Source organism: Equus asinus, chromosome 1, assembly GCF_041296235.1.
Source record: "Equus asinus isolate D_3611 breed Donkey chromosome 1, EquAss-T2T_v2, whole genome shotgun sequence".
NCBI classification, from domain to species: domain Eukaryota; kingdom Metazoa; phylum Chordata; class Mammalia; order Perissodactyla; family Equidae; genus Equus; species Equus asinus.
This window is the reverse complement of record NC_091790.1, coordinates 53596907-53741085: the sequence shown is the minus strand read 5'-3', so window position 1 is coordinate 53741085 and position 144179 is coordinate 53596907.

Genomic DNA, 144179 nt, shown 5'->3' with positions numbered 1-144179 from the left:
CTCTTTGGGAAGCTAAGAAACAAGTCGCTCTGCACAGTGCTCTAACAGCCTACCGGGAACATCTCTTACAAGGGCCTGTGAAACGAAGTTTCTTTGCAGGCCTGACCTGGCAGAAGTAGAACATCTGCTCTGGGTGTGCTACATTGCCCTAGAGATGCAAGGCACAAAGTGCTGCCTTCTTTCCTTAAGGGCAGATGGTCCCTAAAGCATCTTGCTTCCAGCTCTTTGGGAAGCTAAGAAACAACTCGCTCTGCACAGTGCTCTAACAGCCTACCGGGAACATCTCTTACAAAGGCCTGTGAAATGCAGTTTCTTTGCGCGCCTGAACTGGCTGAAGTAGAACTTCTGCTGTGGGCGTGCTACATTGCCCTAGAGCTGCAAGGCAGAAAGTGCTGCGTTCTTCCATAGGGGCAGATGGGCCCCAAAGCATTTTTTTTTGTTTGTTTGTTTATTAATGTTATGATGGATTACAAGCTTGTGAAATTTCAGTTGTACATTTTTGTTAGTCATGTTGTGGGAACACCACTTCCCCCTCCGTGCCCTCCCCCCACCCCCACTTTTCCCTGGTAAGCACCGATCAGATCTCCTTCTCAATATACTAATTTCCACCTATGAGTGGAGTCATATAGAGTTCGTCTTTCTCTGACTGACTTATTTCGCTTAACATAATGCCCTCGAGGTCCATCCACATTGTTGTGAAGGGGCCAATGTCGTCTTTTTTTATGGCTGAGTAGTATTCCATTGTGTATATATACCACATCTTCTTTATCCAATCATCAGTTTCTGGGCATGTAGGCTGGTTCCACGTCTTTTCTATTGTAAATAATGCTGCGATGAACATAGGGGTGCAACGGACTCTTGAGATATCTGATATCAGGTTCTTAGGATAGATACCCACTAATGGGATGGCTGGGTCATAGGGTATTTCTATTTTTAACTTTTTGAGAAATCTCCATACTGTTTTCCATAGTGGCTGTACCAGTTTGCATTCCCACCAACAGTGTATGAGGGTTCCTCTTTCTCCACAACCTCTGCAACATTTGTCGTTCTTGGTTTTGGATGTTTTTGCCAATCTAACGGGGGTAAGGTGATATCTTAGTGTAGTTTTGATTTGCATTTCCCTGATGATTAGCGATGATGAACATCTTTTCATGTGTCTATTGGCCATGTTCATATCTTCTTTTGAGAAATGTCTGTTCATGTCCTCTGCCCATTTTTTGATCGGGTTGTTTGTTTTTTTGTTGTTAAGCAGTGTGAGTTCTTTGTACCTATTCTCCTCAAACTGTTCCAGAAAATTGAGAAAGATGGAGAACTCCCTAACACATTCTATGAAGCCAACATCACTCTGATCCCCAAACCTGACAAAGACAACACAAAGAAGGAGAACTACAGGCCGATATCACTGATGAACATAGATGCAAAAATCCTCAACCAAATTTTGGCAAACCGATTACAGCAATACATCAAAAAGATTATACACCATTATCAAGTGGGATTTATACCAGGGACACAGGGATGGTTCAACACCCGCAAGTCAATCAACGTGATACACTACATCAACAAAATGAAAAACAAAAACCACATGATCATCTCAATAGACGCAGAGAAAGCATTCGACAAGATCCAACACCCATTTATGATAAAAACCCTCAGTAAAATGGGTATAGAAGGAAAGTACCTCAACATAATAAAGGCCATATAGGATAGACCCACAGCCAACATCATACTCAATGGACAAAAGCTGAAAGCCATCCCTCTGAGGACAGGAACAAGACAAGGGTGCCCACTTTCACCACTCCTATTCAACATAGTACTGGAGGTGCTGGCCAGAGCAATTCGGCAGGAAAAAAAAATGAAAGGAATCCAAATAGGTAACGAAGAAGTAAAACTCGCGTTGTTTGCAGACGACATGATCTTATACATAGAAAACCCCAAAGAATCCACAGAAAAACTATTAGAAATAATCAACAACTACAGCAAAGTAGCAGGGTATAAAATCAACGGGCCCCAAAGCATCTTGCTTCCAGCTCTCTGGGAAGCTAAGAAACAACTCGCTCTGCACAGTGCTCTAACAGCCTACCGGGAACATCTCTTACAAAGGCCTGTGAAACGCAGTTTCTTTGCGGGCCTGATCTGGCTGAAGTAGAACTTCTGCTCGGGGTGTGCTACATTGCCCTAGAGCTGCAAGGCACAAAGTGCTGCCTTCTTTCCCAAGGGTGAGAAGGGCCCCAAAGCATCTTGCTTCCAGCTCTTTGGGAAGCTAAGAAACAACTCGCTCTGCACAGTGCTCTAACAGCCTACCGGGAACATCTCTTACAAAGGCCTGTGAAACGCAGTTTCTTTGCGGGCCTGATCTGGCTGAAGTAGAACTTCTGCTGTGGGGGTGCTACATTGCCCTAGAGCTGCAAGGCACAAAGTGCTGCCTTCTTTCCAAAGGGTGAGAAGGGCCCCAAAGCATCTTGCTTCCAGCTCTTTGGGAAGCTAAGAAACAAGTCGCTCTGCACAGTGCTCTAACAGCCTACCGGGAACATCTCTTACAAAGGCCTGTGAAACGCAGTTTCTTTGCGGGCCTGATCTGGCTGAAGTAGAACTTCTTCTCGGGGTGTGCTACATTGCCCTAGAGCTGCAGGGCACAAAGTGCTGCCTTCTTTCCAAAGGGTGAGAAGGGCCCCAAAGCATCTTGCTTCCAGCTCTTTGGGAAGCTAAGAAACAACTCGCTCTGCACAGTGCTCTAACAGCCTACCGGGAACATGTCTTACAAAGGCCTGTGAAACGCAGTTTCTTTGCGGGCCTGATCTGGCTGAAGTAGAACTTCTGCTGTGGGGGTGCTACATTGCCCTAGAGCTGCAAGGCACAAAGTGCTGCCTTCTTGCCAAAGGGTGAGAAGGGCCCCAAAGCATCTTGCTTCCAGCTCTTTGGGAAGCTAAGAAACAAGTCGCTCTGCACAGTGCTCTAACAGCCTACCGGGAACATCTCTTACAAAGGCCTGTGAAACGCAGTTTCTTTGCGGGCCTGATCTGGCTGAAGTAGAACTTCTGCTCTGGGTGTGCTACATTGCCCTAGAGCTGCAAGGCAGAAAGTGCTGCGTTCTTTCCATAGGGGCAGGTGGGCCCCAAAGCATCTTTTTTTGTTGTTGTTGTTTATTAATGTTATGATGGATTACAAGCTTGTGAAATTTCAGTTGTACATTTTTGTTAGTCATGTTGTGGGAACACCACATCCCCCTCCGTGCCCTCCCCCCACCCTCCCTTTTCCCTGGTAACCACCGATCAGATCTCCTTCTCAATATACTAATTTCCACCTATGAGTGGAGTCATATAGAGTTCGTCTTTCTCTGCCTGACTTATTTCGCTTAACATAATGCCCTCGAGGTCCATCCACACTGTTGTGAAAGGGCCAATGTCGTCTTTTTTTATGGCTGAGTAGTATTCCATTGTGTATATATACCACATCTTCTTTATCCAATCATCAGTTTCTGGGCATGTAGGCTGGTTCCACGTCTTGGCTATTGTAAATAATGCTGCGATGAACATAGGGGTGCAACGGACTCTTGAGATATCTGATATCAGGTTCTTAGGATAGATACCCAGTAATGGGATGGCTGGGTCATAGGGTATTTCTATTTTTAACTTTTTGAGAAATCTCCATACTGTTTTCCATAGTGGCTGTACCAGTTTGCATTCCCACCAACAGTGTATGAGGGTTCCTCTTTCTCCACAACCTCTCCAACATTTGTCGTGCTTGGTTTTGGATGTTTTTGCCAATCTAACGGGGGTAAGGTGATATCTTAGTGTAGTTTTGATTTGCATTTCCCTGATGATTAGCGATGATGAACATCTTTTCATGTGTCTATTGGCCATATTCATATCTTCTTTTGAGAAATGTCTGTTCATGTCCTCTGCCCATTTTTTGATCGGGTTGTATGTTTTTTTGTTGTTAAGCAGTGTGAGTTCTTTGTACCTATTCTCCTCAAACTGTTCCAGAAAATTGAGAAAGATGGAAAACTCCCTAACACATTCTATGAAGCCAACATCACTCTGATCCCCAAACCTGACAAGGGCAACACAAAGAAGGAGAACTACAGGCCGATATCACTGATGAACATAGATGCAAAAATCCTCAACCAAATTTTGGCAAACCGATTACAGCAATACATCAAAAAGATTATACACCATGATCAAGTGGGATTTATACCAGGGACACAGGGCTGGTTCCACACCCGCAAGTCAATCAACGTGATACACTACATCAACAAAATGAAAAACAAAAACCACATGATCATCTCAATAGACGCAGAGAAAGCATTCGACAAGATCCAACACCCATTTATGATAAAAACCCTCAGTAAAATGGGTATAGAAGGAAAGTACCTCAACATAATAAAGGCCATATATGATAGACCCACAGCCAACATCATACTCAATGGACAAAAGCTGAAAGCCATCCCTCTGAGGACAGGAACAAGACAAGGGTGCCCACTTTCACCACTCCTATTCAACATAGTACTGGAGGTGCTGGCCAGAGCAATTAGGCAGGAAAAAAAAATAAAAGGAATCCAAATAGGTAACGAAGAAGTAAAACTCGCGTTGTTTGCAGACGACATGATCTTATACATAGAAAACCCCAAAGAATCCACAGGAAAACTATTAGAAATAATCAACAACTACAGCAAAGTAGCAGGGTATAAAATTAACGGTCCCCAAAGCATCTTGCTTCCAGCTCTTTGGGAAGCTAAGAAACAAGTCGCTCTGCACAGTGCTCTAACAGCCTACCGGGAACATCTCTTACTAAGTCCTGTGAAACGCAGTTTCTTTGCGGGCCTGATCTGGCTGAAGTAGGACTTCTGCTCGGGGTGTGCTACATTGCCCTAGAGCTGCAAGGCACAAAGTGCTGCCTTCTTTTCAAAAGGTGAGAAGGGCCCCAAAGCATCTTGCTTCCAGCTCTTTGGGAAGCTAAGAAACAACTCGCTCTGCACAGTGCTCTAACAGCCTACCGGGAACATCTCTTACAAAGGCCTGTGAAACGCAGTTTCTTTGCGGGCCTGATCTGGCTGAAGTAGAACTTCTGCTCGGGGTGTGCTACATTGCCCTAGAGCTGCAAGGCACAAAGTGCTGCCTTCTTTCCAAAGGGTGAGAAGGGCCCCAAAGCATCTTGCTTCCAGCTCTTTGGGAAGCTAAGAAACAACTCGCTCTGCACAGTGCTCTAACAGCCTACCGGGAACATGTCTTACAAAGGCCTGTGAAACGCAGTTTCTTTGCGGGCCTGATCTGGCTGAAGTAGAACTTCTGCTGTGGGGGTGCTACATTGCCCTAGAGCTGCAAGCCACAAAGTGCTGCCTTCTTGCCAAAGGGTGAGAAGGGCCCCAAAGCATCTTGCTTCCATCTCTCTGGGAAGCTAAGAAACAAGTCGCTCTGCGCAGTGCTCTTACAGCCTACCGGGAACATCTCTTACAAAGGCCTGTGAAACGAAGTTTCTTTGCAGGCCTGACGTGGGAGAAGTAGAACATCTGCTCTGGGTGTGCTACATTGCCCTAGAGATGCAAGGCACAAAGTGCTGCCTTCTTTCCTTAAGGGCAGATGGCCCCTAAAGCATCTTGCTTCCACCTCGTTGGGAAGCTAAGAAACAACTCGCTCTGCACAGTACTCTAACAGCCTACCGGGAACATCTCTTACAAAGGCCTGTGAAACGCAGTTTCTTTGCGGGCCTGATCTGGCTGAAGTAGAACTTCTGCTGTGGGTGTGCTACATTGCCCTAGAGTTGCAAGGCACAAAGTGCTGCCTTCTTTCCAAAGGGTGAGAAGGGCCCCAAGGCATCTTGCTTCCAACTCTTTGGGAAGCTAAGAAACAACTCGCTCTGCACAGTGCTCTAACAGCCTACCGGGAACATCTCTTACAAAGGCCTGTGAAACGCAGTTTCTTTGCGGGCCTGATCTGGCTGAAGTAGAACTTCTGCTCTGGGTGTGCTACATTGCCCTAGAGCTGCAAGGCAGAAAGTGCTGCGTTCTTTCCATAGGGGCAGATGGGCCCCAAAGCATCTTTTTTTTTTGTTTGTTTATTAATGTTATGATGGATTACAAGCTTGTGAAATTTCAGTTGTACATTTTTGTTAGTCATGTTGTGGGAACACCACTTCCCCCTCCGTGCCCTCCCCCCACCCCCCCTTTTCCCTGGTAACCACCCATCAGATCTCCTTCTCAATATACTAATTTCCACCTATGAGTGGAGTCATATAGAGTTCGTCTTTCTCTGACTGACTTATTTCGCTTAACATAATGCCCTCGAGGTCCATCCACATTGTTGTGAAGGGGCCAATGTCGTCTTTTTTTATGGCTGAGTAGTATTCCATTGTGTATATATACCACATCTTCTTTATCCAATCATCAGTTTCTGGGCATGTAGGCTGGTTCCACGTCTTGGCTATTGTAAATAATGCTGCGATGAACATAGGGGTGCAACGGACTCTTGAGATATCTGATATCAGGTTCTTAGGATAGATACCCAGTAATGGGATGGCTGGGTCATAGGGTATTTCTATTTTTAACTTTTTGAGAAATCTCCATACTGTTTTCCATAGTGGCTGTACCAGTTTGCATTCCCACCAACAGTGTATGAGGGTTCCTCTTTCTCCACAACCTCTGCAACATTTGTCGTTCTTGGTTTTGGATGTTTTTGCCAATCTAACGGGGGTAAGGTGATATCTTAGTGTAGTTTTGATTTGCATTTCCCTGATGATTAGCGATGATGAACATCTTTTCATGTGTCTATTGGCCATGTTCATATCTTCTTTGGAGAAATGTCTGTTCATGTCCTCTGCCCATTTTTTGATCGGGTTGTTTGTTTTTTTGTTGTTAAGCAGTGTGAGTTCTTTGTACCTATTCTCCTCAAACTGTTCCAGAAAATTGAGAAAGATGGAGAACTCCCTAACACATTCTATGAAGCCAACATCACTCTGATCCCCAAACCTGACAAGGACAACACAAAGAAGGAGAACTACAGGCCGATATCACTGATGAACATAGATGCAAAAATCCTCAACCAAATTTTGGCAAACCGATTACAGCAATACATCAAAAAGATTATACACCATGATCAAGTGGGATTTATACCAGGGACACAGGGATGGTTCAACACCCGCAAGTCAATCAACGTGATACACTACATCAACAAAATGAAAAACAAAAACCACATGATCATCTCAATAGACGCAGAGAAAGCATTCGACAAGATCCAACACCCATTTATGATAAAAACCCTCAGTAAAATGGGTATAGAAGGAAAGTACCTCAACATAATAAAGGCCATATAGGATAGACCCACAGCCAACATCATACTCAATGGACAAAAGCTGAAAGCCATCCCTCTGAGGACAGGAACAAGACAAGGGTGCCCACTTTCACCACTCCTATTCAACATAGTACTGGAGGTGCTGGCCAGAGCAATTCGGCAGGAAAAAAAAATGAAAGGAATCCAAATAGGTAACGAAGAAGTAAAACTCGCGTTGTTTGCAGACGACATGATCTTATACATAGAAAACCCCAAAGAATCCACAGAAAAACTATTAGAAATAATCAACAACTACAGCAAAGTAGCAGGGTATAAAATTAACGGGCCCCAAAGCATCTTGCTTCCAGCTCTCTGGGAAGCTAAGAAACAACTCGCTCTGCACAGTGCTCTAACAGCCTACCGGGAACATCTCTTACAAAGGCCTGTGAAACGCAGTTACTTTGCGGGCCTGATCTGGCTGAAGTAGAACTTCTGCTCGGGGTGTGCTACATTGCCCTAGAGCTGCAAGGCACAAAGTGCTGCCTTCTTTCCAAAGGGTGAGAAGGGCCCCAAAGCATCTTGCTTCCAGCTCTTTGGGAAGCTAAGAAACAAGTCGCTCTGCACAGTGCTCTAACAGCCTACCGGGAACGTCTCTTACAAGGGCCTGTGAAACGAAGTTTCTTTGCAGGCCTGACCTGGCAGAAGTAGAACATATGCTCTGGGTGTGCTACATTGCCCTAGAGATGCAAGGCACAAAGTGCTGCCTTCTTTCCAAAGGGTGAGAAGGGCCCCAAAGCATCTTGCTTCCATCTCTCTGGGAAGCTAAGAAACAAGTCGCTCTGCGCAGTGCTCTTACAGCCTACCGGGAACATCTCTTACAAAGGCCTGTGAAACGAAGTTTCTTTGCAGGCCTGACGTGGGAGAAGTAGAACATCTGCTCTGGGTGTGCTACATTGCCCTAGAGCTGCAAGGCACAAAGTGCTGCCTTCTTTCCTTAAGGGCAGATGGCCCCTAAAGCATCTTGCTTCCACCTCGTTGGGAAGCTAAGAAACAACTCGCTCTGCACAGTACCCTAACAGCCTACCGGGAACATCTCTTACAAAGGCCTGTGAAACGCAGTTTCTTTGCGGGCCTGATCTGGCTGAAGTAGAACTTCTGCTGTGGGTGTGCTACATTGCCCTAGAGTTGCAAGGCACAAAGTGCTGCCTTCTTTCCAAAGGGTGAGAAGGGCCCCAAGGCATCTTGCTTCCAACTCTTTGGGAAGCTAAGAAACAACTCGCTCTGCACAGTGCTCTAACAGCCTACCGGGAACATCTCTTACAAAGGCCTGTGAAACGCAGTTTCTTTGCGGGCCTGATCTGGCTGAAGTAGAACTTCTGCTCCGGGTGTGCTACATTGCCCTAGAGCTGCAAGGCAGAAAGTGCTGCGTTCTTTCCATAGGGGCAGATGGGCCCCAAAGCATCTTTTTTTTTTGTTTGTTTATTAATGTTATGATGGATTACAAGCTTGTGAAATTTCAGTTGTACATTTTTGTTAGTCATGTTGTGGGAACACCACTTCCCCCTCCGTGCCCTCGCCCACCCCCCCTTTTCCCTGGTAACCACCCATCAGATCTCCTTCTCAATATACTAATTTCCACCTATGAGTGGAGTCATATAGAGTTCGTCTTTCTCTGACTGACTTATTTCGCTTAACATAATGCCCTCGAGGTCCATCCACATTGTTGTGAATGGGCCAATGTCGTCTTTTTTTATGGCTGAGTAGTATTCCATTGTGTATATATACCACATCTTCTTTATCCAATCATCAGTTTCTGGGCATGTAGGCTGGTTCCACGTCTTGGCTATTGTAAATAATGCTGCGATGAACATAGGGGTGCAACGGACTCTTGAGATATCTGATATCAGGTTCTTAGGATAGATACCCAGTAATGGGATGGCTGGGTCATAGGGTATTTCTATTTTTAACTTTTTGAGAAATCTCCATACTGTTTTCCATAGTGGCTGTACCAGTTTGCATTCCCACCAACAGTGTATGAGGGTTCCTCTTTCTCCACAACCTCTGCAACATTTGTCGTTCTTGGTTTTGGATGTTTTTGCCAATCTAACGGGGGTAAGGTGATATCTTAGTGTAGTTTTGATTTGCATTTCCCTGATGATTAGCGATGATGAACATCTTTTCATGTGTCTATTGGCCATGTTCATATCTTCTTTGGAGAAATGTCTGTTCATGTCCTCTGCCCATTTTTTGATCGGGTTGTTTGTTTTTTTGTTGTTAAGCAGTGTGAGTTCTTTGTACCTATTCTCCTCAAACTGTTCCAGAAAATTGAGAAAGATGGAGAACTCCCTAACACATTCTATGAAGCCAACATCACTCTGATCCCCAAACCTGACAAGGACAACACAAAGAAGGAGAACTACAGGCCGATATCACTGATGAACATAGATGCAAAAATCCTCAACCAAATTTTGGCAAACCGATTACAGCAATACATCAAAAAGATTATACACCATGATCAAGTGGGATTTATACCAGGGACACAGGGATGGTTCAACACCCGCAAGTCAATCAACGTGATACACTACATCAACAAAATGAAAAACAAAAACCACATGATCATCTCAATAGACGCAGAGAAAGCATTCGACAAGATCCAACACCCATTTATGATAAAAACCCTCAGTAAAATGGGTATAGAAGGAAAGTACCTCAACATAATAAAGGCCATATAGGATAGACCCACAGCCAACATCATACTCAATGGACAAAAGCTGAAAGCCATCCCTCTGAGGACAGGAACAAGACAAGGGTGCCCACTTTCACCACTCCTATTCAACATAGTACTGGAGGTGCTGGCCAGAGCAATTCGGCAGGAAAAAAAAATGAAAGGAATCCAAATAGGTAACGAAGAAGTAAAACTCGCGTTGTTTGCAGACGACATGATCTTATACATAGAAAACCCCAAAGAATCCACAGAAAAACTATTAGAAATAATCAACAACTACAGCAAAGTAGCATGGTATAAAATCAACGGGCCCCAAAGCATCTTGCTTCCAGCTCTCTGGGAAGCTAAGAAACAACTCGCTCTGCACAGTGCTCTAACAGCCTACCGGGAACATCTCTTACAAAGGCCTGTGAAACGCAGTTTCTTTGCGGGCCTGATCTGGCTGAAGTAGAACTTCTGCTCGGGGTGTGCTACATTGCCCTAGAGCTGCAAGGCACAAAGTGCGGCCTTCTTTCCAAAGGGTGAGAAGGGCCCCAAAGCATCTTGCTTCCAGCTCTTTGGGAAGCTAAGAAACAACTCGCTCTGCACAGTGCCTTAACAGCCTACCGGGAACATCTCTTACAAAGGCCTGTGAAACGCAGTTTATTTGCGCGCCTGATCTGGCTGAAGTAGAACTTCTGCTCTGGGTGTGCTACATTGCCCTAGAGCTGCAAGGCAGAAAGTGCTGCGTTCTTTCCATAGGGGCAGATGGGCCCCAAAGCATTTTTTTTATGTTTGTTTATTAATGTTATGATGGATTACAAGCTTGTGAAATTTCAGTTGTACATTTTTGTTAGTCATGTTGTGGGAACACCACTTCCCACTCCGTGCCCTCCCCCCACCCCCCCTTTTCCCTGGTAACCACCGATCAGATCTCCTTCTCAATATACTAATTTCCACCTATGAGTGGAGTCATATAGAGTTCGTCTTTCTCTGACTGACTTATTTCGCTTAACATAATGCCCTCGAGGTCCATCCACATTGTTGTGAATGGGCCAATGTCGTCTTTTTTTATGGCTGAGTAGTATTCCATTGTGTATATATACCACATCTTCTTTATCCAATCATCAGTTTCTGGGCATGTAGGCTGGTTCCACGTCTTGGCTATTGTAAATAATGCTGCGATGAACATAGGGGTGCAACGGACTCTTGAGATATCTGATATCAGGTTCTTAGGATAGATACCCAGTAATGGGATGGCTGGGTCATAGGGTATTTCTATTTTTAACTTTTTGAGAAATCTCCATACTGTTTTCCATAGTGGCTGTACCAGTTTGCATTCCCACCAACAGTGTATGAGGGTTCCTCTTTCTCCACAACCTCTGCAACATTTGTCGTTCTTGGTTTTGGATGTTTTTGCCAATCTAACGGGGGTAAGGTGATATCTTAGTGTAGTTTTGATTTGCATTTCCCTGATGATTAGCGATGATGAACATCTTTTCATGTGTCTATTGGCCATGTTCATATCTTCTTTGGAGAAATGTCTGTTCATGTCCTCTGCCCATTTTTTGATCGGGTTGTTTGTTTTTTTGTTGTTAAGCAGTGTGAGTTCTTTGTACCTATTCTCCTCAAACTGTTCCAGAAAATTGAGAAAGATGGAGAACTCCCTAACACATTCTATGAAGCCAACATCACTCTGATCCCCAAACCTGACAAGGACAACACAAAGAAGGAGAACTACAGGCCGATATCACTGATGAACATAGATGCAAAAATCCTCAACCAAATTTTGGCAAACCGATTACAGCAATACATCAAAAAGATTATACACCATGATCAAGTGGGATTTATACCAGGGACACAGGGATGGTTCAACACCCGCAAGTCAATCAACGTGATACACTACATCAACAAAATGAAAAACAAAAACCACATGATCATCTCAATAGACGCAGAGAAAGCATTCGACAAGATCCAACACCCATTTATGATAAAAACCCTCAGTAAAATGGGTATAGAAGGAAAGTACCTCAACATAATAAAGGCCATATAGGATAGACCCACAGCCAACATCATACTCAATGGACAAAAGCTGAAAGCCATCCCTCTGAGGACAGGAACAAGACAAGGGTGCCCACTTTCACCACTCCTATTCAACATAGTACTGGAGGTGCTGGCCAGAGCAATTCGGCAGGAAAAAAAAATGAAAGGAATCCAAATAGGTAACGAAGAAGTAAAACTCGCGTTGTTTGCAGACGACATGATCTTATACATAGAAAACCCCAAAGAATCCACAGAAAAACTATTAGAAATAATCAACAACTACAGCAAAGTAGCAGGGTATAAAATTAACGGGCCCCAAAGCATCTTGCTTCCAGCTCTCTGGGAAGCTAAGAAACAACTCGCTCTGCACAGTGCTCTAACAGCCTACCGGGAACATCTCTTACAAAGGCCTGTGAAACGCAGTTACTTTGCGGGCCTGATCTGGCTGAAGTAGAACTTCTGCTCGGGGTGTGCTACATTGCCCTAGAGCTGCAAGGCACAAAGTGCTGCCTTCTTTCCAAAGGGTGAGAAGGGCCCCAAAGCATCTTGCTTCCAGCTCTTTGGGAAGCTAAGAAACAAGTCGCTCTGCACAGTGCTCTAACAGCCTACCGGGAACGTCTCTTACAAGGGCCTGTGAAACGAAGTTTCTTTGCAGGCCTGACCTGGCAGAAGTAGAACATATGCTCTGGGTGTGCTACATTGCCCTAGAGATGCAAGGCACAAAGTGCTGCCTTCTTTCCAAAGGGTGAGAAGGGCCCCAAAGCATCTTGCTTCCATCTCTCTGGGAAGCTAAGAAACAAGTCGCTCTGCGCAGTGCTCTTACAGCCTACCGGGAACATCTCTTACAAAGGCCTGTGAAACGAAGTTTCTTTGCAGGCCTGACGTGGGAGAAGTAGAACATCTGCTCTGGGTGTGCTACATTGCCCTAGAGCTGCAAGGCACAAAGTGCTGCCTTCTTTCCTTAAGGGCAGATGGCCCCTAAAGCATCTTGCTTCCACCTCGTTGGGAAGCTAAGAAACAACTCGCTCTGCACAGTACCCTAACAGCCTACCGGGAACATCTCTTACAAAGGCCTGTGAAACGCAGTTTCTTTGTGGGCCTGATCTGGCTGAAGTAGAACTTCTGCTGTGGGTGTGCTACATTGCCCTAGAGTTGCAAGGCACAAAGTGCTGCCTTCTTTCCAAAGGGTGAGAAGGGCCCCAAGGCATCTTGCTTCCAACTCTTTGGGAAGCTAAGAAACAACTCGCTCTGCACAGTGCTCTAACAGCCTACCGGGAACATCTCTTACAAAGGCCTGTGAAACGCAGTTTCTTTGCGGGCCTGATCTGGCTGAAGTAGAACTTCTGCTGTGGGTGTGCTACATTGCCCTAGAGCTGCAAGGCAGAAAGTGCTGCGTTCTTTCCATAGGGGCAGATGGGCCCCAAAGCATCTTTTTTTTTTGTTTGTTTATTAATGTTATGATGGATTACAAGCTTGTGAAATTTCAGTTGTACATTTTTGTTAGTCATGTTGTGGGAACACCACTTCCCCCTCCGTGCCCTCCCCCCACCCCCCCTTTTCCCTGGTAACCACCCATCAGATCTCCTTCTCAATATACTAATTTCCACCTATGAGTGGAGTCATATAGAGTTCGTCTTTCTCTGACTGACTTATTTCGCTTAACATAATGCCCTCGAGGTCCATCCACATTGTTGTGAATGGGCCAATGTCGTCTTTTTTTATGGCTGAGTAGTATTCCATTGTGTATATATACCACATCTTCTTTATCCAATCATCAGTTTCTGGGCATGTAGGCTGGTTCCACGTCTTGGCTATTGTAAATAATGCTGCGATGAACATAGGGGTGCAACGGACTCTTGAGATATCTGATATCAGGTTCTTAGGATAGATACCCAGTAATGGGATGGCTGGGTCATAGGGTATTTCTATTTTTAACTTTTTGAGAAATCTCCATACTGTTTTCCATAGTGGCTGTACCAGTTTGCATTCCCACCAACAGTGTATGAGGGTTCCTCTTTCTCCACAACCTCTGCAACATTTGTCGTTCTTGGTTTTGGATGTTTTTGCCAATCTAACGGGGGTAAGGTGATATCTTAGTGTAGTTTTGATTTGCATTTCCCTGATGATTAGCGATGATGAACATCTTTTCATGTGTCTATTGGCCATGTTCATATCTTCTTTGGAGAAATGTCTGTTCATGTCCTCTGCCCATTTTTTGATCGGGTTGTTTGTTTTTTTGTTGTTAAGCAGTGTGAGTTCTTTGTACCTATTCTCCTCAAACTGTTCCAGAAAATTGAGAAAGATGGAGAACTCCCTAACACATTCTATGAAGCCAACATCACTCTGATCCCCAAACCTGACAAGGACAACACAAAGAAGGAGAACTACAGGCCGATATCACTGATGAACATAGATGCAAAAATCCTCAACCAAATTTTGGCAAACCGATTACAGCAATACATCAAAAAGATTATACACCATGATCAAGTGGGATTTATACCAGGGACACAGGGATGGTTCAACACCCGCAAGTCAATCAACGTGATACACTACATCAACAAAATGAAAAACAAAAACCACATGATCATCTCAATAGACGCAGAGAAAGCATTCGACAAGATCCAACACCCATTTATGATAAAAACCCTCAGTAAAATGGGTATAGAAGGAAAGTACCTCAACATAATAAAGGCCATATATGATAGACCCACAGCCAACATCATACTCAATGGACAAAAGCTGAAAGCCATCCCTCTGAGGACAGGAACAAGACAAGGGTGCCCACTTTCACCACTCCTATTCAACATAGTACTGGAGGTGCTGGCCAGAGCAATTCGGCAGGAAAAAAAAATGAAAGGAATCCAAATAGGTAACGAAGAAGTAAAACTCGCGTTGTTTGCAGACGACATGATCTTATACATAGAAAACCCCAAAGAATCCACAGAAAAACTATTAGAAATAATCAACAACTACAGCAAAGTAGCATGGTATAAAATCAACGGGCCCCAAAGCATCTTGCTTCCAGCTCTCTGGGAAGCTAAGAAACAACTCGCTCTGCACAGTGCTCTAACAGCCTACCGGGAACATCTCTTACAAAGGCCTGTGAAACGCAGTTTCTTTGCGGGCCTGATCTGGCTGAAGTAGAACTTCTGCTCGGGGTGTGCTACATTGCCCTAGAGCTGCAAGGCACAAAGTGCGGCCTTCTTTCCAAAGGGTGAGAAGGGCCCCAAAGCATCTTGCTTCCAGCTCTTTGGGAAGCTAAGAAACAACTCGCTCTGCACAGTGCCTTAACAGCCTACCGGGAACATCTCTTACAAAGGCCTGTGAAACGCAGTTTATTTGCGCGCCTGATCTGGCTGAAGTAGAACTTCTGCTCTGGGTGTGCTACATTGCCCTAGAGCTGCAAGGCAGAAAGTGCTGCGTTCTTTCCATAGGGGCAGATGGGCCCCAAAGCATTTTTTTTATGTTTGTTTATTAATGTTATGATGGATTACAAGCTTGTGAAATTTCAGTTGTACATTTTTGTTAGTCATGTTGTGGGAACACCACTTCCCACTCCGTGCCCTCCCCCCACCCCCACTTTTCCCTGGTAACCACCGATCAGATCTCCTTCTCAATATACTAATTTCCACCTATGAGTGGAGTCATATAGAGTTCGTCTTTCTCTGACTGACTTATTTCGCTTAACATAATGCCCTCGAGGTCCATCCACATTGTTGTGAATGGGCCAATGTCGTCTTTTTTTATGGCTGAGTAGTATTCCATTGTGTATATATACCACATCTTCTTTATCCAATCATCAGTTTCTGGGCATGTAGGCTGGTTCCACGTCTTGGCTATTGTAAATAATGCTGCGATGAACATAGGGGTGCAACGGACTCTTGAGATATCTGATATCAGGTTCTTAGGATAGATACCCAGTAATGGGATGGCTGGGTCATAGGGTATTTCTATTTTTAACTTTTTGAGAAATCTCCATACTGTTTTCCATAGTGGCTGTACCAGTTTGCATTCCCACCAACAGTGTATGAGGGTTCCTCTTTCTCCACAACCTCTGCAACATTTGTCGTTCTTGGTTTTGGATGTTTTTGCCAATCTAACGGGGGTAAGGTGATATCTTAGTGTAGTTTTGATTTGCATTTCCCTGATGATTAGCGATGATGAACATCTTTTCATGTGTCTATTGGCCATGTTCATATCTTCTTTGGAGAAATGTCTGTTCATGTCCTCTGCCCATTTTTTGATCGGGTTGTTTGTTTTTTTGTTGTTAAGCAGTGTGAGTTCTTTGTACCTATTCTCCTCAAACTGTTCCAGAAAATTGAGAAAGATGGAGAACTCCCTAACACATTCTATGAAGCCAACATCACTCTGATCCCCAAACCTGACAAGGACAACACAAAGAAGGAGAACTACAGGCCGATATCACTGATGAACATAGATGCAAAAATCCTCAACCAAATTTTGGCAAACCGATTACAGCAATACATCAAAAAGATTATACACCATGATCAAGTGGGATTTATACCAGGGACACAGGGATGGTTCAACACCCGCAAGTCAATCAACGTGATACACTACATCAACAAAATGAAAAACAAAAACCACATGATCATCTCAATAGACGCAGAGAAAGCATTCGACAAGATCCAACACCCATTTATGATAAAAACCCTCAGTAAAATGGGTATAGAAGGAAAGTACCTCAACATAATAAAGGCCATATATGATAGACCCACAGCCAACATCATACTCAATGGACAAAAGCTGAAAGCCATCCCTCTGAGGACAGGAACAAGACAAGGGTGCCCACTTTCACCACTCCTATTCAACATAGTACTGGAGGTGCTGGCCAGAGCAATTCGGCAGGAAAAAAAAATGAAAGGAATCCAAATAGGTAACGAAGAAGTAAAACTCGCGTTGTTTGCAGACGACATGATCTTATACATAGAAAACCCCAAAGAATCCACAGAAAAACTATTAGAAATAATCAACAACTACAGCAAAGTAGCATGGTATAAAATCACCGGGCCCCAAAGCATCTTGCTTCCAGCTCTCTGGGAAGCTAAGAAACAACTCGCTCTGCACAGTGCTCTAACAGCCTACCGGGAACATCTCTTACAAAGGCCTGTGAAACGCAGTTTCTTTGCGGGCCTGATCTGGCTGAAGTAGAACTTCTGCTCGGGGTGTGCTACATTGCCCTAGAGCTGCAAGGCACAAAGTGCGGCCTTCTTTCCAAAGGGTGAGAAGGGCCCCAAAGCATCTTGCTTCCAGCTCTTTGGGAAGCTAAGAAACAACTCGCTCTGCACAGTGCTCTAACAGCCTACCGGGAACATCTCTTACAAAGGCCTGTGAAACGCAGTTTCTTTGCGCGCCTGATCTGGCTGAAGTAGAACTTCTGCTCTGGGTGTGCTACATTGCCCTAGAGCTGCAAGGCAGAAAGTGCTGCGTTCTTTCCATAGGGGCAGATGGGCCCCAAAGCATCTTTTTTTTATGTTTGTTTATTAATGTTATGATGGATTACAAGCTTGTGAAATTTCAGTTGTACATTTTTGTTAGTCATGTTGTGGGAACACCACTTCCCCCTCCGTGCCCTCCCCCCACCCCCCCTTTTCCCTGGTAACCACCGATCAGATCTCCTTCTCAATATACTAATTTCCACCTATGAGTGGAGTCATATAGAGTTCGTCTTTCTCTGACTGACTTATTTCGCTTAACATAATGCCCTCGAGGTCCATCCACATTGTTGTGAATGGGCCAATGTCGTCTTTTTTTATGGCTGAGTAGTATTCCATTGTGTATATATACCACATCTTCTTTATCCAATCATCAGTTTCTGGGCATGTAGGCTGGTTCCACGTCTTGGCTATTGTAAATAATGCTGCGATGAACATAGGGGTGCAACGGACTCTTGAGATATCTGATATCAGGTTCTTAGGATAGATACCCAGTAATGGGATGGCTGGGTCATAGGGTATTTCTATTTTTAACTTTTTGAGAAATCTCCATACTGTTTTCCATAGTGGCTGTACCAGTTTGCATTCCCACCAACAGTGTATGAGGGTTCCTCTTTCTCCACAACCTCTGCAACATTTGTCGTTCTTGGTTTTGGATGTTTTTGCCAATCTAACGGGGGTAAGGTGATATCTTAGTGTAGTTTTGATTTGCATTTCCCTGATGATTAGCGATGATGAACATCTTTTCATGTGTCTATTGGCCATGTTCATATCTTCTTTGGAGAAATGTCTGTTCATGTCCTCTGCCCATTTTTTGATCGGGTTGTTTGTTTTTTTGTTGTTAAGCAGTGTGAGTTCTTTGTACCTATTCTCCTCAAACTGTTCCAGAAAATTGAGAAAGATGGAGAACTCCCTAACACATTCTATGAAGCCAACATCACTCTGATCCCCAAACCTGACAAGGACAACACAAAGAAGGAGAACTACAGGCCGATATCACTGATGAACATAGATGCAAAAATCCTCAACCAAATTTTGGCAAACCGATTACAGCAATACATCAAAAAGATTATACACCATGATCAAGTGGGATTTATACCAGGGACACAGGGATGGTTCAACACCCGCAAGTCAATCAACGTGATACACTACATCAACAAAATGAGAAACAAAAACCACATGATCATCTCAATAGACGCAGAGAAAGCATTCGACAAGATCCAACACCCATTTATGATAAAAACCCTCAGTAAAATGGGTATAGAAGGAAAGTACCTCAACATAATAAAGGCCATATAGGATAGACCCACAGCCAACATCATACTCAATGGACAAAAGCTGAAAGCCATCCCTCTGAGGACAGGAACAAGACAAGGGTGCCCACTTTCACCACTCCTATTCAACATAGTACTGGAGGTGCTGGCCAGAGCAATTCGGCAGGAAAAAAAAATGAAAGGAATCCAAATAGGTAACGAAGAAGTAAAACTCGCGTTGTTTGCAGACGACATGATCTTATACATAGAAAACCCCAAAGAATCCACAGAAAAACTATTAGAAATAATCAACAACTACAGCAAAGTAGCAGGGTATAAAATCAACGGGCCCCAAAGCATCTTGCTTCCAGCTCTCTGGGAAGCTAAGAAACAACTCGCTCTGCACAGTGCTCTAACAGCCTACCGGGAACATCTCTTACAAAGGCCTGTGAAACGCAGTGTCTTTGCGGGCCTGATCTGGCTGAAGTAGAACTTCTGCTCGGGGTGTGCTACATTGCCCTAGAGCTGCAAGGCACAAAGTGCTGCCTTCTTTCCAAAGGGTGAGAAGGGCCCCAAAGCATCTTGCTTCCACCTCTTTGGGAATCTAAGAAACAAGTCGCTCTGCACAGTGCTCTAACAGCCTACCGGGAACATCTCTTACAAGGGCCTGTGAAACGAAGTTTCTTTGCAGGCCTGACCTGGCAGAAGTAGAACATCTGCTCTGGGTGTGCTACATTGCCCTAGAGATGCAAGGCACAAAGTGCTGCCTTCTTTCCTTAAGGGCAGATGACCTCTAAAGCATCTTGCTTCCAGCTCTTTGGGAAGCTAAGAAACAACTCGCTCTGCACAGTGCTCTAACAGCCTACCGGGAACATCTCTTACAAAGGCCTGTGAAACGCAGTTTCTTTGCGGGCCTGATCTGGCTGAAGTAGAACTTCTGCTCGGGGTGTGCTACATTGCCCTAGAGCTGCAAGGCACAAAGTGCTGCCTTCTTTCCAAAGGGTGAGAAGGGCCCCAAAGTATCTTGCTTCCAGCTCTTTGGGAAGCTAAGAAACAAGTCTCTCTGCACAGTGCCCTAACAGCCTACCGGGAACATCTCTTACAAGGGCCTGTGAAACGAAGTTACTTTGCAGGCCTGATCTGGCTGAAGTAGAACTCCTGCTCTGGGTGTGCTACATTGCCCTAGAGCTGCAAGGCACAAAGTGCTGCCTTCTTTCCAAAGGGTGAGAAGGGCCCCAAAGCATCTTGATTCCAGCTCTTTGGGAAGCTAAGAAACAACTCGCTCTGCACAGTGCTCTAACAGCCTACCGGGAACATCTCTTACAAAGGCCTGTGAAACGCAGTTTCTTTGCGGGCCTGATCTGGCTGAAGTAGAACTTCTGCTGTGGGTGTGCTACATTGCCCTAGAGCTGCAAGGCAGAAAGTGCTGCGTTCTTTCCATAGGGGCAGATGGGCCCCAAAGCATCTTTTTTTTTGTTGTTGTTGTTTATTAATGTTATGATGGATTACAAGCTTGTGAAATTTCAGTTGTACATTTTTGTTAGTCATGTTGTGGGAACACCACTTCCCCCTCCGTGCCCTCCCCCCACCCCCCCTTTTCCCTGGTAACCACCCATCAGATCTCCTTCTCAATATACTAATTTCCACCTATGAGTGGAGTCATATAGAGTTCGTCTTTCTCTGACTGACTTATTTCGCTTAACATAATGCCCTCGAGGTCCATCCACATTGTTGTGAATGGGCCAATGTCGTCTTTTTTTATGGCTGAGTAGTATTCCATTGTGTATATATACCACATCTTCTTTATCCAATCATCAGTTTCTGGGCATGTAGGCTGCTTCCACGTCTTGGCTATTGTAAATAATGCTGCGATGAACATAGGGGTGCAACGGACTCTTGAGATATCTGATATCAGGTTCTTAGGATAGATACCCAGTAATGGGATGGCTGGGTCATAGGGTATTTCTATTTTTAACTTTTTGAGAAATCTCCATACTGTTTTCCATAGTGGCTGTACCAGTTTGCATTCCCACCAACAGTGTATGAGGGTTCCTCTTTCTCCACAACCTCTGCAACATTTGTCGTTCTTGGTTTTGGATGTTTTTGCCAATCTAACGCGGGTAAGGTGATATCTTAGTGTAGTTTTGATTTGCATTTCCCTGATGATTAGCGATGATGAACATCTTTTCATGTGTCTATTGGCCATGTTCATATCTTCTTTTGAGAAATGTCTGTTCATGTCCTCTGCCCATTTTTTGATCGGGTTGTTTGTTTTTTTGTTGTTAAGCAGTGTGAGTTCTTTGTACCTATTCTCCTCAAACTGTTCCAGAAAATTGAGAAAGATGGAGAACTCCCTAACACATTCTATGAAGCCAACATCACTCTGATCCCCAAACCTGACAAGGACAACACAAAGAAGGAGAACTACAGGCCGATATCACTGATGAACATAGATGCAAAAATCCTCAACAAAATTTTGGCAAACAGATTACAGCAATACATCAAAAAGATTATACACCATGATCAAGTGGGATTTATACCAGGGACACAGGGATGGTTCAACACCCGCAAGTCAATCAACGTGATACTCTACATCAACAAAATGAAAAACAAAAACCACATGATCATCTCAATAGACGCAGAGAAAGCATTCGACAAGATCCAACACCCATTTATGATAAAAACCCTCAGTAAAATGGGTATAGAAGGAAAGTACCTCAACATAATAAAGGCCATATATGATAGACCCACAGCCAACATCATACTCAATGGACAAAAGCTGAAAGCCATCCCTCTGAGGACAGGAACAAGACAAGGGTGCCCACTTTCACCACTCCTATTCAACATAGTACTGGAGGTGCTGGCCAGAGCAATTCGGCAGGAAAAAAAAATGAAAGGAATCCAAATAGGTAACGAAGAAGTAAAACTCGCGTTGTTTGCAGACGACATGATCTTATACATAGAAAACCCCAAAGAATCCACAGAAAAACTATTAGAAATAATCAACAACTACAGCAAAGTAGCAGGGTATAAAATCAACGTGCCCCAAAGCATCTTGCTTCCATCTCTCTGGGAAGCTAAGAAACAACTCGCTCTGCACAGTGCTCTAACAGCCTACCGGGAACATCTCTTACAAAGGCCTGTGAAACGCAGTTTCTTTGCGGGCCTGATCTGGCTGAAGTAGAACTTCTGCTCTGGGTGTGCTACATTGCCCTAGAGCTGCAAGGCACAAAGTGCTGCCTTCTTTCCAAAGGGTGAGAAGGGCCCCAAAGCATCTTGCTTCCAGCTCTTTGGGAAGCTAAGAAACAAGTCGCTCTGCACAGTGCTCTAACAGCCTACCGGGAACATCTCTTACAAGGGCCTGTGAAACGAAGTTTCTTTGCAGGCCTGACCTGGCAGAAGTAGAACATCTGCTCTGGGTGTGCTACTTTGCCCTAGAGCTGCAAGGCACAAAGTGCTGCCTTCTTTCCTTAAGGGCAGATGGCCCCTAAAGCATCTTGCTTCCACCTCGTTGGGAAGCTAAGAAACAACTCGCTCTGCACAGTGCTCTAACAGCCTACCGGGAACATCTCTTACAAAGGCCTGTGAAACGCAGTTTCTTTGCGGGCCTGATCTGGCTGAAGTAGAACTTCTGCTGTGGGTGTGCTACATTGCCCTAGAGCTGCAAGGCACAAAGTGCTGCCTTCTTTCCAAAGGGTGAGAAGGGCCCAAGGCATCTTTCTTCCAGCTCTTTGGGAAGCTAAGAAACAACTCGCTCTGCACAGTGCTCTAACAGCCTACCGGGTACATCTCTTACAAAGGCCTGTGAAACGCAGTTTCTTTGCGGGCCTGATCTGGCTGAAGTAGAACTTCTGCTCTGGGTGTGCTACATTGCCCTAGAGCTGCAAGGCAGAAAGTGCTGCGTTCTTTCCATAGGGGCAGATGGGCCCCAAAGCATCTTTTTTTTTTTTTGTTTATTAATGTTATGATGGATTACAAGTTTGTGAAATTTCAGTTGTACATTTTTGTTAGTCATGTTGTGGGAACACCACTTCCCCCTCCGTGCCCTCCCCCCAACCCCCCTTTTCCCTGGTAACCACCCATCAGATCTCCTTCTCAATATACTAATTTCCACCTATGAGTGGAGTCATATAGAGTTCGTCTTTCTCTGACTGACTTATTTCGCTTAACATAATGCCCTCGAGGTCCATCCACATTGTTGTGAATGGGCCAATGTCGTATTTTTTATGGCTGAGTAGTATTCCATTGTGTATATATACCACATCTTCTTTATCCAATCATCAGTTTCTGGGCATGTAGGCTGGTTCCACGTCATGGCTATTGTAAATAATGCTGCGATGAACATAGGGGTGCAACGGACTCTTGAGATATCTGATATCAGGTTCTTAGGATAGATACCCAGTGATGGGATGGCTGGGTCATAGGGTATTTCCATTTTTAACTTTTTGAGAAATCTCCATACTGTTTTCCATAGTGGCTGTACCAATTTGCATTCCCACCAACAGTGTATGAGGGTTCCTCTTTCTCCACAACCTCTGCAACATTTGTCGTTCTTGGTTTTGTATGTTTTTGCCAATCTAACGGGGGTAAGGTGATATCTTAGTGTAGTTTTGATTTGCATTTCCCTGATGATTAGCGATGATGAACATCTTTTCATGTGTCTATTGGCCATATTCATATCTTCTTTTGAGAAATGTCTGTTCATGTCCTCTGCCCATTTTTGGATCGGGTTGTTTGTTTTTTTGTTGTTAAGCAGTGTGAGTTCTTTGTACCTATTCTCCTCAAACTGTTCCAGAAAATTGAGAAAGATGGAGAACTCCCTAACACATTCTATGAGGCCAACATCACTCTGATCCCCAAACCTGACAAGGACAACACAAAGAAGGAGAACTACAGGCCGATATCACTGCTGAACATAGATGCAAAAATCCTCAACAAAATTTTGGCAAACCGATTACAGCAATACATCAAAAAGATTATACACCATGATCAAGTGGGATTTATACCAGGGACACAGGGATGGTTCAACACCCGCAAGTCAATCAACGTGATACACTACATCAACAAAATGAAAAACAAAAACCACATGATCATCTCAATAGACGCAGAGAAAGCATTCGACAAGATCCAACACCCATTTATGATAAAAACCCTCAGTAAAATGGGTATAGAAGGAAAGTACCTCAACATAATAAAGGCCATATATGATAGACCCACAGCCAACATCATACTCAATGGACAAAAGCTGAAAGCCATCCCTCTGAGGACAGGAACAAGACAAGGGTGCCCACTTTCACCACTCCTATTCAACATAGTACTGGAGGTGCTGGCCAGAGCAATTCGGCAGGAAAAAAAAATAAAAGGAATCCAAATAGGTAACGAAGAAGAAAAACTCGCGTTGTTTGCAGACGACATGATCTTATACATAGAAAACCCCAAAGAATCCACAGAAAAACTATTAGAAATAACCAACAACTACAGCAAAGTAGCAGGGTATAAACTTAACGGGCCCCAAAGCATCTTGCTTCCAGCTCTCTGGGAAGCTAAGAAACAACTCGCTCTGCACAGTGCTCTAACAGCCTACCGGGAACATCTCTTACAAAGGACTGTGAAACGCAGTTTCTTTGCAGGCCTGATCTGGCTGAAGTAGAACTTCTGCTCGGGGTGTGCTGCATTGCCCTAGAGCTGCAAGGCACAAAGTGCTGCCTTCTTTCCTTAAGGGCAGATGGGCCCTAAAGCATCTTGCTTCCACATCTTTGGGAAGCTAAGAAACAACTCGCTCTGCACAATGCTCTAACAGCCTACCGGGAACATCTCTTACAAAGGCCTGTGAAACGCAGTTTCTTTGCAGGTCTGATCTGGCTGAAGTAGAACTTCTGATCTGGGTGTGCTACATTGCCCTAGAGCTGCAAGGCACAAAGTGCTGCCTTCTTTCCAAAGGGTCAGAGGGCCCCAAAGCATCTTGCTTCCAGCTCTTTGGGAAGCTAAGAAACAACTCGCTCTGCACAGTGCTCTATCAGCCTACCGGGAACATCTCTTACAAAGGCCTGTGAAACGCAGTTTCTTTGCAGGCCTGATCTGGCTGAAGTAGAACTTCTGCTCTGGGTGTGCTACATTGCCCTAGAGCTGCAAGGCACAAAGTGCTGCCTTCATTTCAAAGGGGCAGATGAGCCCCAAAGCATCTTGCTTCCAACTCTTTTGGAAGCTGAGAAACAACTCGCTCTGCACAGTGCTCTAACAGCCTACCGCGATCATCTCTTACAAAGGCCTGTGAAACGCAGTTTCTTTGCAGGCCTGATCTGGCTGAAGTAGAACTTCTGCTCTGGGTGTGCTACATTGCCCTAGAGCTGCAAGGCACAAAGTGCTGCGTTCTTTCCATAGGGGCAGATGGGCCCCAAATGATCTTTTTTTTTTTTTTTTTTTGTTTATTAATGTTATGATGGATTACATGCTTGTGAAATTTCAGTTGTACATTTTTGTTAGTCATGTTGTGGGAACACCACTTCCCCCTCCGTGCCCTCCCCCCACCCCCCCTTTTCCATGGTAACCACCGATCAGATCTCCTTCTCAATATACTAATTTCCACCTATGAGTGGAGTCATATAGAGTTCGTCTTTCTCTGACTGACTTATTTCGCTTAACATAATGCCCTCGAGGTCCATCCACATTGTTGTGAATGGGCCAATGTCGTATTTTTTATGGCTGAGTAGTATTCCATTGTGTATATATACCACATCTTCTTTATCCAATCATCAGTTTCTGGGCATGTAGGCTGGTTCCACGTCATGGCTATTGTAAATAATGCTGCGATGAACATAGGGGTGCAACGGACTCTTGAGATATCTGATATCAGGTTCTTAGGATAGATACCCAGTGATGGGATGGCTGGGTCATAGGGTATTTCTATTTTTAACTTTTTGAGAAATCTCCATACTGTTTTCCATAGTGGCTGTACCAATTTGCATTCCCACCAACAGTGTATGAGGGTTCCTCTTTCTCCACAACCTCTGCAACATTTGTCGTTCTTGGTTTTGTATGTTTTTGCCTATCTAACGGGGGTAAGGTGATATCTTAGTGTAGTTTTGATTTGCATTTCCCTGATGATTAGCGATGATGAACATCTTTTCATGTGTCTATTGGCCATATTCATATCTTCTTTTGAGAAATGTCTGTTCATGTCCTCTGCCCATTTTTGGATCGGGTTGTTTGTTTTTTTGTTGTTAAGCAGTGTGAGTTCTTTGTACCTATTCTCCTCAAACTGTTCCAGAAAATTGAGAAAGATGGAGAACTCCCTAACACATTCTATGAGGCCAACATCACTCTGATCCCCAAACCTGACAAGGACAACACAAAGAAGGAGAACTACAGGCCGATATCACTGCTGAACATAGATGCAAAAATCCTCAACAAAATTTTGGCAAACCGATTACAGCAATACATCAAAAAGATTATACACCATGATCAAGTGGGATTTATACCAGGGACACAGGGATGGTTCAACACCCGCAAGTCAATCAACGTGATACACTACATCAACAAAATGAAAAACAAAAACCACATGATCATCTCAATAGACGCAGAGAAAGCATTCGACAAGATCCAACACCCATTTATGATAAAAACCCTCAGTAAAATGGGTATAGAAGGAAAGTACCTCAACATAATAAAGGCCATATATGATAGACCCACAGCCAACATCATACTCAATGGACAAAAGCTGAAAGCCATCCCTCTGAGGACAGGAACAAGACAAGGGTGCCCACTTTCACCACTCCTATTCAACATAGTACTGGAGGTGCTGGCCAGAGCAATTCGGCAGGAAAAAAAAATAAAAGGAATCCAAATAGGTAACGAAGAAGAAAAACTCGCGTTGTTTGCAGACGACATGATCTTATACATAGAAAACCCCAAAGAATCCACAGAAAAACTATTAGAAATAACCAACAACTACAGCAAAGTAGCAGGGTATAAACTTAACGGGCCCCAAAGCATCTTGCTTCCAGCTCTCTGGGAAGCTAAGAAACAACTCGCTCTGCACAGTGCTCTAACAGCCTACCGGGAACATCTCTTACAAAGGCCTGTGAAACGCAGTTTCTTTGCAGGCCTGATCTGGCTGAAGTAGAACTTCTGCTCGGGGTGTGCTGCATTGCCCTAGAGCTGCAAGGCACAAAGTGCTGCCTTCTTTCCTTAAGGGCAGATGGGCCCTAAAGCATCTTGCTTCCACATCTTTGGGAAGCTAAGAAACAACTCGCTCTGCACAATGCTCTAACAGCCTACCGGGAACATCTCTTACAAAGGCCTGTGAAACGCAGTTTCTTTGCAGGTCTGATCTGGCTGAAGTAGAACTTCTGATCTGGGTGTGCTACATTGCCCTAGAGCTGCAAGGCACAAAGTGCTGCCTTCTTTCCAAAGGGTGAGAGGGCCCCAAAGCATCTTGCTTCCAGCTCTTTGGGAAGCTAAGAAACAACTCGCTCTGCACAGTGCTCTATCAGCCTACCGGGAACATCTCTTACAAAGGCCTGTGAAACGCAGTTTCTTTGCAGGCCTGATCTGGCTGAAGTAGAACTTCTGCTCTGGGTGTGCTACATTGCCCTAGAGCTGCAAGGCACAAAGTGCTGCCTTCATTTCAAAGGGGCAGATGAGCCCCAAAGCATCTTGCTTCCAACTCTTTTGGAAGCTGAGAAACAACTCGCTCTGCACAGTGCTCTAACAGCCTACCGCGATCATCTCTTACAAAGGCCTGTGAAACGCAGTTTCTTTGCAGGCCTGATCTGGCTGAAGTAGAACTTCTGCTCTGGGTGTGCTACATTGCCCTAGAGCTGCAAGGCACAAAGTGCTGCGTTCTTTCCATAGGGGCAGATGGGCCCCAAATGATCTTTTTTTTTTTTTTTTTTGTTTATTAATGTTATGATGGATTACATGCTTGTGAAATTTCAGTTGTACATTTTTGTTAGTCATGTTGTGGGAACACCACTTCCCCCTCCGTGCCCTCCCCCCACCCCCCCTTTTCCATGGTAACCACCGATCAGATCTCCTTCTCAATATACTAATTTCCACCTATGAGTGGAGTCATATAGAGTTCGTCTTTCTCTGACTGACTTATTTCGCTTAACATAATGCCCTCGAGGTCCATCCACATTGTTGTGAATGGGCCAATGTCGTATTTTTTATGGCTGAGTAGTATTCCATTGTGTATATATACCACATCTTCTTTATCCAATCATCAGTTTCTGGGCATGTAGGCTGGTTCCACGTCATGGCTATTGTAAATAATGCTGCGATGAACATAGGGGTGCAACGGACTCTTGAGATATCTGATATCAGGTTCTTAGGATAGATACCCAGTGATGGGATGGCTGGGTCATAGGGTATTTCTATTTTTAACTTTTTGAGAAATCTCCATACTGTTTTCCATAGTGGCTGTACCAATTTGCATTCCCACCAACAGTGTATGAGGGTTCCTCTTTCTCCACAACCTCTGCAACATTTGTCGTTCTTGGTTTTGTATGTTTTTGCCAATCTAACGGGGGTAAGGTGATATCTTAGTGTAGTTTTGATTTGCATTTCCCTGATGATTAGCGATGATGAACATCTTTTCATGTGTCTATTGGCCATATTCATATCTTCCTTTGAGAAATGTCTGTTCATGTCCTCTGCCCATTTTTGGATCGGGTTGTTTGTTTTTTTGTTGTTAAGCAGTGTGAGTTCTTTGTACCTATTCTCCTCAAACTGTTCCAGAAAATTGAGAAAGATGGAGAACTCCCTAACACATTCTATGAGGCCAACATCACTCTGATCCCCAAACCTGACAAGGACAACACAAAGAAGGAGAACTACAGGCCGATATCACTGCTGAACATAGATGCAAAAATCCTCAACAAAATTTTGGCAAACCGATTACAGCAATACATCAAAAAGATTATACACCATGATCAAGTGGGATTTATACCAGGGACACAGGGATGGTTCAACACCCGCAAGTCAATCAACGTGATACACTACATCAACAAAATGAAAAACAAAAACCACATGATCATCTCAATAGACGCAGAGAAAGCATTCGACAAGATCCAACACCCATTTATGATAAAAACCCTCAGTAAAATGGGTATAGAAGGAAAGTACCTCAACATAATAAAGGCCATATATGATAGACCCACAGCCAACATCATACTCAATGGACAAAAGCTGAAAGCCATCCCTCTGAGGACAGGAACAAGACAAGGGTGCCCACTTTCACCACTCCTATTCAACATAGTACTGGAGGTGCTGGCCAGAGCAATTCGGCAGGAAAAAAAAATAAAAGGAATCCAAATAGGTAACGAAGAAGAAAAACTCGCGTTGTTTGCAGACGACATGATCTTATACATAGAAAACCCCAAAGAATCCACAGAAAAACTATTAGAAATAACCAACAACTACAGCAAAGTAGCAGGGTATAAACTTAACGGGCCCCAAAGCATCTTGCTTCCAGCTCTCTGGGAAGCTAAGAAACAACTCGCTCTGCACAGTGCTCTAACAGCCTACCGGGAACATCTCTTACAAAGGCCTGTGAAACGCAGTTTCTTTGCAGGCCTGATCTGGCTGAAGTAGAACTTCTGCTCGGGGTGTGCTGCATTGCCCTAGAGCTGCAAGGCACAAAGTGCTGCCTTCTTTCCTTAAGGGCAGATGGGCCCTAAAGCATCTTGCTTCCACATCTTTGGGAAGCTAAGAAACAACTCGCTCTGCACAATGCTCTAACAGCCTACCGGGAACATCTCTTACAAAGGCCTGTGAAACGCAGTTTCTTTGCAGGTCTGATCTGGCTGAAGTAGAACTTCTGATCTGGGTGTGCTACATTGCCCTAGAGCTGCAAGGCACAAAGTGCTGCCTTCTTTCCAAAGGGTGAGAGGGCCCCAAAGCATCTTGCTTCCAGCTCTTTGGGAAGCTAAGAAACAACTCGCTCTGCACAGTGCTCTATCAGCCTACCGGGAACATCTCTTACAAAGGCCTGTGAAACGCAGTTTCTTTGCAGGCCTGATCTGGCTGAAGTAGAACTTCTGCTCTGGGTGTGCTACATTGCCCTAGAGCTGCAAGGCACAAAGTGCTGCCTTCATTTCAAAGGGGCAGATGAGCCCCAAAGCATCTTGCTTCCAACTCTTTTGGAAGCTGAGAAACAACTCGCTCTGCACAGTGCTCTAACAGCCTACCGCGATCATCTCTTACAAAGGCCTGTGAAACGCAGTTTCTTTGCAGGCCTGATCTGGCTGAAGTAGAACTTCTGCTCTGGGTGTGCTACATTGCCCTAGAGCTGCAAGGCACAAAGTGCTGCGTTCTTTCCATAGGGGCAGATGGGCCCCAAATGATCTTTTTTTTTTTTTTTTTTTGTTTATTAATGTTATGATGGATTACATGCTTGTGAAATTTCAGTTGTACATTTTTGTTAGTCATGTTGTGGGAACACCACTTCCCCCTCCGTGCCCTCCCCCCACCCCCCCTTTTCCATGGTAACCACCGATCAGATCTCCTTCTCAATATACTAATTTCCACCTATGAGTGGAGTCATATAGAGTTCGTCTTTCTCTGACTGACTTATTTCGCTTAACATAATGCCCTCGAGGTCCATCCACATTGTTGTGAAGGGGCCAATGTCGTCTTTTTTTATGGCTGAGTAGTATTCCATTGTGTATATATACCACATGTTCTTTATCCAATCATCAGTTTCTGGGCATGTAGGCTGGCTCCACGTCTTGGCTATTGTAAATAATGCTGCGATAAACATAGGGGTGCAACGGACTCTTGAGATATCTGATATCAGGTTCTTAGGATAGATACCCAGTAATGGGATGGCTGGGTCATAGGGTATTTCTATTTTTAACTTTTTGAGAAATCTCCATACTGTTTTCCATAGTGGCTGTACCAGTTTGCATTCCCACCAAGAGTGTATGAGGGTTCCTCATTCTCCACAACCTCTCCAACATTCGTCGTTCATGGTTTTGGATGTTTTTGCCAATCTAACGGGGGTAAGGTGATATCTTAGTGTAGTTTTGATTTGCATTTCCCTGATGATTAGCGATGATGAACATCTTTTCATGTGTCTATTGGCCATATTCATATCTTCTTTTGAGAAATGTCTGTTCATGTCCTCTGCCCATTTTTGGATCGGGTTGTTTGTTTTTTTGTTGTTAAGCAGTGTGAGTTCTTTGTACCTATTCTCCTCAAACTGTTCCAGAAAATTGAGAAAGATGGAGAACTCCCTAACACATTCTATGAAGCCAACATCACTCTGATCCCCCAACCTGACAAGGACAACACAAAGAAGGAGAACTACAGGCCGATATCACTGATGAACATAGATGCAAAAATCCTCAACCAAATTTTGGCAAACCGATTACAGCAATACATCAAAAAGATTATACACCATGATCAAGTGGGATTTATACCAGGGACACAGGGATGGTTCAACACCCGCAAGTCAATCAACGTGATACACTACATCAACAAAATGAAAAACAAAAACCACATGATCATCTCAATAGACGCAGAGAAAGCATTCGACAAGATCCAACACCCATTTATGATAAAAACCCTCAGTAAAATGGGTATAGAAGGAAAGTACCTCAACATAATAAAGGCCATATATGATAGACCCACAGCCAACAGCATACTCAATGGACAAAAGCTGAAAGCCATCCCTCTGAGGACAGGAACAAGACAAGGGTGCCCACTTTCACCACTCCTATTCAACATAGTACTGGAGGTGCTGGCCAGAGCAATTCGGCAGGAAAAAAAAATAAAAGGAATCCAAATAGGTAACGAAGAAGTAAAACTCGCGTTGTTTGCAGACGACATGATCTTATACATAGAAAACCCCAAAGAATCCACAGAAAAACTATTAGAAATAATCAACAACTACAGCAAAGTAGCAGGGTATAAAATTAACGGGCCCCAAAGCATCTTGCTTCCAGCTCTCTGGGAAGCTAAGAAACAACTCGCTCTGCACAGTGCTCTAACAGCCTACCGGGAACATCTCTTACAAAGGTTGTGAAACGCAGTTTCTTTGCAGGCCTGATCTGGCTGAAGTAGAACTTCTGCTCGGGGTGTGCTGCATTGCCCTAGAGTTGAAAGGCACAAAGTGCTGCGTTCTTTCCATAGGGGCAGATGGGCCCCAAAGCATCATGCTTCCAGCTCTCTGGGAAGCTAAGAAACTAGTCGCTCTGAACAGTGCTCTTACAGCCTACCGGGAACATCTCTTAAAAAGGCCTGTGAAACGAAGTTTCTTTGCAGGCCTGACCTGGCAGAAGTAGAACATCTGCTCTGGGTGTGCTACATTGCCCTAGAGATGCAAGGCACAAAGTGCTGCCTTCTTTCCTTAAGAGCAGACGGCCCCTAAAGCATCTTGCTTGCAGCTCCTTGGGAAGCTAAGAAACAACTCGCTCTGCACAGTGCTCTAACAGCCTACAGGGAACATCTCTTACAAAGGCCTGTGAAACGCAGTTTCTTTGCAGGCCTGATCTGGCTGAAGTAGAACTTCTGCTCTGGGTGTGCTACATTGCCCTAGAGCTGCAAGGCACAAAGTGCTGCGTTCTTTCCATAGGGGCAGATGGGCCCCAAAGCATCTTTTGTTTTTTTTTTTTTTGTTTATTAATGTTATGATGGATTACAAGTTTGTGAAATTTCAGTTGTACATTTTTGTTAGTCATGTTGTGGGAACACCACTTCCCACTCCGTGCCCTCCCCCCAACCCCCCTTTTCCCTGGTAACCACCCATCAGATCTCCTTCTCAATATACTAATTTCCACCTATGAGTGGAGTCATATAGAGTTCGTCTTTCTCTGACTGACTTATTTCGCTTAACATAATGCCCTCGAGGTCCATCCACATTGTTGTGAATGGGCCAATGTCGTATTTTTTATGGCTGAGTAGTATTCCATTGTGTATATATACCACATCTTCTTTATCCAATCATCAGTTTCTGGGCATGTAGGCTGGTTCCACGTCATGGCTATTGTAAATAATGCTGCGATGAACATAGGGGTGCAACGGACTCTTGAGATATCTGATATCAGGTTCTTAGGATAGATACCCAGTAATGGGATGGCTGGGTCATAGGGTATTTCTATTTTTAACTTTTTGAGATATCTCCATACTGTTTTCCATAGTGGCTGTACCAATTTGCATTCCCACCAACAGTGTATGAGGGTTCCTCTTTCTCCACAACCTCTGCAAAATTTGTCGTTCTTGGTTTTGTATGTTTTTGCCAATCTAACGGGGGTAAGGTGATATCTTAGTGTAGTTTTGATTTGCATTTCCCTGATGATTAGCGATGATGAACATCTTTTCATGTGTCTATTGGCCATATTCATATCTTCTTTTGAGAAATGTCTGTTCATGTCCTCTGCCCATTTTTGGATCGGGTTGTTTGTTTTTTTGTTGTTAAGCAGTGTGAGTTCTTTGTACCTATTCTCCTCAAACTGTTCCAGAAAATTGAGAAAGATGGAGAACTCCCTAACACATTCTATGAGGCCAACATCACTCTGATCCCCAAACCTGACAAGGACAACACAAAGAAGGAGAACTACAGGCCGATATCACTGATGAACATAGATGCAAAAATCCTCAACAAAATTTTGGCAAACCGATTACAGCAATACATCAAAAAGATTATACACCATGATCAAGTGGGATTTATACCAGGGACACAGGGATGGTTCAACACCCGCAAGTCAATCAACGTGATACACTACATCAACAAAATGAAAAACAAAAACCACATGATCATCTCAATAGACGCAGAGAAAGCATTCGACAAGATCCAACACCCATTTATGATAAAAACCCTCAGTAAAATGGGTATAGAAGGAAAGTACCTCAACATAATAAAGGCCATATATGATAGACCCACAGCCAACATCATACTCAATGGACAAAAGCTGAAAGCCATCCCTCTGAGGACAGGAACAAGACAAGGGTGCCCACTTTCACCACTCCTATTCAACATAGTACTGGAGGTGCTGGCCAGAGCAATTCGGCAGGAAAAAAAAATAAAAGGAATCCAAATAGGTAACGAAGAAGAAAAACTCGCGTTGTTTGCAGACGACATGATCTTATACATAGAAAACCCCAAGGAATCCACAGAAAAACTATTAGAAATAACCAACAACTACAGCAAAGTAGCAGGGTATAAACTTAACGGGCCCCAAAGCATCTTGCTTCCAGCTCTCTGGGAAGCTAAGAAACAACTCGCTCTGCACAGTGCTCTAACAGCCTACCGGGAACATCTCTTACAAAGGCCTGTGAAACGCAGTTTCTTTGCAGGCCTGATCTGGCTGAAGTAGAACTTCTGCTCGGGGTGTGCTGCATTGCCCTAGAGCTGCAAGGCACAAAGTGCTGCCTTCTTTCCTTAAGGGAAGATGGGCCCTAAAGCATCTTGCTTCCACCTCTTTGGGAAGCTAAGAAACAACTCGCTCTGCACAATGCTCTAACAGCCTACAGGGAACATCTCTTACAAAGGCCTGTGAAACGCAGTTTCTTTGCAGGTCTGATCTGGCTGAAGTAGAACTTCTGATCTGGGTGTGCTACATTGCCCTAGAGCTGCAAGGCACAAAGTGCTGCCTTCTTTCCAAAGGGTGAGAAGTGCCCCAAAGCATCTTGCTTCCAGCTCTTTGGGAAGCTAAGAAACAAGTCGCTCTGCACAGTGCTCTAACAGCCTACCGGGAACATCTCTTACAAAGGCCTGTGAAACGAAATTTCTTTGCAGGACTGACCTGGCAGAAGTAGAACAACTGCTCTGGGTGTGCTACATTGCCCTAGAGATGCAAGGCACATAGTGCTGCCTTCTTTCCTTAAGGGCAGATGGCCCCTAAAGCATCTTGCTTCCAGCTCTTTGGGAAGCTAAGAAACAACTCGCTCTGCACAGTGCTCTAACAGCCTACCGGGAACATCTCTTACAAAGGCCTGTGAAATGCAGTTTCTTTGCAGGCCTGATCTGGCTGAAGTAGAACTTCTGCTCTGGGTGTGCTACATTGCCCTAGAGCTGCAAGGCACAAAGTGCTGCCTTCATTTCAAAGGGGCAGATGAGCCCCAAAGCATCTTGCTTCCAACTCTTTTGGAAGCTGAGAAACAACTCGCTCTGCACAGTGCTCTAACAGCCTACCGCGATCATCTCTTACAAAGGCCTGTGAAACGCAGTTTCTTTGCAGGCCTGATCTGGCTGAAGTAGAACTTCTGCTCTGGGTGTGCTACATTGCCCTAGAGCTGCAAGGCACAAAGTGCTGCCTTCTTTCCAAAGGGTGAGAGGGCCCCAAAGCATCTTGCTTCCAGCTCTTTGGGAAGCTAAGAAACAACTCGCTCTGCACAGTGCTCTATCAGCCTACCGGGAACATCTCTTACAAAGGCCTGTGAAACGCAGTTTCTTTGCAGGCCTGATCTGGCTGAAGTAGAACTTCTGCTCTGGGTGTGCTACATTGCCCTAGAGCTGCAAGGCACAAAGTGCTGCCTTCATTTCAAAGGGGCAGATGAGCCCCAAAGCATCTTGCTTCCAACTCTTTTGGAAGCTGAGAAACAACTCGCTCTGCACAGTGCTCTAACAGCCTACCGCGATCATCTCTTACAAAGGCCTGTGAAACGCAGTTTCTTTGCAGGCCTGATCTGGCTGAAGTAGAACTTCTGCTCTGGGTGTGCTACATTGCCCTAGAGCTGCAAGGCACAAAGTGCTGCGTTCTTTCCATAGGGGCAGATGGGCCCCAAATGATCTCTTTTTTTTTTTTTTTTTGTTTATTAATGTTATGATGGATTACATGCTTGTGAAATTTCAGTTGTACATTTTTGTTAGTCATGTTGTGGGAACACCACTTCCCCCTCCGTGCCCTCCCCCCACCCCCCCTTTTCCATGGTAACCACCGATCAGATCTCCTTCTCAATATACTAATTTCCACCTATGAGTGGAGTCATATAGAGTTCGTCTTTCTCTGACTGACTTATTTCGCTTAACATAATGCCCTCGAGGTCCATCCACATTGTTGTGAAGGGGCCAATGTCGTCTTTTTTTATGGCTGAGTAGTATTCCATTGTGTATATATACCACATCTTCTTTATCCAATCATCAGTTTCTGGGCATGTAGGCTGGCTCCACGTCTTGGCTATTGTAAATAATGCTGCGATGAACATAGGGGTGCAACGGACTCTTGAGATATCTGATATCAGGTTCTTAGGATAGATACCCAGTAATGGGATGGCTGGGTCATAGGGTATTTCTATTTTTAACTTTTTGAGAAATCTCCATACTGTTTTCCATAGTGGCTGTACCAGTTTGCATTCCCACCAAGAGTGTATGAGGGTTCCTCATTCTCCACAACCTCTCCAACATTCGTCGTTCATGGTTTTGGATGTTTTTGCCAATCTAACGGGGGTAAGGTGATATCTTAGTGTAGTTTTGATTTGCATTTCCCTGATGATTAGCGATGATGAACATCTTTTCATGTGTCAATTGGCCATATTCATATCTTCTTTTGAGAAATGTCTGTTCATGTCCTCTGCCCATTTTTGGATCGGGTTGTTTGTTTTTTTGTTGTTAAGCAGTGTGAGTTCTTTGTACCTATTCTCCTCAAACTGTTCCAGAAAATTGAGAAAGATGGAGAACTCCCTAACACATTCTATGAAGCCAACATCACTCTGATCCCCCAACCTGACAAGGACAACACAAAGAAGGAGAACTACAGGCCGATATCACTGATGAACATAGATGCAAAAATCCTCAACCAAATTTTGGCAAACCGATTACAGCAATACATCAAAAAGATTATACACCATGATCAAGTGGGATTTATACCAGGGACACAGGGATGGTTCAACACCCGCAAGTCAATCAACGTGATACACTACATCAACAAAATGAAAAACAAAAACCACATGATCATCTCAATAGACGCAGAGAAAGCATTCGACAAGATCCAACACCCATTTATGATAAAAACCCTCAGTAAAATGGGTATAGAAGGAAAGTACCTCAACATAATAAAGGCCATATATGATAGACCCACAGCCAACAGCATACTCAATGGACAAAAGCTGAAAGCCATCCCTCTGAGGACAGGAACAAGACAAGGGTGCCCACTTTCACCACTCCTATTCAACATAGTACTGGAGGTGCTGGCCAGAGCAATTCGGCAGGAAAAAAAAATAAAAGGAATCCAAATAGGTAACGAAGAAGTAAAACTCGCGTTGTTTGCAGACGACATGATCTTATACATAGAAAACCCCAAAGAATCCACAGAAAAACTATTAGAAATAATCAACAACTACAGCAAAGTAGCAGGGTATAAAATTAACGGGCCCCAAAGCATCTTGCTTCCAGCTCTCTGGGAAGCTAAGAAACAACTCGCTCTGCACAGTGCTCTAACAGCCTACCGGGAACATCTCTTACAAAGGTTGTGAAACGCAGTTTCTTTGCAGGCCTGATCTGGCTGAAGTAGAACTTCTGCTCGGGGTGTGCTGCATTGCCCTAGAGTTGAAAGGCACAAAGTGCTGCGTTCTTTCCATAGGGGCAGATGGGCCCCAAAGCATCATGCTTCCAGCTCTCTGGGAAGCTAAGAAACTAGTCGCTCTGAACAGTGCTCTTACAGCCTACCGGGAACATCTCTTAAAAAGGCCTGTGAAACGAAGTTTCTTTGCAGGCCTGACCTGGCAGAAGTAGAACATCTGCTCTGGGTGTGCTACATTGCCCTAGAGATGCAAGGCACAAAGTGCTGCCTTCTTTCCTTAAGAGCAGACGGCCCCTAAAGCATCTTGCTTCCAGCTCCTTGGGAAGCTAAGAAACAACTCGCTCTGCACAGTGCTCTAACAGCCTACAGGGAACATCTCTTACAAAGGCCTGTGAAACGCAGTTTCTTTGCAGGTCTGATCTGGCTGAAGTAGAACTTCTGCTTTGGGTGTGCTACATTGCCCTAGAGCTGCAAGGCACAAAGTGCTGCCTTCTTTCCCAAGGGTGAGAAGGGCCCCAAAGCATCTTGCTTCCAGCTCTTTGGGAAGCTAGGAAACAACTCGCTCTGCACAGTGCTCTAACAGCCTACCGGGAACATCTCTTACAAAGGCCTGTGAAACGCAGTTTCTTTGCAGGCCTGATCTGGCTGAAGTACTACTTCAGCCGTGGGTGTGCTACATTGCCCTATAGCTGCAAGGCACAAAGTGCTGCCTTCTTTCCAGAGGGTGAGAAGGACCCCAAAGCATCTTGCTTCCAGCTCTTTGGGAAGCTAAGAAACAACTCGCTCTGCACAGTGCTCTATCAGCCTACCGGGAACATCTCTTACAAAGGCCTGTGAAACGCAGTTTCTTTGCGGGCCTGATCTGGCTGAAGTAGAACTTCTGCTCTGGGTGTGCTACATTGCCCTAGAGATGCAAGGCACAAAGTGCTGCGTTCTTTCCATAGGGGCAGATGGGTCCCAAAGCATCTTTTGTTTTTTTTTTTTTTGTTTATTAATGTTATGATGGATTACAGGTTTGTGAAATTTCAGTTGTACATTTTTGTTAGTCATGTTGTGGGAACACCACTTCCCACTCCGTGCCCTCCCCCCACCCCCCCTTTTCCCTGGTAACCACCGATCAGATCTCCTTCTCAATATACTAATTTCCACCTATGAGTGGAGTCATATAGAGTTCGTCTTTCTCTGACTGACTTATTTCGCTTAACATAATGCCCTCGAGGTCCATCCACATTGTTGTGAATGGGCCAATGTCGTCTTTTTTTATGGCTGAGTAGTATTCCATTGTGTATATATACCACATCTTCTTTATCCAATCATCAGTTTCTGGGCATGTAGGCTGGTTCCACGTCTTGGCTATTGTAAATAATGCTGCGATGAACATAGGGGTGCAACGGACTCTTGAGATATCTGATATCAGGTTCTTAGGATAGATACCCAGTAATGGGATGGCTGGGTCATAGGGTATTTCTATTTTTAACTTTTTGAGAAATCTCCATACTGTTTTCCATAGTGGCTGTACCAGTTTGCATTCCCACCAACAGTGTATGAGGGTTCCTCTTTCTCCACAACCTCTCCAACATTTGTCGTTCTTGGTTTTGGATGTTTTTGCCAATCTAACTGGGGTAAGGTGATATCTTAGTGTAGTTTTGATTTGCATTTCCCTGATGATTAGCGATGATGAACATCTTTTCATGTGTCTTTTGGCCATATCCATATCTTCTTTTGAGAAATGTCTGTTCATGTCCTCTGCCCATTTTTGGATCGGGTTGTTTGTTTTTTTGTTGTTAAGCAGTGTGAGTTCTTTGTACCTATTCTCCTCAAACTGTTCCAGAAAATTGAGAAAGATGGAGAACTCCCTAACACATTCTATGAAGCCAACATCACTCTGATCCCCCAACCTGACAAGGACAACACAAAGAAGGAGAACTACAGGCCGATATCACTGATGAACATAGATGCAAATATCCTCAACAAAGTTTTGGCAAACCGATTACAGCAATACATCAAAAAGATTATACACCATGATCAAGTGGGATTTATACCAGGGACACAGGGATGGTTCAACACCCGCAAGTCAATCAACGTGATACACTACATCAACAAAATGAAAAACAAAAACCACATGATCATCTCAATAGACGCAGAGAAAGCATTCGACAAGATCCAACACCCATTTATGATAAAAACCCTCAGTAAAATGGCTATAGAAGGAAAGTACCTCAACATAATAAAGGCCATATATGATAGACCCACAGCCAACACCATACTCAATGGACAAAAGCTGAAAGCCATCCCTCTGAGGACAGGAACAAGACAAGGGTGCCCACTTTCACCACTCCTATTCAACATAGTACTGGAGGTGCTGGCCAGAGCAATTCGGCAGGAAAAAAAAATAAAAGGAATCCAAATAGGTAACGAAGAAGTAAAACTCACGTTGTTTGCAGACGACATGATCTTATACATAGAAAACCCCAAAGAATCCACAGAAAAACTATTAGAAATAATCAACAACTACAGCAAAGTAGCAGGGTATAAAATTAACGGGCCCCAAAGCATCTTGCTTCCAGCTCTCTGGGAAGCTAAGAAACAACTCGCTCTGCACAGTGCTCTAACAGCCTACCGGGAACATCTCTTACAAAGGTTGTGAAAGGCAGTTTCTTTGCAGGCCTGATCTGGCTGAAGTAGAACTTCTGCTCGGGGTGTGCTGCATTGCCCTAGAGCTGAAAGGCACAAAGTGCTGCCTTCTTTCCATAGGGGCAGATGGGCCCCAAACCATCATGCTTCCAGCTCTCTGGGAAGGTAAGAAACTAGTCGCTCTGAACAGTGCTCTTACAGCCTACCGGGAACATCTCTTACAAAGGCCTGTGAAACGCTGTTTCTTTGCATGCCTGACCTGGCAGAAGTAGAACAACTGCTCTGGGTGTGCTACATTGCTCTAGAGATGCAAGGCACAAAGTGATGCCTTCTTTCCTTAAGAGCAGATGGCCCCTAAAGCATCTTGCTTCCAGCTCCTTGGGAAGCTAAGAAACAACTCGCTCTGCACAGTGCTCTAACAGCCTACCGGGAACATCTCTTACAAAGGCCTGTGAAACGCAGTTTCTTTGCAGGTCTGATCTGGCTGAAGTAGAACTTCTGCTTTGGGTGTGCTACATTGCCCTAGAGCTGCAAGGCACAAAGTGCTGCCTTCTTTCCCAAGGGTGAGAAGGGCCCCAAAGCATCTTGCTTCCAGCTCTTTGGGAAGCTAGGAAACAACTCGCTCTGCACAGTGCTCTAACAGCCTACCGGGAACATCTCTTACAAAGGCCTGTGAAACGCAGTTTCTTTGCAGGCCTGATCTGGCTGAAGTACAACTTCTGCCCTGGGTGTGCTACATTGCCCTATAGCTGCAAGGCACAAAGTGCTGACTTCTTTCCAAAGGGTGAGAAGGTCCCCAAAGCATCTTGCATCCGGCTGTTTGGGAAGCTAAGAAACAACTCGCTCTGCACAGTGCTCTAACAGCCTACCGGGAACATCTCTTACAAAGGCCTGTGAAACGCAGTTTCTTTGCAGGCCTGATCTGGCTGAAGAAGAACTTCTGCTCTGGGTGTGCTACATTGCCCTAGAGCTGTAAGGCACAAAGTGCTGCCTTCTTGAAAAAGGGTGAGAAGGGCCCCAAAGCATCTTGCTTCCAGCTCTTTGGGAAGCTAAGAAACAACTCGCTCTGCACAGTGCTCTAACAGCCTACCGGGAACATCTCTTACAAAGGCCTGTGAAACGCAGTTTCTTTGCATTCCTGACCTGGCAGAAGTAGAACAACTGCTCTGGGTGTGCTACATTGCCCTAGAGATGTAAGGCACAAAGTGATGCCTTCTTTCCTTAAGAGCAGATGGCCCCTAAAGCATCTTGCTTCCAGCTCCTTGGGAAGCTAAGAAACAACTCGCTCTGCACAGTGCTCTAACAGCCTACTGGGAACATCTCTTACAAAGGCCTGTGAAACGCAGTTTCTTTGCAGGTCTGATCTGGCTGAAGTAGAACTTCTGTTGGGTGTGCTACATTGCCCTAGAGCTGCAAGGCACAAAGTGCTGCCTTCTTTCCCAAGGGTGAGAAGGGCCCCAAAGCATCTTGCTTCCAGCTCTTTGGGAAGCTAGGAAACAACTCGCTCTGCACAGTGCTCTAACAGCCTACCGGGAACATCACTTACAAAGGCCTGTGAAACGCAGTTTCTTTGCAGGCCTGATCTGGCTGAAGAAGAACTTCTGCTCTGGGTGTGCTACATTGCCCTAGAGCTGTAAGGCACAAAGTGCTGCCTTCTTTCCAAAGGGTGAGAAGGGCCCCAAAGCATCTTGCTTCCAGCTCTTTGGGAAGCTAAGAAACAACTCGCTCTGCACAGTGCTCTATCAGCCTACCGGGAACATCTCTTACAAAGGCCTGTGAAACGCAGTTTCTTTGCGGGCCTGATCTGGCTGAAGTAGAACTTCTGCTCTGGGTGTGCTACATTGCCCTAGAGCTGCAAGGCACAAAGTGCTGCGTTCTTTCCATAGGGGCAGATGGGCCCCAAAGCATCTTTTGTTTTTTTTTTTTTGTTTATTAATGTTATGATGGATTACATGCTTGTGAAATTTCAGTTGTACATTTTTGTTAGTCATGTTGTGGGAACACCACTTCCCACTCCGTGCCCTCCCCCCACCCCCGCTTTTCCCTGGTAACCACCGATCAGATCTCTTTCTCTATATACTAATTTCCACCTATGAGTGGAGTCATATAGAGTTCGTCTTTCTCTGACTGACTTATTTCGCTTAACATAATGCCCTCGAGGTCCATCCACATTGTTGTGAATGGGTCAATGTCGTCTTTTTTTATGGCTGAGTAGTATTCCATTGTGTATATATACCACATCTTCTTTATCCAATCATCAGTTTCTGGGCATGTAGGCTGGTTCCACGTCTTGGCTATTGTAAATAATGCTGCGATGAACATAGGGGTGCAACGGACTCTTGAGATATCTGATATCAGGTTCTTAGGATAGATACCCAGTAATGGGATGGCTGGGTCATAGGGTATTTCTATTTTTAACTTTTTGAGAAATCTCCATACTGTTTTCCATAGTGGCTGTACCAGTTTGCATTCCCACCAACAGTGTATGAGGGTTCCTCTTTCTCCACAACCTCTCCAACATTTGTCGTTCTTGGTTTTGGATGTTTTTGCCAATCTAACGGGGGTAAGGTGATATCTTAGTGTAGTTTTGATTTGCATTTCCCTGATGATTAGCGATGATGAACATCTTTTCATGTGTCTATTGGCCATATTCATATCTTCTTTTGAGAAATGTCTGTTCATGTCCTCTGCCCATTTTTGGATCGGGTTGTTTGTTTTTTTGTTGTTAAGCAGTGTGAGTTCTTTGTACCTATTCTCCTCAAACTGTTCCAGAAAATTGAGAAAGATGGAGAACTCCCTAACACATACTATGAAGCCAACATCACTCTGATCCCCCAACCTGACAAGGACAACACAAAGAAGAACTACAGGCCGATATCACTGATGAACATAGATGCAAAAATCCTCAACAAAATTTTGGCAAACCGATTACAGCAATACATCAAAAAGATTATACACCATGATCAAGTGGGATTTATACCAGGGACACAGGGATGGTTCAACACCCGCAAGTCAATCAACGTGATGCACTACATCAACAAAATGAAAAACAAAAACCACATGATCATCTCAATAGACGCAGAGAAAGCATTCGACAAGATCCAACACCCATTTATGATAAAAACCCTCAGTAAAATGGGTATAGAAGGAAAGTACCTCAACATAATAAAGGCCATATATGATAGACCCAAGGCAACAGCATACTCAATGGACAAAAGCTGAAAGCCATCCCTCGGAGGACAGGAACAAGACAAGGGTGCCCACTTTCACCACTCCTATTCAACATAGTACTGGAGGTGCTGGCCAGAGCAATTCGGCAGGAAAAAAAAATGAAAGGAATCCAAATAGGTAACGAAGAAGTAAAACTCGCGTTGTTTGCAGACGACATGATCTTATACATAGAAAACCCCAAAGAATCCACAGAAAAACTATTAGAAATAATCAACAACTACAGCAAAGTAGCATGGTATAAAATCAACGGGCCCCAAAGCATCTTGCTTCCAGCTCTCTGGGAAGCTAAGAAACAACTCGCTCTGCACAGTGCTCTAACAGCCTACCGGGAACATCTCTTACAAAGGCCTGTGAAACGCAGTTTCTTTGCAGGCCTGATCTGGCTGAAGTAGAACTTCTGCTCTGGGTGTGCTACATTGCCCTAGAGCTGCAAGGCACAAAGTGCTGCCTTCATTTCAAAGGGGCAGATGAGCCCCAAAGCATCTTGTTTCCAACTCTTTTGGAAGCTGAGAAACAACTCGCTCTGCACAGTGCTCTAACAGCCTACCGCGAACATCTCTTACAAAGGCCTGTGAAACGCAGTTTATTTGCAGGCCTGATCTGGCTGAAGTACAACTTCTGCTCTGGGTGTGCTACATTGCCTTAGAGCTGCAAGGCAAAAAGTGCTGCCTTCTTGCCAAAGGGTGAGAAGGGCCCCAAAGCATCTTGCTTCCAGCTCTTTGGGAAGCTAAGAAACAACTCTCTCTGCACAGTGCTCTAACAGCCTACCGGGAACATCTCTTACAAAGGCCTGTGAAACACAGTTTCTTTGCGGGCCTGATCTGGCTGAAGTAGAACTTCTGCTCTGGGTGTGCTACATTGCCCTAGAGCTGCAAGGCACAAAGTGCTGCCTTCTTTCCTTAAGGGCAGATGGTCCCTAAAGCATCTTGCTTCCATCTCCTTGGGAAGCTAAGAAACAACTCGTTCTGCACAGTTCTCTAACAGCCTACAGGGAACATCTCTTACAAAGGCCTGTGAAACGCAGTTTCTTTGCAGGTCTGATGTGGCTGAAGTAGAACTTCTGCTTTGGGTGTGCTACATTGCCCTAGAGCTGCAAGGCACAAAGTGCTGCCTTCTTTCCAAAGGATGAGAAGGGCCCCAAAGCATCTTGCTTCCAGCTCTTTGGTAAGCTAGGAAACAACTTGCTCTGCACAGTGCTCTAACAGCCTACCGGGAACATCTCTTACAAAGGCCTGTGAAATGCAGTTTCTTTGCAGGCCTGATCTGGCTGAAGTAGAACTTCTGCTCTGGGTGTGCTACATTGCCCTAGAGCTGCAAGGCACAAAGTGCTACCTTCATCTCAAAGGGGCAGATGAGCCCCAAAGCATCTTGCTTCCAACTCTTTTGGAAGCTGAGAAACAACTCGCTCTGCACAGTGCTCTAACAGCCTACCGGGAACATCTCTTACAAAGGCCTGTGAAACGCAGTTTCTTTGCAGGCATGATCTGGCTGAAGTAGAACTTCTGCTCTGGGTGTGCTACATTGCCTTAGAGCTGCAAGGCACAAAGTGCTGCCTTCTTGCCAAAGGGTGAGAAGGGCCCCAAAGCATCTTGCTTCCAGCTCTCTGGGAAGCTAAGAAACAACTCGCTCTGCACAGTGCTCTAACAGCCCACCGGGAACATCTCTTACAAAGGTCTGTGAAACGCAGTGTCTTTGCGGGTCTGATCTAGCTGAAGTAGAACTTCGGCTCTGGGTGTGCTACATTGCCCTAGAGCTGCAAGGCACAAAGTGCTGCCTTCTTTCCAAAGGGTGAGAGGGCCCCAAAGCATCTTGCTTCCAGCTCTTTGGTAAGCTAAGAAACAAGTCGCTCTGCACAGTGCTCTAACAGCCTACCGGGAACATCTCTTACAAAGGCCTGTGAAACGAAGTTTCTTTGCATGGCTGATCTGGCTGAAGTAGAACTTCTGCTCTGGGTGTGCTACATTGCCTTAGAGCTGCAAGGCACAAAGTGCTGCCTTCTTGCCAAAGGGTGAGAAGGGCTCCAAAGCATCTTGCTTCCAGCTCTTTGGGAAGCTAAGAAACAACTCGCTCTGCACAGTGCTCTAACAGCCTACCGGGAACATCTCTTACAAAGGCCTGTGAAACGCAGTTTCTTTGCGGGCCTGATCTGGCTGAAGTAGAACTTCTGCTCTGGGTGTGCTACATTGCCCTAGAGCTGCATGGCACAAAGTGCTGCGTTCTTTCCATAGGGGCAGATGGGCCCCAAAGCATCTTTTTTTGTTGTTGTTTATTAATGTTATGATGGATTACAAGCTTGTGAAATTTCAGTTGTACATTTTTGTTAGTCATGTTGTGGGAACACCACTTCCCACTCCGTGCCCTCCCCCCACCCCCGCTTTTCCCTGGTAACCACCGATCAGATCTCCTTCTCAATATACTAATTTCCACCTATGAGTGGAGTCATATAGAGTTCGTCTTTCTCTGACTGACTTATTTCGCTTAACATAATGCCCTCGAGGTCCATCCACATTGTTGTGAATGGGCCAATGTCGTCTTTTTTTATGGCTGAGTAGTATTCCATTGTGTATATATACCACATCTTCTTTATCCAATCATCAGTTTCTGGGCATGTAGGCTGGTTCCACGTCTTGGCTATTGTAAATAATGCTGCGATGAACATAGGGGTGCAACGGACTCTTGAGATATCTGATATCAGGTTCTTAGGATAGATACCCAGTAATGGGATGGCTGGGTCATAGGGTATTTCTATTTTTAACTTTTTGAGAAATCTCCATACTGTTTTCCATAGTGGCTGTACCAGTTTGCATTCCCACCAACAGTGTATGAGGGTTCCTCTTTCTCCACAACCTCTCCCACATTTGTCGTTCTTGGTTTTGGATGTTTTTGCCAATGTAACGGGGGTAAGGTGATATCTTAGTGTAGTTTTGATTTGCATTTCCCTGATGATTAGCGATGATGAACATCTTTTCATGTGTCTATTGGCCATATTCATATCTTCTTTTCAGAAATGTCTGTTCATGTCCTCTGCCCATTTTTTGATCGGGTTGTTTGTTTTTTTGTTGTTAAGCAGTGTGAGTTCTTTGTACCTATTCTCCTCAAACTGTTCCAGAAAATTGAGAAAGATGGAGAACTCCCTAACACATTCTATGAAGCCAACATCACTCTGATCCCCCAACCTGACAAGGACAACACAAAGAAGGAGAACTACAGGCCGATATCACTGATGAACATAGATGCAAAAATCCTCAACCAAATTTTGGCAAACCGATTACAGCAATACATCAAAAAGATTATACACCATGATCAAGTGGGATTTATACCAGGGACACAGGGATGGTTCAACACCCGCAAGTCAATCAACGTGATACACTACATCAACAAAATGAAAAACAAAAACCACATGATCATCTCAATAGACGCAGAGAAAGCATTCGACAAGATCCAACACCCATTTATGATAAAAACCCTCAGTAAAATGGGTATAGAAGGAAAGTACCTCAACATAATAAAGGCCATATATGATAGACCCACAGCCAACATCATACTCAATGGACAAAAGCTGAAAGCCATCCCTCTGAGGACAGGAACAAGACAAGGGTGCCCACTTTCACCACTCCTATTCAACATAGTACTGGAGGTGCTGGCCAGAGCAATTCGGTAGGAAAAAAAAATAAAAGGAATCCAAATAGGTAACGAAGAAGTAAAACTCGCGTTGTTTGCAGACGACATGATCTTATACATAGAAAACCCCAAAGAATCCACAGAAAAACTATTAGAAATAATGAACAACTACAGCAAAGTAGCAGGGGATACAATTAACGGGCCCCAAAGCATCTTGCTTCCAGCTCTCTGGGAAGCTAAGAAACAACTCGCTGAGCACAGTGCTCTAACAGCCTACCGGGAACATCTCTTACAAAGGCCTGTGAAACGCAGTGTCTTTGCAGGTCTGATCTAGCTGAAGTAGAACTTCGGCTCTGGGTGTGCTACATTGCCCTAGAGCTGCAAGGCACAAAGTGCTGCCTTCTTTCCAAAGGGTGAGAGGGCCCCAAAGCATCTTGCTTCCAGCTCTTTGGGAAGCTAAGAAACAAGTCGCTCTGCAAAGTGCTCTAACAGCCTACCGGGAACATCTCTTACAAAGACCTGTGAAACGAAGTTTCTTTGCAGGCCTGACCTGGCAGAAGTAGAACAACTTCTCTGGGTGTGCTACATTGCCCTAGAGCTGCAAGGCACAAAGTGCTGCCTTCTTTCCTTAAGGGCAGATGGTCCCTAAAGCATCTTGCTTCCAGCTCCTTGGGAAGCTAAGAAACAACTCGCTCTGCACAGTTCTCTAACAGCCTACAGGGAACATCTCTTACAAAGGCCTGTGAAACGCAGTTTCTTTGCAGGTCTGATGTGGCTGAAGTAGAACTTCTGCTTTGGGTGTGCTACATTGCCCTAGAGCTGCAAGGCACAAAGTGCTGCCTTCTTTCCAAAAGGTGAGAAGGGCCCCAAAGCATCTTGCTTCCAGCTCTTTGGGAAGCTAGGAAACAACTTGCTCTGCACAGTGCTCTAACAGCCTACCGGGAACATCTCTTACAAAGGCCTGTGAAACGCAGTTTCTTTGCAGGCCTGATCTGGCTGAAGTAGAACTTCTGCTCGGGGTGTGCTGCATTGCCCTAGAGCTGCAAGGCACAAAGTGCTGCGTTCTTTCCATAGGGGCAGATGGGCCCCAAAGCATCTTTTTTTTTTTTTTTTATTAATGTTATGATGGATTACATGCTTGTGAAATTTCAGTTGTACATTTTTGTTAGTCATGTTGTCGGAACACCACTTCCCACTCCGTGCCCTCCCGCCACCCCCCCTTTTCCCTGGTAACCACCGATCAGATCTCCTTCTCAATATACTAATTTCCACCTATGAGTGGAGTCATATAGAGTTCGTCTTTCTCTGACTGACTTATTTCGCTTAACATAATGCCCTCGAGGTCCATCCACATTGTTGTGAATGGGCCAATGTCGTCTATTTTTATGGCTGAGTAGTATTCCATTGTGTATATATACCACATCTTCTTTATCCAATCATCAGTTTCTGGGCATGTAGGCTGGTTCCACGTCTTGGCTATTGTAAATAATGCTGCGATGAACATAGGGGTGCAACGGACTCTTGAGATATCTGATATCAGGTTCTTAGGATAGATACCCAGTAATGGGATGGCTGGGTCATAGGGTATTTCTATTTTTAACTTTTTGAGAAATCTCCATACTGTTTTCCATAGTGGCTGTACCAGTTTGCATTCCCACCAACAGTGTATGAGGGTTCCTCTTTCTCCACAACCTCTCCCACATTTGTCGTTCTTGGTTTTGGATGTTTTTGCCAATCTAACGGGGGTAAGGTGATATCTTAGTGTAGTTTTGATTTGCATTTCCCTGATGATTAGCGATGATGAACATCTTTTCATGTGTCTATTGGCCATATTCATATCTTCTTTTGAGAAATGTCTGTTCATGTCCTCTGCCCATTTTTGGATCGGGTTGTTTGTTTTTTTGTTGTTAAGCAGTGTGAGTTCTTTGTACCTATTCTCCTCAAACTGTTCCAGAAAATTGAGAAAGATGGAGAACTCCCTAACACATTCTATGAAGCCAACATCACTCTGATCCCCCAACCTGACAAGGACAACACAAAGAAGGAGAACTACAGGCCGATATCACTGATGAACATAGATGCAAAAATCCTCAACAAAATTTTGGCAAACCGATTACAGCAATACATCAAAAAGTTTATACACCATGATCAAGTGGGATTTATACAAGGGACACAGGGATGGTTCAACACCCGCAAGTCAATCAACGTGATACACTACATCAACAAAATGAAAAACAAAAACCACATGATCATCTCAATAGATGCAGAGAAAGCATTCGACAAGATCCAACACCCATTTATGATAAAAACCCTCAGGAAAATGGGTATAGAAGGAAAGTACCTCAACATAATAAAGGCCATATATGATAGACCCACAGCCAACAGCATACTCAATGGACAAAAGCTGAAAGCCATCCCTCTGAGGACAGGAACAAGACAAGGGTGCCCACTTTCACCACTCCTATTCAACATAGTACTGGAGGTGCTGGCCAGAGCAATTCGGCAGGAAAAAAAAATAAAAGGAATCCAAATAGGTAACGAAGAAGTAAAACTCGCGTTGTTTGCAGACGACATGATCTTATACATAGAAAACCCCAAAGAATCCACAGAAAAACTATTAGAAATAATCAACAACTACAGCAAAGTAGCAGGGTATAAAATTAACGGGCCCCAAAGCATCTTGCTTCCAGCTCTCTGGGAAGCTAAGAAACAACTCGCTCTGCACAGTGCTCTAACAGCCTACCGGGAACATCTCTTACAAAGGCCTGTGAAACGCAGTTTCTTTGCAGGCCTGACCTGGCAGAAGTAGAACTTCTGCTCGGGGTGTGCTGCATTGCCCTAGAGCTGCAAGGCACAAAGTGCTGCGTTCTTTCCATAGGGGCAGATGGGCCCCAAAGCATCTTGCTTCAAGCTCTCTGGAAAGCTAAGAAACTAGTCGCTCTGCACAGTGCTCTTACAACCTACCGGGAACATCTCTTACAAAGGCCTGTGAAACGAAGTTTCTTTGCAGGTCTGATCTAGCTGAAGTAGAACTTCGGCTCTGGGTGTGCTACATTGCCCTAGAGCTGCAAGGCACATAGTGCTGCCTTCATTCCAAAGGGTGAGAAGGGCCCCAAAGCATCTTGCTTCCACCTCTTTGGGAAGCTGAGAAACAACTCGCTCTGCACAGTGCTCTAACAGCCTACCGCGAACATCTCTTACAAAGGCCTGTGAAACGCAGTTTCTTTGCAGGCCTGATCTGGCTGAAGTAGAACTTCTGCTCTGGGTGTGCTACATTCCCTTAGAGCTGCAAGGCACAAAGTGCTGCCTTCTTGCCAAAGGGTGAGAAGGGCCCCAAAGCATCTTGCTTCCAGCTCTTTGGGAAGCTAAGAAACAACTCGCTGTGCACAGTGCTCTAACAGCCTACCGGGAACATCTCTTACAAAGGCCTGTGAAACGCAGTTTTTTTGCGGGCCTGATCTGGCTGAAGTAGAACTTCTGCTCTGGGTGTGCTACATTGCCCTAGAGCTGCAAGGCAGAAATTGCTGCGTTCTTTCCATAGGGGCAGATGGGCCCCAAAGCATCTTTTTCTTTTTTTGTTTATTAATGTTATGATGGATTACAAGCTTGTGAAATTTCAGTTGTACATTTTTGTTAGTCATGTTGTGGGAACACCACTTCCCACTTCGTGCCCACCCCCCACCCCCCCTTTTCCCTGGTAACCACCGATCAGACCTCCTTCTCAATATACTAATTTCCACCTATGAGTGGAGTCATATAGAGTTCGTCTTTCTCTGACTGACTTATATCGCTTAACATAATGCCCTCGAGGTCCATCCACATTGTTGTGAAGGGGCCAATGTCGTCTTTTTTTATGGCTGAGTAGTATTCCATTGTGTATATATACCACATCTTCTTTATCCAATCATCAGTTTCTGGGCATGTAGGCTGGTTCCACGTCTTGGCTATTGTAAATAATGCTGCGATGAACATAGGGGTGCAACGGACTCTTGAGATATCTGATATCAGGTTCTTAGGATAGATACCCAGTAATGGGATGGCTGGGTCATAGGGTATTTCTATTTTTAACTTTTTGAGAAATCTCCATACTGTTTTCCATAGTGGCTGTACCAGTTTGCATTCCCACCAACAGTGTATGAGGGTTCCTCTTTCTCCACAACCTCTCCAACATTTGTCGTTCTTGGTTTTGGATGTTTTTGCCAATCTAACGGGGGTAAGGTGATATCTTAGTGTAGTTTTGATTTGCATTTCCCTGATGATTAGCGATGATGAACATCTTTTCATGTGTCTATTGGCCATATTCATATCTTCTTTTGAGAAATGTCTGTTCATGTCCTCTGCCCATTTTTTGATCGGGTTGTTTGTTTTTTTGTTGTTAAGCAGTGTGAGTTCTTTGTACCTATTCTCCTCAAACTGTTCCAGAAAATTGAGAAAGATGGAGAACTCCCTAACACATTCTATGAAGCCAACATCACTCTGATCCCCCAACCTGACAAGGACAACACAAAGAAGGAGAACTACAGGCCGATATCACTGATGAACATAGATGCAAAAATCCTCAACCAAATTTTGGCAAACCGATTACAGCAATACATCAAAAAGATTATACACCATGATCAAGTGGGATTTATACCAGGGACACAGGGATGGTTCAACACCCGCAAGTCAATCAACGTGATACACTACGTCAACAAAATGAAAAACAAAAACCACATGATCATCTCAATAGACGCAGAGAAAGCATTCGACAAGATCCAACACCCATTTATGATAAAAACCCTCAGTAAAATGGGTATAGAAGGAAAGTACCTCAACATAATAAAGGCCATATATGATAGACCCACAGCCAACAGCATACTCAATGGACAAAAGCTGAAAGCCATCCCTCTGAGGACAGGAACAAGACAAGGGTGCCCACTTTCACCACTCCTATTCAACATAGTACTGGAGGTGCTGGCCAGAGCAATTCGACAGGAAAAAAAAATAAAAGGAATCCAAATAGGTAACGAAGAAGTAAAACTCGCGTTGTGTGCAGACGACATGATCTTATACATAGAAAACCCCAAAGAATCCACAGAAAAACTATTAGAAATAATCAACAACTACAGCAAAGTAGCAGGGTATAAAATTAACGGGCCCCAAAGCATCTTGCTTCCAGCTCTCTGGGAAGCTAAGAAACAACTCGCTCTGCACAGTGCTCTAACAGCCTACCGGGAACATCTCTTACAAAGGCCTGTGAAACGCAGTTTCTTTGCAGGCCTGACCTGGCAGAAGTAGAACTTCTGCTCGGGGTGTGCTGCATTGCCCTAGAGCTGCAAGGCACAAAGTGCTGCGTTCTTTCCATAGGGGCAGATGGGTCCCAAAGCATCTTGCTTCAAGCTCTCTGGAAAGCTAAGAAACTAGTCGCTCTGCACAGTGCTCTTACAGCCTACCGGGAACATCTCTTACAAAGGCCTGTGAAACGAAGTTTCTTTGCAGGTCTGATCTAGCTGAAGTAGAACTTCGGCTCTGGGTGTGCTACATTGCCCTAGAGCTGCAAGGCACAAAGTGCTGCCTTCATTCCAAAGGGTGAGAAGGGCCCCAAAGCATCTTGCTTCCACCTCTTTGGGAAGCTGAGAAACAACTCGCTCTGCACAGTGCTCTAACAGCCTACCGCGAACATCTCTTACAAAGGCCTGTGAAACGCAGTTTCTTTGCAGGCCTGATCTGGCTGAAGTAGAACTTCTGCTCTGGGTGTGCTACATTCCCTTAGAGCTGCAAGGCACAAAGTGCTGCCTTCTTGCCAAAGGGTGAGAAGGGCCCCAAAGCATCTTGCTTCCAGCTCTTTGGGAAGCTAAGAAACAACTCGCTGTGCACAGTGCTCTAACAGCCTACCGGGAACATCTCTTACAAAGGCCTGTGAAACGCAGTTTTTTTGCGGGCCTGATCTGGCTGAAGTAGAACTTCTGCTCTGGGTGTGCTACATTGCCCTAGAGCTGCAAGGCAGAAATTGCTGCGTTCTTTCCATAGGGGCAGATGGGCCCCAAAGCATCTTTTTCTTTTTTTGTTTATTAATGTTATGATGGATTACAAGCTTGTGAAATTTCAGTTGTACATTTTTGTTAGTCATGTTGTGGGAACACCACTTCCCACTTCGTGCCCACCCCCCACCCCCACTTTTCCCTGGTAACCACCGATCAGACCTCCTTCTCAATATACTAATTTCCACCTATGAGTGGAGTCATATAGAGTTCGTCTTTCTCTGACTGACTTATATCGCTTAACATAATGCCCTCGAGGTCCATCCACATTGTTGTGAAGGGGCCAATGTCGTCTTTTTTTATGGCTGAGTAGTATTCCATTGTGTATATATACCACATCTTCTTTATCCAATCATCAGTTTCTGGGCATGTAGGCTGGTTCCACGTCTTGGCTATTGTAAATAATGCTGCGATGAACATAGGGGTGCAACGGACTCTTGAGATATCTGATATCAGGTTCTTAGGATAGATACCCAGTAATGGGATGGCTGGGTCATAGGGTATTTCTATTTTTAACTTTTTGAGAAATCTCCATACTGTTTTCCATAGTGGCTGTACCAGTTTGCATTCCCACCAACAGTGTATGAGGGTTCCTCTTTCTCCACAACCTCTCCAACATTTGTCGTTCTTGGTTTTGGATGTTTTTGCCAATCTAACGGGGGTAAGGTGATATCTTAGTGTAGTTTTGATTTGCATTTCCCTGATGATTAGCGATGATGAACATCTTTTCATGTGTCTATTGGCCATATTCATATCTTCTTTGGAGAAATGTCTGTTCATGTCCTCTGCCCATTTTTTGATCGGGTTGTTTGTTTTTTTGTTGTTAAGCAGTGTGAGTTCTTTGTACCTATTCTCCTCAAACTGTTCCAGAAAATTGAGAAAGATGGAGAACTCCCTAACACATTCTATGAAGCCAACATCACTCTGATCCCCAAACCTGACAAGGACAACACAAAGAAGGAGAACTACAGGCCGATATCACTGATGAACATAGATGCAAAAATCCTCAACCAAATTTTGGCAAACCGATTACAGCAATACATCAAAAAGATTATACACCATGATCAAGTGGGATTTATACCAGGGACACAGGGATGGTTCAACACCCGCAAGTCAATCAACGTGATACACTACATCAACAAAATGAAAAACAAAAACCACATGATCATCTCAATAGACGCAGAGAAAGCATTCGACAAGATCCAACACCCATTTATGATAAAAACCCTCAGTAAAATGGGTATAGAAGGAAAGTACCTCAACATAATAAAGGCCATATATGATAGACCCACAGCCAACAGCATACTCAATGGACAAAAGCTGAAAGCCATCCCTCTGAGGACAGGAACAAGACAAGGGTGCCCACTTTCACCACTCCTATTCAACATAGTACTGGAGGTGCTGGCCAGAGCAATTCGACAGGAAAAAAAAATAAAAGGAATCCAAATAGGTAACGAAGAAGTAAAACTCGCGATGTGTGCAGACGACATGATCTTATACATAGAAAACCCCAAAGAATCCACAGAAAAACTATTAGAAATAATCAACAACTACAGCAAAGTAGCAGGGTATAAAATTAACGGGCCCCAAAGCATCTTGCTTCCAGCTCTCTGGGGAGCTAAGAAACAACTCGCTCTGCACAGTGCTCTAACAGCCTACCGGGAACCTCTCTTACAAAGGCCTGTGAAACGCAGTTTCTTTGCAGGCCTGATCTGGCTGAAGTAGAACTTCTGCTCGGGGTGTGCTGCATTGCCCTAGAGCTGCAAGGCACAAAGTGCTGGGTTCTTTCCATAGGGGCAGATGGGCCCCAAAGCATCTTGCTTCCAGCTCTCTGGGAAGCTAAGAAACTAGTCGCTCTGCACAGTGCTCTTACAGCCTACCGGGAACATGTCTTACAAAGGCCTGTGAAACGAAGTTTCTTTGCAGGTCTGATCTAGCTGAAGTAGAACTTCGGCTCTGGGTGTGCTACATTGCCCTAGAGCTGCAAGGCACAAAGTGCTGCCTTCTTTCCAAAGGGTGAGAAGGGCCCCAAAGCATCTTGCATCCAGCTCTTTGGGAAGCTAAGAAACAAGTCGCTCTGCACAGTGCTCTAACAGCCTACCGGGAACATCTCTTACAAAGGCCTGTGAAACGCAGTTTCTTTGCGGGCCTGATCTGGCTGAAGTAGAACTTCTGCTCTGGGTGTGCTACATTGCCCTAGAGCTGCAAGGCACAAAGTGCTGCGTTCTTTCCATAGGGGCAGATGGGCCCCAAAGCATCTTTTTTTTTTTTTTGTTTATTAATGTTATGATGGATTACAAGCTTGTGAAATTTCAGTTGTACATTTTTGTTAGTCATGTTGTGGGAACACCACTTCCCCCTCCGTGCCCTCCCCCCACCCCCCCTTTTCCCTGGTAACCACCGATCAGATCTCCTTCTCAATATACTAATTTCCACCTATGAGTGGAGTCATATAGAGTTCGTCTTTCTCTGACTGACTTATTTCGCTTAACATAATGCCCTCGAGGTCCATCCACATTGTTGTGAAGGGGCCAATGTCGTCTTTTTTTTATGGCTGAGTAGTATTCCATTGTGTATATATACCACATCTTCTTTATCCAATCATCAGTTTCTGGGCATGTAGGCTGGTTCCACGTCTTGGCTATTGTAAATAATGCTGCGATGAACATAGGGGTGCAACGGACTCTTGAGATATCTGATATCAGGTTCTTAGGATAGATACCCAGTAATGGGATGGCTGGGTCATAGGGTATTTCTATTTTTAACTTTTTGAGAATTCTCCATACTGTTTTCCATAGTGGCTGTACCAGTTTGCATTCCCACCAACAGTGTATGAGGGTTCCTCTTTCTCCACAACCTCTCCCACATTTGTCGTTCTTGGTTTTGGATGTTTTTGCCAATCTAACGGGGGTAAGGTGATATCTTAGTGTAGTTTTGATTTGCATTTCCCTGATGATTAGCGATGATGAACATCTTTTCATGTGTCTATTGGCCATATTCATATCTTCTTTTGAGAAATGTCTGTTCATGTCCTCTGCCCATTTTTTGATCGGGTTGTTTGTTTTTTGTTGTTAAGCAGTGTGAGTTCTTTGTACCTATTCTCCTCAAACTGTTCCAGAAAATTGAGAAAGATGGAGAACTCCCTAACACATTCTATGAAGCCAACATCACTCTGATCCCCAAACCTGACAAGGACAACACAAAGAAGGAGAACTACAGGCCGATATCACTGATGAACATAGATGCAAAAATCCTCAACAAAATTTTGGCAAACCGATTACAGCAATACATCAAAAAGATTATACACCATGATCAAGTGGGATTTATACCAGGGACACAGGGATGGTTCAACACCCGCGAGTCAATCAACGTGATACACTACATCAACAAAATGAAAAACAAAAACCACATGATCATCTCAATAGACGCAGAGAAAGCATTCGACAAGATCCAACACCCATTTATGATAAAAACCCTCAGTAAAATCGGTATAGAAGGAAAGTACCTCAACATAATAAAGGCCATATATGATAGACCCACAGCCAACAGCATACTCAATGGACAAAAGCTGAAAGCCATCCCTCTGAGGACAGGAACAAGACAAGGGTGCCCACTTTCACCACTCCTATTCAACATAGTACTGGAGGTGCTGGCCAGAGCAATTCGACAGGAAAAAAAAATAAAAGGAATCCAAATAGGTAACGAAGAAGTAAAACTCGCGATGTGTGCAGACGACATGATCTTATACATAGAAAACCCCAAAGAATCCACAGAAAAACTATTAGAAATAATCAACAACTACAGCAAAGTAGCAGGGTATAAAATTAACGGGCCCCAAAGCATCTTGCTTCCAGCTCTCTGGGAAGCTAAGAAACAACTCGCTCTGCACAGTGCTCTAACAGCCTACCGGGAACATCTCTTACAAAGGCCTGTGAAACGCAGTTTCTTTGCAGGCCTGATCTGGCTGAAGTAGAACTTCTGCTCGGGGTGTGCTGCATTGCCCTAGAGCTGCAAGGCACAAAGTGCTGGGTTCTTTCCATAGGGGCAGATGGGCCCCAAAGCATCTTGCTTCCAGCTCTCTGGGAAGCTAAGAAACTAGTCGCTCTGCACAGTGCTCTTACAGCCTACCGGGAACATGTCTTACAAAGGCCTGTGAAACGAAGTTTCTTTGCAGGTCTGATCTAGCTGAAGTAGAACTTCGGCTCTGGGTGTGCTACATTGCCCTAGAGCTGCAAGGCACAAAGTGCTGCCTTCTTTCCAAAGGGTGAGAAGGGCCCCAAAGCATCTTGCATCCAGCTCTTTGGGAAGCTAAGAAACAAGTCGCTCTGCACAGTGCTCTAACAGCCTACCGGGAACATCTCTTACAAAGGCCTGTGAAACGCAGTTTCTTTGCGGGCCTGATCTGGCTGAAGTAGAACTTCTGCTCTGGGTGTGCTACATTGCCCTAGAGCTGCAAGGCACAAAGTGCTGCGTTCTTTCCATAGGGGCAGATGGGCCCCAAAGCATCTTTTTTTTTTTTTTGTTTATTAATGTTATGATGGATTACAAGCTTGTGAAATTTCAGTTGTACATTTTTGTTAGTCATGTTGTGGGAACACCACTTCCCCCTCCGTGCCCTCCCCCCACCCCCCCTTTTCCCTGGTAACCACCGATCAGATCTCCTTCTCAATATACTAATTTCCACCTATGAGTGGAGTCATATAGAGTTCGTCTTTCTCTGACTGACTTATTTCGCTTAACATAATGCCCTCGAGGTCCATCCACATTGTTGTGAAGGGGCCAATGTCGTCTTTTTTTATGGCTGAGTAGTATTCCATTGTGTATATATACCACATCTTCTTTATCCAATCATCAGTTTCTGGGCATGTAGGCTGGTTCCACGTCTTGGCTATTGTAAATAATGCTGCGATGAACATAGGGGTGCAACGGACTCTTGAGATATCTGATATCAGGTTCTTAGGATAGATACCCAGTAATGGGATGGCTGGGTCATAGGGTATTTCTATTTTTAACTTTTTGAGAATTCTCCATACTGTTTTCCATAGTGGCTGTACCAGTTTGCATTCCCACCAACAGTGTGTGAGGGTTCCTCTTTCTCCACAACCTCTCCCACATTTGTCGTTCTTGGTTTTGGATGTTTTTGCCAATCTAACGGGGGTAAGGTGATATCTTAGTGTAGTTTTGATTTGCATTTCCCTGATGATTAGCGATGATGAACATCTTTTCATGTGTCTATTGGCCATATTCATATCTTCTTTTGAGAAATGTCTGTTCATGTCCTCTGCCCATTTTTTGATCGGGTTGTTTGTTTTTTGTTGTTAAGCAGTGTGAGTTCTTTGTACCTATTCTCCTCAAACTGTTCCAGAAAATTGAGAAAGATGGAGAACTCCCTAACACATTCTATGAAGCCAACATCACTCTGATCCCCAAACCTGACAAGGACAACACAAAGAAGGAGAACTACAGGCCGATATCACTGATGAACATAGATGCAAAAATCCTCAACAAAATTTTGGCAAACCGATTACAGCAATACATCAAAAAGATTATACACCATGATCAAGTGGGATTTATACCAGGGACACAGGGATGGTTCAACACCCGCGAGTCAATCAACGTGATACACTACATCAACAAAATGAAAAACAAAAACCACATGATCATCTCAATAGACGCAGAGAAAGCATTCGACAAGATCCAACACCCATTTATGATAACAACCCTCAGTAAAATTGGTATAGAAGGAAAGTACCTCAACATAATAAAGGCCATATATGATAGACCCACAGCCAACATCATACTCAATGGACAAAAGCTGAAAGCCATCCCTCTGAGGACAGGAACAAGACAAGGGTGCCCACTTTCACCACTCCTATTCAACATAGTACTGGAGGTGCTGGCCAGAGCAATTCGGCAGGAAAAAAAAATAAAAGGAATCCAAATAGGTAACGAAGAAGTAAAACTCGCGTTGTTTGCAGACGACATGATCTTATACATAGAAAACCCCAAAGAATCCACAGAAAAACTATTAGAAATAATCAACAACTACAGCAAAGTAGCAGGGTATAAAATTAACGGGCCCCAAAGCATCTTGCTTCCAGCTCTCTGGGAAGCTAAGAAACAACTCGCTCTGCACAGTGCTCTAACAGCCTACCGGGAACATCTCTTACAAAGGCCTGTGAAACGCAGTTTCTTTGCAGGCCTGATCTGGCTGAAGTAGAACTTCTGCTCGGGGTGTGCTGCATTGCCCTAGAGCTGCAAGGCACAAAGTGCTGGGTTCTTTCCATAGGGGCAGATGGGCCCCAAAGCATCTTGCTTCCAGCTCTCTGGGAAGCTAAGAAACTAGTCGCTCTGCACAGTGCTCTTACAGCCTACCGGGAACATGTCTTACAAAGGCCTGTGAAACGAAGTTTCTTTGCAGGTCTGATCTAGCTGAAGTAGAACTTCGGCTCTGGGTGTGCTACATTGCCCTACAGCTGCAAGGCACAAAGTGCTGCCTTCTTTCCAAAGGGTGAGAAGGGCCCCAAAGCATCTTGCATCCAGCTCTTTGGGAAGCTAAGAAACAAGTCGCTCTGCACAGTGCTCTAACAGCCTACCGGGAACATCTCTTACAAAGGCCTGTGAAACGCAGTTTCTTTGCGGGCCTGATCTGGCTGAAGTAGAACTTCTGCTCTGGGTGTGCTACATTGCCCTAGAGTTGCAAGGCAGAAAGTGCTGCGTTCTTTCCATAGGGGAAGATGGGCCCCAAAGCATCTTTTTTTTTTTTGTTTATTAATGTTATGATGGATTACAAGCTTGTGAAATTTCAGTTGTACATTTTTGTTAGTCATGTTGTGGGAACACCACTTCCCCCTCCGTGCCCTCCCCCCACCCCCCCTTTTCCCTGGTAACCACCGATCAGATCTCCTTCTCAATATACTAATTTCCACCTATGAGTGGAGTCATATAGAGTTCGTCTTTCTCTGACTGACTTATTTCGCTTAACATAATGCCCTCGAGGTCCATCCACATTGTTGTGAAGGGGCCAATGTCGTCTTTTTTTTATGGCTGAGTAGTATTCCATTGTGTATATATACCACATCTTCTTTATCCAATCATCAGTTTCTGGGCATGTAGGCTGGTTCCACGTCTTGGCTATTGTAAATAATGCTGCGATGAACATAGGGGTGCAACGGACTCTTGAGATATCTGATATCAGGTTCTTAGGATAGATACCCAGTAATGGGATGGCTGGGTCATAGGGTATTTCTATTTTTAACTTTTTGAGAATTCTCCATACTGTTTTCCATAGTGGCTGTACCAGTTTGCATTCCCACCAACAGTGTATGAGGGTTCCTCTTTCTCCACAACCTCTCCCACATTTGTCGTTCTTGGTTTTGGATGTTTTTGCCAATCTAACGGGGGTAAGGTGATATCTTAGTGTAGTTTTGATTTGCATTTCCCTGATGATTAGCGATGATGAACATCTTTTCATGTGTCTATTGGCCATATTCATATCTTCTTTTGAGAAATGTCTGTTCATGTCCTCTGCCCATTTTTTGATCGGGTTGTTTGTTTTTTGTTGTTAAGCAGTGTGAGTTCTTTGTACCTATTCTCCTCAAACTGTTCCAGAAAATTGAGAAAGATGGAGAACTCCCTAACACATTCTATGAAGCCAACATCACTCTGATCCCCAAACCTGACAAGGACAACACAAAGAAGGAGAACTACAGGCCGATATCACTGATGAACATAGATGCAGAAATCCTCAACAAAATTTTGGCAAACCGATTACAGCAATACATCAAAAAGATTATACACCATGATCAAGTGGGATTTATACCAGGGACACAGGGATGGTTCAACACCCGCGAGTCAATCAACGTGATACACTACATCAACAAAATGAAAAACAAAAACCACATGATCATCTCAATAGACGCAGAGAAAGCATTCGACAAGATCCAACACCCATTTATGATAAAAACCCTCAGTAAAATCGGTATAGAAGGAAAGTACCTCAACATAATAAAGGCCATATATGATAGACCCACAGCCAACAGCATACTCAATGGACAAAAGCTGAAAGCCATCCCTCTGAGGACAGGAACAAGACAAGGGTGCCCACTTTCACCACTCCTATTCAACATAGTACTGGAGGTGCTGGCCAGAGCAATTCGACAGGAAAAAAAAATAAAAGGAATCCAAATAGGTAACGAAGAAGTAAAACTCGCGATGTGTGCAGACGACATGATCTTATACATAGAAAACCCCAAAGAATCCACAGAAAAACTATTAGAAATAATCAACAACTACAGCAAAGTAGCAGGGTATAAAATTAACGGGCCCCAAAGCATCTTGCTTCCAGCTCTCTGGGAAGCTAAGAAACAACTCGCTCTGCACAGTGCTCTAACAGCCTACCGGGAACATCTCTTACAAAGGCCTGTGAAACGCAGTTTCTTTGCAGGCCTGATCTGGCTGAAGTAGAACTTCTGCTCGGGGTGTGCTGCATTGCCCTAGAGCTGCAAGGCACAAAGTGCTGGGTTCTTTCCATAGGGGCAGATGGGCCCCAAAGCATCTTGCTTCCAGCTCTCTGGGAAGCTAAGAAACTAGTCGCTCTGCACAGTGCTCTTACAGCCTACCGGGAACATGTCTTACAAAGGCCTGTGAAACGAAGTTTCTTTGCAGGTCTGATCTAGCTGAAGTAGAACTTCGGCTCTGGGTGTGCTACATTGCCCTAGAGCTGCAAGGCACAAAGTGCTGCCTTCTTTCCAAAGGGTGAGAAGGGCCCCAAAGCATCTTGCATCCAGCTCTTTGGGAAGCTAAGAAACAAGTCGCTCTGCACAGTGCTCTAACAGCCTACCGGGAACATCTCTTACAAAGGCCTGTGAAACGCAGTTTCTTTGCGGGCCTGATCTGGCTGAAGTAGAACTTCTGCTCTGGGTGTGCTACATTGCCCTAGAGCTGCAAGGCACAAAGTGCTGCGTTCTTTCCATAGGGGCAGATGGGCCCCAAAGCATCTTTTTTTTTTTTTTGTTTATTAATGTTATGATGGATTACAAGCTTGTGAAATTTCAGTTGTACATTTTTGTTAGTCATGTTGTGGGAACACCACTTCCCCCTCCGTGCCCTCCCCCCACCCCCCCTTTTCCCTGGTAACCACCGATCAGATCTCCTTCTCAATATACTAATTTCCACCTATGAGTGGAGTCATATAGAGTTCGTCTTTCTCTGACTGACTTATTTCGCTTAACATAATGCCCTCGAGGTCCATCCACATTGTTGTGAAGGGGCCAATGTCGTCTTTTTTTATGGCTGAGTAGTATTCCATTGTGTATATATACCACATCTTCTTTATCCAATCATCAGTTTCTGGGCATGTAGGCTGGTTCCACGTCTTGGCTATTGTAAATAATGCTGCGATGAACATAGGGGTGCAACGGACTCTTGAGATATCTGATATCAGGTTCTTAGGATAGATACCCAGTAATGGGATGGCTGGGTCATAGGGTATTTCTATTTTTAACTTTTTGAGAATTCTCCATACTGTTTTCCATAGTGGCTGTACCAGTTTGCATTCCCACCAACAGTGTATGAGGGTTCCTCTTTCTCCACAACCTCTCCCACATTTGTCGTTCTTGGTTTTGGATGTTTTTGCCAATCTAACGGGGGTAAGGTGATATCTTAGTGTAGTTTTGATTTGCATTTCCCTGATGATTAGCGATGATGAACATCTTTTCATGTGTCTATTGGCCATATTCATATCTTCTTTTGAGAAATGTCTGTTCATGTCCTCTGCCCATTTTTTGATCGGGTTGTTTGTTTTTTGTTGTTAAGCAGTGTGAGTTCTTTGTACCTATTCTCCTCAAACTGTTCCAGAAAATTGAGAAAGATGGAGAACTCCCTAACACATTCTATGAAGCCAACATCACTCTGATCCCCAAACCTGACAAGGACAACACAAAGAAGGAGAACTACAGGCCGATATCACTGATGAACATAGATGCAAAAATCCTCAACAAAATTTTGGCAAACCGATTACAGCAATACATCAAAAAGATTATACACCATGATCAAGTGGGATTTATACCAGGGACACAGGGATGGTTCAACACCCGCGAGTCAATCAACGTGATACACTACATCAACAAAATGAAAAACAAAAACCACATGATCATCTCAATAGACGCAGAGAAAGCATTCGACAAGATCCAACACCCATTTATGATAACAACCCTCAGTAAAATCGGTATAGAAGGAAAGTACCTCAACATAATAAAGGCCATATATGATAGACCCACAGCCAACATCATACTCAATGGACAAAAGCTGAAAGCCATCCCTCTGAGGACAGGAACAAGACAAGGGTGCCCACTTTCACCACTCCTATTCAACATAGTACTGGAGGTGCTGGCCAGAGCAATTCGGCAGGAAAAAAAAATAAAAGGAATCCAAATAGGTAACGAAGAAGTAAAACTCGCGTTGTTTGCAGACGACATGATCTTATACATAGAAAACCCCAAAGAATCCACAGAAAAACTATTAGAAATAATCAACAACTACAGCAAAGTAGCAGGGTATAAAATTAACGGGCCCCAAAGCATCTTGCTTCCAGCTCTCTGGGAAGCTAAGAAACAACTCGCTCTGCACAGTGCTCTAACAGCCTACCGGGAACATCTCTTACAAAGGCCTGTGAAACGCAGTTTCTTTGCAGGCCTGATCTGGCTGAAGTAGAACTTCTGCTCGGGGTGTGCTGCATTGCCCTAGAGCTGCAAGGCACAAAGTGCTGGGTTCTTTCCATAGGGGCAGATGGGCCCCAAAGCATCTTGCTTCCAGCTCTCTGGGAAGCTAAGAAACTAGTCGCTCTGCACAGTGCTCTTACAGCCTACCGGGAACATGTCTTACAAAGGCCTGTGAAACGAAGTTTCTTTGCAGGTCTGATCTAGCTGAAGTAGAACTTCGGCTCTGGGTGTGCTACATTGCCCTACAGCTGCAAGGCACAAAGTGCTGCCTTCTTTCCAAAGGGTGAGAAGGGCCCCAAAGCATCTTGCATCCAGCTCTTTGGGAAGCTAAGAAACAAGTCGCTCTGCACAGTGCTCTAACAGCCTACCGGGAACATCTCTTACAAAGGCCTGTGAAACGCAGTTTCTTTGCGGGCCTGATCTGGCTGAAGTAGAACTTCTGCTCTGGGTGTGCTACATTGCCCTAGAGTTGCAAGGCAGAAAGTGCTGCGTTCTTTCCATAGGGGAAGATGGGCCCCAAAGCATCTTTTTTTTTTTTGTTTATTAATGTTATGATGGATTACAAGCTTGTGAAATTTCAGTTGTACATTTTTGTTAGTCATGTTGTGGGAACACCACTTCCCCCTCCGTGCCCTCCCCCCACCCCCCCTTTTCCCTGGTAACCACCGATCAGATCTCCTTCTCAATATACTAATTTCCACCTATGAGTGGAGTCATATAGAGTTCGTCTTTCTCTGACTGACTTATTTCGCTTAACATAATGCCCTCGAGGTCCATCCACATTGTTGTGAAGGGGCCAATGTCGTCTTTTTTTTATGGCTGAGTAGTATTCCATTGTGTATATATACCACATCTTCTTTATCCAATCATCAGTTTCTGGGCATGTAGGCTGGTTCCACGTCTTGGCTATTGTAAATAATGCTGCGATGAACATAGGGGTGCAACGGACTCTTGAGATATCTGATATCAGGTTCTTAGGATAGATACCCAGTAATGGGATGGCTGGGTCATAGGGTATTTCTATTTTTAACTTTTTGAGAATTCTCCATACTGTTTTCCATAGTGGCTGTACCAGTTTGCATTCCCACCAACAGTGTATGAGGGTTCCTCTTTCTCCACAACCTCTCCCACATTTGTCGTTCTTGGTTTTGGATGTTTTTGCCAATCTAACGGGGGTAAGGTGATATCTTAGTGTAGTTTTGATTTGCATTTCCCTGATGATTAGCGATGATGAACATCTTTTCATGTGTCTATTGGCCATATTCATATCTTCTTTTGAGAAATGTCTGTTCATGTCCTCTGCCCATTTTTTGATCGGGTTGTTTGTTTTTTGTTGTTAAGCAGTGTGAGTTCTTTGTACCTATTCTCCTCAAACTGTTCCAGAAAATTGAGAAAGATGGAGAACTCCCTAACACATTCTATGAAGCCAACATCACTCTGATCCCCAAACCTGACAAGGACAACACAAAGAAGGAGAACTACAGGCCGATATCACTGATGAACATAGATGCAGAAATCCTCAACAAAATTTTGGCAAACCGATTACAGCAATACATCAAAAAGATTATACACCATGATCAAGTGGGATTTATACCAGGGACACAGGGATGGTTCAACACCCGCGAGTCAATCAACGTGATACACTACATCAACAAAATGAAAAACAAAAACCACATGATCATCTCAATAGACGCAGAGAAAGCATTCGACAAGATCCAACACCCATTTATGATAAAAACCCTCAGTAAAATCGGTATAGAAGGAAAGTACCTCAACATAATAAAGGCCATATATGATAGACCCACAGCCAACAGCATACTCAATGGACAAAAGCTGAAAGCCATCCCTCTGAGGACAGGAACAAGACAAGGGTGCCCACTTTCACCACTCCTATTCAACATAGTACTGGAGGTGCTGGCCAGAGCAATTCGACAGGAAAAAAAAATAAAAGGAATCCAAATAGGTAACGAAGAAGTAAAACTCGCGATGTGTGCAGACGACATGATCTTATACATAGAAAACCCCAAAGAATCCACAGAAAAACTATTAGAAATAATCAACAACTACAGCAAAGTAGCAGGGTATAAAATTAACGGGCCCCAAAGCATCTTGCTTCCAGCTCTCTGGGAAGCTAAGAAACAACTCGCTCTGCACAGTGCTCTAACAGCCTACCGGGAACATCTCTTACAAAGGCCTGTGAAACGCAGTTTCTTTGCAGGCCTGATCTGGCTGAAGTAGAACTTCTGCTCGGGGTGTGCTGCATTGCCCTAGAGCTGCAAGGCACAAAGTGCTGGGTTCTTTCCATAGGGGCAGATGGGCCCCAAAGCATCTTGCTTCCAGCTCTCTGGGAAGCTAAGAAACTAGTCGCTCTGCACAGTGCTCTTACAGCCTACCGGGAACATGTCTTACAAAGGCCTGTGAAACGAAGTTTCTTTGCAGGTCTGATCTAGCTGAAGTAGAACTTCGGCTCTGGGTGTGCTACATTGCCCTAGAGCTGCAAGGCACAAAGTGCTGCCTTCTTTCCAAAGGGTGAGAAGGGCCCCAAAGCATCTTGCATCCAGCTCTTTGGGAAGCTAAGAAACAAGTCGCTCTGCACAGTGCTCTAACAGCCTACCGGGAACATCTCTTACAAAGGCCTGTGAAACGCAGTTTCTTTGCGGGCCTGATCTGGCTGAAGTAGAACTTCTGCTCTGGGTGTGCTACATTGCCCTAGAGCTGCAAGGCACAAAGTGCTGCGTTCTTTCCATAGGGGCAGATGGGCCCCAAAGCATCTTTTTTTTTTTTTTGTTTATTAATGTTATGATGGATTACAAGCTTGTGAAATTTCAGTTGTACATTTTTGTTAGTCATGTTGTGGGAACACCACTTCCCCCTCCGTGCCCTCCCCCCACCCCCCCTTTTCCCTGGTAACCACCGATCAGATCTCCTTCTCAATATACTAATTTCCACCTATGAGTGGAGTCATATAGAGTTCGTCTTTCTCTGACTGACTTATTTCGCTTAACATAATGCCCTCGAGGTCCATCCACATTGTTGTGAAGGGGCCAATGTCGTCTTTTTTTATGGCTGAGTAGTATTCCATTGTGTATATATACCACATCTTCTTTATCCAATCATCAGTTTCTGGGCATGTAGGCTGGTTCCACGTCTTGGCTATTGTAAATAATGCTGCGATGAACATAGGGGTGCAACGGACTCTTGAGATATCTGATATCAGGTTCTTAGGATAGATACCCAGTAATGGGATGGCTGGGTCATAGGGTATTTCTATTTTTAACTTTTTGAGAATTCTCCATACTGTTTTCCATAGTGGCTGTACCAGTTTGCATTCCCACCAACAGTGTATGAGGGTTCCTCTTTCTCCACAACCTCTCCCACATTTGTCGTTCTTGGTTTTGGATGTTTTTGCCAATCTAACGGGGGTAAGGTGATATCTTAGTGTAGTTTTGATTTGCATTTCCCTGATGATTAGCGATGATGAACATCTTTTCATGTGTCTATTGGCCATATTCATATCTTCTTTTGAGAAATGTCTGTTCATGTCCTCTGCCCATTTTTTGATCGGGTTGTTTGTTTTTTGTTGTTAAGCAGTGTGAGTTCTTTGTACCTATTCTCCTCAAACTGTTCCAGAAAATTGAGAAAGATGGAGAACTCCCTAACACATTCTATGAAGCCAACATCACTCTGATCCCCAAACCTGACAAGGACAACACAAAGAAGGAGAACTACAGGCCGATATCACTGATGAACATAGATGCAAAAATCCTCAACAAAATTTTGGCAAACCGATTACAGCAATACATCAAAAAGATTATACACCATGATCAAGTGGGATTTATACCAGGGACACAGGGATGGTTCAACACCCGCGAGTCAATCAACGTGATACACTACATCAACAAAATGAAAAACAAAAACCACATGATCATCTCAATAGACGCAGAGAAAGCATTCGACAAGATCCAACACCCATTTATGATAACAACCCTCAGTAAAATCGGTATAGAAGGAAAGTACCTCAACATAATAAAGGCCATATATGATAGACCCACAGCCAACATCATACTCAATGGACAAAAGCTGAAAGCCATCCCTCTGAGGACAGGAACAAGACAAGGGTGCCCACTTTCACCACTCCTATTCAACATAGTACTGGAGGTGCTGGCCAGAGCAATTCGGCAGGAAAAAAAAATAAAAGGAATCCAAATAGGTAACGAAGAAGTAAAACTCGCGTTGTTTGCAGACGACATGATCTTATACATAGAAAACCCCAAAGAATCCACAGAAAAACTATTAGAAATAATCAACAACTACAGCAAAGTAGCAGGGTATAAAATTAACGGGCCCCAAAGCATCTTGCTTCCAGCTCTCTGGGAAGCTAAGAAACAACTCGCTCTGCACAGTGCTCTAACAGCCTACCGGGAACATCTCTTACAAAGGCCTGTGAAACGCAGTTTCTTTGCAGGCCTGATCTGGCTGAAGTAGAACTTCTGCTCGGGGTGTGCTGCATTGCCCTAGAGCTGCAAGGCACAAAGTGCTGGGTTCTTTCCATAGGGGCAGATGGGCCCCAAAGCATCTTGCTTCCAGCTCTCTGGGAAGCTAAGAAACTAGTCGCTCTGCACAGTGCTCTTACAGCCTACCGGGAACATGTCTTACAAAGGCCTGTGAAACGAAGTTTCTTTGCAGGTCTGATCTAGCTGAAGTAGAACTTCGGCTCTGGGTGTGCTACATTGCCCTAGAGCTGCAAGGCACAAAGTGCTGCCTTCTTTCCAAAGGGTGAGAAGGGCCCCAAAGCATCTTGCATCCAGCTCTTTGGGAAGCTAAGAAACAAGTCGCTCTGCACAGTGCTCTAACAGCCTACCGGGAACATCTCTTACAAAGGCCTGTGAAACGCAGTTTCTTTGCGGGCCTGATCTGGCTGAAGTAGAACTTCTGCTCTGGGTGTGCTACATTGCCCTAGAGTTGCAAGGCAGAAAGTGCTGCGTTCTTTCCATAGGGGAAGATGGGCCCCAAAGCATCTTTTTTTTTTTTGTTTATTAATGTTATGATGGATTACAAGCTTGTGAAATTTCAGTTGTACATTTTTGTTAGTCATGTTGTGGGAACACCACTTCCCCCTCCGTGCCCTCCCCCCACCCCCCCTTTTCCCTGGTAACCACCGATCAGATCTCCTTCTCAATATACTAATTTCCACCTATGAGTGGAGTCATATAGAGTTCGTCTTTCTCTGACTGACTTATTTCGCTTAACATAATGCCCTCGAGGTCCATCCACATTGTTGTGAATGGGCCAATGTCGTCTTTTTTTATGGCTGAGTAGTATTCCATTGTGTATATATACCACATCTTCTTTATCCAATCATCAGTTTCTGGGCATGTAGGCTGGTTCCACGTCTTGGCTATTGTAAATAATGCTGCGATGAACATAGGGGTGCAACGGACTCTTGAGATATCTGATATCAGGTTCTTAGGATAGATACCCAGTAATGGGATGGCTGGGTCATAGGGTATTTCTATTTTTAACTTTTTGAGAATTCTCCATACTGTTTTCCATAGTGGCTGTACCAGTTTGCATTCCCACCAACAGTGTATGAGGGTTCCTCTTTCTCCACAACCTCTCCCACATTTGTCGTTCTTGGTTTTGGATGTTTTTGCCAATCTAACGGGGGTAAGGTGATATCTTAGTGTAGTTTTGATTTGCATTTCCCTGATGATTAGCGATGATGAACATCTTTTCATGTGTCTATTGGCCATATTCATATCTTCTTTTGAGAAATGTCTGTTCATGTCCTCTGCCCATTTTTTGATCGGGTTGTTTGTTTTTTGTTGTTAAGCAGTGTGAGTTCTTTGTACCTATTCTCCTCAAACTGTTCCAGAAAATTGAGAAAGATGGAGAACTCCCTAACACATTCTATGAAGCCAACATCACTCTGATCCCCAAACCTGACAAGGACAACACAAAGAAGGAGAACTACAGGCCGATATCACTGATGAACATAGATGCAGAAATCCTCAACAAAATTTTGGCAAACCGATTACAGCAATCCATCAAAAAGATTATACACCATGATCAAGTGGGATTTATACCAGGGACACAGGGATGGTTCAACACCCGCGAGTCAATCAACGTGATACACTACATCAACAAAATGAAAAACAAAAACCACATGATCATCTCAATAGACGCAGAGAAAGCATTCGACAAGATCCAACACCCATTTATGATAACAATCCTCAGTAAAATGGGTATAGAAGGAAAGTACCTCAACATAATAAAGGCCATATATGATAGACCCACAGCCAACATCATACTCAATGGACAAAAGCTGAAAGCCATCCCTCTGAGGACAGGAACAAGACAAGGGTGCCCACTTTCACCACTCCTATTCAACATAGTACTGGAGGTGCTGGCCAGAGCAATTCGGCAGGAAAAAAAAATGAAAGGAATCCAAATAGGTAACGAAGAAGTAAAACTCGCGTTGTTTGCAGACGACATGATCTTATACATAGAAAACCCCAAAGAATCCACAGAAAAACTATTAGAAATAATCAACAACTACAGCAAAGTAGCAGGGTATAAAATTAACGGGCCCCAAAGCATCTTGCTTCCAGCTCTCTGGGAAGCTAAGAAACAACTCGCTCTGCACAGTGCTCTAACAGCCTACAGGGAACATCTCTTACAAAGGCCTGTGAAACGCAGTTTCTTTGCAGGTCTGAACTGGCTGAAGTAGAACTTCTGCTTTGGGTGTGCTACATTGCCCTAGAGCTGCAAGGCACAAAGTGCTGCCTTCTGACCAAAGGGTGAGAAGGGCCCCAAAGCATCTTGCATCCAGCTCTTTGGGAAGCTAAGAAACAAGTCGCTCTGCACAGTGCTCTAACAGCCTACCGGGAACATCTCTTACAAAGGCCTGTGAAACGCAGTTTCTTTGCGGGCCTGATCTGGCTGAAGTAGAACTTCTGCTCTGGGTGTGCTACATGGCCCTAGAGCTGCAAGGCAGAAAGTGCTGCGTTCTTTCCATAGGGGCAGATGGGCCCCAAAGCATCTATTTTTTGTTTGTTTGTTTATTAATGTTATGATGGATTACATGCTTGTGAAATTTCAGTTGTACATTTTTGTTAGTCATGTTGTGGGAACACCACTTCCCACTCCGTGCCCTCCCCCCACCCCCCCTTTTCCCTGTTAACCACCGATCAGATCTCCTTCTCAATATACTAATTTCCACCTATGAGTGGAGTCATATAGAGTTCGTCTTTCTCTGACTGACTTATTTCGCTTAACATAATGCCCTCGAGGTCCATCCACATTGTTGTGAAGGGGCCAATGTCGTCTTTTTTTATGGCTGAGTAGTATTCCATTGTGTATATATACCACATCTTCTTTATCCAATCATCAGTTTCTGGGCATGTAGGCTGGTTCCACGTCTTGGCTATTGTAAATAATGCTGCGATGAACATAGGGGTGCAACGGACTCTTGAGATATCTGATATCAGGTTCTTAGGATAGATACCCAGTAATGGGATGGCTGGGTCATAGGGTATTTCTATTTTTAACTTTTTGAGAATTCTCCATACTGTTTTCCATAGTGGCTGTACCAGTTTGCATTCCCACCAACAGTGTATGAGGGTTCCTCTTTCTCCACAACCTCTCCAACATTTGTCGTTCTTGGTTTTGGATGTTTTTGCCAATCTAACGGGGGTAAGGTGATATCTTAGTGTAGTTTTGATTTGCATTTCCCTGATGATTAGCGATGATGAACATCTTTTCATGTGTCTATTGGCCATATTCATATCTTCTTTGGAGAAATGTCTGTTCATGTCCTCTGCCCATTTTTTGATCGGGTTGTTTGTTTTTTGTTGTTAAGCAGTGTGAGTTCTTTGTACCTATTCTCCTCAAACTGTTCCAGAAAATTGAGAAAGATGGAGAACTCCCTAACACATTCTATGAAGCCAACATCACTCTGATCCCCAAACCTGACAAGGACAACACAAAGAAGGAGAACTACAGGCCGATATCACTGATGAACATAGATGCAGAAATCCTCAACAAAATTTTGGCAAACCGATTACAGCAATACATCAAAAAGATTATACACCATGATCAAGTGGGATTTATACCAGGGACACAGGGATGGTTCAACACCCGCGAGTCAATCAACGTGATACACTACATCAACAAAATGAAAAACAAAAACCACATGATCATCTCAATAGACGCAGAGAAAGCATTCGACAAGATCCAACACCCATTTATGATAACAACCCTCAGTAAAATGGGTATAGAAGGAAAGTACCTCAACATAATAAAGGCCATATATGATAGACCCACAGCCAACAGCATACTCAATGGACAAAAGCTGAAAGCCATCCCTCTGAGGACAGGAACAAGACAAGGGTGCCCACTTTCACCACTCCTATTCAACATAGTACTGGAGGTGCTGGCCAGAGCAATTCGGCAGGAAAAAAAAATAAAAGGAATCCAAATAGGTAACGAAGAAGTAAAACTCGCGTTGTTTGCAGACGACATGATCTTATACATAGAAAACCCCAAAGAATCCACAGAAAAACTATTAGAAATAATCAACAACTACAGCAAAGTAGCAGGGTATAAAATTAACGGGCCCCAAAGCATCTTGCTTCCAGCTCTCTGGGAAGCTAAGAAACAACTCGCTCTGCACAGTGCTCTAACAGCCTACAGGGAACATCTCTTACAAAGGCCTGTGAAACGCAGTTTCTTTGCAGGTCTGATCTGGCTGAAGTAGAACTTCTGCTTTGGGTGTGCTACATTGCCCTAGAGCTGCAAGGCACAAAGTGCTGCCTTCTTTCCAAAGGGTGAGAAGGGCCCCAAAGCATCTTGCATCCAGCTCTTTGGGAAGCTAAGAAACAAGTCGCTCTGCACAGTGCTCTAACAGCCTACCGGGAACATCTCTTACAAAGGCCTGTGAAACGCAGTTTCTTTGCGGGCCTGATCTGGCTGAAGTAGAACTTCTGCTCTGGGTGTGCTACATTGCCCTAGAGCTGCAAGGCAGAAAGTGCTGCGTTCTTTCCATAGGGGCAGATGGGCCCGAAAGCATCTATTTTTTGTTTGTTTGTTTATTAATGTTATGATGGATTACATGCTTGTGAAATTTCAGTTGTACATTTTTGTTAGTCATGTTGTGGGAACACCACTTCCCACTCCGTGCCCTCCCCCCACCCCCCCTTTTCCCTGGTAACCACCGATCAGATCTCCTTCTCAATATACTAATTTCCACCTATGAGTGGAGTCATATAGAGTTCGTCTTTCTCTGACTGACTTATTTCGCTTAACATAATGCCCTCGAGGTCCATCCACATTGTTGTGAAGGGGCCAATGTCGTCTTTTTTTATGGCTGAGTAGTATTCCATTGTGTATATATACCACATCTTCTTTATCCAATCATCAGTTTCTGGGCATGTAGGCTGGTTCCACGTCTTGGCTATTGTAAATAATGCTGCGATGAACATAGGGGTGCAACGGACTCTTGAGATATCTGATATCAGGTTCTTAGGATAGATACCCAGTAATGGGATGGCTGGGTCATAGGGTATTTCTATTTTTAACTTTTTGAGAAATCTCCATACTGTTTTCCATAGTGGCTGTACCAGTTTGCATTCCCACCAACAGTGTATGAGGGTTCCTCTTTCTCCACAACCTCTCCAACATTTGTCGTTCTTGGTTTTGGATGTTTTTGCCAATCTAACGGGGGTAAGGTGATATCTTAGTGTAGTTTTGATTTGCATTTCCCTGATGATTAGCGATGATGAACATCTTTTCATGTGTCTATTGGCCATATTCATATCTTCTTTGGAGAAATGTCTGTTCATGTCCTCTGCCCATTTTTTGATCGGGTTGTTTGTTTTTTTGTTGTTAAGCAGTGTGAGTTCTTTGTACCTATTCTCCTCAAACTGTTCCAGAAAATTGAGAAAGATGGAGAACTCCCTAACACATTCTATGAAGCCAACATCACTCTGATCCCCAAACCTGACAAGGACAACACAAAGAAGGAGAACTACAGGCCGATATCACTGATGAACATAGATGCAAAAATCCTCAACCAAATTTTGGCAAACCGATTACAGCAATACATCAAAAAGATTATACACCATGATCAAGTGGGATTTATACCAGGGACACAGGGATGGTTCAACACCCGCAAGTCAATCAACGTGATACACTACATCAACAAAATGAAAAACAAAAACCACATGATCATCTCAATAGACGCAGAGAAAGCATTCGACAAGATCCAACACCCATTTATGATAAAAACCCTCAGTAAAATGGGTATAGAAGGAAAGTACCTCAACATAATAAAGGCCATATATGATAGACCCACAGCCAACAGCATACTCAATGGACAAAAGCTGAAAGCCATCCCTCTGAGGACAGGAACAAGACAAGGGTGCCCACTTTCACCACTCCTATTCAACATAGTACTGGAGGTGCTGGCCAGAGCAATTCGGCAGGAAAAAAAATAAAAGGAATCCAAATAGGTAACGAAGAAGTAAAACTCGCGTTGTTTGCAGACGACATGATCTTATACATAGAAAACCCCAAAGAATCCACAGAAAAACTATTAGAAATAATCAACAACTACAGCAAAGTAGCAGGGTATAAAATTAACGGGCCCAAAAGCATCTTGCTTCCAGCTCTCTGGGAAGCTAAGAAACAACTCGCTCTGCACAGTGCTCTAACAGCCTACCGGGAACATCTCTTACAAAGGCCTGTGAAACGCAGTTTCTTTGCAGGCCTGATATGGCTGAAGTAGAACTTCTGCTCGGGGTGTGCTGCATTGCCCTAGAGCTGCAAGGCACAAAGTGCTGGGTTCTTTCCATAGGGGCAGATGGGCCCCAAAGCATCTTGCTTCCAGCTCTCTGGGAAGCTAAGAAACTAGTCGCTCTGCACAGTGCTCTTACAGCCTACCGGGAACATGTCTTACAAAGGCCTGTGAAACGAAGTTTCTTTGCAGGTCTGATCTAGCTGAAGTAGAACTTCGGCTCTGGGTGTGCTACATTGCCCTAGAGCTGCAAGGCACAAAGTGCTGCCTTCTTTCCAAAGGGTGAGAAGGGCCCCAAAGCATCTTGCATCCAGCTCTTTGGGAAGCTAAGAAACAAGTCGCTCTGCACAGTGCTCTAACAGCCTACCAGGAACATCTCTTACAAAGGCCTGTGAAACGCAGTTTCTTTGCGGGCCTGATCTGGCTGAAGTAGAACTTCTGCTCTGGGTGTGCTACATTGCCCTAGAGCTGCAAGGCAGAAAGTGCTGCGTTCTTTCCATAGGGGCAGATGGGCCCCAAAGCATCTTTTTTTTTTTTTTGTTTATTAATGTTATGATGGATTACAAGCTTGTGAAATTTCAGTTGTACATTTTTGTTAGTCATGTTGTGGGAACACCACTTCCCCCTCCGTGCCCTCCCCCCACCCCCCCTTTTCCCTGGTAACCACCGATCAGATCTCCTTCTCAATATACTAATTTCCACCTATGAGTGGAGTCATATAGAGTTCGTCTTTCTCTGACTGACTTATTTCGCTTAACATAATGCCCTCGAGGTCCATCCACATTGTTGTGAATGGGCCAATGTCGTCTTTATTTATGGCTGAGTAGTATTCCATTGTGTATATATACCACATCTTCTTTATCCAATCATCAGTTTCTGGGCATGTAGGCTGGTTCCACGTCTTGGCTATTGTAAATAATGCTGCGATGAACATAGGGGTGCAACGGACTCTTGAGATATCTGATATCAGGTTCTTAGGATAGATACCCAGTAATGGGATGGCTGGGTCATAGGGTATTTCTATTTTTAACTTTTTGAGAATTCTCCATACTGTTTTCCATAGTGGCTGTACCAGTTTGCATTCCCACCAACAGTGTATGAGGGTTCCTCTTTCTCCACAACCTCTCCCACATTTGTCGTTCTTGGTTTTTGATGTTTTTGCCAATCTAACGGGGGTAAGGTGATATCTTAGTGTAGTTTTGATTTGCATTTCCCTGATGATTAGCGATGATGAACATCTTTTCATGAGTCTATTGGCCATATTCATATCTTCTTTTGAGAAATGTCTGTTCATGTCCTCTGCCCATTTTTTGATCGGGTTGTTTGTTTTTTGTTGTTAAGCAGTGTGAGTTCTTTGTACCTATTCTCCTCAAACTGTTCCAGAAAATTGAGAAAGATGGAGAACTCCCTAACACATTCTATGAAGCCAACATCACTCTGATCCCCAAACCTGACAAGGACAACACAAAGAAGGAGAACTACAGGCCGATATCACTGATGAACATAGATGCAAAAATCCTCAACCAAATTTTGGCAAACCGATTACAGCAATACATCAAAAAGATTATACACCATGATCAAGTGGGATTTATACCAGGGACACAGGGATGGTTCAACACCCGCGAGTCAATCAACGTGATACACTACATCAACAAAATGAAAAACAAAAACCACATGATCATCTCAATAGACGCAGAGAAAGCATTCGACAAGATCCAACACCCATTTATGATAACAACCCTCAGTAAAATGGGTATAGAAGGAAAGTACCTCAACATAATAAAGGCCATATATGATAGACCCACAGCCAACATCATACTCAATGGACAAAAGCTGAAAGCCATCCCTCTGAGGACAGGAACAAGACAAGGGTGCCCACTTTCACCACTCCTATTCAACATAGTACTGGAGGTGCTGGCCAGAGCAATTCGGCAGGAAAAAAAGATAAAAGGAATCCAAATAGGTAACGAAGAAGTAAAACTCGCGTTGTTTGCAGACGACATGATCTTTTACATAGAAAACCCCAAAGAATCCACAGAAAAACTATTAGAAATAATCAACAACTACAGCAAAGTAGCAGGGTATAAAATTAACGGGCCCCAAAGCATCTTGCTTCCAGCTCTCTGGGAAGCTAAGAAACAACTCGCTCTGCACAGTGCTCTAACAGCCTACAGGGAACATCTCTTACAAAGGCCTGTGAAACGCAGTTTCTTTGCAGGTCTGATCTGGCTGAAGTAGAACTTCTGCTTTGGGTGTGCTACATTGCCCTAGAGCTGCAAGGCACAAAGTGCTGCCTTCTTTCCAAAGGGTGAGAAGGGCCCCAAAGCATCTTGCATCCAGCTCTTTGGGAAGCTAAGAAACAAGTCGCTCTGCACAGTGCTCTAACAGCCTACCGGGAACATCTCTTACAAAGGCCTGTGAAACGCAGTTTCTTTGCGGGCCTGATCTGGCTGAAGTAGAACTTCTGCTCTGGGTGTGCTACATTGCCCTAGAGCTGCAAGGCAGAAAGTGCTGCGTTCTTTCCATAGGGGCAGATGGGCCCCAAAGCATCTATTTTTTGTTTGTTTGTTTATTAATGTTATGATGGATTACATGCTTGTGAAATTTCAGTTGTACATTTTTGTTAGTCATGTTGTGGGAACACCACTTCCCACTCCGTGCCCTCCCCCCACCCCCCCTTTTCCCTGGTAACCACCGATCAGATCTCCTTCTCAATATACTAATTTCCACCTATGAGTGGAGTCATATAGAGTTCGTCTTTCTCTGACTGACTTATTTCGCTTAACATAATGCCCTCGAGGTCCATCCACATTGTTGTGAAGGGGCCAATGTCGTCTTTTTTTATGGCTGAGTAGTATTCCATTGTGTATATATACCACATCTTCTTTATCCAATCATCAGTTTCTGGGCATGTAGGCTGGTTCCACGTCTTGGCTATTGTAAATAATGCTGCGATGAACATAGGGGTGCAACGGACTCTTGAGATATCTGATATCAGGTTCTTAGGATAGATACCCAGTAATGGGATGGCTGGGTCATAGGGTATTTCTATTTTTAACTTTTTGAGAATTCTCCATACTGTTTTCCATAGTGGCTGTACCAGTTTGCATTCCCACCAACAGTGTATGAGGGTTCCTCTTTCTCCACAACCTCTCCAACATTTGTCGTTCTTGGTTTTGGATGTTTTTGCCAATCTAACGGGGGTAAGGTGATATCTTAGTGTAGTTTTGATTTGCATTTCCCTGATGATTAGCGATGATGAACATCTTTTCATGTGTCTATTGGCCATATTCATATCTTCTTTGGAGAAATGTCTGTTCATGTCCTCTGCCCATTTTTTGATCGGGTTGTTTGTTTTTTTGTTGTTAAGCAGTGTGAGTTCTTTGTACCTATTCTCCTCAAACTGTTCCAGAAAATTGAGAAAGATGGAGAACTCCCTAACACATTCTATGAAGCCAACATCACTCTGATCCCCAAACCTGACAAGGACAACACAAAGAAGGAGAACTACAGGCCGATATCACTGATGAACATAGATGCAAAAATCCTCAACCAAATTTTGGCAAACCGATTACAGCAATACATCAAAAAGATTATACACCATGATCAAGTGGGATTTATACCAGGGACACAGGGATGGTTCAACACCCGCAAGTCAATCAACGTGATACACTACATCAACAAAATGAAAAACAAAAACCACATGATCATCTCAATAGACGCAGAGAAAGCATTCGACAAGATCCAACACCCATTTATGATAAAAACCCTCAGTAAAATGGGTATAGAAGGAAAGTACCTCAACATAATAAAGGCCATATATGATAGACCCACAGCCAACAGCATACTCAATGGACAAAAGCTGAAAGCCATCCCTCTGAGGACAGGAACAAGACAAGGGTGCCCACTTTCACCACTCCTATTCAACATAGTACTGGAGGTGCTGGCCAGAGCAATTCGGCAGGAAAAAAAAATAAAAGGAATCCAAACAGGTAACGAAGAAGTAAAACTCGCGTTGTTTGCAGACGACATGATCTTATACATAGAAAACCCCAAAGAATCCACAGAAAAACTATTAGAAATAATCAACAACTACAGCAAAGTAGCAGGGTATAAAATTAACGGGCCCCAAAGCATCTTGCTTCCAGCTCTCTGGGAAGCTAAGAAACAACTCGCTCTGCACAGTGCTCTAACAGCCTACCGGGAACATCTCTTACAAAGGCCTGTGAAACGCAGTTTCTTTGCAGGCCTGATATGGCTGAAGTAGAACTTCTGCTCGGGGTGTGCTGCATTGCCCTAGAGCTGCAAGGCACAAAGTGCTGGGTTCTTTCCATAGGGGCAGATGGGCCCCAAAGCATCTTGCTTCCAGCTCTCTGGGAAGATAAGAAACTAGTCGCTCTGCACAGTGCTCTTACAGCCTACCGGGAACATGTCTTACAAAGGCCTGTGAAACGAAGTTTCTTTGCAGGTCTGATCTAGCTGAAGTAGAACTTCGGCTCTGGGTGTGCTACATTGCCCTAGAGCTGCAAGGCACAAAGTGCTGCCTTCTTTCCAAAGGGTGAGAAGGGCCCCAAAGCATCTTGCATCCAGCTCTTTGGGAAGCTAAGAAACAAGTCGCTCTGCACAGTGCTCTAACAGCCTACCAGGAACATCTCTTACAAAGGCCTGTGAAACGCAGTTTCTTTGCGGGCCTGATCTGGCTGAAGTAGAACTTCTGCTCTGGGTGTGCTACATTGCCCTAGAGCTGCAAGGCAGAAAGTGCTGCGTTCTTTCCATAGGGGCAGATGGGCCCCAAAGCATCTTTTTTTTTTTTTGTTTATTAATGTTATGATGGATTACAAGCTTGTGAAATTTCAGTTGTACATTTTTGTTAGTCATGTTGTGGGAACACCACTTCCCCCTCCGTGCCCTCCCCCCACCCCCCCTTTTCCCTGGTAACCACCGATCAGATCTCCTTCTCAATATACTAATTTCCACCTATGAGTGGAGTCATATAGAGTTCGTCTTTCTCTGACTGACTTATTTCGCTTAACATAATGCCCTCGAGGTCCATCCACATTGTTGTGAATGGGCCAATGTCGTCTTTATTTATGGCTGAGTAGTATTCCATTGTGTATATATACCACATCTTCTTTATCCAATCATCAGTTTCTGGGCATGTAGGCTGGTTCCACGTCTTGGCTATTGTAAATAATGCTGCGATGAACATAGGGGTGCAACGGACTCTTGAGATATCTGATATCAGGTTCTTAGGATAGATACCCAGTAATGGGATGGCTGGGTCATAGGGTATTTCTATTTTTAACTTTTTGAGAATTCTCCATACTGTTTTCCATAGTGGCTGTACCAGTTTGCATTCCCACCAACAGTGTATGAGGGTTCCTCTTTCTCCACAAACTCTCCCACATTTGTCGTTCTTGGTTTTGGATGTTTTTGCCAATCTAACGGGGGTAAGGTGATATCTTAGTGTAGTTTTGATTTGCATTTCCCTGATGATTAGCGATGATGAACATCTTTTCATGTGTCTATTGGCCATATTCATATCTTCTTTTGAGAAATGTCTGTTCATGTCCTCTGCCCATTTTTTGATCGGGTTGTTTGTTTTTTGTTGTTAAGCAGTGTGAGTTCTTTGTACCTATTCTCCTCAAACTGTTCCAGAAAATTGAGAAAGATGGAGAACTCCCTAACACATTCTATGAAGCCAACATCACTCTGATCCCCAAACCTGACAAGGACAACACAAAGAAGGAGAACTACAGGCCGATATCACTGATGAACATAGATGCAAAAATCCTCAACCAAATTTTGGCAAACCGATTACAGCAATACATCAAAAAGATTATACACCATGATCAAGTGGGATTTATACCAGGGACACAGGGATGGTTCAACACCCGCGAGTCAATCAACGTGATACACTACATCAACAAAATGAAAAACAAAAACCACATGATCATCTCAATAGACGCAGAGAAAGCATTCGACAAGATCCTACACCCATTTATGATAAAAACCCTCAGTAAAATGGGTATAGAAGGAAAGTACCTCAACATAATAAAGGCCATATATGATAGACCCACAGCCAACATCATACTCAATGGACAAAAGCTGAAAGCCATCCCTCTGAGGACAGGAACAAGACAAGGGTGCCCACTTTCACCACTCCTATTCAACATAGTACTGGAGGTGCTGGCCAGAGCAATTCGGCAGGAAAAAAAAATAAAAGGAATCCAAATAGGTAACGAAGAAGTAAAACTCGTGTTGTTTGCAGACGACATGATCTTATACATAGAAAACCCCAAAGAATCCACAGAAAAACTATTAGAAATAATCAACAACTACAGCAAAGTAGCAGGGTATAAAATTAACGGGCCCCAAAGCATCTTGCTTCCAGCTCTCTGGGAAGCTAAGAAACAACTCGCTCTGCACAGTGCTCTAACAGCCTACAGGGAACATCTCTTACAAAGGCCTGTGAAACGCAGTTTCTTTGCAGGTCTGATCTGGCTGAAGTAGAACTTCTGCTTTGGGTTTGCTACATTGCCCTAGAGCTGCAAGGCACAAAGTGCTGCCTTCTTTCCAAAGGGTGAGAAGGGCCCCAAAGCATCTTGCTTCCACCTCTCTGGGAAGCTAAGAAACTAGTAGCTCTGCACAGTGCTCTTACAGCCTACCGGGAACATCTCTTACAAAGGCCTGTGAAACGAAGTTTCTTTGCAGGTCTGATCTAGCTGAAGTAAAACTTCGGCTCTGGGTGTGCTACATTGCCCTAGAGCTGCAAGGCACAAAGTGCTGCCTTCTTTCCAAAGGGTGAGAAGGGCCCCAAAGCATCTTGCTTCCAGCTCTTTGGGAAGCTAGGAAACAACTCGCTCTGCACAGTGCTCTAACAGCCTACCGGGAATCTCTTACAATGGCCTGTGGACCGCAGTTTCTTTGCAGGCCTGAACTGGCAGAAGTAGAACATCTGCTCTGGGTGTGCTACATTGCCCTAGAGCTGCAAGGCACAAAGTGCTGCGTTCTTTCCATAGGGGCAGATGGTCCCCAAAGCATCTTGCTTCCAGCTCTCTGGGAAGCTAAGAAACAACTCGCTCTGCACAGTGCTCTAACAGCCTACAGGGAACATCTCTTACAAAGGCTTGTGAAACGCAGTTTCTTTGCAGGCCTGACCTGGCAGAAGTAGAACAACTGCTCTGGGTGTGCTACATTGCCCTAGAGCTGCAAGGCACAAAGTGCTGCCTTCTTTCCTTAAGGGCAGATGGCCCCTAAAGCATCTTGCTTCCAGCTCGTTGTGAAGCTAAGAAAGAACTCGCTCTGCACAGTGCTCTAACAGCCTACCGGGAACATCTCTTACAAAGGCCTGTGAAACGCAGTTTCTTTGCGGGCCTGATCTGGCTGAAGTAGAACTTCTGCTCTGGGTGTGCTACATTGCCCTAGAGCTGCAAGGCACAAAGTGCTGCGTTCTTTCCATAGGGGCAGATGGGCCCCAAAGCATCTTTTTTTGTTGTTGTTGTTTATTAATCTTATGATGGATTACAAGCTTGTGAAATTTCAGTTGTACATTTTTGTTAGTCATGTTGTGGGAACACCACTTCCCCCTCCGTGCCCTCCCCCACCCCCCCTTTTCCCTGGTAACCACCGATCAGATCTCCTTCTCAATATACTAATTTCCACCTATGAGTGGAGTCATATAGAGTTCGTCTTTCTCTGACTGACTTATTTCGCTTAACATAATGCCCTCGAGGTCCATCCACATTGTTGTGAAGGGGCCAATGTCGTCTTTTTTTATGGCTGAGTAGTATTCCATTGTGTATATATACCACATCTTCTTTATCCAATCATCAGTTTCTGGGCATGTAGGCTGGTTCCACGTCTTGGCTATTGTAAATAATGCTGCGATGAACATAGGGGTGCAACGGACTCTTGAGATATCTGATATCAGGTTCTTAGGATAGATACCCAGTAATGGGATGGCTGGGTCATAGGGTATTTCTATTTTTAACTTTTTGAGAAATCTCCATACTGTTTTCCATAGTGGCTGTACCAGTTTGCATTCCCACCAACAGTGTATGAGGGTTCTTCTTTGTCCTCAACTTCTCCAACATTCGTCGTTCTTGGTTTTGGATGTTTTTGCCAATCTAACGGGGGTAAGGTGATATCTTAGTGTAGTTTTGATTTGCATTTCCCTGATGATTAGCGATGATGAACATCTTTTCATGTGTCTATTGGCCATATTCATATCTTCTTTTGAGAAATGTCTGTTCATGTCCTCTGCCCATTTTTTGATCGGGTTGTTTGTTTTTTTGTTGTTAAGCAGTTTGAGTTCCTTGTACCTATTCTCCTCAAACTGTTCCAGAAAATTGAGAAAGATGGAGAACTCCCTAACACATTCTATGAAGCCAACATCACTCTGATCCCCAAACCTGACAAGGACAACACAAAGAAGGAGAACTACAGGCCGATATCACTGATGAACATAGATGCAAAAATCCTCAACAAAATTTTGGCAAACCGATTACGGCAATACATCAAAAAGATTATACACCATGATCAAGTGGGATTTATACCAGGGACACAGGGGTGGTTCAACACCCACAAGTCAATCATGGTGATACACTACATCAACAAAATGAAAAACAAAAACCACATGATCATCTCAATAGACGCAGAGAAAGCATTCGACAAGATCCAACACCCATTTATGATAAAAACCCTCAGTAAAATGGGTATAGAAGGAAAGTACCTCAACATAATAAAGGCCATATATGATAGACCCACAGCCAACATCATACTCAATGGACAAAAGCTGAAAGCCATCCCTCTGAGGACAGGAACAAGACAAGGGTGCCCACTTTCACCACTCCTATTCAACATAGTACTGGAGGTGCTGGCCAGAGCAGTTCGGCAGGAAAAAAAAATAAAAGGAATCCAAATAGGTAACGAAGAAGTAAAACTCGCGTTGTTTGCAGACGACATGATCTTATACATAGAAAACCCCAAAGAATCCACAGAAAAACTATTAGAAATAATCAACAACTACAGCAAAGTAGCAGGGTATAAAATTAACGGGCCCCAAAGCATCTTGCTTCCAGCTCTCTGGGAAGCTAAGAAACAACTCGCTCTGCACAGTGCTCTAACAGCCTACCGGGAACATCTCTTACAAAGGCCTGTGAAACGCAGTTTCTTTGCAGGCCTGATCTGGCTGAAGTAGAACTTCTGCTCGGGGTGTGCTGCATTGCCCTAGAGCTGCAAGGCACAAAGTGCTGCGTTCTTTCCATAGGGGCAGATGGGCCCCAAAGCATCTTGCTTCCACCTCTCTGGGAAGCTAAGAAACTAGTAGCTCTGCACAGTGCTCTTACAGCCTACCGGGAACATCTCTTACAAAGGCCTGCGAAACGAAGTTTCTTTGCAGGTCTGATCTAGCTGAAGTAGAACTTCGTCTCTGGGTGTGCTACATTGCCCTAGAGCTGCAAGGCACAAAGTGCTGCCTTCTTTCCAAAGGGTGAGAAGGGCCCCAAAGCATCTTGCTTCCAGCTCTCTGGGAAGCTAAGAAACAACTCGCTCTGCACAGTGCTCTAACAGCCTACAGGGAACATCTCTTACAAAGGCCTGTGAAACGCAGTTTCTTTGCAGGCCTGACCTGGCAGAAGTAGAACAACTGCTCTGGGTGTGCTACATTGCCCTAGAGCTGCAAGGCACAAAGTGCTGCCTTCTTTCCTTAAGGGCAGATGGCCCCTAAAGCATCTTGCTTCCAGCTCGTTGTGAAGCTAAGAAAGAACTCGCTCTGCACAGTGCTCTAACAGCCTACCGGGAACATCTCTTACAAAGGCCTGTGAAACGCAGTTTCTTTGCGGGCCTGATCTGGCTGTAGTAGAACTTCTGCTCTGGGTGTGCTACATTGCCCTAGAGCTGCAAGGCACAAAGTGCTGCGTTCTTTCCATAGGGGCAGATGGGCCCCAAAGCATCTTTTTTTTTTGTTGTTGTTTATTAATCTTATGATGGATTACAAGCTTGTGAAATTTCAGTTGTACATTTTTGTTAGTCATGTTGTGGGAACACCACTTCCCCCTCCGTGCCCTCCCCCCACCCCCCCTTTTCCCTGGTAACCACCGATCAGATCTCCTTCTCAATATACTAATTTCCACCTATGAGTGGAGTCATATAGAGTTCGTCTTTCTCTGACTGACTTATTTCGCTTAACATAATGCCCTCGAGGTCCATCCACATTGTTGTGAATGGGCCAATGTCGTCTTTTTTTATGGCTGAGTAGTATTCCATTGTGTATATATACCACATCTTCTTTATCCAATCATCAGTTTCTGGGCATGTAGGCTGGTTCCACGTCTTGGCTATTGTAAATAATGCTGCGATGAACATAGGGGTGCAACGGACTCTTGAGATATCTGATATCAGGTTCTTAGGATAGATACCCAGTAATGGGATGGCTGGGTCATAGGGTATTTCTATTTTTAACTTTTTGAGAAATCTCCATACTGTTTTCCATAGTGGCTGTACCAGTTTGCATTCCCACCAACAGTGTATGAGGGTTCCTCTTTCTCCACAACCTCTCCAACATTTGTCGTTCTTGGTTTTGGATGTTTTTGCCAATCTACCGGGGGTAAGGTGATATCTTAGTGTAGTTTTGATTTGCATTTCCCTGATGATTAGCGATGATGAACATCTTTTCATGTGTCTATTGGCCATATTCCTATCTTCTTTTGAGAAATGTCTGTTCATGTCCTCTGCCCATTTTTGGATCGGGTTGTTTGTTTTTTTGTTGTTAAGCAGTGTGATTTCTTTGTGCCTATTCTCCTCAAACTGTTCCAGAAAATTGAGAAAGATGGAGAACTCCCTAACACATTCTATGAAGCCAACATCACTCTGATCCCCAAACCTGACAAGGACAACACAAAGAAGGAGAACTACAGGCCGATATCACTGATGAACATAGATGCAAAAATCCTCAACAAAATTTTGGCAAACCGATTACAGCAATACATCAAAAAGATTATACACCATGATCAAGTGGGATTGATACCAGGGACACAGGGATGGTTCAACACCCGCAAGTCAATCAACGTGATACACTACATCAACAAAATGAAAAACAAAAACCACATGATCATCTCAATAGACGCAGAGAAAGCATTCGACAAGATCCAACACCCATTTATGATAAAAACCCTCAGTAAAATGGGTATAGAAGGAAAGAACCTCAACATAATAAAGGCCATATATGATAGACCCACAGCCAACATCATACTCAATGGACAAAAGCTGAAAGCCATCCCTCTGAGGACAGGAACAGGACAAGGGTGCCCACTTTCACCACTCCTATTCAACATAGTACTGGAGGTGCTGGGCAGAGCAATTCGGCAGGAAAAAAAAACAAAAGGAATCCAAATAGGTAACGAAGAAGTAAAACTCGCGTTGTTTGCAGACGACATGATCTTATACATAGAAAACCCCAAAGAATCCACAGAAAAACTATTAGAAATAATCAACAACTACAGCAAAGTAGCAGGGTATAAAATTAACGGGCCCCAAAGCATCTTGCTTCCAGCTCTCTGGGAAGCTAAGAAACAACTCGCTCTGCACAGTGCTCTAACAGCCTACTGGGAACATCTCTTACAAAGGCCTGTGAAACGCAGTTTCTTTGCAGGCCTGATCTGGCTGAAGTAGAACTTCTGCTCGGGGTGTGCTGCATTGCCCTAGAGCTGCAAGGCACAAAGTGCTGCGTTCTTTCCATAGGGGCAGATGGGCCCCAAAGCATCTTGCTTCCAGCTCTCTGGGAAGCTAAGAAACTAGTAGCTCTGCACAGTGCTCTTACAGCCTACCGGGAACATCTCTTACAAAGGCCTGTGAAACGAAGTTTCTCTGCAGGTCTGATCTAGCTGAAGTAGAACTTCGGCTCTGGGTGTGCTACATTGCCCTAGAGCTGCAAGGCACAAAGTGCTGCCTTCTTTCCAAATGGTGAGAGGGCCCCAAAGCATCTTGCTTCCAGCTCTTTGGGAAGCTAGGAAACAACTCGCTCTGCACAGTGCTGTAACAGCCTACCGGGAACATCTCTTACAAAGGCCTGTGAAACGCAGTTTCTTTGCAGGCCTGACCTGGCAGAAGTAGAACATCTGCTCTGGGTGTGCTACATTGCCCTAGAGCTGAAAGGCACAATTTGCTGCCTTCTTTACTTAACGGCAGATGGCCCCCAAAGCATCTTGCTTCCAGGTCTTTGGGAAGCTAAGAAAGAACTCGCTCTGCACAGTGCTCTAACAGCCTACAGGGAACATCTCTTACAAAGGCCTGTGTAACGCAGTTTCTTTGTAGTCCTGATCTGGCTGAAGAAGAACTTCTGCTCTGGGTGTGCTACATTGCCCTAGAGCTGTAAGGCACAAAGTGCTGCCTTCTTTCCAAAGGGTGAGAAGGGCTCCAAAGCATCTTGCTTCCAGCTCTTTGGGAAGCTAAGAAACAACTCGCTCTGCACAGTGCTCTAACAGCCTACCGGGAACATCTCTTACAAAGGCCTGTGAAACGCAGTTTCTTTGCAGGCCTGATCTGGCTGAAGTACAACTTCTGCTCTGGGTGTGCTACACTGCCCTAGAGCTGCAAGGCACAAAGTGCTGCATTCTTTCCTTAAGGGCAGATGACCCCTAAAGCATCTTGCTTCCAGCTCGTTGGGAAGCTAAGAAACAACTCGCTCTGCACAGTACTCTAACAGCCTACCGGGAACATCTCTTACAAAGGCCTGTGAAACGCAGTTTCTTTGCGGGCCTGATCTGGCTGAAGTAGAACTTCTGCTCTGGGTGTGCTACATTGCCCTAGAGCTGCAAGGCACAAAGTGCTGCGTTCTTTCCATAGGGGCAGATGGGCCCCAAAGCATCTTGCTTCCAGCTCTTTGGGAAGCTACGAAACAAGTCGCTCTGCACAGTGCTCTAACAGCCTACCGGGAACATCTCTTACAAAGGCCTGTGAAACGAAGTTTCTTTGCAGGCCTGACCTGGCAGAAGTAGAACAACTGCTCTGGGTGTGCTACATTGCCCTAGAGCTGCAAAGCACAAAGTGCTGCCTTCTTTCCTTAAGGGCAGATGGCCCCTAAAGCATCTTGCTTCCAGCTCCTTGGGAAGCTAAGAAACAACTCGCTCTGCACAGTGCTCTAACAGCCTACAGGGAACATCTCTTACCAAGTCCTGTGAAACGCAGTTTCTTTGCAGGTCTGATCTGGCTGAAGTAGAACTTCTGCTTTGGGTGTGCTACATTGCCCTAGAGCTGCAAGGCACAAAGTGCTGCCTTCTTTCCAAAGGGTGAGAAGGGCCCCAAAGCATCTTGCTTCCAGCTCTTTGGGAAGCTAGGAAACAACTCGCTCTGCACAGTGCTCTAACACCCTACCGGGAACATCTCTTACAAAGGCCTGTGAAACGCAGTTTCTTTGCGGGCCTGATCTGGCTGAAGTAGAACTTCTGCTCTGGGTGTGCTACATTGCCCTAGAGCTGCAAGGCACAAAGTGCTGCGTTCTTTCCATAGGGGCAGATGGGCCCGAAAGCATCTTTTTTTTTTTTTTTTGGTTATTAATCTTATGATGGATTACAAGCTTGTGAAATTTCAGTTGTACATTTTTGTTAGTCATGTTGTGGGAACACCACTTCCCCCTCCGTGCCCTCCCCCACCCCCCCTTTTCCCTGGTAACCACCGATCAGATCTCCTTCTCAATATACTAATTTCCACCTATGAGTGGAGTCATATAGAGTTCGTCTTTCTCTGACTGACTTATTTCGCTTAACATAATGCCCTCGAGGTCCATCCACATTGTTGTGCATGGGCTAATGTCGTCTTTTTTTATGGCTGAGTAGTATTCCATTGTGTATATATACCACATCTTCTTTATCCAATCATCAGTTTCTGGGCATGTAGGCTGGTTCCACGTCTTGGCTATTGTAAATAATGCTGCGATGAACATAGGGGTGCAACGGACTCTTGAGATATCTGATATCAGGTTCTTAGGATAGATACCCAGTAATGGGATGGCTGGGTCATAGGGTATTTCTATTTTTAACTTTTTGAGAAATCTCCATACTGTTTTCCATAGTGGCTGTACCAGTTTGCATTCCCACCAACAGTGTATGAGGGTTCCTCTTTCTCCACAACCTCTCCAACATTCGTCGTTCTTGGTTTTGGGTGTTTTTGCCAATCTAACGGGGGTAAGGTGATATCTTAGTGTAGTTTTGATTTGCATTTCCCTGATGATTAGCGATGATGAACATCTTTTCATGTGTCTATTGGCCATATTCATATCTTCTTTTGAGAGATGTCTGTTCATGACCTCTGCCCATTTTTTGATCGGGTTGTTTGTTTTTTTGTTGTTAAGCAGTGTGAGTTCTTTGTACCTATTCTCCTCAAACTGTTCCAGAAAATTGAGAAAGATGGAGAACTCCCTAACACATTCTATGAAGCCAACATCACTCTGATCCCCAAACCTGACAAGGACAACACAAAGAAGGAGAACTACAGGCCGATATCACTGATGAACATAGATGCAAAAATCCTCAACCAAATTTTGGCAAACCGATTACAGCAATACATCAAAAAGATTATACACCATGATCAAGTGGGATTTATACCAGGGACACAGGGATGGTTCAACACCCGCAAGTCAATCAACGTGATACACTACATCAACAAAATGAAAAACAAAAACCACATGATCATCTCAATAGACGCAGAGAAAGCATTCGACAAGATCCAACACCCATTTATGATAAAAACCCTCAGTAAAATGGGTATAGAAGGAAAGTACCTCAACATAATAAAGGCCATATATGATAGACCCACAGCCAACAGCATACTCAATGGACAAAAGCTGAAAGCCATCCCTCTGAGGACAGGAACAAGACAAGGGTGCCCACTTTCACCACTCCTATTCAACATAGTACTGGAGGTGCTGGCCAGAGCAATTCGGCAGGAAAAAAAAATAAAAGGAATCCAAATAGGTGACGAAGAAGTAAAACTCGCGTTGTTTGCAGACGACATGATCTTATACATAGAAAACCCCAAAGAATCCACAGAAAAACTATTAGAAATAATCAACAACTACAGCAAAGTAGCAGGGTATAAAATTAACGGGCCCCAAAGCATCTTGCTTCCAGCTCTCTGGGAAGCTAAGAAACAACTCGCTCTGCACAGTGCTCTAACAGCCTACCGGGAACATCTCTTACAAAGGCCTGTGAAACGCAGTTTCTTTGCAGGCCTGATCTGGCTGAAGTAGAACTTCTGCTCGGGGTGTGCTGCATTGCCCTAGAGCTGCAAGGCACAAAGTGCTGCGTTCTTTCCAAAGGGTGAGAGGGCCCCAAAGCATCTTGCTTCCAGCTCTTTGGGAAGGTAAGAAACAAGTCGCTCTGCAAAGTGCTCTAACAGCCTACAGGGAACATCTCTTACAAAGGCCTGTGAAACGCAGTTTCTTTGCAGGTCTGATCTGGCTGAAGTAGAACTTCTGCTTTGGGTGTGCTACATTGCCATAGAGCTGCAAGGCACAAAGTGCTGCCTTCTTTCCAAAGGGTGAGAAGGGCCCCAAAGCATCTTGCTTCCAGCTCTTTGGGAAGCTAGGAAACAACTCGCTCTGCACAGTGCTCTAACAGCCTACCGGGAACATCTCTTACAAAGGCCTGTGAAACGCAGTTTCTTTGCAGGCCTGATCTGGCTGAAGTACAACTTCTGCTCGGGGTGTGCTGCATTGCCCTAGAGCTGCAAGGCACAAAGTGCTGCGTTCTTTCCATAGGGGCAGATGGGCCCCAAAGCATCTTGCTTCCAGCTCTTTGGGAAGCTACGAAACAAGTCGCTCTTCACAGTGCTCTAACAGCCTACCGGGAACATCTCTTTCAAAGGCCTGTGAAACGAAGTTTCTTTGCAGGCCTGACCTGGCAGAAGTAGAACAACTGCTCTGGGTGTGCTACATTGCCCTAGAGCTGCAAAGCACAAAGTGCTTCCTTCTTTCCTTAAGGGCAGATGGCCCCTAAAGCATCTTGCTTCCAGCTCCTTGGGAAGCTAAGAAACAACTCGCTCTGCACAGTGCTCTAACAGCCTACAGGGAACATCTCTTACCAAGTCCTGTGAAACGCAGTTTCTTTGCAGGTCTGATCTGGCTGAAGTAGAACTTCTGCTTTGGGTGTGCTACATTGCCCTAGAGCTGCAAGGCACAAAGTGCTGCCTTCTTTCCAAAGGGTGAGAAGGGCCCCAAAGCATCTTGCTTCCAGCTCTTTGGGAAGCTAGGAAACAACTCGCTCTGCACAGTGCTCTAACACCCTACCGGGAACATCTCTTACAAAGGCCTGTGAAACGCAGTTTCTTTGCGGGCCTGATCTGGCTGAAGTAGAACTTCTGCTCTGGGTGTGCTACATTGCCCTAGAGCTGCAAGGCACAAAGTGCTGCGTTCTTTCCATAGGGGCAGATGGGCCCGAAAGCATCTTTTTTTTTTTTTTTTGGTTATTAATCTTATGATGGATTACAAGCTTGTGAAATTTCAGTTGTACATTTTTGTTAGTCATGTTGTGGGAACACCACTTCCCCCTCCGTGCCCTCCCCCACCCCCCCTTTTCCCTGGTAACCACCGATCAGATCTCCTTCTCAATATACTAATTTCCACCTATGAGTGGAGTCATATAGAGTTCGTCTTTCTCTGACTGACTTATTTCGCTTAACATAATGCCCTCGAGGTCCATCCACATTGTTGTGCATGGGCTAATGTCGTCTTTTTTTATGGCTGAGTAGTATTCCATTGTGTATATATACCACATCTTCTTTATCCAATCATCAGTTTCTGGGCATGTAGGCTGGTTCCACGTCTTGGCTATTGTAAATAATGCTGCGATGAACATAGGGGTGCAACGGACTCTTGAGATATCTGATATCAGGTTCTTAGGATAGATACCCAGTAATGGGATGGCTGGGTCATAGGGTATTTCTATTTTTAACTTTTTGAGAAATCTCCATACTGTTTTCCATAGTGGCTGTACCAGTTTGCATTCCCACCAACAGTGTATGAGGGTTCCTCTTTCTCCACAACCTCTCCAACATTCGTCGTTCTTGGTTTTGGGTGTTTTTGCCAATCTAACGGGGGTAAGGTGATATCTTAGTGTAGTTTTGATTTGCATTTCCCTGATGATTAGCGATGATGAACATCTTTTCATGTGTCTATTGGCCATATTCATATCTTCTTTTGAGAGATGTCTGTTCATGACCTCTGCCCATTTTTTGATCGGGTTGTTTGTTTTTTTGTTGTTAAGCAGTGTGAGTTCTTTGTACCTATTCTCCTCAAACTGTTCCAGAAAATTGAGAAAGATGGAGAACTCCCTAACACATTCTATGAAGCCAACATCACTCTGATCCCCAAACCTGACAAGGACAACACAAAGAAGGAGAACTACAGGCCGATATCACTGATGAACATAGATGCAGAAATCCTCAACAAAATTTTGGCAAACCGATTACAGCAATACATCAAAAAGATTATACACCATGATCAAGTGGGATTTATACCAGGGACACAGGGATGGTTCAACACCCGCAAGTCAATCAACGTGATACACTACATCAACAAAATGAAAAACAAAAACCACATGATCATCTCAATAGACGCAGAGAAAGCATTCGACAAGATCCAACACCCATTTATGATAAAAACCCTCAGTAAAATGGGTATAGAAGGAAAGTACCTCAACATAATAAAGGCCATATATGATAGACCCACAGCCAACAGCATACTCAATGGACAAAAGCTGAAAGCCATCCCTCTGAGGACAGGAACAAGACAAGGGTGCCCACTTTCACCACTCCTATTCAACATAGTACTGGAGGTGCTGGCCAGAGCAATTCGGCAGGAAAAAAAAATAAAAGGAATCCAAATAGGTGACGAAGAAGTAAAACTCGCGTTGTTTGCAGACGACATGATCTTATACATAGAAAACCCCAAAGAATCCACAGAAAAACTATTAGAAATAATCAACAACTACAGCAAAGTAGCAGGGTATAAAATTAACGGGCCCCAAAGCATCTTGCTTCCAGCTCTCTGGGAAGCTAAGAAACAACTCGCTCTGCACAGTGCTCTAACAGCCTACCGGGAACATCTCTTACAAAGGCCTGTGAAACGCAGTTTCTTTGCAGGCCTGATCTGGCTGAAGTAGAACTTCTGCTCGGGGTGTGCTGCATTGCCCTAGAGCTGCAAGGCACAAAGTGCTGCGTTCTTTCCAAAGGGTGAGAGGGCCCCAAAGCATCTTGCTTCCAGCTCTTTGGGAAGGTAAGAAACAAGTCGCTCTGCAAAGTGCTCTAACAGCCTACAGGGAACATCTCTTACAAAGGCCTGTGAAACGCAGTTTCTTTGCAGGTCTGATCTGGCTGAAGTAGAACTTCTGCTTTGGGTGTGCTACATTGCCATAGAGCTGCAAGGCACAAAGTGCTGCCTTCTTTCCAAAGGGTGAGAAGGGCCCCAAAGCATCTTGCTTCCAGCTCTTTGGGAAGCTAGGAAACAACTCGCTCTGCACAGTGCTCTAACAGCCTACCGGGAACATCTCTTACAAAGGCCTGTGAAACGCAGTTTCTTTGCAGGCCTGATCTGGCTGAAGTACAACTTCTGCTCGGGGTGTGCTGCATTGCCCTAGAGCTGCAAGGCACAAAGTGCTGCGTTCTTTCCATAGGGGCAGATGGGCCCCAAAGCATCTTGCTTCCAGCTCTTTGGGAAGCTACGAAACAAGTCGCTCTTCACAGTGCTCTAACAGCCTACCGGGAACATCTCTTTCAAAGGCCTGTGAAACGAAGTTTCTTTGCAGGCCTGACCTGGCAGAAGTAGAACAACTGCTCTGGGTGTGCTACATTGCCCTAGAGCTGCAAAGCACAAAGTGCTTCCTTCTTTCCTTAAGGGCAGATGGCCCCTAAAGCATCTTGCTTCCAGCTCCTTGGGAAGCTAAGAAACAACTCGCTCTGCACAGTGCTCTAACAGCCTACAGGGAACATCTCTTACCAAGTCCTGTGAAACGCAGTTTCTTTGCAGGTCTGATCTGGCTGAAGTAGAACTTCTGCTTTGGGTGTGCTACATTGCCCTAGAGCTGCAAGGCACAAAGTGCTGCCTTCTTTCCAAAGGGTGAGAAGGGCCCCAAAGCATCTTGCTTCCAGCTCTTTGGGAAGCTAGGAAACAACTCGCTCTGCACAGTGCTCTAACACCCTACCGGGAACATCTCTTACAAAGGCCTGTGAAACGCAGTTTCTTTGCGGGCCTGATCTGGCTGAAGTAGAACTTCTGCTCTGGGTGTGCTACATTGCCCTAGAGCTGCAAGGCACAAAGTGCTGCGTTCTTTCCATAGGGGCAGATGGGCCCGAAAGCATCTTTTTTTTTTTTTTTTGGTTATTAATCTTATGATGGATTACAAGCTTGTGAAATTTCAGTTGTACATTTTTGTTAGTCATGTTGTGGGAACACCACTTCCCCCTCCGTGCCCTCCCCCACCCCCCCTTTTCCCTGGTAACCACCGATCAGATCTCCTTCTCAATATACTAATTTCCACCTATGAGTGGAGTCATATAGAGTTCGTCTTTCTCTGACTGACTTATTTCGCTTAACATAATGCCCTCGAGGTCCATCCACATTGTTGTGCATGGGCTAATGTCGTCTTTTTTTATGGCTGAGTAGTATTCCATTGTGTATATATACCACATCTTCTTTATCCAATCATCAGTTTCTGGGCATGTAGGCTGGTTCCACGTCTTGGCTATTGTAAATAATGCTGCGATGAACATAGGGGTGCAACGGACTCTTGAGATATCTGATATCAGGTTCTTAGGATAGATACCCAGTAATGGGATGGCTGGGTCATAGGGTATTTCTATTTTTAACTTTTTGAGAAATCTCCATACTGTTTTCCATAGTGGCTGTACCAGTTTGCATTCCCACCAACAGTGTATGAGGGTTCCTCTTTCTCCACAACCTCTCCAACATTCGTCGTTCTTGGTTTTGGGTGTTTTTGCCAATCTAACGGGGGTAAGGTGATATCTTAGTGTAGTTTTGATTTGCATTTCCCTGATGATTAGCGATGATGAACATCTTTTCATGTGTCTATTGGCCATATTCATATCTTCTTTTGAGAGATGTCTGTTCATGACCTCTGCCCATTTTTTGATCGGGTTGTTTGTTTTTTTGTTGTTAAGCAGTGTGAGTTCTTTGTACCTATTCTCCTCAAACTGTTCCAGAAAATTGAGAAAGATGGAGAACTCCCTAACACATTCTATGAAGCCAACATCACTCTGATCCCCAAACCTGACAAGGACAACACAAAGAAGGAGAACTACAGGCCGATATCACTGATGAACATAGATGCAAAAATCCTCAACCAAATTTTGGCAAACCGATTACAGCAATACATCAAAAAGATTATACACCATGATCAAGTGGGATTTATACCAGGGACACAGGGATGGTTCAACACCCGCAAGTCAATCAACGTGATACACTACATCAACAAAATGAAAAACAAAAACCACATGATCATCTCAATAGACGCAGAGAAAGCATTCGACAAGATCCAACACCCATTTATGATAACAACCCTCAGTAAAATGGGTATAGAAGGAAAGTACCTCAACATAATAAAGGCCATATATGATAGACCCACAGCCAACATCATACTCAATGGACAAAAGCTGAAAGACATCCCTCTGAGGACAGGAACAAGACAAGGGTGCCCACTTTCACCACTCCTATTCAACATAGTACTGGAGGTGCTGGCCAGAGCAATTCGGCAGGAAAAAAAAATAAAAGGAATCCAAATAGGTAACGAGGAAGTAAAACTCGCGTTGTTTGCAGACGACATGATCTTATACATAGAAAACCCCAAAGGATCCACAGAAAAACTATTAGAAATAATCAACAACTACAGCAAAGTAGCAGGGTATAAAATTAACGGGCCCCAAAGCATCTTGCTTCCAGCTCTCTGGGAAGCTAAGAAACAACTCGCTCTGCACAGTGCTCTAACAGCCTACCGGGAACATCTCTTACAAAGGCCTGTGAAACGCAATTTCTTTGCAGGCCTGATCTGGCTGAAGTAGAACTTCTGCTCGGGGTGTGCTGCATTGCCCTAGAGCTGAAAGGCACAAAGTGCTGCCTTCTTTACTTAACGGCAGATGGCCCCCAAAGCATCTTGCTTCCAGGTCTTTGGGAAGCTAAGAAAGAACTCGCTCTGCACAGTGCTCTAACAGCCCACAGGGAACATCTCTTACAAAGGCCTGTGAAACGCAGTTTCTTTGCAGGACTGATCTGGGTGAAGTAGAACTTCTGCTTTGTGTGTGCTACATTGCCCTAGAGCTGCAAGGCACAAAGTGCTGCCTTCTTTCCAAAGGGTGAGAAGGGCCCCAAAGAATCTTGCTTCCAGCTCGTTGGGAAGCTAAGAAACAACTCGCTCTGCACAGTGCTCTAACAGCCTACCGGGAACATCTCTTACAAAGGCCTGTGAAACGAAGTTTCGTTGCAGGCCTGACCTGGAAGAAGTAGAACAACTGCTCTGGGTGTGCTACATTGCCCTAGAGCTGCAAGGCACAAAGTGCTGCCTTCTTTCCTTAAGGGCAGATGGCCCCTAAAGCATCTTGCTTCCAGCTCCTTGGGAAGCTAAGAAACAACTCGCTCTGCACAGTTCTCTAACAGCCTACAGGGAACATCTCTTACAAAGGCCTGTGAAACGCAGTTTCTTTGCAGGCCTGATCTGGCTGAAGTAGAACTTCTGCTCTGGGTGTGCTACACTGCCCTAGAGCTGCAAGGCACAAAGTGCTGACTTCTTTCCAAAGGGTGAGAAGGGCCCCAAAGCATCTTGCTTCCGGCTGTTTGGTAAGCTAAGAAACAACTCGCTCTGCACAGTGCTCTAACAGCCTACCGGGAACATCTCTTACAAAGGCCTGTGAAACGCAGTTTCTTTGCAGGCCTGATCTGGCTGAAGTAGAACTTCTGCTCTGGGTGTGCTACATTGTCCTAGAGCTGCAAGGCACAAAGTGCTGCGTTCTTTCCATAGGGGCAGATGGGCCCCAAAGCATCTTTTTTTTGTTGTTGTTGTTTATTAATCTTATGATGGATTACAAGCTTGTGAAATTTCAGTTGTACATTTTTGTTAGTCATGTTGTGGGAACACCACTTCCCCCTCCGTGCCCTCCCCCACCCCCCCTTTTCCCTGGTAACCACCGATCAGATCTCCTTCTCAATATACTAATTTCCACCTATGAGTGGAGTCATATAGAGTTCGTCTTTCTCTGACTGACTTATTTCGCTTAACATAATGCCCTCGAGGTCCATCCACATTGTTGTGCATGGGCTAATGTCGTCTTTTTTTATGGCTGAGTAGTATTCCATTGTGTATATATACCACATCTTCTTTATCCAATCATCAGTTTCTGGGCATGTAGGCTGGTTCCACGTCTTGGCTATTGTAAATAATGCTGCGATGAACATAGGGGTGCAACGGACTCTTGAGATATCTGATATCAGGTTCTTAGGATAGATACCCAGTAATGGGATGGCTGGGTCATAGGGTATTTCTATTTTTAACTTTTTGAGAAATCTCCATACTGTTTTCCATAGTGGCTGTACCAGTTTGCATTCCCACCAACAGTGTATGAGGGTTCCTCTTTCTCCACAACCTCTCCAACATTCGTCGTTCTTGGTTTTGGGTGTTTTTGCCAATCTAACGGGGGTAAGGTGATATCTTAGTGTAGTTTTGATTTGCATTTCCCTGATGATTAGCGATGATGAACATCTTTTCATGTGTCTATTGGCCATATTCATATCTTCTTTTGAGAGATGTCTGTTCATGACCTCTGCCCATTTTTTGATCGGGTTGTTTGTTTTTTTGTTGTTAAGCAGTGTGAGTTCTTTGTACCTATTCTCCTCAAACTGTTCCAGAAAATTGAGAAAGATGGAGAACTCCCTAACACATTCTATGAAGCCAACATCACTCTGATCCCCAAACCTGACAAGGACAACACAAAGAAGGAGAACTACAGGCCGATATCACTGATGAACATAGATGCAAAAATCCTCAACCAAATTTTGGCAAACCGATTACAGCAATACATCAAAAAGATTATACACCATGATCAAGTGGGATTTATACCAGGGACACAGGGATGGTTCAACACCCGCAAGTCAATCAACGTGATACACTACATCAACAAAATGAAAAACAAAAACCACATGATCATCTCAATAGACGCAGAGAAAGCATTCGACAAGATCCAACACCCATTTATGATAACAACCCTCAGTAAAATGGGTATAGAAGGAAAGTACCTCAACATAATAAAGGCCATATATGATAGACCCACAGCCAACATCATACTCAATGGACAAAAGCTGAAAGACATCCCTCTGAGGACAGGAACAAGACAAGGGTGCCCACTTTCACCACTCCTATTCAACATAGTACTGGAGGTGCTGGCCAGAGCAATTCGGCAGGAAAAAAAAATAAAAGGAATCCAAATAGGTAACGAGGAAGTAAAACTCGCGTTGTTTGCAGACGACATGATCTTATACATAGAAAACCCCAAAGGATCCACAGAAAAACTATTAGAAATAATCAACAACTACAGCAAAGTAGCAGGGTATAAAATTAACGGGCCCCAAAGCATCTTGCTTCCAGCTCTCTGGGAAGCTAAGAAACAACTCGCTCTGCACAGTGCTCTAACAGCCTACCGGGAACATCTCTTACAAAGGCCTGTGAAACGCAATTTCTTTGCAGGCCTGATCTGGCTGAAGTAGAACTTCTGCTCGGGGTGTGCTGCATTGCCCTAGAGCTGAAAGGCACAAAGTGCTGCCTTCTTTACTTAACGGCAGATGGCCCCCAAAGCATCTTGCTTCCAGGTCTTTGGGAAGCTAAGAAAGAACTCGCTCTGCACAGTGCTCTAACAGCCCACAGGGAACATCTCTTACAAAGGCCTGTGAAACGCAGTTTCTTTGCAGGACTGATCTGGGTGAAGTAGAACTTCTGCTTTGTGTGTGCTACATTGCCCTAGAGCTGCAAGGCACAAAGTGCTGCCTTCTTTCCAAAGGGTGAGAAGGGCCCCAAAGAATCTTGCTTCCGGCTGTTTGGTAAGCTAAGAAACAACTCGCTCTGCACAGTGCTCTAACAGCCTACCGGGAACATCTCTTACAAAGGCCTGTGAAACGCAGTTTCTTTGCAGGCCTGATCTGGCTGAAGTAGAACTTCTGCTCTGGGTGTGCTACATTGTCCTAGAGCTGCAAGGCACAAAGTGCTGCGTTCTTTCCATAGGGGCAGATGGGCCCCAAAGCATCTTTTTTTTGTTGTTGTTGTTTATTAATCTTATGATGGATTACAAGCTTGTGAAATTTCAGTTGTACATTTTTGTTAGTCATGTTGTGGGAACACCACTTCCCCCTCCGTGCCCTCCCCCACCCCCCCTTTTCCCTGGTAACCACCGATCAGATCTCCTTCTCAATATACTAATTTCCACCTATGAGTGGAGTCATATAGAGTTCGTCTTTCTCTGACTGACTTATTTCGCTTAACATAATGCCCTCGAGGTCCATCCACATTGTTGTGCATGGGCTAATGTCGTCTTTTTTTATGGCTGAGTAGTATTCCATTGTGTATATATACCACATCTTCTTTATCCAATCATCAGTTTCTGGGCATGTAGGCTGGTTCCACGTCTTGGCTATTGTAAATAATGCTGCGATGAACATAGGGGTGCAACGGACTCTTGAGATATCTGATATCAGGTTCTTAGGATAGATACCCAGTAATGGGATGGCTGGGTCATAGGGTATTTCTATTTTTAACTTTTTGAGAAATCTCCATACTGTTTTCCATAGTGGCTGTACCAGTTTGCATTCCCACCAACAGTGTATGAGGGTTCCTCTTTCTCCACAACCTCTCCAACATTCGTCGTTCTTGGTTTTGGGTGTTTTTGCCAATCTAACGGGGGTAAGGTGATATCTTAGTGTAGTTTTGATTTGCATTTCCCTGATGATTAGCGATGATGAACATCTTTTCATGTGTCTATTGGCCATATTCATATCTTCTTTTGAGAGATGTCTGTTCATGACCTCTGCCCATTTTTTGATCGGGTTGTTTGTTTTTTTGTTGTTAAGCAGTGTGAGTTCTTTGTACCTATTCTCCTCAAACTGTTCCAGAAAATTGAGAAAGATGGAGAACTCCCTAACACATTCTATGAAGCCAACATCACTCTGATCCCCAAACCTGACAAGGACAACACAAAGAAGGAGAACTACAGGCCGATATCACTGATGAACATAGATGCAAAAATCCTCAACCAAATTTTGGCAAACCGATTACAGCAATACATCAAAAAGATTATACACCATGATCAAGTGGGATTTATACCAGGGACACAGGGATGGTTCAACACCCGCAAGTCAATCAACGTGATACACTACATCAACAAAATGAAAAACAAAAACCACATGATCATCTCAATAGACGCAGAGAAAGCATTCGACAAGATCCAACACCCATTTATGATAACAACCCTCAGTAAAATGGGTATAGAAGGAAAGTACCTCAACATAATAAAGGCCATATATGATAGACCCACAGCCAACATCATACTCAATGGACAAAAGCTGAAAGACATCCCTCTGAGGACAGGAACAAGACAAGGGTGCCCACTTTCACCACTCCTATTCAACATAGTACTGGAGGTGCTGGCCAGAGCAATTCGGCAGGAAAAAAAAATAAAAGGAATCCAAATAGGTAACGAGGAAGTAAAACTCGCGTTGTTTGCAGACGACATGATCTTATACATAGAAAACCCCAAAGGATCCACAGAAAAACTATTAGAAATAATCAACAACTACAGCAAAGTAGCAGGGTATAAAATTAACGGGCCCCAAAGCATCTTGCTTCCAGCTCTCTGGGAAGCTAAGAAACAACTCGCTCTGCACAGTGCTCTAACAGCCTACCGGGAACATCTCTTACAAAGGCCTGTGAAACGCAATTTCTTTGCAGGCCTGATCTGGCTGAAGTAGAACTTCTGCTCGGGGTGTGCTGCATTGCCCTAGAGCTGAAAGGCACAAAGTGCTGCCTTCTTTACTTAACGGCAGATGGCCCCCAAAGCATCTTGCTTCCAGGTCTTTGGGAAGCTAAGAAAGAACTCGCTCTGCACAGTGCTCTAACAGCCCACAGGGAACATCTCTTACAAAGGCCTGTGAAACGCAGTTTCTTTGCAGGACTGATCTGGGTGAAGTAGAACTTCTGCTTTGTGTGTGCTACATTGCCCTAGAGCTGCAAGGCACAAAGTGCTGCCTTCTTTCCAAAGGGTGAGAAGGGCCCCAAAGAATCTTGCTTCCAGCTCGTTGGGAAGCTAAGAAACAACTCGCTCTGCACAGTGCTCTAACAGCCTACCGGGAACATCTCTTACAAAGGCCTGTGAAACGAAGTTTCGTTGCAGGCCTGACCTGGAAGAAGTAGAACAACTGCTCTGGGTGTGCTACATTGCCCTAGAGCTGCAAGGCACAAAGTGCTGCCTTCTTTCCTTAAGGGCAGATGGCCCCTAAAGCATCTTGCTTCCAGCTCCTTGGGAAGCTAAGAAACAACTCGCTCTGCACAGTTCGCTAACAGCCTACAGGGAACATCTCTTACAAAGGCCTGTGAAACGCAGTTTCTTTGCAGGCCTGATCTGGCTGAAGTAGAACTTCTGCTCTGGGTGTGCTACACTGCCCTAGAGCTGCAAGGCACAAAGTGCTGACTTCTTTCCAAAGGGTGAGAAGGGCCCCAAAGCATCTTGCTTCCGGCTGTTTGGTAAGCTAAGAAACAACTCGCTCTGCACAGTGCTCTAACAGCCTACCGGGAACATCTCTTACAAAGGCCTGTGAAACGCAGTTTCTTTGCAGGCCTGATCTGGCTGAAGTAGAACTTCTGCTCTGGGTGTGCTACATTGTCCTAGAGCTGCAAGGCACAAAGTGCTGCGTTCTTTCCATAGGGGCAGATGGGCCCCAAAGCATCTTTTTTTTGTTGTTGTTGTTTATTAATCTTATGATGGATTACAAGCTTGTGAAATTTCAGTTGTACATTTTTGTTAGTCATGTTGTGGGAACACCACTTCCCCCTCCGTGCCCTCCCCCACCCCCCCTTTTCCCTGGTAACCACCGATCAGATCTCCTTCTCAATATACTAATTTCCACCTATGAGTGGAGTCATATAGAGTTCGTCTTTCTCTGACTGACTTATTTCGCTTAACATAATGCCCTCGAGGTCCATCCACATTGTTGTGAAGGGGCCAATGTCGTCTTTTTTTATGGCTGAGTAGTATTCCATTGTGTATATATACCACATCTTCTTTATCCAATCATCAGTTTCTGGGCATGTAGGCTGGTTCCACGTCTTGGCTATTGTAAATAATGCTGCGATGAACATAGGGGTGCAACGGACTCTTGAGATATCTGATATCAGGTTCTTAGGATAGATACCCAGTAATGGGATGGCTGGGTCATAGGGTATTTCTATTTTTAACTTTTTGAGAAATCTCCATACTGTTTTCCATAGTGGCTGTACCAGTTTGCATTCCCACCAACAGTGTATGAGGGTTCCTCTTTCTCCACAACCTCTCCAACATTCGTCGTTCTTGGTTTTGGATGTTTTTGCCAATCTACCGGGGGTAAGGTGATATCTTAGTGTAGTTTTGATTTGCATTTCCCTGATGATTAGCGATGATGAACATCTTTTCATGTGTCTATTGGCCATATTCATATCTTCTTTTGAGAGATGTCTGTTCATGACCTCTGCCCATTTTTTGATCGGGTTGTTTGTTTTTTTGTTGTTAAGCAGTGTGAGTTCTTTGTACCTATTCTCCTCAAACTGTTCCAGAAAATTGAGAAAGATGGAGAACTCCCTAACACATTCTATGAAGCCAACATCACTCTGATCCCCAAACCTGACAAGGACAACACAAAGAAGGAGAACTACAGGCCGATATCACTGATGAACATAGATGCAAAAATGCTCAACAAAATTTTGGCAAACCGATTACAGCAATACATCAAAAAGATTATACACCATGATCAAGTGGGATTTATACCAGGGACACAGGGATGGTTCAACACCCGCAAGTCAATCAACGTGATACACTACATCAACAAAATGAAAAACAAAAACCACATGATCATCTCAATAGACGCAGAGAAAGCATTCGACAAGATCCAACACCCATTTATGATAACAACCCTCAGTAAAATGGGTATAGAAGGAAAGTACCTCAACATAATAAAGGCCATATATGATAGACCCACAGCCAACAGCATACTCAATGGACAAAAGCTGAAAGCCATCCCTCTGAGGACAGGAACAAGACAAGGGTGCCCACTTTCACCACTCCTATTCAACATAGTACTGGAGGTGCTGGCCAGAGCAATTCGGCAGGAAAAAAAAATAAAAGGAATCCAAATAGGTGACGAAGAAGTAAAACTCGCGTTGTTTGCAGACGACATGATCTTATACATAGAAAACCCCAAAGAATCCACAGAAAAACTATTAGAAATAATCAACAACTACAGCAAAGTAGCAGGGTATAAAATTAACGGGCCCCAAAGCATCTTGCTTCCAGCTCTCTGGGAAGCTAAGAAACAACTCGCTCTGCACAGTGCTCTAACAGCCTACCAGGAACATCTCTTACAAAGGCCTGTGAAACGCAGTTTCTTTGCAGGTCTGATCTGGCTGAAGTAGAACTTCTGCTTTGGGTGTGCTACATTGCCATAGAGCTGCAAGGCACAAAGTGCTGCCTTCTTTCCAAAGGGTGAGAAGGGCCCCAAAGCATCTTGCTTCCAGCTCTTTGGGAAGCTAGGAAACAACTCGCTCTGCACAGTGCTCTAACAGCCTACCGGGAACATCTCTTACAAAGGCCTGTGAAACGCAGTTTCTTTGCAGGCCTGATCTGGCTGAAGTACAACTTCTGCTCGGGGTGTGCTGCATTGCCCTAGAGCTGCAAGGCACAAAGTGCTGCGTTCTTTCCATAGGGGCAGATGGGCCCCAAAGCATCTTGCTTCCAGCTCTTTGGGAAGCTACGAAACAAGTCGCTCTTCACAGTGCTCTAACAGCCTACCGGGAACATCTCTTACAAAGGCCTGTGAAACGAAGTTTCTTTGCAGGCCTGACCTGGCAGAAGTAGAACAACTGCTCTGGGTGTGCTACATTGCCCTAGAGCTGCAAAGCACAAAGTGCTGCCTTCTTTCCTTAAGGGCAGATGGCCCCTAAAGCATCTTGCTTCCAGCTCCTTGGGAAGCTAAGAATCAACTCGCTCTGCACAGTGCTCTAACAGCCTACAGGGAACATCTCTTACCAAGTCCTGTGAAACGCAGTTTCTTTGCAGGTCTGATCTGGCTGAAGTAGAACTTCTGCTTTGGGTGTGCTACATTGCCCTAGAGCTGCAAGGCACAAAGTGCTGCCTTCTTTCCAAAGGGTGAGAAGGGCCCCAAAGCATCTTGCTTCCAGCTCTTTGGGAAGCTAGGAAACAACTCGCTCTGCACAGTGCTCTAACACCCTACCGGGAACATCTCTTACAAAGGCCTGTGAAACGCAGTTTCTTTGCGGGCCTGATCTGGCTGAAGTAGAACTTCTGCTCTGGGTGTGCTACATTGCCCTAGAGCTGCAAGGCACAAAGTGCTGCGTTCTTTCCATAGGGGCAGATGGGCCCGAAAGCATCTTTTTTTTTTTTTTTTGGTTATTAATCTTATGATGGATTACAAGCTTGTGAAATTTCAGTTGTACATTTTTGTTAGTCATGTTGTGGGAACACCACTTCCCCCTCCGTGCCCTCCCCCACCCCCCCTTTTCCCTGGTAACCACCGATCAGATCTCCTTCTCAATATACTAATTTCCACCTATGAGTGGAGTCATATAGAGTTCGTCTTTCTCTGACTGACTTATTTCGCTTAACATAATGCCCTCGAGGTCCATCCACATTGTTGTGCATGGGCTAATGTCGTCTTTTTTTATGGCTGAGTAGTATTCCATTGTGTATATATACCACATCTTCTTTATCCAATCATCAGTTTCTGGGCATGTAGGCTGGTTCCACGTCTTGGCTATTGTAAATAATGCTGCGATGAACATAGGGGTGCAACGGACTCTTGAGATATCTGATATCAGGTTCTTAGGATAGATACCCAGTAATGGGATGGCTGGGTCATAGGGTATTTCTATTTTTAACTTTTTGAGAAATCTCCATACTGTTTTCCATAGTGGCTGTACCAGTTTGCATTCCCACCAACAGTGTATGAGGGTTCCTCTTTCTCCACAACCTCTCCAACATTCGTCGTTCTTGGTTTTGGATGTTTTTGCCAATCTAACGGGGGTAAGGTGATATCTTAGTGTAGTTTTGATTTGCATTTCCCTGATGATTAGCGATGATGAACATCTTTTCATGTGTCTATTGGCCATATTCATATCTTCTTTTGAGAAATGTCTGTTCATGTCCTCTGCCCATTTTTTGATCAGGTTGTTTGTTTTTTTGTTGTTAAGCAGTGTGAGTTCTTTGTACCTATTCTCCTCAAACTGTTCCAGAAAATTGAGAAAGATGGAGAACTCCCTAACACATTCTATGAAGCCAACATCACTCTGATCCCCAAACCTGACAAGGACAACACAAAGAAGGAGAACTACAGGCCGATATCACTGATGAACATAGATGCAAAAATCCTCAACCAAATTTTGGCAAACCGATTACAGCAATACATCAAGAAGATTATACACCATGATCAAGTGGGATTTATACCAGGGACACAGGGATGGTTCAACACCCTCAAGTCAATCAACGTGATACACTACATCAACAAAATGAAAAACAAAAACCACATGATCATCTCAATAGATGCAGAGAAAGCATTCGACAAGATCCAACACCCATTTATGATAACAACCCTCAGTAAAATGGGTATAGAAGGAAAGTACCTCAACATAATAAAGGCCATATATGATAGACCCACAGCCAACATCATACTCAATGGACAAAAGCTGAAAGACATCCCTCTGAGGACAGGAACAAGACAAGGGTGCCCACTTTCACCACTCCTATTCAACATAGTACTGGAGGTGCTGGCCAGAGCAATTCGGCAGGAAAAAAAAATAAAAGGAATCCAAATAGGTAACGAAGAAGTAAAACTCGCGTTGTTTGCAGACGACATGATCTTATACATAGAAAACCCCAAAGGATCCACAGAAAAACTATTAGAAATAATCAACAACTACAGCAAAGTAGCAGGGTATAAAATTAACGGGCCCCAAAGCATCTTGCTTCCAGCTCTCTGGGAAGCTAAGAAACAACTCGCTCTGCACAGTGCTCTAACAGCCTACCGGGAACATCTCTTACAAAGGCCTGTGAAACGCAATTTCTTTGCAGGCCTGATCTGGCTGAAGTAGAACTTCTGCTCGGGGTGTGCTGCATTGCCCTAGAGCTGAAAGGCACAAAGTGCTGCCTTCTTTACTTAACGGCAGATGGCCCCCAAAGCATCTTGCTTCCAGGTCTTTGGGAAGCTAAGAAAGAACTCGCTCTGCACAGTGCTCTAACAGCCTACAGGGAACATCTCTTACAAAGGCCTGTGAAACGCAGTTTCTTTGCAGGTCTGATCTGGGTGAAGTAGAACTTCTGCTTTGTGTGTGCTACATTGCCCTAGAGCTGCAAGGCACAAAGTGCTGCCTTCTTTCCAAAGGGTGAGAAGGGCCCCAAAGCATCTTGCTTCCAGCTCGTTGGGAAGCTAAGAAACAACTCGCTCTGCACAGTGCTCTAACAGCCTACCGGGAACATCTCTTACAAAGGCCTGTGAAACGCAGTTTCTTTGCAGGCCTGATCTGGCTGAAGTACAACTTCTGCTCGGGGTGTGCTGCATTGCCCTAGAGCTGCAAGGCACAAAGTGCTGCCTTCTTTCCATAGGGGCAGATGGGCCCCAAAGCATCTTGCTTCCAGCTCTTTGGGAAACTACGAAACAAGTCGCTCTGCACAGTGCTCTAACAGCCTACCGGGAACATCTCTTACAAAGGCCTGTGAAACGAAGTTTCGTTGCAGGCCTGACCTGGAAGAAGTAGAACAACTGCTCTGGGTGTGCTACATTGCCCTAGAGCTGCAAGGCACAAAGTGCTGCCTTCTTTCCTTAGGGGCAGATGGCCCCTAAAGCATCTTGCTTCCAGCTCCTTGGGAAGCTAAGAAACAACTCGCTCTGCACAGTTCTCTAACAGCCTACAGGGAACATCTCTTACAAAGGCCTGTGAAACGCAGTTTCTTTGCAGGCCTGATCTGGCTGAAGTAGAACTTCTGCTCTGGGTGTGCTACACTGCCCTAGAGCTGCAAGGCACAAAGTGCTGACTTCTTTCCAAAGGGTGAGAAGGGCCCCAAAGCATCTTGCTTCCAGCTCTTTGGGAAGCTAAGAAACAACTCGCTCTGCACAGTGCTCTAACAGCCTACCGGGAACATCTCTTACAAAGGCCTGTGAAACGCAGTTTCTTTGCAGGCCTGATCTGGCTGAAGTAGAACTTCTGCTCTGGGTGTGCTACATTGTCCTAGAGCTGCAAGGCACAAAGTGCTGCGTTCTTTCCATAGGGGCAGATGGGCCCCAAAGCATCTTTTTTTTGTTGTTGTTGTTTATTAATCTTATGATGGATTACAAGCTTTTGAAATTTCAGTTGTACATTTTTGTTAGTCATGTTGTGGGAACACCACTTCCCCCTCCGTGCCCTCCCCCACCCCCCCTTTTCCCTGGTAACCACCGATCAGATCTCCTTCTCAATATACTAATTTCCACCTATGAGTGGAGTCATATAGAGTTCGTCTTTCTCTGACTGACTTATTTCGCTTAACATAATGCCCTCGAGGTCCATCCACATTGTTGTGAAGGGGCCAATGTCGTCTTTTTTTATGGCTGAGTAGTATTCCATTGTGTATATATACCACATCTTCTTTATGCAATCATCAGTTTCTGGGCATGTAGGCTGGTTCCACGTCTTGGCTATTGTAAATAATGCTGCGATGAACATAGGGGTGCAACGGACTCTTGAGATATCTGATATCAGGTTCTTAGGATAGATACCCAGTAATGGGATGGCTGGGTCATAGGGTATTTCTATTTTTAACTTTTTGAGAAATCTCCATACTGTTTTCCATAGTGGCTGTACCAGTTTGCATTCCCACCAACAGTGTATGAGGGTTCCTCTTTCTCCACAACCTCTCCAACATTCGTCGTTCTTGGTTTTGGATGTTTTTGCCAATCTAACGGGGGTAAGGTGATATCTTAGTGTAGTTTTGATTTGCATTTCCCTGATGATTAGCGATGATGAACATCTTTTCATGTGTCTATTGGCCATATTCATATCTTCTTTTGAGAGATGTCTGTTCATGACCTCTGCCCATTTTTTGATCGGGTTGTTTGTTTTTTTGTTGTTAAGCAGTGTGAGTTCTTTGTACCTATTCTCCTCAAACTGTTCCAGAAAATTGAGAAAGATGGAGAACTCCCTAACACATTCTATGAAGCCAACATCACTCTGATCCCCAAACCTGACAAGGACAACACAAAGAAGGAGAACTACAGGCCGATATCACTGATGAACATAGATGCAAAAATGCTCAACAAAATTTTGGCAAACCGATTACAGCAATACATCAAAAAGATTATACACCATGATCAAGTGGGATTTATACCAGGGACACAGGGATGGTTCAACACCCGCAAGTCAATCAACGTGATACACTACATCAACAAAATGAAAAACAAAAACCACATGATCATCTCAATAGACGCAGAGAAAGCATTCGACAAGATCCAACACCCATTTATGATAACAACCCTCAGTAAAATGGGTATAGAAGGAAAGTACCTCAACATAATAAAGGCCATATATGATAGACCCACAGCCAACATCATACTCAATGGACAAAAGCTGAAAGACATCCCTCTGAGGACAGGAACAAGACAAGGGTGCCCACTTTCACCACTCCTATTCAACATAGTACTGGAGGTGCTGGCCAGAGCAATTCGGCAGGAAAAAAAAATAAAAGGAATCCAAATAGGTAACGAAGAAGTAAAACTCGCGTTGTTTGCAGACGACATGATCTTATACATAGAAAACCCCAAAGGATCCACAGAAAAACTATTAGAAATAATCAACAACTACAGCAAAGTAGCAGGGTATAAAATTAACGGGCCCCAAAGCATCTTGCTTCCAGCTCTCTGGGAAGCTAAGAAACAACTCGCTCTGCACAGTGCTCTAACAGCCTACCGGGAACATCTCTTACAAAGGCCTGTGAAACGCAATTTCTTTGCAGGCCTGATCTGGCTGAAGTAGAACTTCTGCTCGGGGTGTGCTGCATTGCCCTAGAGCTGAAAGGCACAAAGTGCTGCCTTCTTTACTTAACGGCAGATGGCCCCCAAAGCATCTTGCTTCCAGGTCTTTGGGAAGCTAAGAAAGAACTCGCTCTGCACAGTGCTCTAACAGCCTACAGGGAACATCTCTTACAAAGGCCTGTGAAACGCAGTTTCTTTGCAGGTCTGATCTGGGTGAAGTAGAACTTCTGCTTTGTGTGTGCTACATTGCCCTAGAGCTGCAAGGCACAAAGTGCTGCCTTCTTTCCAAAGGGTGAGAAGGGCCCCAAAGCATCTTGCTTCCAGCTCGTTGGGAAGCTAAGAAAAAACTCGCTCTGCACAGTGCTTTAACAGCCTACCGGGAACATCTCTTACAAAGGCCTGTGAAACGCAGTTTCTTTGCAGGCCTGATCTGGCTGAAGTACAACTTCTGCTCGGGGTGTGCTGCATTGCCCTAGAGCTGCAAGGCACAAAGTGCTGCCTTCTTTCCATAGGGGCAGATGGGCCCCAAAGCATCTTGCTTCCAGCTCTTTGGGAAACTACGAAACAAGTCGCTCTGCACAGTGCTCTAACAGCCTACCGGGAACATCTCTTACAAAGGCCTGTGAAACGAAGTTTCGTTGCAGGCCTGACCTGGAAGAAGTAGAACAACTGCTCTGGGTGTGCTACATTGCCCTAGAGCTGCAAGGCACAAAGTGCTGCCTTCTTTCCTTAAGGGCAGATGGCCCCTAAAGCATCTTGCTTCCAGCTCCTTGGGAAGCTAAGAAACAACTCGCTCTGCACAGTTCTCTAACAGCCTACAGGGAACATCTCTACAAAGGCCTGTGAAACGCAGTTTCTTTGCAGGCCTGATCTGGCTGAAGTAGAACTTCTGCTCTGGGTGTGCTACACTGCCCTAGAGCTGCAAGGCACAAAGTGCTGACTTCTTTCCAAAGGGTGAGAAGGGCCCCAAAGCATCTTGCTTCCGGCTGTTTGGTAAGCTAAGAAACAACTCGCTCTGCACAGTGCTCTAACAGCCTACCGGGAACATCTCTTACAAAGGCCTGTGAAACGCAGTTTCTTTGCAGGCCTGATCTGGCTGAAGTAGAACTTCTGCTCTGGGTGTGCTACATTGTCCTAGAGCTGCAAGGCACAAAGTGCTGCGTTCTTTCCATAGGGGCAGATGGGCCCCAAAGCATCTTTTTTTTGTTGTTGTTGTTTATTAATCTTATGATGGATTACAAGCTTGTGAAATTTCAGTTGTACATTTTTGTTAGTCATGTTGTGGGAACACCACTTCCCCCTCCGTGCCCTCCCCCACCCCCCCTTTTCCCTGGTAACCACCGATCAGATCTCCTTCTCAATATACTAATTTCCACCTATGAGTGGAGTCATATAGAGTTCGTCTTTCTCTGACTGACTTATTTCGCTTAACATAATGCCCTCGAGGTCCATCCACATTGTTGTGAAGGGGCCAATGTCGTCTTTTTTTATGGCTGAGTAGTATTCCATTGTGTATATATACCACAACTTCTTTATCCAATCATCAGTTTCTGGGCATGTAGGCTGGTTCCACGTCTTGGCTATTGTAAATAATGCTGCGATGAACATAGGGGTGCAACGGACTCTTGAGATATCTGATATCAGGTTCTTAGGATAGATACCCAGTAATGGGATGGCTGGGTCATAGGGTATTTCTATTTTTAACTTTTTGAGAAATCTCCATACTGTTTTCCATAGTGGCTGTACCAGTTTGCATTCCCACCAACAGTGTATGAGGGTTCCTCTTTCTCCACAACCTCTCCAACATTCGTCGTTCTTGGTTTTGGATGTTTTTGCCAATCTAACGGGGGTAAGGTGATATCTTAGTGTAGTTTTGATTTGCATTTCCCTGATGATTAGCGATGATGAACATCTTTTCATGTGTCTATTGGCCATATTCATATCTTCTTTTGAGAGATGTCTGTTCATGACCTCTGCCCATTTTTTGATCGGGTTGTTTGTTTTTTTGTTGTTAAGCAGTGTGAGTTCTTTGTACCTATTCTCCTCAAACTGTTCCAGAAAATTGAGAAAGATGGAGAACTCCCTAACACATTCTATGAAGCCAACATCACTCTGATCCCCCAACCTGACAAGGACAACACAAAGAAGGAGAACTACAGGCCGATATCACTGATGAACATAGATGCAAAAATGCTCAACAAAATTTTGGCAAACCGATTACAGCAATACATCAAAAAGATTATACACCATGATCAAGTGGGATTTATACCAGGGACACAGGGATGGTTCAACACCCGCAAGTCAATCAACGTGATACACTACATCAACAAAATGAAAAACAAAAACCACATGATCATCTCAATAGACGCAGAGAAAGCATTCGACAAGATCCAACACCCATTTATGATAACAACCCTCAGTAAAATGGGTATAGAAGGAAAGTACCTCAACATAATAAAGGCCATATATGATAGACCCACAGCCAACAGCATACTCAATGGACAAAAGCTGAAAGACATCCCTCTGAGGACAGGAACAAGACAAGGGTGCCCACTTTCACCACTCCTATTCAACATAGTACTGGAGGTGCTGGCCAGAGCAATTCGGCAGGAAAAAAAAATAAAAGGAATCCAAATAGGTAACGAAGAAGTAAAACTCGCGTTGTTTGCAGACGACATGATCTTATACATAGAAAACCCCAAAGGATCCACAGAAAAACTATTAGAAATAATCAACAACTACAGCAAAGTAGCAGGGTATAAAATTAACGGGCCCCAAAGCATCTTGCTTCCAGCTCTCTGGGAAGCTAAGAAACAACTCGCTCTGCACAGTGCTCTAACAGCCTACCGGGAACATCTCTTACAAAGGCCTGTGAAACGCAATTTCTTTGCAGGCCTGATCTGGCTGAAGTAGAACTTCTGCTCGGGGTGTGCTGCATTGCCCTAGAGCTGAAAGGCACAAAGTGCTGCCTTCTTTACTTAACGGCAGATGGCCCCCAAAGCATCTTGCTTCCAGGTCTTTGGGAAGCTAAGAAAGAACTCGCTCTGCACAGTGCTCTAACAGCCTACAGGGAACATCTCTTACAAAGGCCTGTGAAACGCAGTTTCTTTGCAGGTCTGATCTGGGTGAAGTAGAACTTCTGCTTTGTGTGTGCTACATTGCCCTAGAGCTGCAAGGCACAAAGTGCTGCCTTCTTTCCAAAGGGTGAGAAGGGCCCCAAAGCATCTTGCTTCCAGCTCGTTGGGAAGCTAAGAAACAACTCGCTCTGCACAGTGCTCTAACAGCCTACCGGGAACATCTCTTACAAAGGCCTGTGAAACGCAGTTTCTTTGCGGGCCTGATCTGGCTGAAGTAGAACTTCTGCTCGGGGTGTGCTGCATTGCCCTAGAGCTGCAAGGCACAAAGTGCTGCGTTCTTTCCATAGGGGCAGATGGGCCCCAAAGCATCTTGCTTCCAACTCTCTGGGAAGCTAAGAAACTAGTCGCTCTGCACAGTGCTCTTACAGCCTACCGGGAACATCTCCTACAAGAGCCTGTGAAACAAAGTGTCTTTGCAGGCCTGACCTGGCAGAAGTAGAACATCTGCTCTGGGTGTGCTACATTGCCCTAGAGCTGCAAGGCACAAAGTGCTGCCTTCTTTCCATAGGGGCAGATGGTCCCCAAAGCATCTTGCTTCCAGCTCTTTGGGAAACTACGAAACAAGTCGCTCTGCACAGTGCTCTAACAGCCTACCGGGAACATCTCTTACAAAGGCCTGTGAAACGAAGTTTCGTTGCAGGCCTGACCTGGAAGAAGTAGAACAACTGCTCTGGGTGTGCTACATTGCCCTAGAGCTGCAAGGGACAAAGTGCTGCCTTCTTTCCTTAAGGGCAGATGGCCCCTAAAGCATCTTGCTTCCAGCTCCTTGGGAAGCTAAGAAACAACTCGCTCTGCACAGTTCTCTAACAGCCTACAGGGAACATCTCTTACCAAGGCCTGTGAAACGCAGTTTCTTTGCAGGCCTGATCTGGCTGAAGTAGAACTTCTGCTCTGGGTGTGCTACACTGCCCTAGAGCTGCAAGGCACAAAGTGCTGACTTCTTTCCAAAGGGTGAGAAGGGCCCCAAAGCATCTTGCTTCCGGCTGTTTGGTAAGCTAAGAAACAACTCGCTCTGCACAGTGCTCTAACAGCCTACCGGGAACATCTCTTACAAAGGCCTGTGAAACGCAGTTTCTTTGCAGGCCTGATCTGGCTGAAGTAGAACTTCTGCTCTGGGTGTGCTACATTGTCCTAGAGCTGCAAGGCACAAAGTGCTGCGTTCTTTCCATAGGGGCAGATGGGCCCCAAAGCATCTTTTTTTTGTTGTTGTTGTTTATTAATCTTATGATGGATTACAAGCTTGTGAAATTTCAGTTGTACATTTTTGTTAGTCATGTTGTGGGAACACCACTTCCCCCTCCGTGCCCTCCCCCACCCCCCCTTTTCCCTGGTAACCACCGATCAGATCTCCTTCTCAATATACTAATTTCCACCTATGAGTGGAGTCATATAGAGTTCGTCTTTCTCTGACTGACTTATTTCGCTTAACATAATGCCCTCGAGGTCCATCCACATTGTTGTGAAGGGGCCAATGTCGTCTTTTTTTATGGCTGAGTAGTATTCCATTGTGTATATATACCACATCTTCTTTATCCAATCATCAGTTTCTGGGCATGTAGGCTGGTTCCACGTCTTGGCTATTGTAAATAATGCTGCGATGAACATAGGGGTGCAACGGACTCTTGAGATATCTGATATCAGGTTCTTAGGATAGATACCCAGTAATGGGATGGCTGGGTCATAGGGTATTTCTATTTTTAACTTTTTGAGAAATCTCCATACTGTTTTCCATAGTGGCTGTACCAGTTTGCATTCCCACCAACAGTGTATGAGGGTTCCTCTTTCTCCACAACCTCTCCAACATTCGTCGTTCTTGGTTTTGGATGTTTTTGCCAATCTAACGGGGGTAAGGTGATATCTTAGTGTAGTTTTGATTTGCATTTCCCTGATGATTAGCGATGATGAACATCTTTTCATGTGTCTATTGGCCATATTCATATCTTCTTTTGAGAGATGTCTGTTCATGACCTCTGCCCATTTTTTGATCGGGTTGTTTGTTTTTTTGTTGTTAAGCAGTGTGAGTTCTTTGTACCTATTCTCCTCAAACTGTTCCAGAAAATTGAGAAAGATGGAGAACTCCCTAACACATTCTATGAAGCCAACATCACTCTGATCCCCCAACCTGACAAGGACAACACAAAGAAGGAGAACTACAGGCCGATATCACTGATGAACATAGATGCAAAAATCCTCAACCAAATTTTGGCAAACCGATTACAGCAATACATCAAGAAGATTATACACCATGATCAAGTGGGATTTATACCAGGGACACAGGGATGGTTCAACACCCGCAAGTCAATCAACGTGATACACTACATCAACAAAATGAAAAACAAAAACCACATGATCATCTCAATAGACGCAGAGGAAGCATTCGACAAGATCCAACACCCATTTATGATAACAACCCTCAGTAAAATGGGTATAGAAGGAAAGTACCTCAACATAATAAAGGCCATATATGATAGACCCACAGCCAACATCATACTCAATGGACAAAAGCTGAAAGACATCCCTCTGAGGACAGGAACAAGACAAGGGTGCCCACTTTCACCACTCCTATTCAACATAGTACTGGAGGTGCTGGCCAGAGCAATTCGGCAGGAAAAAAAAATAAAAGGAATCCAAATAGGTAACGAAGAAGTAAAACTCGCGTTGTTTGCAGACGACATGATCTTATACATAGAAAACCCCAAAGAATCCACAGAAAAACTATTAGAAATAATCAACAACTACAGCAAAGTAGCAGGGTATAAAATTAACGGGCCCCAAAGCATCTTGCTTCCAGCTCTCTGGGAAGCTAAGAAACAACTCGCTCTGCACAGTGCTCTAACAGCCTACCGGGAACATCTCTTACAAAGGCCTGTGAAACGCAATTTCTTTGCAGGCCTGATCTGGCTGAAGTAGAACTTCTGCTCGGGGTGTGCTGCATTGCCCTAGAGCTGAAAGGCACAAAGTGCTGCCTTCTTTACTTAACGGCAGATGGCCCCCAAAGCATCTTGCTTCCAGGTCTTTGGGAAGCTAAGAAAGAACTCGCTCTGCACAGTGCTCTAACAGCCTACAGGGAACATCTCTTACAAAGGCCTGTGAAACGCAGTTTCTTTGCAGGTCTGATCTGGGTGAAGTAGAACTTCTGCTTTGTGTGTGCTACATTGCCCTAGAGCTGCAAGGCACAAAGTGCTGCCTTCTTTCCAAAGGGTGAGAAGGGCCCCAAAGCATCTTGCTTCCAGCTCGTTGGGAAGCTAAGAAACAACTCGCTCTGCACAGTGCTCTAACAGCCTACCGGGAACATCTCTTACAAAGGCCTGTGAAACGCAGTTTCTTTGCAGGCCTGATCTGGCTGAAGTACAACTTCTGCTCGGGGTGTGCTGCATTGCCCTAGAGCTGCAAGGCACAAAGTGCTGCGTTCTTTCCATAGGGGCAGATGGGCCCCAAAGCATCTTGCTTCCAGCTCTTTGGGAAACTACGAAACAAGTCACTCTGCACAGTGCTCTAACAGCCTACCGGGAACATCTCTTACAAAGGCCTGTGAAACGAAGTTTCGTTGCAGGCCTGACCTGGAAGAAGTAGAACAACTGCTCTGGGTGTGCTACATTGCCCTAGAGCTGCAAGGCACAAAGTGCTGCCTTCTTTCCTTAAGGGCAGATGGCCCCTAAAGCATCTTGCTCCCAGCTCCTTGGGAAGCTAAGAAACAACTCGCTCTGCACAGTTCTCTAACAGCCTACAGGGAACATCTCTTACAAAGGCCTGTGAAACGCAGTTTCTTTGCAGACCTGATCTGGCTGAAGTAGAACTTCTGCTCTGGGTGTGCTACACTGCCCTAGAGCTGCAAGGCACAAAGTGCTGACTTCTTTCCAAAGGGTGAGAAGGGCCCCAAAGCATCTTGCTTCCGGCTGTTTGGTAAGCTAAGAAACAACTCGCTCTGCACAGTGCTCTAACAGCCTACCGGGAACATCTCTTACAAAGGCCTGTGAAACGCAGTTTCTTTGCAGGCCTGATCTGGCTGAAGTAGAACTTCTGCTCTGGGTGTGCTACATTGTCCTAGAGCTGCAAGGCACAAAGTGCTGCGTTCTTTCCATAGGGGCAGATGGGCCCCAAAGCATCTTTTTTTTGTTGTTGTTGTTTATTAATCTTATGATGGATTACAAGCTTGTGAAATTTCAGTTGTACATTTTTGTTAGTCATGTTGTGGGAACACCACTTCCCCCTCCGTGCCCTCCCCCCCCCCCTTTTCCCTGGTAACCACCGATCAGATCTCCTTCTCAATATACTAATTTCCACCTATCAGTGGAGTCATATAGAGTTCGTCTTTCTCTGACTGACTTATTTCGCTTAACATAATGCCCTCGAGGTCCATCCACATTGTTGTGAAGGGGCCAATGTCGTCTTTTTTTATGGCTGAGTAGTATTCCATTGTGTATATATACCACATCTTCTTTATCCAATCATCAGTTTCTGGGCATGTAGGCTGGTTCCACGTCTTGGCTATTGTAAATAATGCTGCGATGAACATAGGGGTGCAACGGACTCTTGAGATATCTGATATCAGGTTCTTAGGATAGATACCCAGTAATGGGATGGCTGGGTCATAGGGTATTTCTATTTTTAACTTTTTGAGAAATCTCCATACTGTTTTCCATAGTGGCTGTACCAGTTTGCATTCCCACCAACAGTGTATGAGGGTTCCTCTTTCTCCACAACCTCTCCAACATTCGTCGTTCTTGGTGTTGGATGTTTTTGCCAATCTACCGGGGGTAAGGTGATATCTTAGTGTAGTTTTGATTTGCATTTCCCTGATGATTAGCGATGATGAACATCTTTTCATGTGTCTATTGGCCATATTCATATCTTCTTTTGAGAGATGTCTGTTCATGACCTCTGCCCATTTTTTGATCGGGTTGTTTGTTTTTTTGTTGTTAAGCAGTGTGAGTTCTTTGTACCTATTCTCCTCAAACTGTTCCAGAAAATTGAGAAAGATGGAGAACTCCCTAACACATTCTATGAAGCCAACATCACTCTGATCCCCAAACCTGACAAGGACAACACAAAGAAGGAGAACTACAGGCCGATATCACTGATGAACATAGATGCAAAAATCCTCAACCAAATTTTGGCAAACCGATTACAGCAATACATCAAGAAGATTATACACCATGATCAAGTGGGATTTATACCAGGGACACAGGGATGGTTCAACACCCGCAAGTCAATCAACGTGATACACTACATCAACAAAATGAAAAACAAAAACCACATGATCATCTCAATAGACGCAGAGAAAGCATTCGACAAGATCCAACACCCATTTATGATAACAACCCTCAGTAAAATGGGTATAGAAGGAAAGTACCTCAACATAATAAAGGCCATATATGATAGACCCACAGCCAACATCATACTCAATGGACAAAAGCTGAAAGACATCCCTCTGAGGACAGGAACAAGACAAGGGTGCCCACTTTCACCACTCCTATTCAACATAGTACTGGAGGTGCTGGCCAGAGCAATTCGGCAGGAAAAAAAAATAAAAGGAATCCAAATAGGTAACGAAGAAGTAAAACTCGCGTTGTTTGCAGACGACATGATCTTATACATAGAAAACCCCAAAGGATCCACAGAAAAACTATTAGAAATAATCAACAACTACAGCAAAGTAGCAGGGTATAAAATTAACGGGCCCCAAAGCATCTTGCTTCCAGCTCTCTGGGAAGCTAAGAAACAACTCGCTCTGCACAGTGCTCTAACAGCCTACCGGGAACATCTCTTACAAAGGCCTGTGAAACGCAATTTCTTTGCAGGCCTGATCTGGCTGAAGTAGAACTTCTGCTCGGGGTGTGCTGCATTGCCCTAGAGCTGAAAGGCACAAAGTGCTGCCTTCTTTACTTAACGGCAGATGGCCCCCAAAGCATCTTGCTTCCAGGTCTTTGGGAAGCTAAGAAAGAACTCGCTCTGCACAGTGCTCTAACAGCCTACAGGGAACATCTCTTACAAAGGCCTGTGAAACGCAGTTTCTTTGCAGGTCTGATCTGGGTGAAGTAGAACTTCTGCTTTGTGTGTGCTACATTGCCCTAGAGCTGCAAGGCACAAAGTGCTGCCTTCTTTCCAAAGGGTGAGAAGGGCCCCAAAGCATCTTGCTTCCAGCTCGTTGGGAAGCTAAGAAACAACTCGCTCTGCACAGTGCTCTAACAGCCTACCGGGAACATCTCTTACAAAGGCCTGTGAAACGCAGTTTCTTTGCAGGCCTGATCTGGCTGAAGTACAACTTCTGCTCGGGGTGTGCTGCATTGCCCTAGAGCTGCAAGGCACAAAGTGCTGCGTTCTTTCCATAGGGGCAGATGGGCCCCAAAGCATCTTGCTTCCAGCTCTTTGGGAAACTACGAAACAAGTCGCTCTGCACAGTGCTCTAACAGCCTACCGGGAACATCTCTTACAAAGGCCTGTGAAACGAAGTTTCGTTGCAGGCCTGACCTGGAAGAAGTAGAACAACTGCTCTGGGTGTGCTACATTGCCCTAGAGCTGCAAGGCACAAAGTGCTGCCTTCTTTCCTTAAGGGCAGATGGCCCCTAAAGCATCTTGCTCCCAGCTCCTTGGGAAGCTAAGAAACAACTCGCTCTGCACAGTTCTCTAACAGCCTACAGGGAACATCTCTTACAAAGGCCTGTGAAACGCAGTTTCTTTGCAGACCTGATCTGGCTGAAGTAGAACTTCTGCTCTGGGTGTGCTACACTGCCCTAGAGCTGCAAGGCACAAAGTGCTGACTTCTTTCCAAAGGGTCAGAAGGGCCCCAAAGCATCTTGCTTCCGGCTGTTTGGTAAGCTAAGAAACAACTCGCTCTGCACAGTGCTCTAACAGCCTACCGGGAACATCTCTTACAAAGGCCTGTGAAACGCAGTTTCTTTGCAGGCCTGATCTGGCTGAAGTAGAACTTCTGCTCTGGGTGTGCTACATTGTCCTAGAGCTGCAAGGCACAAAGTGCTGCGTTCTTTCCATAGGGGCAGATGGGCCCCAAAGCATCTTTTTTTTGTTGTTGTTGTTTATTAATCTTATGATGGATTACAAGCTTGTGAAATTTCAGTTGTACATTTTTGTTAGTCATGTTGTGGGAACACCACTTCCCCCTCCGTGCCCTCCCCCCCCCCCTTTTCCCTGGTAACCACCGATCAGATCTCCTTCTCAATATACTAATTTCCACCTATCAGTGGAGTCATATAGAGTTCGTCTTTCTCTGACTGACTTATTTCGCTTAACATAATGCCCTCGAGGTCCATCCACATTGTTGTGAAGGGGCCAATGTCGTCTTTTTTTATGGCTGAGTAGTATTCCATTGTGTATATATACCACATCTTCTTTATCCAATCATCAGTTTCTGGGCATGTAGGCTGGTTCCACGTCTTGGCTATTGTAAATAATGCTGCGATGAACATAGGGGTGCAACGGACTCTTGAGATATCTGATATCAGGTTCTTAGGATAGATACCCAGTAATGGGATGGCTGGGTCATAGGGTATTTCTATTTTTAACTTTTTGAGAAATCTCCATACTGTTTTCCATAGTGGCTGTACCAGTTTGCATTCCCACCAACAGTGTATGAGGGTTCCTCTTTCTCCACAACCTCTCCAACATTTGTCGTTCTTGGTTTTGGATGTTTTTGCCAATCTACCGGGGGTAAGGTGATATCTTAGTGTAGTTTTGATTTGCATTTCCCTGATGATTAGCGATGATGAACATCTTTTCATGTGTCTATTGGCCATATTCATATCTTCTTTTGAGAGATGTCTGTTCATGACCTCTGCCCATTTTTTGATCGGGTTGTTTGTTTTTTTGTTGTTAAGCAGTGTGAGTTCTTTGTACCTATTCTCCTCAAACTGTTCCAGAAAATTGAGAAAGATGGAGAACTCCCTAACACATTCTATGAAGCCAACATCACTCTGATCCCCAAACCTGACAAGGACAACACAAAGAAGGAGAACTACAGGCCGATATCACTGATGAACATAGATGCAAAAATGCTCAACAAAATTTTGGCAAACCGATTACAGCAATACATCAAAAAGATTATACACCATGATCAAGTGGGATTTATACCAGGGACACAGGGATGGTTCAACACCCGCAAGTCAATCAACGTGATACACTACATCAACAAAATGAAAAACAAAAACCACATGATCATCTCAATAGACGCAGAGAAAGCATTCGACAAGATCCAACACCCATTTATGATAAAAACCCTCAGTAAAATGGGTATAGAAGGAAAGTACCTCAACATAATAAAGGCCATATATGATAGACCCACAGCCAACATCATACTCAATGGACAAAAGCTGAAAGCCATCCCTCTGAGGACAGGAACAAGACAAGGTTGACCACTTTCACCACTCCTATTCAACATAGTACTGGAGGTGCTGGCCAGAGCAATTCGGCAGGAAAAAAAAATAAAAGGAATCCAAATAGGTAACGAAGAAGTAAAACTCGCGTTGTTTGCAGACGACATGATCTTATACATAGAAAACCCCAAAGAATCCACAGAAAAACTATTAGAAATAATCAACAACTACAGCAAAGTAGCAGGGTATAAAATTAACGGGCCCCAAAGCATCTTGCTTCCAGCTCTCTGGGAAGCTAAGAAACAACTCGCTCTGCACAGTGCTCTAACAGCCTACTGGGAACATCTCTTACAAAGGCCTGTGAAACGCATTTTCTTTGCAGGCCTGATCTGGCTGAAGTAGAACTTCTGCTCGGGGTGTGCTGCATTGCCCTAGAGCTGCAAGGCACAAAGTGCTGCGTTCTTTCCATAGGGGCAGATGGGCCCCAAAGCATCTTGCTTCCAGCTCTCTGGGAAGCTAAGAAACTAGTCGCTCTGCACAGTGCTCTTACAGCCTACCGGGAACATCTCTTACAAAGGCCTGTGAAACGAATTTTCTTTGCAGGTCTGATCTAGCTGAAGTAGAACTTCGGCTCTGGGTGTGCTACATTGCCCTAGACCTGCAAGGCACAAAGTGCTGCCTTCTTTCCAAAGGGTGAGAGGGCCCCAAAGCATCTTGCTTCCAGCTCTTTGGGAAGGTAAGAAACAAGTCACTCTGCAAAGTGCTCTAACAGCCTACCAGGAACATCTCTTACAAAGGCCTGTGAAACGCAGTTTCTTTGCAGGTCTGATCTGGCTGAAGTAGAACTTCTGCTTTGGGTGTGCTACATTGCCATAGAGCTGCAAGGCACAAAGTGCTGCCTTCTTTCCAAAGGGTGAGAAGGGCCCCAAAGCATCTTGCTTCCAGCTCTTTGGGAAGCTAGGAAACAACTCGCTCTGCACAGTGCTCTAACAGCCTACCGGGAACATCTCTTACAAAGGCCTGTGAAACGCAGTTTCTTTGCAGGTCTGATCTGGCTGAAGTAGAACTTCTGCTTTGGGTGTGCTACATTGCCATAGAGCTGCAAGGCACAAAGTGCTGCCTTCTTTCCTTAAGGGCAGATGGCCCCTAAAGCATCTTGCTTCCAGCTCGTTGTGAAGCTAAGAAAGAACTCGCTCTGCACAGTGCTCTAACAGCCTACCTGGAACATCTCTTACAAAGGCCTGTGAAATGCAGTTTCTTTGCGGGCCTGATCTGGCTGAAGTAGAACTTCTGCTCTGGGTGTGCTACATTGCCCTAGAGCTGCAAGGCACAAAGTGCTGCGTTCTTTCCATAGGGGCAGATGGGCCCCAAAGCATCTTTTTTTGTTGTTGTTGTTTATTAATCTTATGATGGATTACAAGCTTGTGAAATTTCAGTTGTACATTTTTGTTAGTCATGTTGTGGGAACACCACTTCCCCCTCCGTGCCCTCCCCCCACCCCCCCTTTTCCCTGGTAACCACCGATCAGATCTCCTTCTCAATATACTAATTTCCACCTATGAGTGGAGTCATATAGAGTTCGTCTTTCTCTGACTGACTTATTTCGCTTAACATAATGCCCTCGAGGTCCATCCACATTGTTGTGAAGGGGCCAATGTCGTCTTTTTTTATGGCTGAGTAGTATTCCATTGTGTATATATACCACATCTTCTTTATCCAATCATCAGTTTCTGGGCATGTAGGCTGGTTCCACGTCTTGGCTATTGTAAATAATGCTGCGATGAACATAGGGGTGCAACGGACTCTTGAGATATCTGATATCAGGTTCTTAGGATAGATACCCAGTAATGGGATGGCTGGGTCATAGGGTATTTCTATTTTTAACTTTTTGAGAAATCTCCATACTGTTTTCCATAGTGGCTGTACCAGTTTGCATTCCCACCAACAGTGTATGAGGGTTCCTCTTTCTCCACAACCTCTCCAACATTTGTCGTTCTTGGTTTTGGATGTTTTTGCCAATCTACCGGGGGTAAGGTGATATCTTAGTGTAGTTTTGATTTGCATTTCCCTGATGATTAGCGATGATGAACATCTTTTCATGTGTCTATTGGCCATATTCATATCTTCTTTTGAGAGATGTCTGTTCATGACCTCTGCCCATTTTTTGATCGGGTTGTTTGTTTTTTTGTTGTTAAGCAGTGTGAGTTCTTTGTACCTATTCTCCTCAAACTGTTCCAGAAAATTGAGAAAGATGGAGAACTCCCTAACACATTCTATGAAGCCAACATCACTCTGATCCCCAAACCTGACAAGGACAACACAAAGAAGGAGAACTACAGGCCGATATCACTGATGAACATAGATGCAAAAATGCTCAACAAAATTTTGGCAAACCGATTACAGCAATACATCAAAAAGATTATACACCATGATCAAGTGGGATTTATACCAGGGACACAGGGATGGTTCAACACCCGCAAGTCAATCAACGTGATACACTACATCAACAAAATGAAAAACAAAAACCACATGATCATCTCAATAGACGCAGAGAAAGCATTCGACAAGATCCAACACCCATTTATGATAAAAACCCTCAGTAAAATGGGTATAGAAGGAAAGTACCTCAACATAATAAAGGCCATATATGATAGACCCACAGCCAACATCATACTCAATGGACAAAAGCTGAAAGCCATCCCTCTGAGGACAGGAACAAGACAAGGTTGACCACTTTCACCACTCCTATTCAACATAGTACTGGAGGTGCTGGCCAGAGCAATTCGGCAGGAAAAAAAAATAAAAGGAATCCAAATAGGTAACGAAGAAGTAAAACTCGCGTTGTTTGCAGACGACATGATCTTATACATAGAAAACCCCAAAGGATCCACAGAAAAACTATTAGAAATAATCAACAACTACAGCAAAGTAGCAGGGTATAAAATTAACGGGCCCCAAAGCATCTTGCTTCCAGCTCTCTGGGAAGCTAAGAAACAACTCGCTCTGCACAGTGCTCTAACAGCCTACCGGGAACATCTCTTACAAAGGCCTGTGAAACGCATTTTCTTTGCAGGCCTGATCTGGCTGAAGTAGAACTTCTGCTCGGGGTGTGCTGCATTGCCCTAGAGCTGCAAGGCACAAAGTGCTGCGTTCTTTCCATAGGGGCAGATGGGCCCCAAAGCATCTTGCTTCCAGCTCTCTGGGAAGCTAAGAAACTAGTCGCTCTGCACAGTGCTCTTACAGCCTACCGGGAACATCTCTTACAAAGGCCTGTGAAACGAATTTTCTTTGCAGGTCTGATCTAGCTGAAGTAGAACTTCGGCTCTGGGTGTGCTACATTGCCCTAGACCTGCAAGGCACAAAGTGCTGCCTTCTTTCCAAAGGGTGAGAGGGCCCCAAAGCATCTTGCTTCCAGCTCTTTGGGAAGGTAAGAAACAAGTCACTCTGCAAAGTGCTCTAACAGCCTACCAGGAACATCTCTTACAAAGGCCTGTGAAACACAGTTTCTTTGCAGGTCTGATCTGGCTGAAGTAGAACTTCTGCTTTGGGTGTGCTACATTGCCATAGAGCTGCAAGGCACAAAGTGCTGCCTTCTTTCCAAAGGGTGAGAAGGGCCCCAAAGCATCTTGCTTCCAGCTCTTTGGGAAGCTAGGAAACAACTCGCTCTGCACAGTGCTCTAACAGCCTACCGGGAACATCTCTTACAAAGGCCTGTGAAACGCAGTTTCTTTGCAGGTCTGATCTGGCTGAAGTAGAACTTCTGCTTTGGGTGTGCTACATTGCCCTAGAGCTGCAAGGCACAAAGTGCTGCCTTCTTTCCTTAAGGGCAGATGGCCCCTAAAGCATCTTGCTTCCAGCTCGTTGTGAAGCTAAGAAAGAACTCGCTCTGCACAGTGCTCTAACAGCCTACCGGGAACATCTCTTACAAAGGCCTGTGAAATGCAGTTTCTTTGCGGGCCTGATCTGGCTGAAGTAGAACTTCTGCTCTGGGTGTGCTACATTGCCCTAGAGCTGCAAGGCACAAAGTGCTGCGTTCTTTCCATAGGGGCAGATGGGCCCCAAAGCATCTTTTTTTGTTGTTGTTGTTTATTAATCTTATGATGGATTACAAGCTTGTGAAATTTCAGTTGTACATTTTTGTTAGTCATGTTGTGGGAACACCACTTCCCCCTCCGTGCCCTCCCCCCACCCCCCCTTTTCCCTGGTAACCACCGATCAGATCTCCTTCTCAATATACTAATTTCCACCTATGAGTGGAGTCATATAGAGTTCGTCTTTCTCTGACTGACTTATTTCGCTTAACATAATGCCCTCGAGGTCCATCCACATTGTTGTGAATGGGCCAATGTCGTCTTTTTTTATGGCTGAGTAGTATTCCATTGTGTATATATACCACATCTTCTTTATCCAATCATCAGTTTCTGGGCATGTAGGCTGGTTCCACGTCTTGGCTATTGTAAATAATGCTGCGATGAACATAGGGGTGCAACGGACTCTTGAGATATCTGATATCAGGTTCTTAGGATAGATACCCAGTAATGGGATGGCTGGGTCATAGGGTATTTCTATTTTTAACTTTTTGAGAAATCTCCATACTGTTTTCCATAGTGGCTGTACCAGTTTGCATTCCCACCAACAGTGTATGAGGGTTCCTCTTTCTCCACAACCTCTCCAACATTTGTCGTTCTTGGTTTTGGATGTTTTTGCCAATCTACCGGGGGTAAGGTGATATCTTAGTGTAGTTTTGATTTGCATTTCCCTGATGATTAGCGATGATGAACATCTTTTCATGTGTCTATTGGCCATATTCATATCTTCTTTTGAGAGATGTCTGTTCATGACCTCTGCCCATTTTTTGATCGGGTTGTTTGTTTTTTTGTTGTTAAGCAGTGTGAGTTCTTTGTACCTATTCTCCTCAAACTGTTCCAGAAAATTGAGAAAGATGGAGAACTCCCTAACACATTCTATGAAGCCAACATCACTCTGATCCCCAAACCTGACAAGGACAACACAAAGAAGGAGAACTACAGGCCGATATCACTGATGAACATAGATGCAAAAATGCTCAACAAAATTTTGGCAAACCGATTACAGCAATACATCAAAAAGATTATACACCATGATCAAGTGGGATTTATACCAGGGACACAGGGATGGTTCAACACCCGCAAGTCAATCAACGTGATACACTACATCAACAAAATGAAAAACAAAAACCACATGATCATCTCAATAGACGCAGAGAAAGCATTCGACAAGATCCAACACCCATTTATGATAAAAACCCTCAGTAAAATGGGTATAGAAGGAAAGTACCTCAACATAATAAAGGCCATATAGGATAGACCCACAGCCAACATCATACTCAATGGACAAAAGCTGAAAGCCATCCCTCTGAGGACAGGAACAAGACAAGGTTGACCACTTTCACCACTCCTATTCAACATAGTACTGGAGGTGCTGGCCAGAGCAATTCGGCAGGAAAAAAAAATAAAAGGAATCCAAATAGGTAACGAAGAAGTAAAACTCGCGTTGTTTGCAGACGACATGATCTTATACATAGAAAACCCCAAAGGATCCACAGAAAAACTATTAGAAATAATCAACAACTACAGCAAAGTAGCAGGGTATAAAATTAACGGGCCCCAAAGCATCTTGCTTCCAGCTCTCTGGGAAGCTAAGAAACAACTCGCTCTGCACAGTGCTCTAACAGCCTACCGGGAACATCTCTTACAAAGGCCTGTGAAACGCAATTTCTTTGCAGGCCTGATCTGGCTGAAGTAGAACTTCTGCTCGGGGTGTGCTGCATTGCCCTAGAGCTGAAAGGCACAAAGTGCTGCCTTCTTTACTTAACGGCAGATGGCCCCCAAAGCATCTTGCTTCCAGGTCTTTGGGAAGCTAAGAAAGAACTCGCTCTGCACAGTGCTCTAACAGCCTACAGGGAACATCTCTTACAAAGGCCTGTGAAACGCAGTTTCTTTGCAGGTCTGATCTGGGTGAAGTAGAACTTCTGCTTTGTGTGTGCTACATTGCCCTAGAGCTGCAAGGCACAAAGTGCTGCCTTCTTTCCAAAGGGTGAGAAGGGCCCCAAAGCATCTTGCTTCCAGCTCGTTGGGAAGCTAAGAAACAACTCGCTCTGCACAGTGCTCTAACAGCCTACCGGGAACATCTCTTACAAAGGCCTGTGAAACGCAGTTTCTTTGCAGGCCTGATCTGGCTGAAGTACAACTTCTGCTCGGGGTGTGCTGCATTGCCCAAGAGCTGCAAGGCACAAAGTGCTGCCTTCTTTCCATAGGGGCAGATGGGCCCCAAAGCATCTTGCTTCCAGCTCTTTGGGAAACTACGAAACAAGTCGCTCTGCACAGTGCTCTAACAGCCTACAGGGAACATCTCTTACAAAGGCCTGTGAAACGAATTTTCTTTGCAGGTCTGATCTAGCTGAAGTAGAACTTCGGCTCTGGGTGTGCTACATTGCCCTAGACCTGCAAGGCACAAAGTGCTGCCTTCTTTCCAAAGGGTGAGAGGGCCCCAAAGCATCTTGCTTCCAGCTCTTTGCCAAGGTAAGAAACAAGTCGCTCTGCAAAGTGCTCTAACAGCCTACCAGGAACATCTCTTACAAAGGCCTGTGAAACGCAGTTTCTTTGCAGGTCTGATCTGGCTGAAGTAGAACTTCTGCTTTGGGTGTGCTACATTGCCATAGAGCTGCAAGGCACAAAGTGCTGCCTTCTTTCCAAAGGGTGAGAAGGGCCCCAAAGCATCTTGCTTCCAGCTCTTTGGGAAGCTAGGAAACAACTCGCTCTGCACAGTGCTCTAACAGCCTACCGGGAACATCTCTTACAAAGGCCTGTGAAACGCAGTTTCTTTGCAGGCCTGATCTGGCTGAAGTACAACTTCTGCTCGGGGTGTGCTGCATTGCCCTAGAGCTGCAAGGCACAAAGTGCTGCGTTCTTTCCATAGGGGCAGATGGGCCCCAAAGCATCTTGCTTCCAGCTCTTTGGGAAGCTACGAAACAAGTCGCTCTGCACAGTGCTCTAACAGCCTACCGGGAACATCTCTTACAAGGGCCTGAGAAACGAAGTTTCTTTGCAGGCCTGACCTGGCAGAAGTAGAACAACTGCTCTGGGTGTGCTACATTGCCCTAGAGCTGCAAAGCACAAAGTGCTGCCTTCTTTCCTTAAGGGCAGATGGCCCCTAAAGCATCTTGCTTCCAGCTCCTTGGGAAGCTAAGAAACAACTCGCTCTGCACAGTGCTCTAACAGCCTACAGGGAACATCTCTTACCAAGTCCTGTGAAACGCAGTTTCTTTGCAGGTCTGATCTGGCTGAAGTAGAACTTCTGCTTTGGGTGTGCTACATTGCCCTAGAGCTGCAAGGCACAAAGTGCTGCCTTCTTTCCAAAGGGTGAGAAGGGCCCCAAAGCATCTTGCTTCCAGCTCTTTGGGAAGCTAGGAAACAACTCGCTCTGCACAGTGCTCTAACACCCTACCGGGAACATCTCTTACAAAGGCCTGTGAAACGCAGTTTCTTTGCGGGCCTGATCTGGCTGAAGTAGAACTTCTGCTCTGGGTGTGCTACATTGCCCTAGAGCTGCAAGGCACAAAGTGCTGCGTTCTTTCCATAGGGGCAGATGGGCCCCAAAGCATCTTTTTTTTTTTTTTTGGTTATTAATCTTATGATGGATTACAAGCTTGTGAAATTTCAGTTGTACATTTTTGTTAGTCATGTTGTGGGAACACCACTTCCCCCTCCGTGCCCTCCCCCACCCCCCCTTTTCCCTGGTAACCACCGATCAGATCTCCTTCTCAATATACTAATTTCCACCTATGAGTGGAGTCATATACCGTTCGTCTTTCTCTGACTGACTTATTTCGCTTAACATAATGCCCTCGAGGTCCATCCACATTGTTGTGCATGGGCTAATGTCGTCTTTTTTTATGGCTGAGTAGTATTCCATTGTGTATATATACCACATCTTCTTTATCCAATCATCAGTTTCTGGGCATGTAGGCTGGTTCCACGTCTTGGCTATTGTAAATAATGCTGCGATGAACATAGGGGTGCAACGGACTCTTGAGATATCTGATATCAGGTTCTTAGGATAGATACCCAGTAATGGGATGGCTGGGTCATAGGGTATTTCTATTTTTAACTTTTTGAGAAATCTCCATACTGTTTTCCATAGTGGCTGTACCAGTTTGCATTCCCACCAACAGTGTATGAGGGTTCCTCTTTCTCCACAACCTCTCCAACATTTGTCGTTCTTGGTTTTGGATGTTTTTGCCAATCTACCGGGGGTAAGGTGATATCTTAGTGTAGTTTTGATTTGCATTTCCCTGATGATTAGCGATGATGAACATCTTTTCATGTGTCTATTGGCCATATTCATATCTTCTTTTGAGAGATGTCTGTTCATGACCTCTGCCCATTTTTTGATCGGGTTGTTTGTTTTTTTGTTGTTAAGCAGTGTGAGTTCTTTGTACCTATTCTCCTCAAACTGTTCCAGAAAATTGAGAAAGATGGAGAACTCCCTAACACATTCTATGAAGCCAACATCACTCTGATCCCCAAACCTGACAAGGACAACACAAAGAAGGAGAACTACAGGCCGATATCACTGATGAACATAGATGCAAAAATGCTCAACAAAATTTTGGCAAACCGATTACAGCAATACATCAAAAAGATTATACACCATGATCAAGTGGGATTTATACCAGGGACACAGGGATGGTTCAACACCCGCAAGTCAATCAACGTGATACACTACATCAACAAAATGAAAAACAAAAACCACATGATCATCTCAATAGACGCAGAGAAAGCATTCGACAAGATCCAACACCCATTTATGATAAAAACCCTCAGTAAAATGGGTATAGAAGGAAAGTACCTCAACATAATAAAGGCCATATAGGATAGACCCACAGCCAACATCATACTCAATGGACAAAAGCTGAAAGCCATCCCTCTGAGGACAGGAACAAGACAAGGTTGACCACTTTCACCACTCCTATTCAACATAGTACTGGAGGTGCTGGCCAGAGCAATTCGGCAGGAAAAAAAAATAAAAGGAATCCAAATAGGTAACGAAGAAGTAAAACTCGCGTTGTTTGCAGACGACATGATCTTATACATAGAAAACCCCAAAGAATCAACAGAAAAACTATTAGAAATAATCAACAACTACAGCAAAGTAGCAGGGTATAAAATTAACGGGCCCCAAAGCATCTTGCTTCCAGCTCTCTGGGAAGCTAAGAAACAACTCGCTCTGCACAGTGCTCTAACAGCCTACTGGGAACATCTCTTACAAAGGCCTGTGAAACGCATTTTCTTTGCAGGCCTGATCTGGCTGAAGTAGAACTTCTGCTCGGGGTGTGCTGCATTGCCCTAGAGCTGCAAGGCACAAAGTGCTGCGTTCTTTCCATAGGGGCAGATGGGCCCCAAAGCATCTTGCTTCCAGCTCTCTGGGAAGCTAAGAAACTAGTCGCTCTGCACAGTGCTCTTACAGCCTACCGGGAACATCTCTTACAAAGGCCTGTGAAACGAATTTTCTTTGCAGGTCTGATCTAGCTGAAGTAGAACTTCGGCTCTGGGTGTGCTACATTGCCCTAGACCTGCAAGGCACAAAGTGCTGCCTTCTTTCCAAAGGGTGAGAGGGCCCCAAAGCATCTTGCTTCCAGCTCTTTGGGAAGGTAAGAAACAAGTCACTCTGCAAAGTGCTCTAACAGCCTACCAGGAACATCTCTTACAAAGGCCTGTGAAACGCAGTTTCTTTGCAGGTCTGATCTGGCTGAAGTAGAACTTCTGCTTTGGGTGTGCTACATTGCCATAGAGCTGCAAGGCACAAAGTGCTGCCTTCTTTCCAAAGGGTGAGAAGGGCCCCAAAGCATCTTGCTTCCAGCTCTTTGGGAAGCTAGGAAACAACTCGCTCTGCACAGTGCTCTAACAGCCTACCGGGAACATCTCTTACAAAGGCCTGTGAAACGCAGTTTCTTTGCAGGTCTGATCTGGCTGAAGTAGAACTTCTGCTTTGGGTGTGCTACATTGCCATAGAGCTGCAAGGCACAAAGTGCTGCCTTCTTTCCTTAAGGGCAGATGGCCCCTAAAGCATCTTGCTTCCAGCTCGTTGTGAAGCTAAGAAAGAACTCGCTCTGCACAGTGCTCTAACAGCCTACCGGGAACATCTCTTACAAAGGCCTGTGAAATGCAGTTTCTTTGCGGGCCTGATCTGGCTGAAGTAGAACTTCTGCTCTGGGTGTGCTACATTGCCCTAGAGCTGCAAGGCACAAAGTGCTGCGTTCTTTCCATAGGGGCAGATGGGCCCCAAAGCATCTTTTTTTGTTGTTGTTGTTTATTAATCTTATGATGGATTACAAGCTTGTGAAATTTCAGTTGTACATTTTTGTTAGTCATGTTGTGGGAACACCACTTCCCCCTCCGTGCCCTCCCCCCACCCCCCCTTTTCCCTGGTAACCACCGATCAGATCTCCTTCTCAATATACTAATTTCCACCTATGAGTGGAGTCATATAGAGTTCGTCTTTCTCTGACTGACTTATTTCGCTTAACATAATGCCCTCGAGGTCCATCCACATTGTTGTGAAGGGGCCAATGTCGTCTTTTTTTATGGCTGAGTAGTATTCCATTGTGTATATATACCACATCTTCTTTATCCAATCATCAGTTTCTGGGCATGTAGGCTGGTTCCACGTCTTGGCTATTGTAAATAATGCTGCGATGAACATAGGGGTGCAACGGACTCTTGAGATATCTGATATCAGGTTCTTAGGATAGATACCCAGTAATGGGATGGCTGGGTCATAGGGTATTTCTATTTTTAACTTTTTGAGAAATCTCCATACTGTTTTCCATAGTGGCTGTACCAGTTTGCATTCCCACCAACAGTGTATGAGGGTTCCTCTTTCTCCACAACCTCTCCAACATTTGTCGTTCTTGGTTTTGGATGTTTTTGCCAATCTACCGGGGGTAAGGTGATATCTTAGTGTAGTTTTGATTTGCATTTCCCTGATGATTAGCGATGATGAACATCTTTTCATGTGTCTATTGGCCATATTCATATCTTCTTTTGAGAGATGTCTGTTCATGACCTCTGCCCATTTTTTGATCGGGTTGTTTGTTTTTTTGTTGTTAAGCAGTGTGAGTTCTTTGTACCTATTCTCCTCAAACTGTTCCAGAAAATTGAGAAAGATGGAGAACTCCCTAACACATTCTATGAAGCCAACATCACTCTGATCCCCAAACCTGACAAGGACAACACAAAGAAGGAGAACTACAGGCCGATATCACTGATGAACATAGATGCAAAAATGCTCAACAAAATTTTGGCAAACCGATTACAGCAATACATCAAAAAGATTATACACCATGATCAAGTGGGATTTATACCAGGGACACAGGGATGGTTCAACACCCGCAAGTCAATCAACGTGATACACTACATCAACAAAATGAAAAACAAAAACCACATGATCATCTCAATAGACGCAGAGAAAGCATTCGACAAGATCCAACACCAATTTATGATAAAAACCCTCAGTAAAATGGGTATAGAAGGAAAGTACCTCAACATAATAAAGGCCATATATGATAGACCCACAGCCAACATCATACTCAATGGACAAAAGCTGAAAGCCATCCCTCTGAGGACAGGAACAAGACAAGGTTGACCACTTTCACCACTCCTATTCAACATAGTACTGGAGGTGCTGGCCAGAGCAATTCGGCAGGAAAAAAAAATAAAAGGAATCCAAATAGGTAACGAAGAAGTAAAACTCGCGTTGTTTGCAGACGACATGATCTTATACATAGAAAACCCCAAAGGATCCACAGAAAAACTATTAGAAATAATCAACAACTACAGCAAAGTAGCAGGGTATAAAATTAACGGGCCCCAAAGCATCTTGCTTCCAGCTCTCTGGGAAGCTAAGAAACAACTCGCTCTGCACAGTGCTCTAACAGCCTACCGGGAACATCTCTTACAAAGGCCTGTGAAACGCATTTTCTTTGCAGGCCTGATCTGGCTGAAGTAGAACTTCTGCTCGGGGTGTGCTGCATTGCCCTAGAGCTGCAAGGCACAAAGTGCTGCGTTCTTTCCATAGGGGCAGATGGGCCCCAAAGCATCTTGCTTCCAGCTCTCTGGGAAGCTAAGAAACTAGTCGCTCTGCACAGTGCTCTTACAGCCTACCGGGAACATCTCTTACAAAGGCCTGTGAAACGAATTTTCTTTGCAGGTCTGATCTAGCTGAAGTAGAACTTCGGCTCTGGGTGTGCTACATTGCCCTAGACCTGCAAGGCACAAAGTGCTGCCTTCTTTCCAAAGGGTGAGAGGGCCCCAAAGCATCTTGCTTCCAGCTCTTTGGGAAGGTAAGAAACAAGTCACTCTGCAAAGTGCTCTAACAGCCTACCAGGAACATCTCTTACAAAGGCCTGTGAAACGCAGTTTCTTTGCAGGTCTGATCTGGCTGAAGTAGAACTTCTGCTTTGGGTGTGCTACATTGCCATAGAGCTGCAAGGCACAAAGTGCTGCCTTCTTTCCTTAAGGGCAGATGGCCCCTAAAGCATCTTGCTTCCAGCTCGTTGTGAAGCTAAGAAAGAACTCGCTCTGCACAGTGCTCTAACAGCCTACCGGGAACATCTCTTACAAAGGCCTGTGAAATGCAGTTTCTTTGCGGGCCTGATCTGGCTGAAGTAGAACTTCTGCTCTGGGTGTGCTACATTGCCCTAGAGCTGCAAGGCACAAAGTGCTGCGTTCTTTCCATAGGGGCAGATGGGCCCCAAAGCATCTTTTTTTGTTGTTGTTGTTTATTAATCTTATGATGGATTACAAGCTTGTGAAATTTCAGTTGTACATTTTTGTTACTCATGTTGTGGGAACACCACTTCCCCCTCCGTGCCCTCCCCCCACCCCCCCTTTTCCCTGGTAACCACCGATCAGATCTCCTTCTCAATATACTAATTTCCACCTATGAGTGGAGTCATATAGAGTTCGTCTTTCTCTGACTGACTTATTTCGCTTAACATAATGCCCTCGAGGTCCATCCACATTGTTGTGAATGGGCCAATGTCGTCTTTTTTTATGGCTGAGTAGTATTCCATTGTGTATATATACCACATCTTCTTTATCCAATCATCAGTTTCTGGGCATGTAGGCTGGTTCCACGTCTTGGCTATTGTAAATAATGCTGCGATGAACATAGGGGTGCAACGGACTCTTGAGATATCTGATATCAGGTTCTTAGGATAGATACCCAGTAATGGGATGGCTGGGTCATAGGGTATTTCTATTTTTAACTTTTTGAGAAATCTCCATACTGTTTTCCATAGTGGCTGTACCAGTTTGCATTCCCACCAACAGTGTATGAGGGTTCCTCTTTCTCCACAACCTCTCCAACATTTGTCGTTCTTGGTTTTGGATGTTTTTGCCAATCTACCGGGGGTAAGGTGATATCTTAGTGTAGTTTTGATTTGCATTTCCCTGATGATTAGCGATGATGAACATCTTTTCATGTGTCTATTGGCCATATTCATATCTTCTTTTGAGAGATGTCTGTTCATGACCTCTGCCCATTTTTTGATCGGGTTGTTTGTTTTTTTGTTGTTAAGCAGTGTGAGTTCTTTGTACCTATTCTCCTAAAACTGTTCCAGAAAATTGAGAAAGATGGAGAACTCCCTAACACATTCTATGAAGCCAACATCACTCTGATCCCCAAACCTGACAAGGACAACACAAAGAAGGAGAACTACAGGCCGATATCACTGATGAACATAGATGCAAAAATGCTCAACAAAATTTTGGCAAACCGATTACAGCAATACATCAAAAAGATTATACACCATGATCAAGTGGGATTTATACCAGGGACACAGGGATGGTTCAACACCCGCAAGTCAATCAACGTGATACACTACATCAACAAAATGAAAAACAAAAACCACATGATCATCTCAATAGACGCAGAGAAAGCATTCGACAAGATCCAACACCCATTTATGATAAAAACCCTCAGTAAAATGGGTATAGAAGGAAAGTACCTCAACATAATAAAGGCCATATAGGATAGACCCACAGCCAACATCATACTCAATGGACAAAAGCTGAAAGCCATCCCTCTGAGGACAGGAACAAGACAAGGTTGACCACTTTCACCACTCCTATTCAACATAGTACTGGAGGTGCTGGCCAGAGCAATTCGGCAGGAAAAAAAAATAAAAGGAATCCAAATAGGTAACGAAGAAGTAAAACTCGCGTTGTTTGCAGACGACATGATCTTATACATAGAAAACCCCAAAGGATCCACAGAAAAACTATTAGAAATAATCAACAACTACAGCAAAGTAGCAGGGTATAAAATTAACGGGCCCCAAAGCATCTTGCTTCCAGCTCTCTGGGAAGCTAAGAAACAACTCGCTCTGCACAGTGCTCTAACAGCCTACCGGGAACATCTCTTACAAAGGCCTGTGAAACGCAATTTCTTTGCAGGCCTGATCTGGCTGAAGTAGAACTTCTGCTCGGGGTGTGCTGCATTGCCCTAGAGCTGAAAGGCACAAAGTGCTGCCTTCTTTACTTAACGGCAGATGGCCCCCAAAGCATCTTGCTTCCAGGTCTTTGGGAAGCTAAGAAAGAACTCGCTCTGCACAGTGCTCTAACAGCCTACAGGGAACATCTCTTACAAAGGCCTGTGAAACGCAGTTTCTTTGCAGGTCTGATCTGGGTGAAGTAGAACTTCTGCTTTGTGTGTGCTACATTGCCCTAGAGCTGCAAGGCACAAAGTGCTGCCTTCTTTCCAAAGGGTGAGAAGGGCCCCAAAGCATCTTGCTTCCAGCTCGTTGGGAAGCTAAGAAACAACTCGCTCTGCACAGTGCTCTAACAGCCTACCGGGAACATCTCTTACAAAGGCCTGTGAAACGCAGTTTCTTTGCAGGCCTGATCTGGCTGAAGTACAACTTCTGCTCGGGGTGTGCTGCATTGCCCAAGAGCTGCAAGGCACAAAGTGCTGCCTTCTTTCCATAGGGGCAGATGGGCCCCAAAGCATCTTGCTTCCAGCTCTTTGGGAAACTACGAAACAAGTCGCTCTGCACAGTGCTCTAACAGCCTACCGGGAACATCTCTTACAAAGGCCTGTGAAACGAATTTTCTTTGCAGGTCTGATCTAGCTGAAGTAGAACTTCGGCTCTGGGTGTGCTACATTGCCCTAGACCTGCAAGGCACAAAGTGCTGCCTTCTTTCCAAAGGGTGAGAGGGCCCCAAAGCATCTTGCTTCCAGCTCTTTGGGAAGGTAAGAAACAAGTCACTCTGCAAAGTGCTCTAACAGCCTACCAGGAACATCTCTTACAAAGGCCTGTGAAACGCAGTTTCTTTGCAGGTCTGATCTGGCTGAAGTAGAACTTCTGCTTTGGGTGTGCTACATTGCCATAGAGCTGCAAGGCACAAAGTGCTGCCTTCTTTCCAAAGGGTGAGAAGGGCCCCAAAGCATCTTGCTTCCAGCTCTTTGGGAAGCTAGGAAACAACTCGCTCTGCACAGTGCTCTAACAGCCTACCGGGAACATCTCTTACAAAGGCCTGTGAAACGCAGTTTCTTTGCAGGCCTGATCTGGCTGAAGTACAACTTCTGCTCGGGGTGTGCTGCATTGCCCTAGAGCTGCAAGGCACAAAGTGCTGCGTTCTTTCCATAGGGGCAGATGGGCCCCAAAGCATCTTGCTTCCAGCTCTTTGGGAAGCTACGAAACAAGTCGCTCTGCACAGTGCTCTAACAGCCTACCGGGAACATCTCTTACAAGGGCCTGAGAAACGAAGTTTCTTTGCAGGCCTGACCTGGCAGAAGTAGAACAACTGCTCTGGGTGTGCTACATTGCCCTAGAGCTGCAAAGCACAAAGTGCTGCCTTCTTTCCTTAAGGGCAGATGGCCCCTAAAGCATCTTGCTTCCAGCTCCTTGGGAAGCTAAGAAACAACTCGCTCTGCACAGTGCTCTAACAGCCTACAGGGAACATCTCTTACCAAGTCCTGTGAAACGCAGTTTCTTTGCAGGTCTGATCTGGCTGAAGTAGAACTTCTGCTTTGGGTGTGCTACATTGCCCTAGAGCTGCAAGGCACAAAGTGCTGCCTTCTTTCCAAAGGGTGAGAAGGGCCCCAAAGCATCTTGCTTCCAGCTCTTTGGGAAGCTAGGAAACAACTCGCTCTGCACAGTGCTCTAACACCCTACCGGGAACATCTCTTACAAAGGCCTGTGAAACGCAGTTTCTTTGCGGGCCTGATCTGGCTGAAGTAGAACTTCTGCTCTGGGTGTGCTACATTGCCCTAGAGCTGCAAGGCACAAAGTGCTGCGTTCTTTCCATAGGGGCAGATGGGCCCCAAAGCATCTTTTTTTTTTTTTTTTGGTTATTAATCTTATGATGGATTACAAGCTTGTGAAATTTCAGTTGTACATTTTTGTTAGTCATGTTGTGGGAACACCACTTCCCCCTCCGTGCCCTCCCCCACCCCCCCTTTTCCCTGGTAACCACCGATCAGATCTCCTTCTCAATATACTAATTTCCACCTATGAGTGGAGTCATATACCGTTCGTCTTTCTCTGACTGACTTATTTCGCTTAACATAATGCCCTCGAGGTCCATCCACATTGTTGTGCATGGGCTAATGTCGTCTTTTTTTATGGCTGAGTAGTATTCCATTGTGTATATATACCACATCTTCTTTATCCAATCATCAGTTTCTGGGCATGTAGGCTGGTTCCACGTCTTGGCTATTGTAAATAATGCTGCGATGAACATAGGGGTGCAACGGACTCTTGAGATATCTGATATCAGGTTCTTAGGATAGATACCCAGTAATGGGATGGCTGGGTCATAGGGTATTTCTATTTTTAACTTTTTGAGAAATCTCCATACTGTTTTCCATAGTGGCTGTACCAGTTTGCATTCCCACCAACAGTGTATGAGGGTTCCTCTTTCTCCACAACCTCTCCAACATTTGTCGTTCTTGGTTTTGGATGTTTTTGCCAATCTACCGGGGGTAAGGTGATATCTTAGTGTAGTTTTGATTTGCATTTCCCTGATGATTAGCGATGATGAACATCTTTTCATGTGTCTATTGGCCATATTCATATCTTCTTTTGAGAGATGTCTGTTCATGACCTCTGCCCATTTTTTGATCGGGTTGTTTGTTTTTTTGTTGTTAAGCAGTGTGAGTTCTTTGTACCTATTCTCCTCAAACTGTTCCAGAAAATTGAGAAAGATGGAGAACTCCCTAACACATTCTATGAAGCCAACATCACTCTGATCCCCAAACCTGACAAGGACAACACAAAGAAGGAGAACTACAGGCCGATATCACTGATGAACATAGATGCAAAAATGCTCAACCAAATTTTGGCAAACCGGTTACAGCAATACATCAAGAAGATTATACACCATGATCAAGTGGGATTTATACCAGGGACACAGGGATGGTTCAACACCCGCAAGTCAATCAACGTGATACACTACATCAACAAAATGAAAAACAAAAACCACATGATCATCTCAATAGACGCAGAGAAAGCATTCGACAAGATCCAACACCCATTTATGATAACAACCCTCAGTAAAATGGGTATAGAAGGAAAGTACCTCAACATAATAAAGGCCATATATGATAGACCCACAGCCAACAGCATACTCAATGGACAAAAGCTGAAAGACATCCCTCTGAGGACAGGAACAAGACAAGGGTGCCCACTTTCACCACTCCTATTCAACATAGTACTGGAGGTGCTGGCCAGAGCAATTCGGCAGGAAAAAAAAATAAAAGGAATCCAAATAGGTAACGAAGAAGTAAAACTCGCGTTGTTTGCAGACGACATGATCTTATACATAGAAAACCCCAAAGAATCCACAGAAAAACTATTAGAAATAATCAACAACTACAGCAAAGTAGCAGGGTATAAAATTAACGGGCCCCAAAGCATCTTGCTTCCAGCTCTCTGGGAAGCTAAGAAACAACTCGCTCTGCACAGTGCTCTAACAGCCTACCGGGAACATCTCTTACAAAGGCCTGTGAAACGCAATTTCTTTGCAGGCCTGATCTGGCTGAAGTAGAACTTCTGCTCGGGGTGTGCTGCATTGCCCTAGAGCTGAAAGGCACAAAGTGCTGCCTTCTTTACTTAACGGCAGATGGCCCCCAAAGCATCTTGCTTCCAGGTCTTTGGGAAGCTAAGAAAGAACTCGCTCTGCAAAGTGCTCTAACAGCCTACAGGGAACATCTCTTACAAAGGCCTGTGAAACGCAGTTTCTTTGCAGGTCTGATGTGGGTGAAGTAGAAGTTCTGCTTTGTGTGTGCTACATTGCCCTAGAGCTGCAAGGCACAAAGTGCTGCCTTCTTTCCAAAGGGTGAGAAGGGCCCCAAAGCATCTTGCTTCCAGCTCGTTGGGAAGCTAAGAAACAACTCGCTCTGCACAGTGCTCTAACAGCCTACCGGGAACATCTCTTACAAAGGCCTGTGAAACGCAGTTTCTTTGCAGGCCTGATCTGGCTGAAGTACAACTTCTGCTCGGGGTGTGCTGCATTGCCCTAGAGCTGCAAGGCACAAAGTGCTGCGTTCTTTCCATAGGGGCAGATGGGCCCCAAAGCATCTTGCTTCCAGCTCTTTGGGAAACTACGAAACAAGTCGCTCTGCACAGTGCTCTAACAGCCTACCGGGAACATCTCTTACAAGGGCCTGTGAAACGAAGTTTCGTTGCAGGCCTGACCTGGAAGAAGTAGAACAACTGCTCTGGGTGTGCTACATTGCCCTAGAGCTGCAAGGCACAAAGTGCTGCCTTCTTTCCTTAAGGGCAGATGGCCCCTAAAGCATCTTGCTTCCAGCTCCTTGGGAAGCTAAGAAACAACTCGCTCTGCACAGTTCTCTAACAGCCTACAGGGAACATCTCTTACAAAGGCCTGTGAAACGCAGTTTCTTTGCAGACCTGATATGGCTGAAGTAGAACTTCTGCTCTGGGTGTGCTACACTGCCCTAGAGCTGCAAGGCACAAAGTGCTGACTTCTTTCCAAAGGGTGAGAAGGGCCCCAAAGCATCTTGCTTCCGGCTGTTTGGTAAGCTAAGAAACAACTCGCTCTGCACAGTGCTCTAACAGCCTACCGGGAACATCTCTTACAAAGGCCTGTGAAACGCAGTTTCTTTGCAGGCCTGATCTGGCTGAAGTAGAACTTCTGCTCTGGGTGTGCTACATTGTCCTAGAGCTGCAAGGCACAAAGTGCTGCGTTCTTTCCATAGGGGCAGATGGGCCCCAAAGCATCTTTTTTTTGTTGTTGTTGTTTATTAATCTTATGATGGATTACAAGCTTGTGAAATTTCAGTTGTACATTTTTGTTAGTCATGTTGTGGGAACACCACTTCCCCCTCCGTGCCCTCCCCCCCCCCTTTTCCCTGGTAACCACCGATCAGATCTCCTTCTCAATATACTAATTTCCACCTATGAGTGGAGTCATATAGAGTTCGTCTTTCTCTGACTGACTTATTTCGCTTAACATAATGCCCTCGAGGTCCATCCACATTGTTGTGAATGGGCCAATGTCGTCTTTTTTTATGGCTGAGTAGTATTCCATTGTGTATATATACCACATCTTCTTTATCCAATCATCAGTTTCTGGGCATGTAGGCTGGTTCCACGTCTTGGCTATTGTAAATAATGCTGCGATGAACATAGGGGTGCAACGGACTCTTGAGATATCTGATATCAGGTTCTTAGGATAGATACCCAGTAATGGGATGGCTGGGTCATAGGGTATTTCTATTTTTAACTTTTTGAGAAATCTCCATACTGTTTTCCATAGTGGCTGTACCAGTTTGCATTCCCACCAACAGTGTATGAGGGTTCCTCTTTCTCCACAACCTCTCCAACATTTGTCGTTCTTGGTTTTGGATGTTTTTGCCAATCTACCGGGGGTAAGGTGATATCTTAGTGTAGTTTTGATTTGCATTTCCCTGATGATTAGCGATGATGAACATCTTTTCATGTGTCTATTGGCCATATTCATATCTTCTTTTGAGAGATGTCTGTTCATGACCTCTGCCCATTTTTTGATCGGGTTGTTTGTTTTTTTGTTGTTAAGCAGTGTGAGTTCTTTGTTCCTATTCTCCTCAAACTGTTCCAGAAAATTGAGAAAGATGGAGAACTCCCTAACACATTCTATGAAGCCAACATCACTCTGATCCCCAAACCTGACAAGGACAACACAAAGAAGGAGAACTACAGGCCGATATCACTGATGAACATAGATGCAAAAATGCTCAACAAAATTTTGGCAAACCGATTACAGCAATACATCAAAAAGATTATACACCATGATCAAGTGGGATTTATACCAGGGACACAGGGATGGTTCAACACCCGCAAGTCAATCAACGTGATACACTACATCAACAAAATGAAAAACAAAAACCACATGATCATCTCAATAGACGCAGAGAAAGCATTCGACAAGATCCAACACCCATTTATGATAAAAACCCTCAGTAAAATGGGTATAGAAGGAAAGTACCTCAACATAATAAAGGCCATATAGGATAGACCCACAGCCAACATCATACTCAATGGACAAAAGCTGAAAGCCATCCCTCTGAGGACAGGAACAAGACAAGGTTGACCACTTTCACCACTCCTATTCAACATAGTACTGGAGGTGCTGGCCAGAGCAATTCGGCAGGAAAAAAAAATAAAAGGAATCCAAATAGGTAACGAAGAAGTAAAACTCGCGTTGTTTGCAGACGACATGATCTTATACATAGAAAACCCCAAAGAATCCGCAGAAAAACTATTAGAAATAATCAACAACTACAGCAAAGTAGCAGGGTATAAAATTAACGGGCCCCAAAGCATCTTGCTTCCAGCTCTCTGGGAAGCTAAGAAACAACTCGCTCTGCACAGTGCTCTAACAGCCTACCGGGAACATCTCTTACAAAGGCCTGTGAAACGCATTTTCTTTGCAGGCCTGATCTGGCTGAAGTAGAACTTCTGCTCGGGGTGTGCTGCATTGCCCTAGAGCTGCAAGGCACAAAGTGCTGCGTTCTTTCCATAGGGGCAGATGGGCCCCAAAGCATCTTGCTTCCAGCTCTCTGGGAAGCTAAGAAACTAGTCGCTCTGCACAGTGCTCTTACAGCCTACCGGGAACATCTCTTACAAAGGCCTGTGAAACGAATTTTCTTTGCAGGTCTGATCTAGCTGAAGTAGAACTTCGGCTCTGGGTGTGCTACATTGCCCTAGACCTGCAAGGCACAAAGTGCTGCCTTCTTTCCAAAGGGTGAGAGGGCCCCAAAGCATCTTGCTTCCAGCTCTTTGGGAAGGTAAGAAACAAGTCACTCTGCAAAGTGCTCTAACAGCCTACCAGGAACATCTCTTACAAAGGCCTGTGAAACGCAGTTTCTTTGCAGGTCTGATCTGGCTGAAGTAGAACTTCTGCTTTGGGTGTGCTACATTGCCATAGAGCTGCAAGGCACAAAGTGCTGCCTTCTTTCCAAAGGGTGAGAAGGGCCCCAAAGCATCTTGCTTCCAGCTCTTTGGGAAGCTAGGAAACAACTCGCTCTGCACAGTGCTCTAACAGCCTACCGGGAACATCTCTTACAAAGGCCTGTGAAACGCAGTTTCTTTGCAGGCCTGATCTGGCTGAAGTACAACTTCTGCTCGGGGTGTGCTGCATTGCCCTAGAGCTGCAAGGCACAAAGTGCTGCGTTCTTTCCATAGGGGCAGATGGGCCCCAAAGCATCTTGCTTCCAGCTCTTTGGGAAGCTACGAAACAAGTCGCTCTGCACAGTGCTCTAACAGCCTACCGGGAACATCTCTTACAAGGGCCTGTGAAACGAAGTTTCTTTGCAGGCCTGACCTGGCAGAAGTAGAACAACTGCTCTGGGTGTGCTACATTGCCCTAGAGCTGCAAAGCACAAAGTGCTGCCTTCTTTCCTTAAGGGCAGATGGCCCCTAAAGCATCTTGCTTCCAGCTCCTTGGGAAGCCTAGAAACAACTCGCTCTGCACAGTGCTCTAACAGCCTACCGGGAACATCTCTTACCAAGTCCTGTGAAACGCAGTTTCTTTGCAGGTCTGATCTGGCTGAAGTAGAACTTCTGCTTTGGGTGTGCTACATTGCCCTAGAGCTGCAAGGCACAAAGTGCTGCCTTCTTTCCAAAGGGTGAGAAGGGCCCCAAAGCATCTTGCTTCCAGCTCTTTGGGAAGCTAGGAAACAACTCGCTCTGCACAGTGCTCTAACACCCTACCGGGAACATCTCTTACAAAGGCCTGTGAAACGCAGTTTCTTTGCGGGCCTGATCTGGCTGAAGTAGAACTTCTGCTCTGGGTGTGCTACATTGCCCTAGAGCTGCAAGGCACAAAGTGCTGCGTTCTTTCCATAGGGGCAGATGGGCCCCAAAGCATCTTTTTTTTTTTTTTTTGGTTATTAATCTTATGATGGATTACAAGCTTGTGAAATTTCAGTTGTACATTTTTGTTAGTAATGTTTTGGGAACACCACTTCCCCCTCCGTGCCCTCCCCCACCCCCCCTTTTCCCTGGTAACCACCGATCAGATCTCCTTCTCAATATACTAATTTCCACCTATGAGTGGAGTCATATAGAGTTCGTCTTTCTCTGACTGACTTATTTCGCTTAACATAATGCCCTCGACGTCCATCCACATTGTTGTGCATGGGCTAATGTCGTCTTTTTTTATGGCTGAGTAGTATTCCATTGTGTATATATACCACATCTTCTTTATCCAATCATCAGTTTCTGGGCATGTAGGCTGGTTCCACGTCTTGGCTATTGTAAATAATGCTGCGATGAACATAGGGGTGCAACGGACTCTTGAGATATCTGATATCAGGTTCTTAGGATAGATACCCAGTAATGGGATGGCTGGGTCATAGGGTATTTCTATTTTTAACTTTTTGAGAAATCTCCATACTGTTTTCCATAGTGGCTGTACCAGTTTGCATTCCCACCAACAGTGTATGAGGGTTCCTCTTTCTCCACAACCTCTCCAACATTCGTCGTTCTTGGTTTTGGATGTTTTTGCCAATCTACCGGGGGTAAGGTGATATCTTAGTGTAGTTTTGATTTGCATTTCCCTGATGATTAGCGATGATGAACATCTTTTCATGTGTCTATTGGCCATATTCATATCTTCTTTTGAGAAATGTCTGTTCATGTCCTCTGCCCATTTTTTGACCGGGTTGTTTGTTTTTTTGTTGTTAAGCAGTGTGAGTTCTTTGTACCTATTCTCCTCAAACTGTTCCAGAAAATTGAGAAAGATGGAGAACTCCCTAACACATTCTATGAAGCCAACATCACTCTGATCCCCAAACCTGACAAGGACAACACAAAGAAGGAGAACTACAGGCCGATATCACTGATGAACATAGATGCAAAAATCCTCAACCAAATTTTGGCAAACCGATTACAGCAATACATCAAGAAGATTATACACCATGATCAAGTGGGATTTATACCAGGGACACAGGGATGGTTCAACACCCGCAAGTCAATCAACGTGATACACTACATCAACAAAATGAAAAACAAAAACCACATGATCATCTCAATAGACGCAGAGAAAGCATTTGACAAGATCCAACACCCATTTATGATAACAACCCTCAGTAAAATGGGTATAGAAGGAAAGTACCTCAACATAATAAAGGCCATATATGATAGACCCACAGCCAACATCATACTCAATGGACAAAAGCTGAAAGACATCCCTCTGAGGACAGGAACAAGACAAGGGTGCCCACTTTCACCACTCCTATTCAACATAGTACTGGAGGTGCTGGCCAGAGCAATTCGGCAGGAAAAAAAAATAAAAGGAATCCAAATAGGTAACGAAGAAGTAAAACTCGCGTTGTTTGCAGACGACATGATCTTATACATAGAAAACCCCAAAGGATCCACAGAAAAACTATTAGAAATAATCAACAACTACAGCAAAGTAGCAGGGTATAAAATTAACGGGCCCCAAAGCATCTTGCTTCCAGCTCTCTGGGAAGCTAAGAAACAACTCGCTCTGCACAGTGCTCTAACAGCCTACCGGGAACATCTCTTACAAAGGCCTGTGAAACGCAATTTCTTTGCAGGCCTGATCTGGCTGAAGTAGAACTTCTGCTCGGGGTGTGCTGCATTGCCCTAGAGCTGAAAGGCACAAAGTGCTGCCTTCTTTACTTAACGGCA